Source organism: Megalops cyprinoides, chromosome 17, assembly GCF_013368585.1.
Source record: "Megalops cyprinoides isolate fMegCyp1 chromosome 17, fMegCyp1.pri, whole genome shotgun sequence".
Lineage (NCBI taxonomy): Eukaryota > Metazoa > Chordata > Actinopteri > Elopiformes > Megalopidae > Megalops > Megalops cyprinoides.
The window spans coordinates 5,689,339-5,813,560 of NC_050599.1; the positions used below are offsets into that span (position 1 = coordinate 5,689,339).

General features: G+C 41.8%; 3 protein-coding genes across 7 annotated transcripts in view; 2 read left to right on the forward strand and 1 right to left on the reverse strand.

Annotated features, from left to right (window-relative positions):
• The window catches only part of slc35b2 (solute carrier family 35 member B2), a 15,320-nt gene extending 1,367 nt beyond the window's left edge, over nucleotides 1-13,953 (forward strand). Inside the window, exons 2-4 of the mRNA XM_036550486.1 lie at nucleotides 3,547-3,737; nucleotides 7,257-7,417; nucleotides 9,183-13,953. Coding sequence (XP_036406379.1) covers nucleotides 3,547-3,737; nucleotides 7,257-7,417; nucleotides 9,183-10,118 — 1,288 coding nt within the window. The 3' untranslated portion in view covers nucleotides 10,119-13,953. The remainder of the gene's footprint in view (nucleotides 1-3,546; nucleotides 3,738-7,256; nucleotides 7,418-9,182) is intronic.
• An 8,345-nt stretch (nucleotides 13,954-22,298) lies between these two features.
• hsp90ab1 (heat shock protein 90, alpha (cytosolic), class B member 1) lies at nucleotides 22,299-30,740 on the reverse strand. The gene is made up of 12 exons (XM_036549176.1): nucleotides 30,642-30,740; nucleotides 28,758-28,901; nucleotides 28,118-28,324; nucleotides 27,590-27,749; nucleotides 27,132-27,265; nucleotides 26,449-26,754; nucleotides 26,196-26,361; nucleotides 25,563-25,753; nucleotides 24,845-24,992; nucleotides 24,075-24,343; nucleotides 23,153-23,486; nucleotides 22,299-22,810 (listed from the first exon to the last, which is right to left on the reverse strand). The coding sequence occupies exons 2-12, from the start codon at nucleotides 28,899-28,901 to the stop codon at nucleotides 22,698-22,700; spliced, it is 2,172 nt and encodes a 723-aa protein (XP_036405069.1). The 5' UTR covers nucleotides 30,642-30,740; the 3' UTR covers nucleotides 22,299-22,697.
• Nucleotides 30,741-45,466: 14,726 nt separating this feature from the next.
• pak5 (p21 protein (Cdc42/Rac)-activated kinase 5) lies at nucleotides 45,467-121,683 on the forward strand. Of its 5 annotated transcripts, XM_036549401.1 has the most exons (11): nucleotides 45,467-45,866; nucleotides 61,629-61,690; nucleotides 77,802-78,025; nucleotides 79,692-79,736; nucleotides 98,083-98,871; nucleotides 108,045-108,542; nucleotides 110,486-110,619; nucleotides 117,478-117,604; nucleotides 119,523-119,648; nucleotides 120,242-120,376; nucleotides 121,057-121,683. In XM_036549401.1, the coding sequence occupies exons 2-11, from the start codon at nucleotides 61,636-61,638 to the stop codon at nucleotides 121,210-121,212; spliced, it is 2,289 nt and encodes a 762-aa protein (XP_036405294.1). In that variant the 5' UTR covers nucleotides 45,467-45,866; nucleotides 61,629-61,635; the 3' UTR covers nucleotides 121,213-121,683. The 5 variants fall into 5 exon arrangements, with proteins under 5 accessions (XP_036405294.1, XP_036405296.1, XP_036405298.1 ...); XM_036549403.1 differs by lacking the exon at nucleotides 79,692-79,736 and having other exon boundaries at nucleotides 45,468-45,866; XM_036549405.1 differs by lacking the exon at nucleotides 61,629-61,690 and having other exon boundaries at nucleotides 45,468-45,866.
• The last annotated feature ends 2,539 nt before the right edge of the window (nucleotides 121,684-124,222 follow it).

Below are 124,222 nucleotides of genomic sequence, written 5' to 3' on the forward strand. Positions count from 1 at the left end.
AGTGTGACAAATCCCTTTAATGGGAAATTAAACTGGAGCTTGTGTGACTGTCCTGAGACTATGCATAAATTTGGAGTTTTCCATTGGTTTTATTTTGACACGTAGCACACAAGGCATAGATGCCAGGCAAGCCCATGTATCCCTTGTCCACTGTATAGCTCGAAACACGCTGGCTCACTTTAAGATTCTGTGAATGGAGATGAATGGGCAGGCAGCACAAGTAACTTGATTCTCCAGGTTGAAAACTGAGGCAGAGAAGGAAGGAGAAAAAGCCTCCTTCACTGATTCAACCACCAGAGGAAGACGGAAATAATAAAGGCTCAAGTTGCTTGCACAGACAGTCGTCTTGTTTGCAGACTTTTAGTGTGACGTCATGCTACAGTTCTGATTACAAAGTAATGCAGTGTAAATGCAATGGTGCTGTGCTGGGGTCGGTCAGCCAGCCAGGTTTGGCACCAGTTCAGGGGGTACTGGTTTCAGCTGTACAGTGGAAAGGGGATTATACTGCCCCAACCCATACTGACAGGTTTGTACAGGATTCCCGAGGAAACAATAGTAATGGAATGTCTTTCGGTTTGACAACTGAATGGTAAGTTTGTTTGTTTTTTTTTTAACTGTGAATATAGCATAAATCTGTTACTAGGTAAGTAAGTGACTATCATAAACCACTCTGTCTAAGTCATAAATACATTGACACGTTCCATTTATAAATGTGCTGGCATAGACGATACCTAGACAGCTAGGGACTTTGTGCTAACAGCATATAACAGTAGAGAGTGTAATTGCATGGAGCATTACTTTTTGATGTAGTCAAACCATTGCAGTGTGCAAGGGGGAGGTAATCTGAGGCAAGAGTATATGCCTTATATGTCATGAAGGACTATACACATGCTGACGTCTTTCTTCAGTGCGTAGACAGTTAGCTGGTACAGCTTCCTGTAGGTGGGGAGTTGCTAGGTAGCAATTTGTAAATAATTTTGTAGTGTGTAGTTTCAGTATTTAGTAGATCAATAAATCTAAGTGCAATATTCATTCATACTGCCAGGTTTTCCAGAGTTATATCTCTGAAGGCTGTTAGGGTCATATTAAATGGATAAATAAGAGGACAAGATAGGTATATACATCTGTAAGAACAGAAACTTTTATGTAACAAAAACAGCTTCATCTGTTACTGCTGTGTGATATAACAGTTTACAAACCATTAACACAAATTGTGTAAAACCGAGAATACAAATAACAGAACAAAACATTAAATAACTTATTTAAAGATAAAGGTAACTTATGTATTTTCTAAATTGAAATATAGTGGGGATATAAATTTATCCAGGAAATTCATTCTCTGAATAAAAATATGCCACCTTATAATGTGAAGCTGTTACAAAGTTAAACAAGTGCCTCTAAGACTTTTTCTGCATTTAGAAAATTACTGTCTACTTTTTTCTTTAAAAAAACATTTCTCACCTTTCTAAACAACAGCAGGAAGCTTATTGCATATCAATTGTGGCCACGCTGTTCAGATCACAGGGGCAGGGAGATTAAAATTTCCTCGAATGACGAAGCTGCAAGTAGTATGGAGAAGATTAGCAAAGCCAAAATGCTGTTTCTTATTCCAGTTAAATAGGTGCAGCTTGCTTAAAAACAGACTGCTGGGGAACAAACGCTGTGTTGCTGACATTGCAGACTAAAACTGTTTTTACATGGAATGACTCCAATATCAGGACTCTCAGATTCAGGCAAACAAAACCCACAGTACAGGTTTCCCCTACTTTTCAATTGTATTCCTTGTAGTGCTGCGCTGTGGTATTTTTTTTTCCATGCATATTACATGAAGGACACAAGTTATTTTCCACTAGCTGGTTGAATTATGGGCGAATTAGCAGCTCAGTAAAACACGCGTGCGGACACCAGTGTGCAGTGAATTCCCACATTCATGAGTGAGCTATTCAAGCCCACGTCCTGGTGCAGCAGGCAACTTGTGGGGCTGATCTGATCGCACCCGCAACACAAAGAAGCACTGTTGGGCTCAGTCTGGTCCCATGGGTGTAGGCCTTTCCAAAGAATGCGATGCATACACTGGCAGGAACACACCTTTCTGAAATTACGACCGACTTCACAGCAACAGGGGTCTCTCCCTTGTGACAATTGTGAGGCAGTTTTTGGGGAGAATTAGTGGTGTGATATATCTTAATATATAATTTCAGTGTGTCAAATATAATTACCTTTAATAATGATAGAATGATTAGTGGGAGATTAAAGGACACGCCTGTATGATGTATGTTTGCTGTATGATGTTTGTGGGGGAGGACTCCCACAGGAGCCCCCCCCATAAAACCCTTGTTGAAATTCATGGTGACATATTCCTTACCATTTAGCAACTGACAAGTTTTATACTGCTGGTCACTGGGATGTATAGGCCTGCTAAACAAAGGAACAAAGCTAATTATCACAGCAACAGCAGTAACAGAAAACTCAAATAATGAAAAAATCTCATCTGAGGAAATAAAATGGAACTTTAATTCTGTCATTTGAATAATCACAGAGAAATAAATTCTTGGACGTCAGTGTCTTGTAGGCCTAATGCTTGAGCTAGCTCCGATAACATGCCACTGTATGATCATGCATAATGTAGGTTTACTGCTTTGTTGACAATGGCATGTAATATAATAAAAGTTACTAATAAAATTTACAGTGTTTGTTTATGACTTCCCCACTGTATACACTGTAATCAGTGGATCCAAATAGGTCTTGGAATATTTTCTTGTCTTTGTTTATTTAGATCTTGTACATGGGACTTTTTCCCCCATCTCAGAGGAGTTCCTTTCAATGCAGGAACTGATCAGTTTTCAGTTGTTAACAATAGGGAGGCACCACCTTGCAGGTTAGCTAGCTTCTGTGAACTTCCACCTGCTTTCACAAAAGTGCTAGTTTCAACTGTTGTGGAGATACCACATACCAGACAATCGCTAGCGTATCTTGGGTTTAAGTGTCAGATGTCTATATATGATCTGGAAAACTGAAAATAAGAAATTAGTTTCACACTTGCAATATAGTTTCACATTAATTGTCATATTTTGTAATAAATTAATTCATAAAATGAGCTACACACCACAAAGCCCTTGTAGAACTTTCACAGCCCACAGTGGCAACACAGCCCTCGTGTTTGTGCTTGTGGAGTTTACAGGTTGGCATAAATTAAAGCATAAATGAAGTGGAGCCTACTGGTTTGTCAAAGCCACATGAAAGAATACAGATTAAATACTGTTTAAAGTGAGATGGAAATTTAAATATGACTTGCTCAACAAAAGCTGAAATATAAAATTATACATAATAAAAAAAGGCACGCACACACACACACACATATACACAAAATGTGTTGGAAGATTGGTGGTTGTTATGGGTTAAGTATTTTACTTATAAATAAATAAATATGAAAACCAGAAATACTGAAATCAATAAACAGTGGACTTTGGGTTGATGTAACGGTCTGTGTTTTCAGTGGCTCGCCATTTGCGTCATAATGATTGTGGCTCTGTCTGTTTCCTGCAGGGTTTGGCAAGGGCTGGCTTTGCTGCTTGTACCAACAGTTCTGGCTTCCAGCGAAGAGTCATCCATTTTGGAGGACTGGCGTGACGTGTGGCTGTTTCGCTTCTTTCTGAACATCTTGGGATATGCGACGATCGTCATCCCCGGTTACCTGCTCATCAGATATTTCAAGCGGATCAGCTACCTAGAAACAGGTGTGTAACTCGCAATGCTAGTTTAAGTGCATCACATTTACAGCTTATCCGAAGCGACTTGCATAGGTTACTGCTTTTACATGTAATCCGTGTATACAGCTGGGTATTTACCGAGGTAATTCTGGGTTACGTACCTTGCCAAAGGGTACAGGAGCAATGCCCCAGCGCGGAGTCAAACCAGCAACATTTTGGTTGTGAGTCATGAACGTTATGACTATGCTACACTGCCACCCTTTTTTGAGAAGCTGATTTCTATAGCAATCTCAGTTCCTGGAGGGCCAGAGTGATGCTCCAGTCAGTCCCCCTGTTGTAACTGGTCCGCTTAATGGACAGTTACGTTATTGTCATTTAGAAGACACTTTTATCCAGAGCAATATGCAAAGTACATCTAATAAAGTGACCTAAAAACAGAAGGGGGACACCGCTAACCACATATGAATAAGCCTCAGTGCCAAACGTAGTGCTGAGGTCACAAGTACGTGCCTGGAACAACATGTAAGTGCAAGGCAGTATACGCGACAGAGAGATTACACCATTGTAAACGCATGCTAACACACACCCTGATGTACACTTCCTCATACATAAGTACACATAAGAGGAACAAAAGATCAAGCTTGAGTAGCAGGATTAGCTGTATACATTTGCACTCGCTCATTTCCCAGAATGCATTGCAAGTAAATACAATGTCCTCAATATCCTCTTGATAATTCGAACATAAACATGAAGACTTTTCCCCCTTCCACAGGTGAAGGTGAAGACAATAAATCACCACAGAGTTCAGCTACAAGCAAAGCAGCTTATTCAAATTGACTGGGTAGCAAACTGCATTTATCAAACAGGACACAGCGAAACGGCTAGAGTGGAAAGTGAGAACAGATGGCATAATAGCAGTTTGCACTGAAGAATGAGCCAGCACCCGTACCCATCAGTTCATTAATCCAGTGAAAAGAAAAATCATCACACCAGTCGCATCGCTACTGGTTAATAAAACATTCTTTAATGCCTACTGCCTGGTTCCTACTAATATTTCTGCTGCTATAATGATATCAGTCGGGTTGCCCTCTCTGACCATTCAGGGGAAACATACCAAGAAGAAACAGGTTTTGACTAGGTGCCATGGTGACACTAGGACGTTAGGTCAGAGAAATAACAATGAAGGAATAAACACATTAATTCAGTCAGGAAAGTTATGTCTAATTTGGTTCAGGGACAGAACAGAATAATACCAAACAGCTGGAGATTGAGACATCTGTGAGCTCACATAGAACACATGCCTTCAGTGGCTTTTCTGCTACTTTTCAGACACTCTGAAATGCCAAAAAGAACACTGTAGGATATGTTTGATTACCTTCCACTTCATACATGTTTTTGCAGAAAAACATGCTTTTTTGCTGAGAGTTTGGAAGTAGACGTATTTTCAACAGCTCCCATTTATGTATCTTCTGGTGAAATCCAAGGACATTAAGTGAAATCTCTAGGGTTAGAAAGAAACACCTTTTTCACGTTCGCATCTGTCACAAGCACAGACTGCTGCTTCCACATAACTTATTTATCAAGATATAAATATTCACAGAACACTTGGTGGTTTGCTATCGTGCTTGCGTAATTTTGGCTTTTGAACTTTGATGTGATAACAGTCATATGACAGAGCCTTTTGGTGTAAGCTTGCAGTCTGTCCTGTGTTATCAGCCAGTGGCATGTTCTGCATTGTGTGTTTCTTCCTTTATAAGTCAGCAATGAAAGTGTGCGTGTCATGCCTCCTCAGTTACAGCATAATGTGGCCGATTTTGTGTCTCAGCGTCACAGTTTCCTCCTGTTACCCAAGTAAAAGGTCAAATTATGGCATGAATAAGAGTGAAAAGGGGAGAGAACTCTCCTACTGGTCACTTGGTTATTACTCAGAAAGTGTCAACATGCTGCATTTCACAGGGTCTCAGGGGAGGGAGAAGTGAGTGACTTTACTCTTGAGTTCTGACTCTCTGCAACTGGTCATTACATTTATGTTCATATCCAGAGTCCCTCAAAATTTGTACAGGCAGCGGTCCTGGAACAGATTATCCGATTATATTTAGTCAGCGATCTTATCGTTCAGTCGGTAATCTTATTACTGCGTGATAATTCGGTCGAAACTGAAAGTGATCCCCCAGGATTTGCCTTCATCTGCTTCGGGTTCCCATGATGCGCAGCGAGACGGCTCTCGTGGCCTCTCTCCAGACTCGCAGATTTAAGATGAGCCGGGTTTTTTCTGAGCGCTCTGGGTCGTCTTCCTTTCAGGGGGCGAAAAAAAAAGAGTGTTTTGTACTACGGCTCCCCAGGTGCTTGACGGTAGTGAGCACTCCTCCGAGCTCCATGGCTGAGGTCCACGGAGGCACATTTCTCTAACAGTTTATTGGAGCGTGAAATTCAACCCCACAGATCGTAGCCAGAATATACCGAGGAGCTAGTAAAGGAGGTGGAGAGGCAGGGAAAGTGAGAAGAGCGATACAAGTAGGGCGCAAACACAAAGTTAAAACTCCTGATTGTTGGCTACAGCTTTTCACTGTGGTGAGAAGAGTTAAGATGTTTTCAGGAAAAAAAAATTGACTAAATACATCTTGATTGTCAATATTTTATATACTTTACTTCGAAACAGACGTTCACACTATCATAGTATGTGCTCATGAAAACCTTCAGGCATGTTAAGCCCTTCCCATATTATGCACATAATTTGTTTCACCTGTGTAGATTTGTCTTGTTTTTGTTGTTTTGGTCGTCATTTCTGGTTACAGCTACAGTTGCGGAAAGGTTGCAGTCTGTATCTGTTATTTTTGTTACATTGAGCGTTTTGTTAAATGTTTAAGGTCTTCCTGTACAGGCTGTACTCAGTGAGGTTCCTGGCCTCCGCTGTTCCTCCAGGGGTTATATTCATGCTGTTGCCTTACCGTGGAAGTCTTTGTGGCAAGATCCTGCCTCTTCCCAGAAACTCTCAAGCCCCCCTTTTTCTTAAGAGTGTTCTCATTTGCTTTTCGCTGCAGAAAAACCCTCAAAATTGTCATCCTGATTTGAAAATATTTTGATTTTCAAATTTGACGTTTGACTGTAAGCTCAGTTCATCTATGCAGCACTTGATCGAGCTTTGAAACTAAACTCAGTTTCTTGTGCTCGTTAACAGTTCTCAGGGTGTTACAGTTAACAGGATGTACATAGTTTGAAAAATGCTCATTGCTCTGTTCCAGTGTCAGTATAGAAGACATCTGAAGTCCATTTTTCTTGGTCAGCTTGTGTTTTTGTGAGTTTCAGAGCAACAGATAATGTTCTAACTTGCTGGCTAATTGGCTAAACAGTGGACCTTGCAACATGTACCTGTACAAGCACATGTACATGTGCTTTTGTTGTTTGAACCTCGCTCAAAAACCAAACAATTGTGTGGCCCTACAGGACACACGTAGGTTTAGACCAGTTTGACCTGGTTTGGAGCAGAACTGGAGCCGTTCCTGTTTGCGATGTGCCTCTGATGTAGTGCTTCTCTCCCCTCCTCAGGGCGTGGCATCTGCTTCCCGGTGATTAAAGCTTGTGTGTTCGGGAGTGAATCAAAAACAGGCCTCCTGGACGATGTGTCTGTCGCGCCCAGAAATGAGGCGGAGTCGGCCTCATCCACCAGACAAGCTGTCAAGTTACTCTTCTGTGCTGTTGGACTACAGGTGAGCTTTATACCTGTCTACCTGCCAAGTAGGGATGGGCATTTCAGATTATTTTATGATGAAATATTCTGAGGCTCCTGAGATGGAACATAACCAAAAAAATTGAGCCCCGTTCTTTCCTCACACACAGTTGAAATTTCTGCTTATTATGTAAATACTAACTAACTTCAAAGAGATGCATTTAGTTACATTTTCAGGCAAGTAAATTAATTTCTGTAAATTCTTTTATGCCGGGCTTTCATTCACAAATTTTGAGAGGAAAGAATACAAGTTTTATATATGTTAGTTAAACTGGATTAGAGAAATTAGATTAAATTGCTTAAGTGATCTCATGGTTGAATATTTTGAAAATCAAACATTCAGTCTCATCCCTAATATTAAGATTTGAAACCCTTCTTGTAAATCAGGAATTCTGGTAATACTGTATCTTTTTTGTTTATGGGGTTGTACACAACATATGATAAGGGCATCACATGTGTGATATTTGTTGGGATGAGGCGGTGGGTCAACTATGACTTAGATTCATGAGAAAACCGTGACCCTCCCCCACGGTATACATTATACATCTCCCTGTCCATGCCAGTGAAAAAATAACCTGTTGTTATGTTGAAATGTAACACAGCCGTGTCTGTGTAACAGCTATCTCTGAGTAAAGGTTTTGTTGTGTAAGGGCTGGCATGAGCTTTTATGCACATTGCACAGCCTGACCCTTGGCTGCATTCTGACAGGACCTGAGGATAGGCTTCCTTTCAGTTCTGTCAAAGAACCAAATCAAAAGTGCTGGTTTATGATGCTGGCAAACACAATGGTTTTTCTGACTCGCTGAAGAAACACACGCGACCTTGGCATTTATTTACATTTACATTTACATTTATTCATTTAGCAGACGCTTTTATCCAAAGCGGCTTACATAGGTTACAGTTCTTTACAATGTTATCCATTTATACAGCTGGATATTTACTGAGGCAATTGTGGGTTAAGTACCTTGCCCAAGGGTACAACAGCAGTGTCCCAGCAGGGATCGAACCAGCAACCTTTCGGTTACGAGTCCTGCTCCTTAACCACTATGCTACACTGCCGCCCTCATCTCGAATGAAACACATTGAGTGCCTAGATTGACATTTAGTTACTAATTAAATCTGTTTTCATGCAGGCATATGTTACTGCAGAACAAGGAGGAATGCTACTTGTCAAACCACTAGGATGCAACACTGGGTGGCTAGTTTTATGTCAGCATGAACACAAGATATTTCAATGGAGGAAGTAATGTCAAGTTGTAAATTTGATTAGGCAACCTAGGATTGTGCTGTGTGACCAGTAAGTGGACATAGTCATGTAGTATAGTCATGTAGGGTGCTTGGCTTGCATTGCCGAGTCAGGTTGCAGAAGTTAACTTGTGGTAGGGCTTGAATGGTTTTGTGCTCACACTCGCTGGTCTGTGAGTGTTGTTAGCCTGGTCTGACACTGTTGCTCATTCAAGGGTGGCAGTGTAGCATAGTGGCAAGGAGCAGGACTTGTAACCAAAAGGTTGGCGGTTCGATTCCCTGCTGGGGCACTGCTGTTATACCCTTGGGCAAGGTACTTAACCCAGAATTGCCTCAGCAAATATCCAGCTGTATAAATGGGTAGTATGTTAAAAAATTGTAACCTATGTAAGTCACTCTGGATAAGAGTGTCTGCTAAATGCATATAACGTAATATAATGTAATTTGTATTAATGTTCCTATGTGTTCCAGTCTGTCTAATACATATGTCATTTCTCCAGGTCTCCTACCTGACGTGGGGCATCCTGCAGGAGAGAGTGATGACCCGCTCGTATGGGGCGGTGGACGCGGAGGGCGGGGGCGAGCGCTTCAAAGACTCCCAGTTCCTGGTGTTCATGAACCGCATCCTGGCACTGACGGTGGCCGGCCTCTGGTGCATGCTGTTCAAGCAGCCCCGGCATGGCGCGCCCATGTACAAGTACTCCTTCGCCTCCTTGTCCAACATCCTCAGCAGCTGGTGCCAGTACGAGGCCCTCAAGTACATCAGCTTCCCCACTCAGGTGCTGGCCAAGGCCTCCAAGGTCATCCCCGTCATGCTGATGGGGAAGATCGTCTCGCACAAGAGCTACGAGTACTGGGAGTACTTCACGGCTGTGCTGATCTCCGTGGGCGTCAGCATGTTCCTGCTGTCCAGCGCCACACAGAAGCACCCCTCCACCGTCACCACCTTCTCCGGCGTCGTCATCCTGGGCGGCTACATCATGTTCGACAGCTTCACCTCCAACTGGCAGGACAACCTCTTCAAGTACAAGATGTCGTCGGTGCAGATGATGTTCGGGGTGAACCTCTTCTCCTGCCTCTTCACTGTGGGCTCCCTGCTGGAACAAGGCGCCTTCTTCGACTCGGTGGCCTTCATGGCGCGGCACTCGGAGTTCGCCTTCCACGCCGTGCTCCTGTCCGTCTGCTCAGCCTGTGGCCAGCTCTTCATCTTCTACACCATCGCCCAGTTCGGGGCGGCCGTCTTCACCATCATCATGACCCTGCGCCAGGCCATCGCCATCCTACTCTCCTGCTTCCTGTACGGCCACGCCGTCACCATGGTGGGTGGCTTCGGGGTGGCCGTGGTGTTTCTCGCCCTCTTCCTGAGGGTGTACGCCCGCAGCCGCATGAAGAAAAGCAAGAAATCGGCCGGCCAGGCGCAGGTGCAGAAGGTGTGAGGTTGGGGGGCAGAGAGATAGACTGGATGTAGAGAGACCACGTTTTCGGTGGTGTCTTTTTCGTTGTTGTAGTCATTGATGGTTGTCAGTATGTGTGCTTCTTTTAAACTGTTCTTTCCCCTCTGTTTTTCTTTTTTATGGGTTTCTACTTTTATGTAGTAAAGGTACAGAAAGGGATATGCCTTTATGGTCTTTGACTTGAACATTAACCTGGCAGCAGATCGTCTGATGGAAGACTGTTGTAAGTAAACAATGTTTACTGCACTCAAATATTCACGGGATCGATTTTACCGTACCAACCACCTGTCATGGATGTTTGAGTATTTCTCAAGTAAATTAGTTTGTAAGTAGGTAATACTGGAAGCAGCATACCTTTTTCTTCCAGGTTTTTTTTTTTTTTGAAATTGATTTTGTTTAGTGTTTTGTTACATGATGTAGCCTATAAGGTTGTCAGAGAGCAGTCAATGTTACTGCCACAGTGCACAAGTTTGAAAAAACAGTGGTCGCCACCCAGATAATATCAAGCAACGTTTCCCCTAGAGTATGTCCTTGCGATGGGATCAGGAGAGCAGCAGTCACGGGGTGTTTGGGCGTCACATGTGGATGCACCCAAGATCGAAAACGCTGGATTGATTTGAAATGATCAGCCAGCACAGTCTGGAAGCTCACAGCCAAGATAAATCCAGTTTAATCATAGCTTAAATTAAAAATAACGTGACTATGGCGTCGCAGTGTTAGGACAGGGGAGACGCTGCTTATCCTGAGTTTGCTATGATGCCTTGCTTTTTGTCTGTACATACTTGCGTGTGTATGCTGAGAGAATGAGTGTCATGTTTGTTCTTTGAAAATGGAAATTAACTGCATGGATACTTTATATTAAAAAAAAAAAAAAAGATTTCTGTCCCTAATCTCTTGCCATAGTATTCATGGTAAGCGTTTATGGACAGAGACGAGTTCAGAAGGGGAATGGTGGTTCATTTTTTTCCCCCTTTTTGACTGGGTTCAAACCCAGTCAGGTGTCACGTTCTCTCCTGGTGATTGAGACTCTTGAAGTGATTCTTCCACTGCCTGCCCACAACCAAAATGAGAACATAAAAAGCAGTTCTCGGAAATCGCTCACGTACACAGACACACACACTGCCGAAATCTAGCTGTCTAACCCTCTGCACCTGTGTTTGCAGCTATCCACCGTTTCGTGCTGTATATCGCAAGTTTGCTGGGCCAGTAATTGGAATATGTGTGCTCTTTTTTTTCTTTAGCTAGCTTCATAGCAAAAAGCAGTTCTTCTGATTGGTGTGTATTATTGATTTACTAAATCATGTTTAGCCCAAGCACAGCTAGGTTAGCTAGCGAAAGTAACACTATGAAATTCTGTTGAAAATAACACAGAGCGCTAGATGGTTCATTCAAATAGAGAAATCATGTGGTGTTTTTTTTTTTTAATTCAAACAAGAAGGACTTTCTGTGAATTTCAAGGAAATTTCACTTATGCTTGCTCAAGCATAAGATTCACCCCAAAGTATACAGCTCCAACAAACCAGATTAGTCCAAGTACAGGTCTTCATGGGTCAGCCTGAGGTTCACAGAGATTTTTAGACACAAAATTTTCATACAACTCAAATAATGTGACAGTTTCATATCCATATGGTAAGTGACACTCTCAGTACATCATTCAACCATGATTGCTGCTACACCTTTAGGTCACTGACCACAGGAATACAGTTTTGATAACACTTTCTCATAACTGGTTTTCATAGCTAACTATCGATATGGACCTAATAATGTACTACAATAAAGAGCAAAAATGAAAAAAGAGTAGAGGCAGTCCCTGGTTTCGTATCATGATACGTTCCTGGAAACCCCATCACCCCTCAGATTGACATGAACTGAATCTTGTTTTCTTGTTGACTCAGTTTTTTAAGCAGGGGTTGCCTTCCTGATAGCAATCCATTTTTCACAATAAAAAAAGATTAACATGCGATTATGTGAATTATGATACAATAGTACTTGTATTTTGTATGCCTACTCATGTAAAGTACAGTATGATCACTCAGTGTCGTGACATGCCCTGCTTGACAATTTGGGAAAGGAAGGACGTTAAAAACTGCCACTAGACACAATTCATGGTGTTCGGTCAGGGCTTTATTTACAGATCAAATGAGACAGCACACACTGGAAGAATAAATAAATCATCTTTAAGTTCATTGAATGAAAACAACAGTAAAAAAATGAATGAAAAGTTGTTGCCGTTTCAGACCTATTCAGACGGTGTTACCTTTGCTGGCTCTGTTTGTTGTTCTTGCTCTTGTTCTCCATATCCTCTCTCGTCACAGGTCAGAGTTTTGCTTTGTACAACAGACAAAAGTTTTTTTTGCCATGAAACGGGGAACTGCTGCAAGGTTTTAACGGGTTTTTTTTTTTAATTTTAGCTGGATTAGTGACACGTTGTCCTGTAACTTTTACATTTTAACATGTAACATTGAAAATTACATTTTAACTTTATTTTGTACCATTACATTGAATTTTATACATGAGAATATATTTGGTATCTTCTGAGGCTTGTACAGGGCAGAAAAACAAATAGAAATAAGGTCTGAAAGTTTTGATATGTAATCAGTAATCAGTGGCTTGGAACTACTGCTTATTGCTTAAATACCAACCTGATAGTTAAGGCTGTTTGGTAGAGGTGGTGTGGCATGATTGTTTGGTGAACTTGGCTTCAAAATAGAAGGTTTATTTTTTAGCTTGTAATTGAACCATCAGTCTAGCATTTTAAATGGATAATGTCCATTAATAAAGATGTAAAATATGCAAGTCATTCTACATAAAGGTTTCTACCAAGCAAATAATCATACTCATTCACAGCAGTTTTTGGGAAGTAACACGCATGTGTTTGTATAGTTTCACTACTGTTTGTACGACAATCCCTTCTCGCCTTTGTGAACCTCACGATTAACATGGCCTGCTGTTAGGTGCTGCTTTGGTTTGGCTGCTCATGGTGTTATGCCATGTTTTTTTTTAGGAAATGTATCTGCTGCACAGCAGGTGAGCGTGAGGCAAATGATACAAACAAAGCTGTAATTACCTGTAAATCGCAGCTTGACCTTGCAGCACATTGCCCCTTTGTAATCCAACTCAACAGGACTCGGGCAGTTTCAGACCAGTGCGGCCCGATACTGGCATTTGGCCCGGTTTTTGCAGGCTCTGGGTAAGTTCTGCTTTCAGTCCAATTTGTTATTTACATCTGTTTGGAGCGGTAAAGGCCTCTATATCAAAACCCATTACGCTAAATGTGTAAACAACCTGCCGGGCACCGTACTGACATTTTATTGGATGATTTCCCATCTTTTCAGTACAGGGATCCACCATAGATGTCGAGCAACTTTACGTAAAAGGCACAGAAATATGCTAAACAATTACCTGATTAAAAAGTGTAGGTTTTTCTTCTCCTCTTCCCTAAAAGTTGGGGTAACAATGGGGGGGTTACTTCTTGGTTTTTATTTTTTTAAAACATGATTGTAACCTTTTGAACATTGTTGGCAGCCCTGCTCAATTTTAAGATATGATTATTAATTCTTATGCTGTTACATCATTTTATTTCCATGATGGTGGTCTTCTCTGGAAAGCTGCTTTTGGAAAATGAGTATTCTTTGGAAGCCTGTGATGAATGTTTAAAGTGGCCTGGTTCTGTAATGGAGGCAGTTTCCTGCTTCATTTGAAGACTGGTCAGGAAATGCCCCCAAGGGAGGACTTCTGATTGCTTTTAAGGGAAATGCGATTGTAACAGGTACTTTTTGTTTTTTATTATTATCACTGTTACTATGAATATTTTTTTGGCTGGATTAATCAAATAAGATTAAATTAATTTAAATACGAAAGCAGTTTGCAGTGGGTAATGTCTTACTTATGACGACAATGGAATTGAGATGGTAAGACAGTGTTTATGATGGACTAAATTTCAGATGGTTTAAGGACCTTAAAAGAAGGACAGAGAAATCAGGTTTCTAAACATAAACACGTAAGTCACCACATTCTTACGTTACTCTAGTTACAGTTTAACCCAATGTGACATTGTTTTCATCTGTTATTTCTTCATTCTTCATTCTTTATTCTTCATTTCAGTAGAAGAATGGCATGCTTGTTGTTTTTTGTTGAAGCCAGGTATCCTGAACTGGACTTGCATTTGAATTGGCCCAGTAATTATCTGTATTAACCTACAGTTGTGCATTAAAGCATATATTAGTTAGTTACTTATAATGACACATCTGAAGTCTTTGACTGCATAATTTTTCAAAAAACAAAATAATCAAAACTTGGGCTAATGTAGAAATTGGTGCTAGAGACGACACCAGCGTACACCTGACACTTCCCACTGAAAGTCATCTATTTAACAGGAAACTTCATAATCCATCACTTCATCCTGTTTATATAATACATATAATAGTTTATTATGTAATATAATTTTATAATATAAAATTACTTTGTTGACTAAGGATGGTGCTACCAATTCACAAGTGAATTTTCATTCATTTTGATGGGCTACTGGATGTAATGGACTGGATATATTTTGAACACAGACTTGACTGGAAATGAGGAAAGACGTCTCTCTGTTTCCAAACAAAAGCACTTAAAGCATATTAATGGACAAGATAACAGCAGGTATCCCAAAAGACTTTGTATCAACGTCTTTTATAACTTTATCAGATATATGCTCAATTCCATAGAAAAGCTTTCATGGCCTGACCAGGTGCTAGTTATTGAGTTATTTGTAACAATCCAAAGACTTACACTGCTATGGCTATACAGTACAATTGGAGATATCCTCAGTTTTCCATTTCAGCTGTCAGTCTCCATCCTAGGCATCCTGTTGGTGATCCTCCCAAATATGATACAGGTGAGATTTCCTAGACCACCACAGAAGTCACCCAAGAAGGACGTGTGTGCTCATTATTTTCTCTGAAAACTGGTATGTAGCCATTTTGGTAATGACACATTCTTATAAAATGCTGACTATGGCATGTTTTTGGTTATTATCACTTAAAACAACTCACTTAAAAAGCTGTGTGTGGTGTGTGTGTGTGTGTGTGTGTGTGTGTGTAATTCTTCTGTAGTCCTGATAAAAAACATTAATACAATTAATATGGTATCACTGAGTGTTCCAAGCTTATTTGGCGTGTTCCAGAACTCCACCCAGTCTCCACACACCCTTCAGCAAGGCAGCAAATCACATCCTGAGAGCTGAGAGGTTGAGCTGAGGATAGGTGTAAAGTTTGAAAAGACGGGGCTCCCCCTTTTATAAACCACTCACTCCTCGCTGTTAACACACGATAGCTCCTCACATGTGAGACAGCAGTGTAGTATTGTGGTAAGGAGCAAGCCTCGCAACCAGAGGGTTTGCCAGTTTGATTCCCTGCTCAGGCACTGCTGCTGTACCCTTGGGCAAGGTACCTAACCCAGAATCACCTCAGTAAATGTCCAGCTGTATGAATGGACAACATGTAAAAACTGTAACCTATCCAAGTCGCTCTGGATAAGAGTGTCTGCCAAATGACAATAAGGTAATTTAATGTAAAAGACTCAAATGCTCACATCCTAAATGACTTGGACTGTTTCCACAGAGCCTCACAACGGCAGTCGTTGGGCGTTCAGATTGTAAAGGTCTGTTTGGGTGAGAGCATCCGTTGAACGACTGTAATGTGCACCCGTTTTGGGGCTGATGAAGCCTCTCTCTCCTGTCCTCTCTGGTGAGGCCTGCGAGACGGGCCTGTGCTTTTAAACCCGGGGAAATTCCCCTCTGGGTGTCGTCGGACTTCCCTGTGCCGTCCTGAGCGCAGCGTTGTCACGGTTTCCATTCCGCTTTTTAGTAATGTTAATGAGGAGTCACAGGTGTTTGGAAGCCTTGCTTCTGAGAAGCGCGGCGATGGTGGGGGTTTCGCTTTGACTGATGGGGGGGGGGGGGGGGGGGGTCAGAGAGCACAAAGGCAGATCTTCAGCTCTGAGGCTGTCCTGCGGAGAGAGGGTTATCTGGTTGCATTCACATGTATGCCTGTAGCACTGCGTTTCTAGTTACTTTCATCTCTAATGGTCATTCGGTCAGATAAACCATATGACCATTAGACCATATATGGTCAAATAAACTTCTGTCTAAGGTGCAATTATACCTAAGCATTCTTGATCTTGATCTTGATCATGATCTTCTTACTTGTAACTCAGCTCTGTTGGGTAATACTGCGAATGACCTCTTTGTTAGAGTGCAGTGAGCCACACAGGAGAGAAATTGAGATAATTGCAGTCAGCCACTTGCTGTATTATTTCCCCATTGAATGCTGAGCTGTGAAGTGCAGTCAACATTTAGCTACACTGCCCACATGCAAAGCCAACCAATTGATAGGATTTCACTCAACAAGGGTGCTTCACAGAACAGCAGTGAAAGTGAAAATGAAGAGGTATGTCAGCAGATGTAATTGCAACAATTTTTTTTTAAAAAAGCAATGATGGAGAGACAAAGAAAGAAATCATCTGTGGCAACAGCAGTAGAGATGAATGGGTTTATTACTGTATGCTGTAGAAAATATTGTGAGGAGCCCATTTTTGGCTTACAATGTACGTAAACTCACTGTGAGGGGAAAACTGGAAAATTTCCCCTTGGTCCACTAATGCCTACCAGTGCCAGACTTTGAGGAAGCCTGTCTTTCCATGATGTACATGGGGGAATTAGGCTAACTTAAAGAGAAACTTCTATACATAAAAGTCATAGCAGTATTCAGTCTTCAATATATCAGTCATTAACGCTGAAGCAGACAGGAACAGCCAATGGGCTTTCACAAAACAAGGTACTCAAACAGCTAACCTGCAAGGTACTCAAACAGCTAAAGACCTGCTTCTGTTCTACGTTGTAGGATACAACACAAATATTTAAAGAAGGAAATGTATGCCAATTGAAATAATTACATAATAGTCATAGAATACATAGAATCTCAAGAAACATTGGCACAGTTTTAATCACTAATTTATGTATTTATTGATGCATTTCCATGAATATATCACTGAAGCCTTGGTACATTGTGAAAAGGAAAGTATTGAATCATCTGATACTTCCTGCTCCAAAGAGCAAAAAGGTATGCTTCATGTACCTCAAAAATAATTTGTTTTTGCTAACACAGTCTGCAGACATTGTGCAATTTTTACAATTCTCTTTTGCCCAGCACCTGAAAAAATATTGATGAGTACTTTTCCTGTGAATTACACCATGAATCAAAAATTTAATCAGAGATGCCCCCTGCTGCTGGCCCGGCCCACCCCCGCACACACAAACACACACATCCTTTACTGATAAGCTGTAGAGGAAAGTACATGGTGGACACTGTGCTGGTAAAAAAAAAAAATTATTTGCACAATTTTGCCATCACTGCTACATTTTCCAAATGTTTTAGTCAGTTTCCTTGTGCTGTTGGTGAGCTCAGTGCTTTGTAGCTGAGCCGTTAGACCCTTTTTTTTCTACACTTCCCTACTACGCTTTCAGTGTAACCTGACGTGGGTGTGGAAAAAGTTCATTGAAATGTGAGCTGAGAAAAGGTACAGAAGAGACACAAGTTTCCACAGGAAATCACAAGGTCTGAAACCAAAGGCAGGTCATACTTCAAGAGCTACACTCTCCTCTCATCTTCTCAAATCCAAAAGAGCTTTGATTGGATATTTGCCCACCAGTGGCCCCACTGAAATTTAAATTGGTACAGTAAGCAGTGAAATATGCAAAGTTCCCTAACCATGTTACTTACTTCCCACTGTTATTGACAGATTGTTTTTTATCAGAGGTTGGATTGACATAACCTTCTTTAGCCACCAGCGAATACGCTGATGTTGGTGACTGGCCTCTTGAAGGTATGTTGTGATCCCTTCATGTAATTGTAACAGTTTTATTAATGCGATTGTTAGGTTGGCCTGTTTGTCAGTAAATCTGCCCTGGTTTCCTTTGTTTACCTGTGGCTGTATTACTGTCTGACAGTGTTTCTGTAGCGCTCTGTGTGTTGAGTTGTGGTTAAAACACTGACTGGCTGTGCCGACAAAATGCGTAATCCCCTACCGCACTGTACATGTTCTGAAATGTTATATCATTATTTACCTTCTTTTTTTTCCAGGTTTCATTTTTTTTCTTTCCCGGATCAATGTACTCCGCAAATGAAAAATCTCTAAAGTTGTAAATCTGTTTCTGTAAGTAGTGTACATATTTCCAAGTTTCAAGTGGTGTGAAGCAATTCAGCATAAATTCTAGCTGGCCAAATACCTGCCAGCTAAGTTGTACAGTGTGCCATGAGATTGGAATTTGGAAACATTCTGTGGAACTTTAGAGTCACTTTCCATTTTGTGGTAATTTTTATATTGTAGTGGACATGAAAAACTGCATGTTTTTATGGGAGTGACTTTTCTTGTGAAAGATGATATCAGACCACAACACTGATTGAGAGCCGTGTCACGATATATTTTTTCCAGAAAAAACCTCTTGAGACTAAATTAACTACTTCTCTGTTGATACTGTTCATTTCAGGTCTCTGGATATAGGTCTGTATGCAGTTTCGATTCATTTTTAACCATGACACAGACGACGATCGAGTCACTTCAGACAGGATATCAGAGTATAAATGGAGAATATTTTTTTCATAACAAAACATCCTGTTATGAAGTGACAGAACATAGGGGATGGAGTCCTCCGTCGTGTTCTGAACAAAACCTAGTTCTGTTTTGATGCAGAAAGCAGGGGTTGTCTGCTCTTCCATCGCCAGGCCGCGCGTTTTAATCAGAATGACTCAAAGGGCACCGCTGAGAAGGGGGTGGGGGTGAGTAAGACTCCCACATGGGCCCTGTGTCTTCCAGGTCACGTACGGCTGATGTTTTGGACTGAGTCATTTTTGGGTGATATTAAAGTGCTTGCCGTGCAAAAACTGGCCCCCTCCCACCCTCCCCCCCCTTCCATTTTACAACAAGTCATGTGATTTATAAGTACTACTGATATGTATGACGTGACATCTTCAGTCATCCTTTGGAACAGAAAATGTAGATTTCTTATCAGTCCTTGTTTTCTCTTAGCTCCAGGCTTTAGTTTGAATTAAGATGGTCATTATTAGAGATATTTATCCATTTTTTATGGAATGGTTGTTTTGTTTGTTGCTTGTTCTAGTAAAATATGCATTGATCCATGCAAAATTTTTCTGTTTGGAGTTAATACAAAAAAATAAGAAATTGTAAAGTCCTGCAGAAAATGCAGTTTGTGGAGTGGAAAGGTCTGGGCTAAGTTTGCTAAGTTTGGCACACCACCTGGGGAAGCCAGGTAGCTGCTGTAGGTGTTGGCAGATCAGTAGGTGACAGTCTTCCCTCTGGGTCAAATAGTCCCAATGCCCCAGTGCAGTGAGAGGGACACTGTACCATAGGAGACACCATCTTATAGATGCAATGTTAAACTAATGTTTTCACTGTATGCAGTCATTCAAGGCACTAATTGATATGAAAGAGGGACAGGGGTGTTAACCCCTGTGTGGAATCTGGGACTGTGAGAATATGTGACAATAATAGGCTTACCATAATTGCATTCTGAAACTGAAATTTAAGGTGTTATAGAGAAGATGACAGCATTACTGGTCCAATAGTGTTTAGCCTTTTTATATTATATGAAGAGCAATATAAAGTAAAATAATGATAAAAGCATTAGCCTAATGTAAATATGTAAACCCTGTAATAATGATTTTAGTGTTATCATCCCTATTTTATTCATTTTTAAGACAACGTGTGAAACAGGGCATTGGACACTCCGGGTCATGTGTCCACATTTAGCTGTCTTGACCACAGCCGGGGGATGGTGGCTTTTGGGGAAAATGTTGAACTTTGACTGATGGGTCACTCAGGAAGCTCAGGTTTTCACTCCTGCACAGGATCAGAAATGAAAGTAGAGATGGGGTTTGTAAACGAAGATGCTGTCTGACAGATGAGGTGATTATTCTTCTCAGAGGTGTGGGGGGGGGGTGGAAGTGTGTGGGGGTCCCAGTCCTCGTGGTCGAGGCTGAAGGCAGGGGAAGTACTGTAATGTAAGGCGGATGTGTCATCAAGACTTTTGACTGTTAGTCGAGCCTGGTCTGTGCTGAGATAAATCCTCCCCCCACAAAGGTGTCCACTCGGAGTGTAGTGAAACAGAGCATTGCGGAGGTGCCAAGCCAGCGCTTGGACTTCCCTGTGACCAGTGCATGGAGGGATTTGTAGGCAGGTGTGGTGTGATGTGCGTTTCTCCAAACAGCCAACCAGAGTGCAGGCAGTTCTGAAACACTAGAGGGCATTTGGCCATGAGTGAGCTGAACTTTAGAGCCCCGGTCACTTGAGTGAGCTCAGCCAAATGCAACTCAGTGGGGGTGGCAGTGTAGCATAGTGTCAAGGAGCAGGGCTGGTAACCATAAGGTTGCTGGCTTGAGTCCCCAGTGGGGCATTGCTGTCGAAGCCTTGGGCAAGGCACTTAATCCACAACTGCCTCAGTAAATATAAAGCTGTATAAATGATAGTATGTAAAAACAAACCTATGTGAGTTGCTCTGGATAAGAGCATCTGCTAAATGACAATAATGTAATGTAACCTCTAATTTGCATAAGTGCTTTTTTTTTAAAAAATGCCACGTGGCAGATATCCTGTCATTTCAAGCATATCACAGATACTCAACATTTCTTTGAATACTCTGAATACCTTTTCAAATGTCAAGTCCACTGAAAAGAGATTATTGGAACATTTTTGTTTACCTACAAGTATAAAAGTCACTGGCTGACATAGGAAGTTAAATGTGTAAAAACACCTCATAGTTTAGCATAAAGCGCACCCTATGATAGCTGGTATACCTTTAATTTCATGTTTTGGGTTAAATGTATTTCTTCCCCTAAAAAATCCTAAAGCTTCAACAGCAGTAAAGTTTACCCCCATTCCGATTTCCTCAAACACTCTGGTGCTGGAAAAAAGTTATATTAAGAGGATCAATTTAATGTAACTTAATACTCTAAAAAGTCAAACTCCAAAATTAGATGAACAATTAAAGATATACAGAAGAAATCTACAGAAATTTGGAGAAATTTTCTAGCTGAATTTTGTGAATGACTTGCAGAGCAGTGCCAAGGGCTTGACCTGGTCATCAGAAATGGGTGCATGTTTCTGTCAGGGAAAACTTAGGGATCTTTATTATTAAAATAAAACCCCTCAGGAAATCTGATATGCCTCCTCCAAAATGTGTCCATATTGATCTATGTGCTGAAACACAAACCACATAAAAGCTTAAAGTACATTAAAAGTACATACACCACATTTTATGTTGCAAAAAACTTGTGCTCCTCCATTACACATACGAAACACTTCATGATGCTTCCTGTAATGTCCCTCCATAAGAGAGAACTTGCGGTTTATTCACCACTGTATAACCATGGAGTGAAGTACATGAAACGGCAGTAGATGAATTGCCGGGAAGCTTGTGAATTGTGAGGAAATGCCCATCTTACTTTGCTTGCATTCTCCACTGCATACACTGAGCACTGGCACTACATTTCAGATTAAGTTCAACAGAACTCTGGGCATTGCATCAATTGCTTTAATGGTAGCCTAGGTGAGGGAATACAAAGCCCTTAAAGGTCATCATCTAGACTTCTAGAGGGTTCAACAATCAATATTCTTATTCAGAATTTGCCAGTGTTACTTTAGAAGACATTTGGCTGGCTTTAAGAGTTTGTGGTATGTTATGTTCTGTATTCCACTAAACATTACCATTTTACTGATGGGAGAGAAGTAAAAACTTGTTAGCATCAGGTTGATGGCTGTCAGCACTGATCACTGCACTGAGATCCAGAGGAACAACTTACTTGACACCAATCCCCAAACATTAGAGGCCACATGAGTTCAGCCATTAAGGTCACCAAGAACAAAGATTCAGTTTTCAGGATCTACAGCATCAATGTTTAATACATTTGCCTGGAAATTGCAGGCCATGTTCAGCTGCAACTTAAGAGTAAAACTATCATCTTCAAATTGCTTTTGATGGAGCCCCCCCCTTCGTAACAGCTGTCATCTCCATTTACCTCATTTCATAAATAAATTACACCTTAACACAGAGTAAGATATCTTAAAGATTTTATTCATTTTTAGCAAAAATGAAAGACAAGACTGAATACAGACACGGCTGGAAAATCCGTTTTCCCCATGTGTGTGCTGTGCCCGAGTCCCATCCCCCATCTCAGGACACAGGAATGTACATCCCCCCCCTGCTCCGTGCACACACCCACCCACCAGTCTTCACTCTCACCCAGTGCAACAGGGCAACACCAGACACATGCTTCTCACTGCTAAACATTTACACGAAATCGACATCTGGTTTCCCCTCAGAACAAGGTTACTGACAGAGAGCAGCACTGGTCCACTAAACTTTACGTCATCAGTTTCACAAATTTACTGTAAGACACTGACCAGGCTTCCAAGGAAAGTGGGGGGTGGGGGCAAAAAACGAAAAAAAACCAAAACAAAAAAAGGGCGTTCGTTGGAAAAGTGAGGTAGAGGATGGCACAAGGCCTCTTAGTCCACTTCCTCCATGCGTGAAGTGTCGTCGTCGCCCTCTAGTGGTGGAATCTCCTCAGGAGCTGGTGCAGTGCCTGGTTCTTCTGTGGGGATGTCATCATCGTCAATTCCTGGTAAGAGAAAAAAAATTTCAGTTATCCAAAATATTTAGAATGAGACAAATTCACCACCTCAAAGAATGTGCACAGTGCACCAAGGGAAATAATGCAGAGACCAGGGCTTTTTCGCAAAATGTTAAGATTTGAATCCCAGGAGGTCCCCTGTACTTCAGAGAAATGTACTTATATGTGAGAGTTACTTGCTGAAAATTCAGTAAGTACCAACACCCACTATACTTAAGCCACCGGACAGGAGATAGCTGGAGGGGGGGGGGGGGGGGTGTTTTACAATGTCTGCGTAACACATTAACTGTAAATATGGATGTTGCCCCGGTGACAGGGTTTGCAGCTTACCCAGTCCGAGTTTGATCATCCTGTAGATGCGGTTGGAGTGCGTCTGGGGGTCGTCCAGTGAGAAGCCGGAGGACAGCAGGGCGGTCTCGAACAGCAGGATGACCAGGTCCTTCACCGCCTTGTCGTTCTTGTCCACCTCAGCTTTCTGCCGGAGCGTCTCGATGATGGGGTGGTCGGGGTTGATCTCCAGGTGCTTCTTGGCCATCATGTAGCCCATGGTGGAGTTGTCCCTCAGGGCCTGGGCCTTCATGATGCGCTCCATATTGGCCGTCCAGCCGTAGGTGCTGGTGACGATGCAGCACGGAGAGGAGACCAGGCGGTTGGACACCGTCACCTGCGGGACAGAACCGAGGGCAGCGTGAGCCAGGTACCGACCCCGTTATTCGCAGCATTCAGGTTTAACCACACCAGCTGTGCCGAGTTTGGGTTAGCTCACGACAAACAAAATTCCAAAGCAGACACAGTAGCAACAAGTCAGCAAAATCGTGCAGGGAGTACATGTTAGATTTCACTCGAAACACTCATCTAATTTAGCTCGGGGGGGTTCAAAGTTAAGTCTCAAATCTAAGGCAACTGCCTACTACTGCTGTTGAATACAGCCTTCCTCAAGCACCTACTAAACTAACTGCCACACTTCTGCCATTGCATTCCACCTTCAATGGCAAAGCTAATTTCAACTGCCACAAACCACACAAAGTGGCAAACCGCATCCATCCAGCAGCCTTAAGCTACGAGAACAGTGACTCACCCAGAGTGCCATTTGGCTACGGTGCACTAGGATGCCTGTGAGCAACCAAAATAGTGAAATGACATCAGTGCTTGCCCGAGTCATTCCCATGGCTACTTAAGAAACCCAACATGACTGGCTGCTCCTGAATTTTAAAGGAAGAGTGGCCTTTTCACTGTGCGCACACACACTTACCTTTTCCACTTTCTTGTCGAGGATCTCCTTCATGAGCTTGCAGAGGTTCTCGAACTTGGCCTTGTCCTCCTCCATCTTCTTCTTCTCCTCCTCATCCTCGGGCAGCTCCAGGCCCTCCTTGGTGACGGAGACGAGCGTCTTCCCGTCGAACTCCTTCAGCTGCTGGACGCAGTACTCGTCGATGGGCTCCGTCATGTAGAGGACCTCGAAGCCGCGCTTGCGCACTCGCTCCACGAAGGCGGAGTTGGCCACCTGGTCCTTGCTCTCACCTGAGCGACACCACAAAGCAACACTTTCAGTGTGTGTGAAAAGCAGCATCCTTAACGCTGTATTGTCATGTCGCACAGGAAGGGCGGTGCATTACGTGAACGTGACTACATATAATCCAAGTTCAAACCAATGTACTAGATTGAGCTTAATCTTGCACTCAGTTTTGGATGAGCCACCAGAACATGGGATGGAGAGTGACAGTAGCAGCAGTGGGGTGCAGTGGTAAGGAGCAGGGCTCAAAACTGAAAGGCCGCTGGCTCGATTCCTTGCTGGGACACTGCTGCTGTGCCCTTGGGCAAGGTACTTGACCCAGAATTGCCTCAGTAAATATCCAGCTGTGTAAATGGACAACGTGCAAAACTATGCTATGCAAGTCGCTCTGGACAAGAGCGTCTGCTAAATGACAATGTACGCAACAGCCCCACCCTATTAAACTGATCTGGACAACATAAGAACGCTGTCTCCAACTCAAATCCATTCGGGGGTTTCATGAAGCTTACCAGTGATGTAGTAGATGGACTTCTGGTTCTCCTTCATGCGGCTCAGGTACTCGGTGAGGGAGGTCATCTCATCTCCGGACTGGGAGCTGTGGTAACGCAGCAGCTCTGACAGCTTCTTGCGGTTCTGGGAGTCCTCATGGATGCCCAACTGGAAACGAAGGGAAGACCGAAACTTGCTTTTAGGGAATGATCCATGTCAGCTCAACCGGATCGGTTCCATGACAGCATGTGCTTCATTTTTCCACCAAATTTCAGATGCTCTCAAACATTTTACCGCTGATCAAGAACACTACATGAGAACCTTGACTTTAACAAACTACTTCTCCACATTCATGTTTTACACTTGATCTGCCGAAGACTCTAGTCATGCCATATTTGCATTTCTGAGGTGCACTGTGCCACCGCCTCGGCCTGCTGGAGCCAACACCTCCATTCTTCTTGCAACAGCGTTTTCTGACAGCCGCAGGGAACCCCCGCTGACTGCACAGATGTAGGTGGCATATTTGACAGTTAACACTGCCCTGCCAGAACACTTCATGGTAATCTGTAGGGTCAGACCTAGTGATCTAGTACAGGCTTCATATATCTGACCTAGCCAGAACTCAAGACATGGAGTAAGAACTTCCCCAGAGTACTGGATTTACTAAACAATTGTGGTAAGGAAACCAAGTCAAGTTAAGTCCCAGTCTTAGTACCACTGAAGTGAGGAGTTAACTACCTTGAGGTTCTTGGAAAAGGATTCGTAGAACTTCTTGTAGTTTTCCTTGTCCTCCGCCAGCTCGGCAAAAAGCTCCAGGCATTTCTTCACAATGTTCTTCCGGATCACCTTCAGGATTTTGCTCTGCTGCAGCATCTCTCTGGAGATGTTCAGGGGAAGATCCTCGGAGTCCACGACACCACGGATGAAGTCTGCAGAGGAACATGGAAATAAATACCCAGCTCCAGAGAGGCAATGCAGACCGGCCATATGAAAAGAACAAAGGTCTGTCCATATGACAGGACATTATTCTGGAACCGAAGTTCCCTAAACCTTGAAAGAAACTAATGGCTTTAATTGCTGATGAACAAAGACTGTTCATATTTCAAATGTGGATCAATGACAACAAAAGCTGAGTGCGTCGTTTGCATTACCCAGGTAGTGCAGTACTTCCATTCTTAACTGTTTGCTCTTAACTAATGTAATGTGAAATGTAACTGACTAGTTAAGAAAATGGTTTCATAACTTCATGTTGTGTCTGCCACAAAACAAAGTCACTGACAGACTGACCACAATGTCAAACTGGGAATGAAGCTGCAGGATGTCAGCTTGGCACTACAGATGCATTCGTAGAGCGTAAATCTGCATTCTTACTCAGGTACTCGGGGATGAGCTCCTCGCAGCTGTCCATGATGAAGACCCTCCTGACGTACAGCTTGATGTTGTTCTTCTTCTTCTTGTTCTCGAAGAGGTCGAAGGGCGCGCGCCTCGGGATGAACAGCAGGGCGCGGAACTCCAGCTGGCCTTCCACGGAGAAGTGCTGCGGAAGCAGAGAGACGGCGGTCAGCACACGAGGTTAACAGGAGCGGACATCTGACAGACCATCACACAATTCCCCAAGCCTCACCTTCACCGCCAGGTGGTCCTCCCAGTCGTTGGTCAGGCTCTTGTAGAACTCTCCGTACTCCTCGTTGGTGATGTCGTCGGGGTTCCTTGTCCAGATGGGCTTGGTCTTGTTCAGCTCCTCCTGGTCGATGTACTTCTCCTTGATCTTCTTCTTCTTCTTCTTGTCCTTGTCCTTGGCGTCTTCCTCGTCGTCGGACCCCACGTCCTCGATTTTGGGCTTGTCCTCCTCTTCCTCTTTCTCCTCCTTCTCGGCCTTCTCCTCCTCGGCCTCGTCGTCACTGATTTCCTTGTCACGCTCCTTTTCCACCTGAGAACGAGAAAAACTTTCAATCTTGCCCATACTCTCTAGCAGCATTTGTGATAAGGCTCTACCTTCACTTCTTACAAGACTGTTTAAATTGTTTGAGCAATTTTACACTGTATACACTGGATTTTCAAAGGAACAGAACCTGAATACATTTAGAAATGGTGGCATAAAGAGAAATAAACACGGGTCTTTGTGATTCCCCAAAAATGGATGGTGCTGTCATCAACACACTGAAACCACCATTCCGCTTATGCCTTGGACAGAAAGGTTTTGACTAGTTAAGCCAGATCAGTGATTGACTATACGCCAACACCAACACCCATTACAGGGTTTATGAATCCTAACCCTTCCATCACAATCTTTGACGCTACACTTACAAAGAGGGTGATGGGGTAGCCAATGAACTGAGAGTGCTTCTTCACAACCTCCTTGACCCTCTTCTCCTCAACGTATTCAGTCTGGTCCTCTTTCAGGTGCAAGATGACTTTGGTACCTCGGCCAATAGGTTCACCTGCGAAACAAATAGAAAAAACGCCTTGTGGAAATCGTTCTCTGACCACGATACCCAGAATTCAACACAAGAAAAAGCAAGCGGACAGAAACAAACAGGTAACCGAACATTCACTTCACTAATGCATTTGCTTTGCTCTTACGTTCAATGTTTGCCCAACAGGTGTATGATCTTGTGCTGTGCGTTTTGTGCCACATGGCTCAATACGCAAAACGTTGACCATGCATTGCACCAAGAACACATTTAATGTGGATTAGCATCCTCCAAGAGTCCATCTCAAGACACCTAATGTTCACTTCAGTTTTCAGAGCTGCGTTAGCGTACCATGGTCCAGCCTGACAGTGAAGGACCCGCCAGCAGAAGACTCCCAGGCATACTGCTCATCGTCGTTGTGCTTGGTGATGACAACCACCTTCTCGGCCACAAGGTAGGCAGAGTAGAAACCCACACCAAACTGGCCAATCATGGAAATATCAGCCCCAGCCTAAAGGGAAAAGGACAAAAGTTAATGAAACATTTACATGATACCAAATATGCCCCACACACTGGAGTCACCGAGATGGAGCCAAATCTGAACTAATTAGCATTAAGAGCCTCCCGTATTAAAACGGAACAAAAGGCTGACAGGCAGGCAGATATTCAGACACGTGCGCACACAGACACACTAACACACACATCTGGCTAACACCCACACTTAACTGGAAAGAAGGTGGGGAGATGAACACAGGTTCTGTTCAATTTATAAGACTTCAGATCATTAACTGGTAATGGGCCTTAAGTACAGAACAGAAAGTGCATAACTACATACATACTGGTTTTTGTGTGTATGAACAGTCCATCACTCAGATGTACCTGCAGAGCCTCCATGAAGGCCTTGGTGCCGGACTTGGCAATGGTGCCCAGGTTGTTGATGAGGTCGGCTTTGGTCATTCCGATTCCAGTGTCAATGAGGGTGAGCGTGCGCTCGTGCTTGTTGGGGATGATGTCAATCTTCAGCTCTTTCCCGCTGTCCAGTTTGCTGGGGTCTGTCAAGCTTTCATAACGAATTTTGTCCAGAGCCTGCAGGTTGAAGAATTCAGTGTTATCACCACTATGCGACCATCTGCTTTGACCCCACCCCCTAACATCTGCTACTTGTATTGCCTGCTGTTTATTTTACATGTAGTATTGAAATCAGTTTTGGATTTTGTAATCTAGTGACTAATGTATGGTAGTGAGTGTATGTGGCTTTCCTTAGTTTCTAGGCTGTCTAGTCTAGTTAGCAGAAGTTAACTTGTGGTAGGGCTTGAATAGTGTTATGCTCACTCTCACTGATCTGTGAGCATTGTTAGCCTGGTCTGACACGGTTGCTCATTCAACTTGAATGGATACACTTTTGTGCTGGAAGTTGCTCTGGATAAGAGCGTCTGCTAAATTAATGTCATGATGTGAACTGATCGTACACTTGGGACCCAATGACTGCACTGGATGCAATGTGGGCGGAGCCGCTTACATCAGAGGCGTTTGAGATGAGCTCCCTGAGGAAGATCTCCTTGTTGGAATAGAAGGTGTTGATGATCAGGGACATCAACTGAGCGATCTCTGCCTGAAAGGCAAAGGTCTCAGTCTCCTCCTCTTGGCGCATTTCTTCAGGCATCTGGGGGAAAAAGCAAATTGCAGGTCCATCAAATGCAACTCCTTACCACCAGTGATGGGGAGAGTGTCAGGAACCCCATAATGTGACTATGGTTCATACTAGATTGACGGCACAATCATGACACTGGTAGAGCTAGGTCACCTACATCAGAATAGTTTTTTCTCCCCCCCAATCAAATTGCCCTGGTGTAACTCGAGTAATGTATTGTGATGCAAATAAACGGCAGCAATTCCTTTGAGGGCAGGATTATATGGAGAACAGTCCTGACAGATGGAATCTTAGTTAAATCATAAATTCTTTCTATAGACACATTGTAGGTAAACCTAAATATATGCCTGCAGAGCTCAAAAGGCTCAAAACTTTGCAAAGTTTGAACTTTAAAAGAAAACTTAAATGAACGTTTGAAAACCACTTGGTTCCGGGATTGGTCGGAAAAATCATAGTTAATGTAATGGTGCCGGCTAGGATGACGAGACATAACTGCATTGCAGAGGGAAGGACAACTAACTGCAGACCCAGTCTCTACTGCGTGACACAACACTAACGGACGTTAATCCTCCTGGATGTTCAAGTTTGGTCATCTAGTTATATGGCTGAGTAGTTGACCTACTTCTTCTCTTCGTACAATTAGTCAACAACCCGATCTGTATAATTATTAACCAACTTCATCTGATACAGAAGCCAACTGGATATGCTCTTCCGCTACATCCAAAAAAGTTCAACATTCAGATCGGCTGATCTAACAAGGAGAAGACACGCTCCGTTGTTAGGTCCCGATTTTCTGCACAATCATTCAGTCCATTTTGCATTTCCTTGCTTTCGCTACACACCTCCGGATGTTACGCAACGTTACCGGCTGAGCAAGACAACATGGCGACCTCAGAGGAGACAACGGCCGCACCAAACACGTGGGTAGCCAACAGAGTGGGTATCAGTGCAAAGCTTCAATAATCAAAACTACATTTAAAGACGGAACCATAATTTTCGTTCGTTACGACCATAACTCAACGCCGTGACGCTAGTTTAAATATCTGATACGCAAGTTTAAATGGCTTGCCTTAGAAGAGGCCATCAGGCCAAACAGTTATAGAGCCATCGAGTAGTACACGGCTGGCTACCTGGAACTCGGATAATTGAAAAATACGTTAGATCCATAAATTAAGCTCGTTAGCTTGTTAACCAGTCATTTCCATTTGGTAACCACACGCCAGGTGCCATCCCAACCACGTCGTAGTAACCCGATAGCAAGCCCGGAAAACTGTTAATGACCCCCATAAATACAACGGTAACACATTTTTGAGCTTTTACAAACAAACATTTAAAGCAGGTGTTTCAAACACCCAGCAGCTAGTCCAGTTTGCCAGTTCAACCGTAGAGAGGCTCGGAGCGCACAATGCGGGATAGCGCTAACAAATAAGACGGGTGTGTGAGGAGACACCCCGAGGTCGTCAACAATGGATAAATAGTAACGTTAGCTACTAGCTAGCAGACCGACAAAACCCACCAAATTAGTCAAATGGAACCTGCTAACTGCCTAGATGTGACTTTTAGCAAAACTAAGGCGTTAATGGGACAAACAGTAAGCATTACACCTGATCAATACAACCGATAGGTTTCAACGATGCGGGGCCCTATCTATTCTTCTTTACAGCCTAGTACATTTTGTGCAGACTTCGCCAGTCCAAAGAACAAATTAATTTAACGTTGTCTCGCGTAATTTAGGAATACACATTAACATACCCTTTCGTTTCGTTGAGTTTATCTTGCGTTTCTTGAATAAAATGCGACCAATTTGTCCGGTCCCTTCTGCACCTTGACGCTAGGAAATAGAAAGGGATTTGCGTTTAAAAAGACCGATATCTTTATAGCCTCTGTGTGTATGCGGGCGTATCCATCCGCGGCGGCAGGCCTCGTTTTATGCGGCGTTCTCACAACACTAGGGCCATTTCCTTGTGTATGTAGTGTCTCTCTGAGCTTGGCAAACACAATTATGATGTTTTAATGTGTGTAAATTGTGCACAACACGTTCATTTAAAAGTGTAAGTTAAATTGAAAAATGAAAATAATGACATGGGTCAGTTTTTAGACGAGGAGTTTATAGACTAGTGATTACCAGCATTGCTGGCTTTCTATCTGGCGTGCAATGTTAGATCATTAGGTCTTAAATATTATGTCAGTGTTATGAAATGTCTGTTAATGGGGCCTCCGGTATGTTTTTTCCTGCCACCCCACTTAGCCTGATCAACATAACGGTTAAAATGTCATCAATTGTGTGGTTACGCGATCATTATATCACTGTTCACATTATTTGCATCATTGTTCGAATAAAAATGAATAAAAACTGAACTGAAATATTGTCCAGTGTTTGGAAAGAAACGCAGGTTCAGATTGTTGGAATATTTTAATTTTGCGAGCAATAGAACAGTTAAGCATCAGTTTATCTGTGATGCGCATCCCTAGTTTTCACATGCATGCTGTGGTAACATTTGTCTACTTGCCCAAAATGAGCGAACACCGCTGGTAAGGCCCTTATGACAGGTGCAAGTCACTCAAGCGGCAATAACATGGGCATAATCACGAGTAACACATCCTACTCCTAAAATAGCATATATTAAGGATCAGAATGAGTGACCCACATCTAGCGCTCTATCTGTCTATCAAAAATAATAAGAGATGTGTGTGTGTATGTGTATATCTGTTACGTATTTTAAATATCTTTTTTTCCTTCGTATGGCTACTGTTGATACAAATTTAGCTATTTGTTTGTTTTTCCTGGACCTGCACTGGAATGAATGATTACACGTTTGTTAATCAAACTGCTATTGCGGCACTCCAGCTATATATTAATAACTACACCGCATTGACTACAATACGTTACATTACCACGGAAGGATATTTGGCCAGTCTAAATGGGTTGCGCTTCGGTTTTTTCCAGCACTTTCCATCTAAAACCCGCCTGTATGATGACGTCATACGCCTGTCAAATGCGGTGTTTTTCGCGGCAAAACACGCGGTTGGCCAGGACATGGGGAAGTTAGCAGCAGTAGCATTACAAAGGATAGGCTAAGCATAATGTGAAGAGCGTAATAGTCAGCAACAAATAGTGGGCTTGCTACGGCTAATTTCGCTTGGTATGCAGCTACGTCAGTTTCGCGCAAGATGGATACTGTGTGTAGTCTAGCTTGGTTGTAGGAAATACCTGCTAAGTGAGCTAGCTAGCGAGGTGGTGAAAGTGAAACAATCTGACGTTACAATGTTGGCTACCCCCACAATCTATCTGAACAGTAAGCGATTCGTTATAGTTATCTGTACTGTCATTCTTCATTTAAAATATAATTCTGAATGATTAACGTACAATTTCGATAAGAAAAATAAATCGACACCCGCTTCCGTGTTTCTTAGTCATGTGATCATATGCAGGGCCATGTTGGTTAGCTGTACAGTGTATGATTCAGTGTGTGAGGAAGGACTTTCCCATCTAATTATGAAAGGTTGCTGAATCATAGCGGACTTCTGAAAAATGACTGGACTCAGACTAACTTTAACGACATTGGATGGTATAAGACAAAATAACGGGAAAGGATTTTTTTTGCAGAAGCTGCGGCAAGAACTGAGAGTTAATTGTTTTTTTTTGCACATAATGATCCCATCGCGTTTTTGCAAGGATATGAATATACCAAAAATTTCGTATAAGCTCTACATATAGTTCGAAGTTACTGCAGCGGTAACAGTGGGAGCCCCTGAGCGGGGCCCCTGACGTAATATTAAGTCGGGGGAAAAAAACTGTTCTGCAGCGTTAGATTGATTAGATCTAAAATGAATCGCCAAAAGCGCATTGCCAAAATAAATCACTTATTCTAAACATCTGAGACAGGAACCACTGATAGGCTGCACTGCACCCTTGCCACTGATGGTAAAATAAACGTGATGCTATTACAGATGTGTTGCAGATTTTATATGTAAATAAATGTAGATGTTTGTGCAGAGCTCAGGAAGTGTATCTTGGCAGTAGTTGGTAAGAACATTAATGGTACTGCTGGTGCAGGGTTCACAGGTGTTCAGAATGTAGAGAAGGCTGTAAAGTGGCCAGATTAAGGGAGTACATCTTGGGTCATAATCCATAAACATCAGGCTGTGAATAAATTGGCACATGAACCCATGTCTTGCTAGTAGTACCGAAAAGCTATCTTTCCCTCTCAGTTTAAAAATGTCTTAAATAACTTGCATTATGACAGTCAACAAACATTGAATCCAGATAGCTAACTTAAGTTTACATTGTAATGTAATAGTTATTACTAGGCTGCAGCTGTCCTCTTTATTTGAATCTTTGTTCAAGATAAGACTTGTTATTGTTGAAAGGTATTTCAACAACAATTTCCTGGGTCTTTGATGTGTTTTGGAAGTGATTTACATGGAGAAAGAATATGTGCACGTACAGTGGTAAACAAATGAATGGGGAAGATTAGTAATCCATTTTGTAGGAAGTGTACCACTAGATGGCAGAATAGTGTTTTGAACATAGCTGCTTCTGGTATTCTTCTTTATTAGGCATGGGCCATTTAAAATACTTGATTTCTTTTGTCCTACAATACATATGATTATGACTGTTTTTGTACCGATGCTACTCATTTCATTCCAGTATATTGTTATCTAACTGACCAACGAGCAGGATGTAATTTATTTTGCAGGATAATCATATGTTAACTTTAGAATGTAATTTTTAGTGTCTGCTTTGGAAGAGTGTCTTCAGTTGTGCCACTTTGTGAAAATGGTTAATTAAACCAATTCCTCCATCATATTTTTTCCCAGACTGACTAAGAAGTATGGTAGATTGCAGTGTTGATTCACGTAAGGGACTTTACTGGTATTGTTTATGCTGGAGATTTATACAACCTGTCCTAGTCAGAAATCTCTCCTCCATTCCAGTGACCAAATGTACTCAGCAGCACTTTTCCCTGATGTATTATATATCGGTCAAATGTAAAGTAGGCGGCAGTGTGTTCTGCGGAACTGCGTTGTGGGCCTGAACCAGTCCAGGCTGCTAATGAACACGTTGGTACCTTTTCCACCTCCCATGTACACACTGTAACAGAGAGTGTTTTTAAATCAGATATTTCACCTGCCCCCTTTGCCTTGTGGGTGGTAAGGGGTGGCTCTGAAATTTAGCGGTTCTTGTAAAGCTGACAGAAATCTGCCATCCAAATTGGCCCAGCACCGCAGGTGAAAATAGACTTGAGCATCAGAATTCCAAAGCGCGTCTTTGCTAACTGGGTCAGCCCCCGGACGCGTGCATGGGGAAATACTGTATATGTTTTGAAGTGCATGTGCACTACCGTGGGCCATTGCAGTCTAGGCTCAACGGCACCACTAGGTGGAGCACCCCCAGACGGCGGGTCCATCTGGCTAACTGCTCTACAGCAGAACGTATAAGCGTCCATATGGAGAAGGGTGCATCTGTCAGCGTGGGAAGAGCAAGCATGAAATGGGACCCCAGTCACTGCTGACTGCTGTGGAAACGACATGGCAAGCAAAGGTGTAGCCTGAGTTTGGACTACTGCCCTGCTCGGTTACCTCCTGCTCCCATTTCAGGATCTTCTTCACTGAGGTTTGAGTCAGATATTAAGTAACATTAGCATAGAATTCAGACTGCACATACAAGTATATTGTAAGACAGTGTTATGGCTGCCACATATATTTCTTTTATTATTTTTGGATTCTAGTTTGTGCACACTATATTTCTACTACTTTTTTTTTTTTACTTTCAAAGGAACAGCCAATCACACTGCAGTCGCACCCTTTCTTATCTTGTAACTCTTTGGTCTTTGGGTTGTACATGCTTGGATATAACTTGCCCATGGAGATCTGTGGAGAGGTGAAGCATACAAAATGAGATTGAATTAGATGACAGGTTTGGGCGGTCAATTTACACTGTCACCACAATCCCAGAGGTGAACACGAGCTGTGAAGAATAACTACTCGCTGCCTAATCCAGTGATCCCAGTCTGACAGGTTATATGTGTTCATGATTCAGTTGTAAAATTATGATGAACAGTAACTGATTGATCCAAAGTATCTCATCTGTTTCTCATAGTATGGTCAAAGAGCTGAGCTTGCCACCACAAGGTTGGGGGTTCATATCCTGAGTGGGGCGCTGTTGTAGCCTTGAGCAAAAAATTTAAACTGAATTGCTTTGGTAAATATCTATAAAAACACGTTATATAAAACAGCCCTAAATAAGGCTGTTTGCTAAGCAGCTAAATGTAGCATGATGCAAAATTGAATATTTTTTGTTCTTAGCCTCTCAGCATTGTCTGGTCTGAATGGAAATTCTGTCGGTGGTCAGTCCTTACCAGAATAAAAGCACACAGAAAGCTTGCTGTGACAGACAGGTCTCTTATTTATTATACTGAGTGTTAGCAAAGTGGGCTGTCTCTCAGCTGTGTGCAGTGAGAGGGAAGGGGGAGGGGCTGTCTCTCAGCTGTGTGCAGTGAGAGGGAAGGGGGAGGGGCTGTCTCTCAGCTGTGTGCAGTGAGAGGGAAGGGGGAGGGGCTATCTCTCAGCTGTGTGCAGTGAGAGGGAAGGGGGAGGGGCTGAGTCTCAGCTGTCTGCAGTGACAGCGGACGGACGGGGGGGTCTCTTCTGTAGGCAGGGACAGGGGGTGGGATTGTTGCCACGACGAGGGAAGGACTGTCTGGAGGTCAAGACGTGGGCTGGTGAGAAGTCAACATGACAGAAGGGGAGAATCTTTCACGTCACTCTCATTTAGACTTCTACACCCACACAAAAGTACACACACATACTCCTTTAGGCCTCTAAAGTGGCATGGCTGTTTGGCTTCTCAGGGCTGCTCCTGGAGACACCCGTCACACATGCAAACACACACTTTAAAACTGGGTAACTTTGCATGTACAGAGGCCTTGTATGTGTATAATTACATAAGGAAGTACTATGTTTTCTAGTCATATATAATTGTGGCTGTGGCAGTGGCAGCAATGTAGCATAATGGTAAGAAGCAGGGCTTATAAAGGACAAGGTTGCTGGTTCGATTCCCTGCTGGGACACTGCTCTACCCTTGGGCAAGGTACTTAACCCAGAATTGCCTCAGTAAAAAATTCAGCTGTATAAATGGATGACAGGTAAAAACTGTAACCTGTGTAAGTTGCTCTGGAGGAGAGCATTTGCTAAATGCCAGTAATGTAATCTAATGTAGTTCCATCTTGTTACACTGCTAGGAAAACTGTGAACACATATTGCAAAGTAAAATTGCATATATGCGCACACATGTCTCTCACAGTACTTACAAATGTTAAATGGACACAAGCCGACTGTAATGTAAAATGTGATATAATACTCTTCTAACACATTTTACTTTGTTAAAAGAATTACCCTTTAAATGACTATTTTATGTACATTACTTGTTACCTTTTGTGGTGCAGATACTGCAGCACCTCTGACCATTGGCTTAAATGTAGTGAAGCGTTTGCAGCAATTGATCAGCTCAGGAAGAGGCTGCTGCTGGGTTAAGATTAGTGTTTCTTGACCCTGATCCTGGTAGCTGTGACACTTGATGGATGCTCCACGGTTCCCTGATCAGTTGGATCTTAAGACTGTTGAACTGAGTGTTCTGCCTTGCATTCATCCTATTTGGATGAACTCTGTTTAAAATAACATTTGCATGTAAAACAGCTTTCTTGTATTTTCTTTTTCCTAAATGTGAAAATGCAAGAAAAACTGGGACAACAGCCAAAACTGAATGTGAGAGGGAAAGTGCAATGTCTTTCCATATACATATATGTATATTGATTTTTTTTTTCCCGCGTTAATCCAGAACTGGACAATAACACGCCACACAATCCTTTAATGTGTATTGAGTCTAGACGAGAGTAAAGGGCATAGAGATTTCATAAACAACCTGAGATCTCTAAGGAAATGCATAGTACCAGTGGAAAAATTCTGAATAAACTGACTGCAGATGACTTACAGTATGAACTGCAATGACATAGGAATGTGGTTTAAGAGCCCCTTTCCTTTTATCAGTCTCCGTGTTAATCTCTCCCTCATACACACCAAAGGACAGAGCATTACTCTGTGTCAATACTCTCCCTCTGTTTCCTCCTACTGTTCTGTCTCTCTGCTCGGGCCTACAGGGGAAGACATTCCAGACGCTTCTGTTGAATGTAATAATCAGTGCTTCTGCACTGACAGTGACATAAGTTTCCTTGTAACCGTATCCTATATAAGAACATCAGATTTCTTTGTGTGTGTGTGTGTGTGTGTGTGTTTGTGTGTGTCCTTTAAATTAAAGTTTGATTACAGTAATGGTATAAATCTCCCAGTGCTCACAGAGGTGGAGAAGCTAAAGGATTTATGACCACGCCTGTGTGGTGGGAGAGGGATAACTGGCTCCCTGTCCCTTGCTTAGAGTCCCAGAGCTCAGACCTCCAGCAGTGATTCTAACCTGACGAGGACAGGACATTATCTGTCCCTCAGATCCATTCAGACCCCTGTCAGCAACCCTCACTAAGCTTCCTACAGCTATCTGCAGCCAAGACCACAGTGGTCTCAGAAACCTCCCTTACAAGTGGGTAAATTTACCCCAGCAATCATAATTTAAAATGTTGTGTATTTATCCAGCAGTAGTTCATTCAGTTAACTAACTTCAGGGATCAAAACGCTTCTGTCAAATCTATGTGAACAGAGATTGTATGAAGTCTGTAATGCTAAAAGCAACAGTTTATGATTTACATTTACATTTAGTCATTGGGTAGATGGTGTTATCTGGAGTGATGTATCAAAGGTTCAAAAGTGTATTTGATAAGGTGAATGAATAACAGCACATAAGCAAAAGAAGCTCTTAACATCTCTCAAAATCTAACATAGTCAGCCACTGAGGGCTACTGTATCATCAAATATGTAGATATCTTTTTGTTTCAATATTCTCAAAAGCAAGAGTTCAACTCCCACAGTTAAAACTAATTATATTATTAAGGGTGTATATGGAACAGTGGCGTTGTTAGGCCCCGAATATTTTCGCCCTGAAAAAGGAGGTGTTTATTGCAAAACAACAGACAGTGTAACAGAGCGGAACTTGACTTGCAGCGTCCAAAGGTGCATAATATAAGGATAATATTTATTTATTATAAAGGTAGATAAAACCTACCCAACCTACCAATGCCGATCTCCCTTGAAAAAAAAGACAAGCCCCAGGCAAACTTGACTTAGCCCCTGATCTTTTAATAGCTAGAAACGCCTCTGACATGGAAAACAGACTTACCAGCCCTAGGGTTGTGTTTTGTAAATTATAACCAGTAAATCTGTCATGATTAATTATTTGCCTGGTAGACACCATTACCCAGGCCAACTTAAATAATAGTTTACATTTTATCATGTGATCCATTCATGAAACTTTCAAATTCACTGATGCAGTTCATCTTAAAAGCCTCAAGTCAAAAGCCTCAAGGATCTGAACTTTGGGTTATGGTGCTAATGGAGGCCAACCACACCAGCAGTTCAGTCTGTTTCAGACTGTAGTCTCAATGTGAATTCAGTTAGTAGCACTCTTAAGTGCATTCAGGCAGACAATGTCTGAACTGACTGACCGAATAGGTTACTACATGTGCTTTTTAAAATGACATTTGCAAGAAAAAATTATGGGTTTGAGCCCCAGATAAATTCAAAGTGGATGCATGAGTTTATAAACCTCTGACAAAGGATTTATGTTTATAAAAATAATTACTACTGTGTTAATTACTAATCGGGTGTCCATTTTTGACATCTCTGTGCTTTTCTCGTTTCGCTTTGTTCCAAGCCGAGGTCGCTCATGCTGCCTCCGCAGCGCTCTCTGGAGTGACAACAGAAGCAGCGTCCATCTTGGGTTGTAACAGGAAAGGCCCGCTCCGTCTCTCTCGGGACTAAAAGTGGCTCCGTCCGGTTTCATCCGCTTTCAGGTACCTCCGGTGTGAATGGCACGTAAGATATCGCCGCGGTGGGGCGGAATCTTCTGTGATTGGGTGCGAGTTCTGCACCACAGACGAGCCGTGCATTCAGATTGCATCCAGCCCTTGCACACAGTCCTTGGGACCTGCCTGAGGGGTAGCCAACAATGTGTACAACTGAAGTTTCACACCCGATGTAATGTCTCTCTCTCTTCTCTCTCTCTCTTTCCCTCCCTCCCTCTCTTTCTTTTTTAATGTCTTCTACTCACAGGTGGTTCATTGATTATTTACTCGCTTACTGAATGCAGCACACAGCAGCCAAGGGAGATGTTACGATGAGATAAAATATGAGTTAAAATATGCACTTAGCGTAGAAATCATTTCTTTCATGTATTCTTCCTGGACCTCGTACTGTACCTGTAAAATATTTTTTGATCTTTTCAGCATTAAGGTCATGTTCGCATAAAAAAGGAAAAAAAAAATTACATCTGTCTTGTGGAATTTTAAGTTAACACTGGTGGGAATTCCCATCTTATTGAGTCACCCTGAATGCAAAGTGCAGTGTGATAAGTGATGCAGTATCTTCATGTGTACGTAAGGGACCACTTCAGAACAGAAAGAAGTTATATGTGCATGGAATAGGGTATGGCACCTCCAGCCCTATATGCAGAGCTCTGAATTCCAGTGGAAAAGCACTTTTTCAGTCTAAGCTGCCTTCCGCTTCTCAATCTGTTTTAAATTGCAGTTGATGATTACATATGCCACAGGATTTGAAAATGCGAGAGTAATCACCATTTCACTTAAATTCAAGATTTGGCTGGCAGTGTAGCATAGTGGTAGGAAGCAGAGCTCATAACCGCAAGGTTGCTGGTTCAGTTCCCTGTTGTGGTGCTGCTGCTTTAGCTGTGGGCAAGGTACTTAACCAAGAATTTCCTCAATAAATATCCAGCTGTGCACATGAACATGTAAAAAATTGTAACCTATGCAAGTTGCTCTGGATATCAGTGTCTGCCAAATGACAATAATGTACTTTAATTTAAAAGACTCAAATGCTCACATCCTAAATGACTTGGGCTGTTTCCACAGAGCCTCACAACGCCAGGCTATTGTGCGTTTGGACTGTAAAGGTCTGTTTGTCTTTGCTGGAAGACAGGAATAACAAGACTGAAGCCGTCTCTCCCTCTGGTTCTTCGAGTCTCAGCATCCTCTGTGAGAGAGGGGCCAGTGTCAGAAGCACTTCCCTGTTAATGATGACATTGTTCCCCCTGACAAGTAAACCAGATCGTGAACTCCGCATGGCTGTGCTGTCCTCCCTGTGCAAAGACGGTTGAATAATTCATGTGACAGCACTGTGATGTTGGAGAGTTCCGGAAGGAGGATGACATTGCTGCAAAAAACTCCGGGGGGGGGGGGGGGGGGGGGAGTGGGGTGAACCAAAACAGCGTCCATCTGTGGAGGACCCTACAGTGGTGTTGTGGTGATGACGAACTGTAGCAAACATGGGTCACCTCATCCAGGCTCCTCTCCAGAAATGCCTGGCTCCAGGGTGGAGCCGGAGCTCTTGCATTATACCTCAGGCCCTAGGCTATTGTGTGCGCAACCTGTGTATACAAGTATACGTAATCATAGTGTTCAGACCTGATCAAAATCCGTAACCTTAACCCCAAACCTGTAACTAGACTAATTTAACCCGCTTTCACCTTCCCCGCTTCTGGTCTAAACACAGTGATGAGGTTTATAAAAACTGCACACATTAGCGTGTGTTTTGAAGCACCGATGACACAAGCTCCGGCTTCTCCCTGCAGCCCGAAATCCTGGCTCCTTTCCCCAGGCTGTGTCATCCATAGGGTAGTTTTAGTGATAACAGTGCATCTTTTTTTTCTGCGGCACCACAGCTTCACCACTTATTCATTGCCCTGACAGGCTTATTGAGAGTGACTTACTGCATCTGGTGTTTTTCAGCTGGTACAACACAGTAGAGGTCGGAGTATTACAGTTTTATACAATGATGGAGTGAGGCAAGGGAGTTCACATCTTTTGGAAAGCTTTGGAGCTTTCATTGTTCTGTGTCCTTGATCAAGGACACTCTTATTACATGAGTAAAATACCAATGCTGTGCATACAGTATCCAATGCAAGTACCTAAAGTGAATACTTAATGACGTTCTGCAGTCAGTTTAACCTGAACTCATTATCTACAGTGATAAATAAATGCATATACAAATAGTTACTTTATAGGCCCATGATGCAATGGACTTTTGCCGTACAGAGTCAGCATTTCACAAATGTCATCTTAGTACTGATAATGTGTTTAAAATTCTGAGTAATGTTAGATGGTTTCTGTGGCTAGAGATCTACAGTACCAGTCAAAACTTTGGACACACCACATCTCTCTTTATTTTTACTATTTTCCACATTTTAGAATAATAGTAAATACATCAAAACTATGAAATAACACAAATGGAATTATGCAGTGACCCAAAAAAAAGTGTGGAGCAAATGAAACTAAATTCTTCAAAGGAGCCAGTTTGTTTTATTAAAATACATTTTTGGAAAGACCTTCATACATAGGCATCAATTCCACTGCTTATATTTGTCAAAGAAGCAAATTTCAAGCATCTAAGCATAAGTCTTCAGCTCAAAATGTCTTTTGAATGCATTTTTCCCCGTAATTTTAATCAGGTGTGTCCAAACTCTTCACTAGTACTTCATATGCATCCTAAACTGTATCCTCACTGCCTGTAGTAACTGTCTTGCAGGATATTTCTTCAGACCACTGCAGTGTATTGCCTGTGACAAAGACAAGCAAATGCACTATGAAAGCAAAAGTATGCTGGCTTTTGTGGCTGTTCGGTCTATTCCATAAAGCTTCATATAGCATCTTCTCTCTCCTTCTGTGGCATACTGCTTCGTATATTATTCAGGCCATAGTGGTGAGCACTATATTGCTTTTAGAGGCTGTTGAAAGCATTCATTTTTAAAAGTTTATAAATCAGTTTTTCCCAGGGCTTTCCTTTTTTAATGAATCAGATATGCTTTGGCTTATATGTGCAATCTCTAATACATTTAACATTTCTTCAGCTTCGCCCATAGTTTGTTCACATTGATTCACGGAATTGATTTATTGAATCATGTTGGACTGACCAATGTATTGATCTGGAAAAACAGTCAAGGACATAAGAGTTATGAACATGTTTTCCAGGAAGTCCACAGCCTCATCCTCAGGCTCAATCTCACCACAATGCACTGTGGATTTGCCCGCCACTTTTACAAGAGGGAAATGTTTAAGAAACAAACAAATAAGTAGCACTTGCTTAAATCAGTCGAGTTAGGGGTGCAGTGTATATTATCTGGATACAACTAGCCACCACCTTCAGCTTTGACACCTCAGCCTATAGCATACAAGCGGTTTACAGTGTAATGAGAACTAGAAAAAAGTGTATTCTGTTGTGTTTTTAGAACACAGCTATGGCTGGTGTAAGTGTCTCCCACTTTTTCATCAGTCTTGAATTCCCACAATGCACCCTGCTTGCCCTAGTCATGGCAGCACAAGCTAAGGATTAGGTTAGGGGAAAAAGATTATTTTAATAAGATTAATGAGGCTGCCCATCGCGTACCGTAGCTTCCCTTGTCACATTTGAGCAGAAATGCTGTCTGTTTACGGTAGGTGGCTAATTCCAGCAGAAGGAGGATGCTTATTGGTAGACACACCAATCAGCACATGTATGGAGTCATGACTACGTGTTCCATATTGGATTTCCCTGAAATGCAATATGAAGCTGAGAAATCAGATTACATATCGTATTTATAGACTATAACATACTTTAGGAGGTGACATCCCTTGCTGCCATTGCGTCTGAGCTTTCGACAGTTGGCTGCATTTCTTACACAATGTGTGTAGATGTGACTTCTATCATGTAGGACATTGGGTGGTAGTCCGATTTGTTTGTATGTTGTTAAACTGTGAGTGTGATGTTTTCATCAGCAGCTAAGATTTGGTATCATTCTCCCATTGGTTCACGATCTTCCTAACATGGTGGCTTAACCTATGCCGCTGTCCTCACAGTTAGCCTGATGGTTTTTCATCAAACAAAATGCTTTACTGAGATTTCATAAATAGTATATGTATATTTAAAACAGATGAAAATAAATCTAATGTGTTTTGGAATATCTCCATTAACAGAAGGGACTGTGTTTAAGATGAATTCCTATAAAAGCAGATTTCTAATGGCGGACATGTGCAGCAGTCCCACAAGCACAATATAACATTAACATGGATTATGTCTGCACCAGTGGAAACAAACAGCCGGGTAAAGTAGGAAATCATAAATAAAAAATGCGTCAGAGAGGGCTGATGGATTCTTACCACAAACGGGAGGTTTAATGCAGCCATGACAGAGAGGAAACCAGCATGGCAGCAAAGCTGCCTTTTCATTTTTGTGGGACTGCTGGTCGTTGACTACTACTTCACTACTTCAAGCTTGTACATAGAATTATAACAGTGTCATTGAAATTAAAGTGGGGGAAAACAAAGACTGTTATTGTATTAGCTTCTTTCCACTAACACATATCTTGATGTACTTTGATTGTGGCCAAATTGAAAATGCTGTTTTCTCTTTCAGTCAGTTGTAGCTGAGGTGTGGTTGAACATGGGCCTCTCCAGGTACAGCTGGCCTAACTCATACTCCAGGTGACCAGGGCATGAGGACGTTTTGGCAGATGTAGGTATGTCAATGGAGATGATGTCGTAACTGGAAAGAAAACTGTGCCATCTCCCTTAAATAGACCTGATCTCTCACAACACTGAACATGTCCTCCAGAACGGAGACATCACGTGAGCCCCTTGGGAGTCCAGACTTTTAATTTTTTAGACAGACCCGTGTGTGCGGAGGTTGTCGACCCTTGGGTCAACCTGGCTAATGGAAACAAGTTGTAAGTGTACACAACATGCAAGAGTAAGGAGAGGAAAAATAAAACATTTTGTTCACTGAGTGGCTTTCACAGACACAAGATTTCTGTACAGAACTGATAAAGAAATACAATAAAGCAGTTAATAAATTCCTGGAACAGAAATGATGAATGATAAGAACATAACCAGCAATAAAAACAAAGGACTTAGAAAGAGTTGAGAGAGGCAGAAAAACAATGTGCTGTAAAATGGCAAACCATATAAAGCATATTTTGAAAATTAAGACGGGATTAAAAGCATAAAAGTAAAGTTGAATTTTGCATTATATATGCCTGGTTGTTACCCTGGTGAGGGCATTATTAGAATAATGGTAAATATACTTAAGTGTTAGAATTTAAGTACAACAAGAAGCAACAGAGATAAAATACTGAAATACAGATGGAGTCCTCATTTTGCATTTGGACCTCCCAAGTCAGGGAGGGATCTTTGGGGCACACACACTGCAGACAGTCACACTATATGTGTGTGTGTGTGTGTATGTGTGTGTGAGTGTGTGAGAGAGAGAGAGAGAGTGTGAGTGTGTGTGTGTGTGTGTGTGTGTGTGTGTGTGTGTGTGTGTGTGTGTGTGTGTGTGTGTGTGTTGGCTTACCCTGACACTGGTGCAACTATTTCCTTAAACATGAATAACACAGTCAGTCAGACAACTTGTTGATAAATATTTATTTCGAAGGTAGGAGTTTAAAATAGAACAGGAATGTACTGACCCCCCATGTGCACACTGATTACCACCAGCAGCAACATTAATTAGATACAACAAAAACACATCCCAAGCAACTAAACAACATCACAACCAACGCAAATATACAAACCATACCAAAAAGTAACATCAGACTGGTCCAGCTGTTCCAAAACATACATGGACTGTTTGTATGTATGCTTGCCTAAACACTGCACCCAAGACCAACAGAAACAATAGAATCACTCAAATACTGTATCTACATATTATAGGGAGCTATAATAATCTGAACCACTCTACAAAGCATGTCAGGGAAATGACTGAAACTCATTTCACTGGTTATTTAGTTGGATTTGTTTATTGCGCTTTGTGTATATTATGGGTGCAGCTAATTCTGGCTTGCTGCCTACTGGTGACATTTATGCAGCACAATTAACAATAGCTTACACCCCGCTAAGCAAGAGCATTTATTTATTTATTTCTTATTTATTTATGTATTCAATTCAAGTACATTTAATTTTATTGAACTATTGTTTATTCGTTTTTATCTGTTTTCACATTCCCCATTTGTCCAAATAATTAAACCGGCTATCAAGACACAATAATATTCTGCTGAGTCAAACCAGCGAGCGAGTTTGGAGGACCGATATCCTCTATACCAGCTCATTGAGAAACTAGGCCAGTGACGGCCAGCACCGAAAGGTCAGTATGCTTCAGTCGGACCAAAATGGGTCAGACCAGTATCTCTAATATGACAGAGTGAATTCCCGTCTAATATAGGCCCTAGTTATAGGTTGTACCTTAAAATAATTTCCTTAAATTAAATCAACAAGTCAGTATTGAATGTTAACGTAGACAACGGATTATTAACAATGAATTCACATAATATAATATAATATAATTTAATATAATATATGTGTAGAATGCCGGATAAGAGCACAAACATAGCCTGTCAGCCATACGTTATCCATATGACCTGTACCGTCTCTGAGCTTACTCTGCTGGGTGGCCACACCTGTCATCTTTTAAAGCGAGGAAGCGCTTTTACCAGCGTAGCGCGTTATTTAGCGAGCAGCCGCGGATGTTGCCGTGTTTCGAATACGATGCGTTTGCCAAACTGCGCGGTCTTCCGTGATCTCTCACCCGTTCCCTGGCGTTTATTGCGAGCACGGCTTCGCTCAGGTGCTCTCGTTTCTAAGCGCTTGGGTTGCCCGAAGCTCCGCACCACAACAGCCCGGATGTAGCACACTGTCTTCGCATCAATACCGGAGTGTAAAGCACACTGGACAGTGATAACATGGCGCTGGCAGCAACATAACGGTGCCCACAATAATAATCCAAAAAAATATTCTAACCAACAGGACATGTGAGGTCTTTAAAAGGCAGGTAGGTTTGCTTATTTGATAATTGCATTAAGATTTGTCATTTTCTGAATCTTTTTTTTTCTCCTCATGCAGAAATCTCTTCGTAGCTATCAGTGAAATGCTCAGGGCTTACATACTTATACGGCGCTGCCTCTTTAGCTACCGCGATTGTTCTTCCCTCGTTAGACAGTAGGAAATAAACAAATATTCAAGCATGGAATAATATCGTGCGTATTAGTTTCCGTGTTTAGACCGCTGTCCGTGGTGTTGAAAAGGGTGCATCCATCATCCCTTTTTTTGCATCGGTAAACATCGGCTTCAGTTGTGGGTAAATGAATGAGTCTTAAGAAAATGGATGTGAACACTTAGGGTCACGGTCTTATCAGCCTGTTAATAGCAGGCTTTCGGTTTACTGTTCGATTATGCACTTGAAGTTTACGTTGTATCTGTATGCATGATAGGTGTCGGCGTGTATGTAATCTTTAGCGTCGTTTGTGCAGATTAAAGAACCACACAGCAAGCATGTAGATGTGCAGATGGTCAGTTTTCAAGTTCAGCGTGCTCGGGATTATCCACTATACGCGAGCAAAATTACAGTATTATCTGTGGCCTGCTTTCACTTGATCACTGACGCTGTACACAGCAAATACAATAGGGGTAACGTATACCATTTCAAAACTACTGCAACTATCAGTGTCCATGGTCTCCAGCAGTTACTGATATACACAACTTAACAGATGTATTCTATTGTAGTCAACAATGATAACAATAATAAAATAATAATAGTAACAAAGTGTTTGGTTTTTGTCCAGTGGGGCTAAGCCAGTCTGGAGTCTGCTTTATTTATGTGGGCTCTGTGGTTTATCAAACTAAGGTCATGTGCTCTGTTGCTGTGAAGTACCTTGATTCAATAATGCTATCACAGTGGACCATTCTGCTTCCTTGACACTTGGACAGCAATCCCAGGAGTCATGAATGGGAGGGAGGGTAACTTACTTAGCTGGTGCTCTTAGGGTTCAGTCAACCTCTGACTATCTCATGCTGAACACACTAGCTTTACCTTGTGATCAAAGGAAGGAGGCTATTGCACCAGGAGAAGTAATGTGTTTACAGTGGATCCTCTAAGTTTTTGAAATAGAGCATAAGTATACATAACCATTAAAGACATTGTGACAGTCTTAACATTGTCACTGTTTTAAACTCAAAATTGCTTTAACAGGAAAATGTTCCTAGCTAAATTTGTAAGTGATATTTCAATAGTTTGAAGCTTCATATTATTGCATTGCAGTATTATTATAAAGATGCCCTTATCCACGGCATCATATGTAGGTCGTATTTGACATATTATTCATTTACAGCTTGCTGTTACCTGGCTGAGGTGTGCAAAAGAACTCAGCTTTGCATCCCATTGGTTATGGGGGCAGTTCCCAAGCTACTCCACTCTGACACTCTGACTGTTAAATGACTATTTTAAATTACATTTTGGATTGACAATTCCGTTGCAAAGGTATTAGACAGGGAATGGCACAGTGACTGGGGATTTCAAATTATTTTCACATAAATGTTAAAACGAATCTACCAGACTTCTAACCAGGTTGTAATTTTGAATCCTAGGTGGGACAGTAATGTTGCACCCTTTTGCAAGGTAAACCTGAACCTGAGGTGAACCTGAGTAAATATACAGCACCAGAAAACAGATAATGTGTAAAATGTGAGCTGCTTGAACTACCTCAGATAAAGTTGTGTTGCTATCAAATAAATCAATCAATCAGTTACATTTTATTTAATATCTCATTCTCAAAGTACTGCATTCCGTTCTAGCATGAAAAAGAAAAAAATACATATTAACAGTGAACAAATAAGTGTTTAAATACAAGGTAGTTTTTTGTTGACAAAGAAATGCTGTAATAATCACAGTATTTATTGAAAGGTATCATATAGGCGCATAAAATTTGGTTTTGAAATGACAAAACTGAATAAACAAAATGTCATAAATTTGCAAGGGGAAAAAGTAGAAAAAGTCAGAAGCCCCTAATGTCAACCAACAATAAACTTTATTAGCAAATCTGTCTGATCTCTGGGGCAGATCAAAGCAATACAGGTGACCTCAAAAACAAGTGACTTATTAATGCTTACCCAGGCTTGAAACAAAAGAAGACAGCTCAGGTTCTGTAAAAATGCACTATAAGAAGTAAAATTTGGTTGATTGACTGATATAAAACAATGTTGTCAGCCAGAGGCAATCTAGCTGACTGAGAGCGTTTCCTTTCACACCATCTGTCTGTCTTCAGTCGGATGTAGGTTGAGCATGGCCTTACTGTGGTCTGGGGCCAAGGAGGGCCTCTGCTGACTAGCATTTACGTTTCTGTTTGCAAATTTTGTGTAAAGTGGATATTAAAGTTGATGTGGGCTTTTGACAGCACACTGTGGCTGAAAATAATGTAATTTTTTTTAAAATACTGTAAATACTGTAAATTTGTTCATGTAAAAAGTAAGGTATTCGTAGAGCCTTGTGGCACAAACATATGTCTGCATGACTCCCTGGTAAACACATTTTTGACCTCTTACAGAGGTGGAAGAATTTGTGCTTAAATGAAAGGTTTTGCAGTTGGTAGCAACACATTCAGGACCTAGAAAATTTAAGTAGCTTCTTCTCTCAAAGAAATTACAGGACCAAATGAATCTTTCAATGGAAGATGTTCTGACTGCAAAGAATGTATACAGGAGCTGAATAACTAATTTTATTTGAGAATGCAAATAATCCTGAAGCCTTCTCACTTTTTGATGTGTCATCACCTGCAGCCTCATGGTGTGAAAGAAAGCACCCTTACTTTACAGTCAGGTCTACATTCACAGCAAATGGGTTCAATATGGCCCATCTGTGATTCTAAGAATGACCTGAATTAGAATTGGAGTCATTGATCTTGATTGTCTCTCAAGGTGAGAGCATCTTCACAGAGTAGAATGCTGAAAAAGAGGAAAATGCTTGGCATTGAACATCAGCACAATCTGTGTTTAAATTTCAACAACATACAAGTATTTAAAGAATATGATTCTTTTTTTTTTTAATTGGGCAACTGTAACTTGTATCTCACCATCAGTTCACTGTGTTTCATCATTAAAACTGCTCACCCTGTATGTTTTTTATGACCTCTAGGCAAATTATGTTAAATGTCACCAGGGTCATTCCCTGTCTGGTTGCTGCAAGCAGCGTAACTTTGGGGGTGACCTAGTTATTTTTTTCCTTCATTGTTGAAGTCTTTCCTTGCGCCATTATTTGAAGATGAGGGAGTGACCTTAGAGGACACCCTAACATTAAAAGTAAAGTTCGGGCCTTTTGAGATTCCCTAGGGCTCACGGCCTGAGTATTAAAATGTGCTAGCAAGTAAAACTGAACTGAAACTTCAATGGTTCTTAAAAATGTCACAGAAAAAAAAAAACAGAACAAAATAAAACAAAACACAAACAAAGACATGTAGGCATACAAGGAAAATATTTCATGTAGGTTTTTTCTTCCACAAATTAGTGATACATCACTGAAGCATTTTAAGTGTAATTTATAATAAACTTTACTTGGATTAATAATATTTCAAGGCTTTTTGAAATTTTATAATCCTCTGTTTCAGCATACAGTGTTGTCAGCTCGCACCATTAGAGCATTCTTGGACTGGGCTTTCTGTTGGAAAGATGGGACCAGGATTGCACACCAGTTTTCACTTTGTAATTAGGCCTTCAGTTGCACACTTGGACACCTCAGGGAAGACTCCCCTCATGTTCTGTAGTTTCCAGATGATCAAGCGGATGCTTTGTGTCTACCCAGGGGGAAATCTGCTTTTATTGCTCCTGTTAATATTTTTTTCAGAAAGGTGTTATGCGGCATCTTAGAACAATCATTATTCTTTTATACTGTAGATCATCTACATCCTTTCAAATTAAAATAAATACTGATATATGGACATGTGATTAAAGCCAACACATTACAGAGAATGCATAGCCTGTGTGTTGAAAGATTAGAAAGATAAGAGGCTAAATTCCCTTGTCGTAAATGACATTGAATATGTGTAGGTTTATTGCAGTTAACATTTGCATTTTGCATTACTAATTATTAGTGATGTGACAGGCTTCACACATCCTATCATAGATGGATCTGTCATGCGCTGTCAATCAGGAAACCAGTAACCAATAAAGCCTTTGCTCTCCATAGCAAAAAACTGATGTGTTCAGATTTGTTGAGTCATTGATTGTACAAGTCTCTATCAGTAATAATCACTGTTCCCAATGTCATGCATTTTGACCTCAGTAAATTTCTTAGAGGGCTGGACTGCAAATATGTCATCGCACGCTGCTTTCCACATGAATCAGAGGCAGTGGCAGCCAGCAAGCCACAAGGAGAGGAGGCAGAGAAGTTACCTTCATTTTATTTTTATCCTGCTACTTTGTTTTATTTTTTGCTCGACAGCATGCCAGTTTAAATAAAAATAACCCAAGAGCAGATGATTCCTTTACACTCAAATCCATTGAACGGGGGGGACACTCTGCTTCTGTGTAGCTCACATTGAATCATTTCAGCTCCAACGAAACAAAAAGGTTTTTATCATAAGAATGATCACCAGTCTCTTTGTTAAGAAGAAGTATTTTTCAGTGGCGGGTGTAAGAAAGCTATGGCAGTGGCACCCTGTTAGACAAGTATCCGAAGTACGGAAGTCGTTGCTAATTGGTGATCCTTGCTAAAGGATTGGCAAGCTTGTTAACAGTGACAAACTGCTTCAGAGCCATTATCAGCTGAAGTGTGAATTCTCTGTTCACTGCCCCTTCCGGTCAGGGGATGTGAAGTAGTTACGCAGGCGGAGTGACTTACACTCTGACCTTGCGATGGAGATTGCCAGCCAGCCGGGGTGGGGGGGGGGAGAGAGCTGATAATGAACAAATCACAGTGGTCATTGTCCAGCTGACTCCCTGCAAACCGCAATATATGGATCACCTGTGATCCATGTCCACAGCTAATGAAAACCGCCTACTCAGGATCAGCAGGGGTGTGATCAGATGGCACAGTAATATAAAAGATGTAGTGCAGTGACAATGTAATAAGTTTTGAGTTTTGTATTGTTGAATGTGCCTGATGAATGGACTTTTATATTGTTCTGTACTGACTTTGGTATGAATATGGAATGTGCTTTTTTGACATTAGCATTATCTGAGTGACTCCTTGTATTGATCTTTAATTCAAAACATGGAGTTTGACACATCACTATAAGTCATCGTAACTTCCTGTACAGAGGTCAGTGTCTAAAATGTGCACACTGACCTTCATGGTTATGAGTTACACGTTTCTGTGGTGATGATGTCAGTGCAACATTTTTATTATATATTTTTTTTGCTGGAAGAACAAATTTCTAAACTAATGCACACGGGTCTGTTTATCTTAGTAATGAAGTTGTGCGTTATCGTGTGTGTCTTCATGTGCATCTTATCATGAACCCATGCATGATGACACATGTCATATCATGAGGAACGCGCTGATCGACAGAGGTGCAGCTAGTTCTGTGTAACAGAGCACCGTGTCTGTACCTGCCTGGGGCTTGTGGATGTTTTAGGAAGCCAGAGAATGTGGAAATACTCCATCTGGCGAGGAGCCTTTTAAGGTATACATCTTAACTAGTTGGCACATGGTGCAGTTTGTGTGTGTGTGTAGGTGGAGGAGTGTCATAGAGTTTAGGGGAACTTTTGTCACAACCAGAAGGTTGAAGTTTTGTGAGCTAACTGCCTATGTAGATAATAATAACAATAATAAATACTGTACTTGTGAACTAGCTAGCCAGGTCCTCCCAATATCAGGCACATTATATTACATTATCATCATTTTAGCAGACACTCTTACCCAGAGTGACATACATAGGTTGCAGTTTTTTCACGCATATATAGCTGGATATTTACTGATTGTAATTGTGAAAATGTGGGTTAAGCACCTTACCCAAGGGTACAGCAGCAATGTCCCAACAGCAACCTTTTGATTATGAGCCATGTGCCCTGCCTCTATGCTACACTGCTGCCCATTAGATACCTGAAAGAAAGAGGCAGCTGTTAAAGACTTAGCTGTTGATTGCTTATAGATAATGTGACTGATCTGGCTAGCTAACTGATTTGTCATTCAGTTTATTAGTCATCATACTAATACATAAGCTTGGTAATAATCTAGGTAATGCTAACTCTCTGCAATCATGTTATGAGAGGTGTTGCTTGGAATGCTATTTTTATGCCTAGACAGTTGCAAGGAAAGGATGTGGATGTCATATTTCGCAGTGCATGTAACTGTTAAAAGTTACAGCCAAGCAGTACCTTATGTTTCTGTTCAGGCAGCTGATCTGAGCCCGTGGCAAACCACTGAAGGTCAAACATCGATCAATATCTGTTTATGAAATGTATAAAAAATGGAACAGAAGAACAAATGTAAAAAATCACAAAAGGAAAATCTGAGGAGAATCTGAAAATGAAAGCAATGGAGGAAATTAGCTCCTGAAGACAGGTCTGAACTCCTCCAGAAGGGAGGTGATCCAACTGTCTTGAATGCCTGATTTAAAAGACATTGTCTGATGGTCAGGTTTGCTGTGGCTCAACATACTGTGTTGTGTGTTGTGTGGATAGGAAGCCATATTGACAGTGTAAAGCACCTGTTCATACCTGTTTTTGGTTTTACGGTGCTTACCTGTAATAAAACTACAATCATAGAAGAGAAACCACCAGCACTGTTTTACAACTGTAATAAAATGTCCAGTATGTATTCTTTTAATTATTCAAATATTTTCCTTTGGGGGAGATCAATAACATGTTTAAAAATACAGGTTTAGTGTCATAAGTTATTGAATATGTTTAGAGGTAATTCTGTTGTGGGCTTTGAGGATGACATCTGATATTAATATATTGTCATCATTGTTCTGGTGGGAAGTGCCATTATGGACTGCAAGGTGAGCAAGGCTGTGCACACGTGAATATGTGTGACCATGCGGTGATTATACGTTAAAAGAGAGAACTCGTTTGGGAAAGTGAACTGGATCAGTGATAGCATGCTAACAGTTCTCTGAATGATTTGAATCCCCCCTCTTCCGCTGCCACGTCTGACATTATCCATACAGTGTCCTTCTGCTGTGTTTTTGTGACGTAATTTAGGTGATCCGGCAAGGTTGCAGCGGTGGCCTTACCCTCTGGTCATCAGTTCGATGCCCCAAATTCTCACCCCTCTCCGAGCTAGAGTGACGTCACGCCTCCTCCCTCTGTTTAGCGTGACATCACGCCAATGGGCCGCTGTCCTAATTTTAGTCCAGGCACGGGCCTGGAACATCACATAGATTTGCAGCTGTGATTTGATGTCTAACATGGCATTTAGCTGGGCAGGGGGGAGGGAAGGGAGTCATGTGAAATGGGATTATTTCGTGCACGGGGAGCGGCACACATTTTTTTTTTTTTTTGCTGCTGTTGTTGTTGCAGTTTTCCCAAACATGGCGATGAAAGGAGCTGAGTGGCATTCATAACAGGCCTGATATCAGCATGTGCATGTCAGCGTGAGAGGGCTTCTGTATTGGCAGGCTGCTTATAATGTACGGCGCAGTGTACATCACAACACCGCAGAATGAATAGGTTAAATTGGTCGTCCGGTGACACAGCTGTACTCTCCGATACGCGGTTCAGAGAAGGGAAGGGAAAGTACAGAGAAACACAGTGGAACAGGGTTTTCTGGGTGTGAGCTTCTGCTGCACCCAAGCAAGAGAGTAATGGAGCATTGAGTGACATTGAAAGATGCAAATTTGCTGGGAAGGAGGCAGAGCTGACTAATGCTAACTTATAGCTGTGATTAAGGAGAAATATCATAGCACATCAACATGGTAGAATAAAATGTATGCGTTCACAAAAGGCCAAAGGTCATGCCCAACAGGAAGTTGGCATGGCATCAATCAAACACCTACGCTAAATATTACTGAAACTGCAGAGTCACCAGAAGGTTGCAGGTTTGAATCGGGGCAGGATGCTGCCATTGTATTCTTGAGCAAGGTTCTCAGGATGAACTGCTACAGTAAATTTGGTGCTGTATAAGAGGATAATTTGTGAGCTGTGGAAATTGCTCCTGATAGGAATGCCTCTGAAGAGAATAAAAACAATCACAGAGACTAAAAGATTAGAGCTTTTATAGAGAATGGAACAAGGCAAGAGGCTGAACAAGTAATTCCTGTGTTGGCAGGTAAATCACAACAGGTTTTCCTGAAGCCAGACCAAACCATTTCACTGATGTGACTCAATTAAATCAATATGTTGCAAAACCCCACAGTGAGTTTTTCCTTTTTCAAACAGTGGGTATGATAAATAGTGTAAAAATAATCTAGCCTAATTTCATTAAAAAATTTTCCCCAATATATGGCGACAAAGAAGAGGTCCTAACAAAGCATCCTTAACTGCACCGTCACCAAATCTGGAATAAACTGATCGAACCCCATAAACCTTGGTCCAATGCAAACTGTCTGGCATGGCGTGCTGTTGTATTGATTGAATTAATGTTTCTTTCAAACCCTTTTTGTATAGTTGTTATTCATGCTGTGACTAGCCTATGTGTGTAAACAAACCAATAATATTGATCCCCAAAAATATTACAGCAGGGCATTTTTTTGCATCTGATAAAGAAATGGCTTGAGTCAGATTTTACATATTAAATAATTTTAGCATGTGAAGAGAATGTGGACATGTGGTGATGTAAGACTACAAAATGGACAGAAATAACCACTTCTATGCAGCTGAATGTATGGTACATTGATATTCAGCTTGGAAGACTTCAGGTAAAGTGAATATTAATTAACCTGGTTAAAGGTAAGACCATCTGGTGGCATATTATGACTTTATTGTGACATCCATGGTAGGTGTATGTGTCATATTACCTGTAATACTTCACAAAAGAGACAGCTATCGAATACAATGAGTAGATGCAGGATTAGGTCAGACAGAATAGATGCAGAATATGCCTGACACTGCAGATCAATGGCGTAAGTAAGAATTTAACCGCTGAATTATGTGGCCATATGACGTTGACCTGAATTTTGTGTTCAAATGATGTTAGTACAGGAATAAAAGTTGGAAATGAGCAGACCTCAGAGTCATTATGGATCAGCCTACAAGAAATAGTCAACCCATAACCTGCTATCCAAAGAAACATTTCATACAGTTTTTTTTTTTTTTTTTTTATCAGTACCATACTGATATGATCAAATTAAACACAAGTAGGGTCATTTTTGTCCAAAGCCAGCACATTTTGGTGTTATATTCTGTGTCTCACACCCTCAATGCCTGCCTCATTTCAACATCTCTGTGTGTGAGGGTGGCACAATGGTTTTTGAGCCTTGTAACCAGCAGCATTCAGGGTTGAATTGCTGTTGTATCCCTGTGCAAGACAGTAAATATGCAGCTGTGTATGTGTAAAATATGTACATTTTGAGTTGTGCATGTCCTCATGGATAAGAGTGGGTTCTAAGAAAATGAATAATGTACTATAAATCTGTTCCCAAGTGCATTGAAATTCCTCAGGCAAAAATGAAATGCTAGAGTTTTTGCATTCAACCATTTCTTACTTATGTAACATTTCGATAAAATGTGAGTCATGTTTCAGCTACAGATTGAAACAATCTGCAAATTGCTCTGCAGCCATGTTGTTAAAACTCTCTCTTGTGGCTGCTGTTGATTGTGCTTGTGGGAGGGTCTACTGTGTGCTGTACTTCATCTGTTTTTTGCACTGATCATGATCTCACACTTTCTTGCCTTGCATGTATGTCCCCCCAGCCCCCCTTTCCCCATGACTGCTACCTCCTCAGTAAGCTTAGATGTACTATGTAGACTTGAGAATTCCAAAATACAAATGTTGTGTTGCTTATTGGGTTACACACTGCGTCTGTGACAATCTCAAAACTACTTGTCATTAGCTAACTAAGTGCACATTGAGTAATATTCACTAGCAAATAAGGCCTGGACATCGGAGAGCCAGCTGTCAAAACAAAACTGGTGATCATGGGTGAAAAAGCACAGTGCTTTGGAGTTTATAGAGCTGATTTCTTATGTTAAAGCAGAACAAACCAGAAAATTTCACATTTCTCTTAGAAAATGGGACAATGGTAATGTGCTTCTTGTAACATAATTACACATAAAAAAAAGAACAGTATAAATGTATACTATTGCGAGACACATTTTGTAATGGTTTGGGAATGACAGGTCATGGACAACAACAAGATGCAAATTATACTGCTTAATTGTGGGGCAACAGTTTATAGAGGGGACCGCACTGTCTTTATATTATATCTACTTATCCTTATTTTAGGCCTACATCGATGTGATAATGCAATCATCTGTGTATGCTGGGACTCCCAAGCCTCCCTCAGTCTTAAATCCAGATTGTAGTGTTGTGAAACGATTCAATTTTTATCAATGTCATAAACGTGGGTAGTTGTAAACTGAGCTGTTGTAGAGAGAGGGCATGCCTGTATACCCAAACACAGCAGAACTGTGCTATTGTTTTTAGCGATGGCTAAAACGATGACCTGTGTTTTTCATTGAGTCTGAAGATTAAGAGCAAAGTAAATGTAAGTGCATTTTGTCTATGACAGGTTTTTTTTTTTACCTAATAGCCCTAGACTGGAATTAAATCGATTGTCTCCTCACACCACCTAAAATGACCACCCTGAAGTGAAACTCCATATTTCTGTCAGTTTTGCCATTAGTACTAGATCCACTTTGGAAGCCTTTCAGTATGAAATTTTGTTGTGAGTTTCCTCTGAGGCTTGCAGTGCAGTTTTAATAAGGCTAATTCAACTTCAGTGTGCGCAAGATGAAAGAGGATACCTGAATCCCGCATTAAATGCATATGCATACTTCATGGACACTTTTAAAGTATGAATAATATACATGTCTCCCGTTGTTTTTGGAAAACATGAAGAATGAACATGAGGAGAAACAAGAGCCAAAGTAACTAATTGACTGCAAATGACAGAGGGGCTGGATTCATGCCCAGGCAGCCAAATAAAACTATTACTTGAAGCAATTCTAATAATGTGTTTATGAGCTCTAATAATAAGATTTGTCTTTGATTAGGCCATTGTTCTGTATTTACCTGGCATTTTCTTCTACTGTACTGCTGTGCTAATGTTTTAGTATGTCTTAAAATAATACTTACGTAGGCACACGCAGGAGCAGAATAGAATAGTTACAAACCAATCATGGAATTATAATGCATACATATCTCAGATCTTAATCTGAATAAAATCTGTTGAGCGTTTTTCCAAACAGAGTAAAGACTGCAAAGAATATGTATTGAAAATGCATTAAAGATGAAGTCTGATTAAGCTTACAGCCACTGAGTCTGTTAGTGAAAAATTACCTCAAGTGAAGAAGCCCAATGAATATTGAGTTTTATGCTCAGTCACTTAAGTGGCTCATTAGGAGGAGTTCCTTATATGTCAGTCTTAAAGGCTGCAATTTGACCCGCCCATCATTCACATTCAACAGCTGTAGAGAAAGGTTGATATTTACAACCTAGAAGAATAAAACTTTATCCTTAGCTCAGTACTGAGAATTTAAGCAAGTGTTACTTTTTTATATGCAGCACAGGTACTGAAATAAATGAAAAATGTCCTTGAAGAATCAAAAGTGAATGAAATCTTATACCTGCCTAACTGTGCTATTCAAAAGTAAGGGCAAAGCGCATTTTATTTAGATTACATGTCGTGTTTAGTGTTTTTTGTCTTCAACGTAAAGCACTCAGTGTAGGAGGGGTTACAAACATGTGTAAAAGTGTTGAGGAACCCTTATCAAATGTTCCGGGTTATGTGGTTAAACTTTAACAGTTAGAACTGAGTTCAGTACTTAAAACATAATTCTCATCATGTATATCATCATATATTTGTGAGGACAATACACAGCTGTTTTAATGTATCAATATAACATGACATTACCTCAAAATGTAATTATTTGTTCATTTGTTAAGTATTCATATGTTAAGTGTTGCTAGCTAAGTAGCCACTAATAACTAATGGAATTCCTGGTTATTTGTTCATGCCGCTTATTACAAACCCTTATGTATTTAAATCTTTAAAAAGGGACATGTGACTGTGTCTTCACAAATCACAGTCACATCTGATAGGGCATCATTCAGTTCTAATGGGTATAATGTCCTGTCTGGAGCTGTATTCACAGTGACAGGATGGAACAGTTTTAATTGCCAAATGACCCTTAGTGGTTACCAGCCCAGGAGAGAGGACACTGGCTGTAATTATGTGGATGCTCTCATTTGGTGTGACTAAAGCTGTCACCTTTTCTCCCTGGGGTTGGGTACTGTCCTCTGCCACTCAGCACTACGTTGGGCTATATCTTATGGCTTTTTATGACTCTAAAGTTGTAGCAGCTAACTGCATGTCAAATACAATTTATGTCACAAATATGAATATGTATAGTTGAAATTATTGATGCTTTGGTGGTTTTTCCTGTAGTGTATATGGACTCCCCTGTTCAACAAGCATAGCAGCATTGATTTTGAGATTAGTTTAAATATTATTTCCAAACTCTCCTAGACAGGTTTTCATTATCAGGTTTTCACTCCCACTGTGTCTTAATGCCATCCCATAAGGATCAGACCGTTTTAATCTTGACAAGGGGTTTGTATCTGGAACTATACATTTTCTTTGTTTTATTTAATACATTTTTGAGATTTTTCATCTCAAAATGAAAAATTCCTACAATGAAGCCAGATGAAAAGGATAGTTAGCGAGAAAAATTCGAAGTCATGACTTTAAACAGCTGAGCTGTTTTTACCAGGGTACAACGCTTCCCTTTTAGAATGAGGCCTGTGGCTGTTTTTCACAAGCACAAAACAGAAGGACTGAGCTGAGATGAAGCCTCGATATGACAGTTATGCGTTTGTGAACCGGCTTCTGCATGCTACTCATATTATGTCAGCCCCCTTGGGTTTCCTCTGGCTGCTATTCTGCACCCAGGACTAGGTTTTTTATTATTTACAGCTGGTGTTTTAACAAGACCAGCTAGAGATGGTAATGGGCTTGAATACACAAGTGAGAAAGGCCCTCTGTAAATGCGTGAGGAGTTTCATAATCAGCCACAGAACTGACGAGGGCTCTGTCCTTTACTGAGGGACTGGCTTTGATGCTGTCTGTATCGATCCTCCCAGGTTAGAAGCACCTCAGTGGAAATGTTAACGGTCGGCTAGTGTAACGCTTAAACGGTTAATTTTTGTGGCTTCTGGGGAACAAACAGGTCATGGATAGCCTGGCCATACTGAGTGATCCATCCACAGAGGCTGGTAAAGGAAGGAACTCGGGTGGCAGTGTAGCATAGTGGTACGGAGCAGGGCCTGTAACTGAAAGGTTGTTGGTTTGATTCCCCACTGGGGCACTGTTGCTGTACCCTTTTGCAAGGTACTTAACCCAGACTTGCCTTAGTAAAATATCTAGCTGTATAAATGGATAACATGTAAAAAATTGTAATCTGTGTAAGTCACTCTGGGTAAGAGCATCGGCTAAATGACAGTAATGTAATTTAATGTAATGTAACTCAGGTGACTCAGGTGGTAGTGTGGCCTCATGGTTAAGGACCAGGGCTTTTAACCTGTCGGTTCTCAGACTAGATTCTCAGGTTGGCAGTTGTAACTTGAAATGGAAATCACCTTGAAGACAGGTGTCTGCTTCGTGACAGAGTAATGAGCGCAGGAAAAAAAAGAAAAACAAGTTACCGAGAGATATTTCACTTATGAGACATTTGGCAAGTGGAGCATGCCTTGTCAATCATCAGCAAGATGGTAATAAGACAGTCTGAAGTCATTTTCTTGATTCATTCTTGAGCACTGTTTTCTTTTTAGCATTTAAATGAGTCCACAGTGTTAAGGATACCAATTTCAATCATGAAGTACCTCAGTGAACTGAGAATTGGAAAAAAAAAAAAAACGTGAAATGCACATCTACATGTCAAAGCTAGGGACAAAACACTGTTGGGACGAGATTGGATCTAGGTCTGAATGTCAAAAAAAAAACGAATTGTAAAAGTGCCACAAAGGTTAATGAGGCCAGATCAGTCCTGATACTGAAACGTGATCTTAGCTAACACCTTGTTGGAGGTGATTTTTTTCTGGGTCCAGTAAATGTATGTCTATTGTCATGGACACGAAGAGAAATTCCCAGAATTCACTGATGCACTATGAGTGGGTGCATCCTGCCTCGCAGTCCCTGTTCTGTAAGAGGAGTTTGAGCGTGGGTGGGCGGACGTGGGCGTGTGTATGTGTGCGTGTGCACGTATGCGTGTGGGCGTTGGTACGGTGCATGATATAGGCCAAATGCTTTGAGTGAGATGAGACTTGACGAGTCCTCTCCAGGCAAGGTACCCATGGCAGATGGGATGTATGTAATTAAATTGCGATATAAATAGCGGAAGGCAGAGAGTGGGGGGGGGGGGGGGGGGGGTTAAAAATGCTTTGGGACCAAAAAGTCTCAGGACTGTCTGATCCCACAGCCACGCCATTGAAACTACCGCCCGGCAGAGCATTCCTCGTTTCTCTGTCCAGCCTCCTCATCAGCCGATCTGTCAGCCTGTGAAGTCATGTGCAATGGTATGAGTCAGTCTGTGGTGATGCGGGGAAACAGAAAGGAGTCACTGATGGGTGATCTCTCTCTCTCTCTCTCTCTCTCTTTCTGTGTCCTTTTCTCCGTCTTACTCTCCCTCTCTCTCTCTCTCGCTCTCTCTCTCTCACTGAGCGGCAGCAGCTCACTTAAGAAAACAAATGTAATAGATCTGCCCGTCAGATGTCTGACAAACGCCTTCACATGGAGGCTTATTGAAAATATGACTCGTCAGGCTTCAGTTCATCTACATGGTAAAACAGACTGATGAACATTACAGTGCACTTTTTTGCATTTAAGAGAAGAGTATAGGAGGTAGTGTTAGCAGCGTAAACCCCAACTCATAGTTTGTGTTTATTTTAGATGGGTAGCTGGTTTTTTCATTTTTTTTCATTTAACACATGATCATAAAAGATTGTTCATTACGATTTGTTTTATGCGAATTTTGTGTTCTTAATGTCAAACACAGCATGAGGTTTATTTGAATGACCTATTTTTGTTACGTTAGTTAAAAAACTGGACATGTAGTCTGAAATTACATAGCGCTGAGAATGTTGTTTCACCAACAGGCGAAATATCAATCTGCAAATTGCCGTTGTCATATCAATGTGTTAACTCAACTTCAGTACAGCATTTAATAAGCTCATTAACACATTTATGAAAAACATGCTTTATGTCTTGTTTTGTCTTTGGCCATATCATAGTCTTACTTTTTTAGCATCCTCCATGTATCTAAAAATATATGTCATGATTGTGTCCATTCTTCAGAAAAAAAGCTCATTAATATAATGGAAATGTCAAAATTGTTACCGCGGGAAGTTTAGCTAAAAAGCTTTTTCTTGTGCATTTAATTTCGGCTTGAGAGAGAAAGCATTTTTACATGAAGTGAAAACAGCCCTGAAGTAATAGCTTGCTGGAATCAATGAAGTGTCATCTGATGTCTGTTTGATGAGTGCAGTCTCTGCTCTAAATTTGTCATTTCACCCACTGTAGCTCATCAACCATTTGCCTGCAAGATAATTCAAGTTCGAACCAAGGGTTGATTACCACAAATTCCGTGGTATATTATTGCTTCATTGATGAGTAATACCTTTGAATAGCATTACTAAGAGTTGCAGTTTGCCTGTCTTTTGCTACAGGTAATGAATGATCACCTTTTGCATAAAACCAGGAGGTTTCAAACTCAGTTCCTGGAGGGCCGGTATGTATGTTGGTTTTTGCTACAAAATATGCTCTCAGTTTTTCTTCACAAGAAGTAGACTAAAGCATTTTTAATAGAATGAGTCATTGCAGCTAAGGACTGCCCATGCACACTGTACTCAAATGTTGTGTAAAATGGGAAAGGTTTCAGTGGAAAGGTATGCAGCTGTTGAACTAAGTGGACTGATTGAGCCAGGGCTAGTGGTCGGAACCAAAACCAGCATACACACATGGGTCCCAGAGAAAAGAAGTCAGGATGGATAGAACGAATGCAGGTGGTCACTGTGAGAACAGTGTCAGTCAGGTCATTTCATTGCTCAGGAAAAGTCACAGAGTATATGATGCAGGATCCACCCTCTACTCTCTGTTTTGGAAACGCACTCTTAGTATCAGCTGTGGTTTGCTTGGCATAAAGGAACACAAAATAGATTTTAATTAACTGTCTGAGCTGAGGAGGTGAACAGGATAAGACCTCTTTGGAACCTAAAATTGCTTATTGTCCCTGGCTATTGTGAACAAAGTTGGCCATACATTGGTGTCTGTAAATAAATGTAGTAAAGACTATGCAGTCCACGTGGAGAAACACAGTACAACATTTTAATATGTATACATTAAGGGTTATTCATGTATGAACATTTATACTCATATGAACATAAAGTCTAGTAACAGGGTAAAAGGTACTCTCTTAGCTTGGACTTCAAAAAAAAAAAAAAAAAAAACTTTTGCCAGAAAACTTCAACTTGGACTGATTCAATGGAAAGTTAGCAAGAGCAATTAGAGAAAAAGCTAAGGTTAATCAGAGACATTTAATCAGCATTTGAGGACTGTAGCCCTCCTTGCAGTCTTGACAATATACACATGTATATAAAAATAAGTCTCTGCAGTTTATTTGTTCCAGACCTTCATTTCTTTCCTGTGAGCATCAGTTGACCCATTTTATGTGACATTTAGCCCCAGACTAACTACCTTTTAAGAGAGATGAGAGCCCCAGAGTACAGTGTAGCACAGGAGAATGAATGTAGCTATTATTGTTGCAACTGATTTTATTCAGTGCATGCAATAGTAGTCATATGAACCTCATCTTTTCAAAGTGGACAAAAATCAAACTGGATCTGAGTCTGTTTTAAGGCTTAAAGCAGTTTTAAGCCTTCTTGTTTAAATTGAGTAGATTAATAATAATATTATTAACTACCTTTATTTCTGAAGCACCGCTCATGCATGGCTACAACACAAAGTACTTTACAGAAGTAGAAGAATGAAAAAAAACATTTGAAAAAGGACAGAACATATGCTTGTCTTTTAAACACAGTTCATGTATGTGTAATTACACGTGGCAGATTATGAAGTTTTAAAAAGAGATCACCCGATGCTTTAAAGCTGAATCATGACGTAGACTAATAATGCATTTTATTGTCATGGCCAGAGGGATTGTTTGCACTGTCCCCATAACATGGTCATGGACACGTGGCGTTTAGGCCCACGTGAAATGGCTTTCTGAATGGTTCATTTAGCAGCAACAACTGACCGTTAAAGGTGCTCAAAGTCAAACATTTTAAATGTCTGTAGGCCATGGGCCGGCTATTCATAGACCTGCTATGAAACAAGCCGATGAGCTCTATTGATGTCAGGCCCACTATTCATCCCAGCAAATGGACGACTTCAGAGGTCAAAAGCCATAAAAAAAAAAAATCTGCTCCATTCAGACAAGCTGTCTTTTTTAGAGTGTCTGTGGTGATGCCTGTTGTGTGGAGATGTTGCCCTTGGCATGTTGTTACAAATATCTTGTGTGTAGTGCCTGAAACGCGTTGGATGAATCATCGGTTTTAGAAACCAAAATGGAAATTAAAAGCCTCAGTGGGGCTGTATACAATCAAGATGTAGAAACACCTGGAACTTTGTGATTAAAATGCTACCATTCTGTCTATGGCTTGAATTAAGCTCACAGTAGTATTAGCGGGCTAAATATTGCAGGAATCCCACACAGTATTAGCTATACATGTAAATGTTTTTATTGTGGGTGTTAAAGTAATGAAATCCCTGTCTTGGTCATAGTTGAAAAAAAAGCACGTTTAGAAAAGTCTACCCCTCTAAAATATCTTGAAGGTATATGGATATGGTCAAAGTAACTTACTCAATCAAGACTTGATCTTAAATCTTTTCTAACACACACATTTACCAGGCGGTTACAGGTTGTTAGTGATAATCACTAAGACACGGGGGGAACTGTTCAAGGATCAATACATTCAGCAATAATTACTGTAATACTCAAATCAAAATTGCTTTTCAGCCAGCAGCACCCTGTAATCTTCTCTTGATGAACAGCTGTAACTAAGAGGGGCTGGACCAGATTAGTATTTGGATGATTTACCTTCTGGAAAATCCAGGTTGCTGCTGGAAATGGTGTTGGGGGGAGTCTGCTCTGTGGACCAAGCAGAGACCAGTTCCCCAGTACAGAGAAGGGGACACTGTGATGAAGGAAAAGTAACAGAAACCGCAGCAACAGTAACCTGAGTAACCACAATCAAAGATTCCATGATGCTTACTGTAATATGTAGGGGGTTACCCGTTATCCTCCCCTGATTTCTGAACTAGCTAAACATCAGAGTTCAATTAGCAAACTAAATCCCCCATCCTCTTTACCTCAGCTGATGTTTGGTGAGCGTTTTGGCACATATTGGCCGCTGTGCATGACCCAGATTGGTGCTGTACATTGTTTGTGGTTGAAGGTAGTCACCTTGCCTCCTTTCCTGAGATCTAGAATGAATGCTACAATGTAAGTGCAATGTATTATTCCGTTATATGCAATATTCCTTATTCCTATATTCCATTCCTTCCCGCTATGGCTATATTTTAATGAATGTATTGTTTATATTCCATTATATAAACCTCCACATAGTCTGATTGCAAGGTCTGATGAAGGTCTAGTTTTAGCTAGCTACAGATGCTTGTTGTATTGGATGATTTTTTTTTTGGCCTTGTAATCCATTAAAAGGAAAGGAGGAGGGAGGATTCTACCACAAGGGTTCCTACATAAGTTTAACGTGTTTCGTGCTGGGTTGCAGTTTTGTTTTCATGGTTACAGAACAGATGTCGGATTATTCAGTTACATTGCAACTGAGAAAAGAGGAAGTCCTTAACATTTGGAGCACTAAGCGTGCACGCAAAAATGAAAATCTGTAAGTACTTTCAACTGGAAAAGAAAGCAGAGCAATAACAGTCACAGCCTAATTTCATTCTTTAATTAGTGCTCTGTATTATCTGTTCTGACAGACAGGTGGCAAAGGTGCAAAATCAATCTGCAGCGATCAGTTTAGTGTTGTGAGTCCAAGGCGGGTGGTAACAACCTGGGAAAGCTGATGGCACTGCTTCCAGAGTGCTGAGCCATCCACACTTTCCCCAGTCATTGTTGTCATCCTCTGAGAGGAGAGGAGATGATGATCTGAGAGGAGTATGGGGTGAACACGTTCACTGAGAAAGCTGGTGTAGTCCTTCCCGTTTGTCAAGTCTAAATGTCATTCAAGTGCATTGTTAAAGGTAAACTCTGTAAACTGTGAGATTAGGTCGGATGGTAAATGTCTCTTCTGGTTGCTCACCACCTTAAATTTTCTGCTGTCGGAAATCATTGGCTAGTCTGATAAAATAAAATGTTGAAGAGATCAAGGTGCCCAAATGCTGTGAAGGAAAGCTGGTGGCAGTTAACAATTCTGCATCTACTTTTCCTACTTTTCAGCGTAATTGCTGCTTTCTTTTATGTACTAATCCACACACTACTGAAGAAATTCCGGTAACTGCAAATTAACATTGCAACATGACCATATTTTCCATCATATTATTACCTCTTTGTTCAGTAGTAGCTCTTTCACAACTACTGAAAGCTGCTCTGCAGATATATGTGGTTCACTCAAATTAATTACAGAAATCAAATTGAATGTTTTTACTTCTGGTAAAATATCTGAAGAGAGGGATCTGGCTTCATTTCCTCTTGGGCAACATCTATACGATTAAGATTGACATCCTGCCCCAAATACCTTGTCTAATTAATGCCAGCCTGCTCTACTTTAAAAGACACTGTGGTTGAAAAACTATTTTACCAAATGCCTCTGTCATTTTTGTCATTTTTCCCCTTTCGATTTTACAGGGCAAGGAAATCCTATGCCTGAGAACAAGGTCCAGGTTTTTGATTTTCTTTTCAGTGAAATAGTTTTTTGAACATTTGGACAAAATTTGTCTGCACGGCTAGGCCATTGTGGAAATCTTGGAGATGATTCCAGAACTGCTGGTCTGAGCAGAATGTGGAGCTTAAGACAGTATAAAGGAGTATGCAGGGAGTAACTGGCCTCAGTGACTAAAATATCCTAGTGATGATGACATACAGCTTGTCTAACATAGGCTTGATTATGCTTGCTGTTCATATTTAATGATTTAAAGTGTTGATCAGTTTTAAATTGATTTTAATTGCTTCTACTCCTTTTTCATTTGTGCTTATGATTCATTGTATTTTTTTTAAGTCAAATTCTCCAGTATGACCCATTTCCATGCTTCATACCTGCCTGCTTGTAATACAGTTTAATTTTTTTTTTCATTCATCCTGGATTTGACTCACCTGCAAATCCTGTCAAGTCCTGCATTACTGATGCACCTTTTTTTATACTGCTTTTGAGTTTTTTTTCACCTTTTAGTTTTGAAGTTTGCACTTACCAGTGATTACAACCACAGACAAAATTAATTTTTCACATTTTCCATGTATATGGAATAACCTCAGAGCAGGGCTGCATCAGCTTATGATTAAGTTTTGCCTCATTTTGCCCCATCTCTGATTATATTAACAAACAGAACTGCAAACTATTTTAAGAATCAGCACCAAAAATGTAGTAGTGGGTCTATTTATAATACATCTGTAAAAATAGACATGGGAGCAAATGGATAGTGGATCCTTGGCATGCCGATGGATAGACCCCCAAAACTGTTGTTTATCTGAGCCATCCAGACCCCATAACCGTGACCCCCTGGAGAATTGGAGGATACAAATTTCTTTGTAGGTCTTGGTCTCAATCTTTTCCAGACTTCATAGAGAGCTTTATGCCTTCTTTAATGCCTCCATTCATCTTTGGCAAAAAAAAAAAAAAAAAAAAAAATCCAAAAGCATTCAGCGGCACAAGCTGCCATTACTGACTGAAGCAGGTGTCTCACCCTTCTGCCACAGTTAGCTGGTGATAAAACAGACTGCCGCGGTAGGGCAGTGCCGTCTCCTCTGCTGTGTCCTCCGCAGAGCGGGGGGAGAGAGAGAGAGAGAGAGAGAAAGAGAGACCGGATGTTGTGGTTACCGGAGCCGTTTCGCAAGGACGACAGGGTTCTCCGGGTTCTAGGCTCCGGAGAGGGGCAGCGTGGGCCGGGGCAGCTGAGGGACAGGGCTCCCTGATGTGACTCCTGAGCAGGGCGCTGTCCAGGATTGCTCCAGGAGGGACTGCCAGGGCTGAGGGCGAATCGTCCCACCTTCCGCTGGCTGTTATTAGGCTCGGGCGACAGTGTTTTTCTTGCTCATTGGGAGCCACCAGACTGTGCAAGGGGGGCAAATGGAAATGACATGCTGCTTTTTTTTTTCTTCATCCTGTACTGACTTCTTCTGGATACTGTCTCAATCTTTCTTTTACTTTTTTACTCTTTTTCTCCTGAGTTTGATGGCCTTCTAGTCTGTCCTGATGATTTTGACTACAGATATTTGTATAGCCTCTGAAAGTGCAGTGATTGTTCCACTTAAGACAAAGATTTCTGTTCCATTGGTTAAATGGAGCAATGAATCATTTTCCAGGTAAGGTACAGTCCTTGGTGTCAACACCGAAACTGAGCAACGCTCAATAAACTTTTTTGTAGATGTTACTTGTTTGCTCAACACCTTGCTAACCTGTCCTATTACCGTTTGAATGAAGCACTTCTGAGTTTTCACCATTACAGTTTGCTTTGTAATGTAGGCCTGACACTAGAATCAGTGTGGTGTTCAGTCTGTGTGGTCAGTATATAGCAGGCAGCACATCCGGCGATCTGGCAACCATTCTCATGGAGAGGATTTTGCTTGTCCATCAGCAGTTTTTATCCCTGAGATTCACAGTACTTTATGTGCTTGCTCTGTACTGATGATGCCAGGCTTTTGAGCAAGGTCTTTTCCATCTGCAGTCCCATGCAGTCCATTTGGTTGAATTTCGGGTCCTAAAATGTATGCACTTCCTGTGAGAAATATTGGCAGGGAGGACTTCATAGGAGTGACCCAATTATTCTTGTAAATAACAAACAAACAAAAAAAAAAAACAGAACAGTTCCTCTCCCTGCTAATAAGACTATATGTGTTAATATTGTGTTTCCACAGCAGCACCAAACAGCCAAGGGTCTCAACAGTTTCATGAGTAGACAGAATGTGAATTATGTGAAGAATGTGAACGTGAAAAATATTGGAAATGTAATTATGTAACTAATTAGTCCTAGTCATGTCGTGCTAATATATTCTTAATATAAGACTGTTACACCTTGATAAAATAATGCTAGATTTATAACTAAATTTTTTTGAAAATGAAACAAAATTGCTTAGGGCATTCATTTTTTGGTGGCATTACATTAAAGAAACATATTCCGGTCTATTGTATGTGGTGACCTACAAAAATCTTGACTGTAATTTGTTCTCAGTAATTAGTACAATGTATGTGAAACACTTAACAGTCAGATGTTGCAGTCCCTTTGAGAGATTGTATGAGTTTCCCAATGGTTTTGTGGCTGGTTCTCAATTTTACATCAGAAGGGTATGTGTTCAGCACCCAGTCCTGTCGTAACAAGACTGTTTACAATTTTTAAGAAATGTTATGTCATTCTTTACAACACTGTTTCCAAAACCTAGCCTTGGGCCACACTGTATTACTGGGTTTTTGATCCAACTAAGTTGGATTCATAAAATGATCTGCTTTGTGTCTTCCAACAGAGAAATGAATTGTTAGAGCTGTGGTTGTGCTCATAAAGTAACATGTAAGTCTTTTATTGTTATGATTGGTTAATTAACAGAGTTCAGGCAGCTGTCTTGTTTAATAGTAATTATTTTTTTCAATTAATTAGCGCCTAAGGTAACTGACCTCCTAGTTAATCAATTAAATTGAACAATAATTAGCATTTCTAAAAATGATGAGTAATAAGCTGAGTCACTTGTCTCTCTAGCAGACACATTAACCACATAACACATAACAGCACAGACACCTACCAGTAATACCAAACCTAGATCAGTGGGCAGTCGACTGCTCAGTCTTACATAATTGAGAGCTCAGGCAGGACAAATACCAGTGTACACGGTGTGCCCCCAGGATCATGGTGAACACTCATCTACACCTGGTGGCAGAGGGGAAGGTAGTAGGTAGTAGGTGTAGAAGGTGCTGGCATCCTGTCCAGGGCAGGTGATTGAGTGCCGGGCCAATCAACGTCAGGGAAAAAGGGCTGCGTTCCAAAGCTGTAAGCTGGGGGGCCCAGTGATGGATTTCATGCGGTTGGTCTTAGGAAAGGAGGTGACACTACTGCAATCAGAAACAGTAGAACCGGGCAGAATCTGTGCTTTGAAGTGGGAAGGGATCCAGGTGTGTAACTAGAAGGTTGCTATATATGTAATCCGGGTGGGTGGTTGCTGTGCTTTTCGGAGTTTTTCTCATTGGTGAGTTCAGTAATATCGACCATTGCAGCAGAACTGTTTAACAGGTTCGAAGCATAGTATTGTGGATAGGGAGCTCAGCTTGTAACCAGAAGGTTGCAGCTCTTACTGCTGAGCATGGCCTTTGCACACTTGAGAAAATTAGCTGTAGAACTTAACCAAGAAAGGCTTTGGTAAACTTTCAGAGGTAGAAATGTAAGTAATGTAATTCACCTTGGATAGTGAGGTCTGCCAAGCAAATACATTTACATTGTGGGTGTTTCATGCTTTGGACTCAGCATAGTGCAACAGAGCCTGATATGAGACTGACATCCACGGTCTGACTAAGCACTGCTCACTTGGGAGTACATTAATTGGGGTCCACAGTTTTCTGTGACATCAATACATTTTATCAGGCTGCTTTAATTTACTCCCATGCGAGTGAGCCAACTCGCGAACAACATCGTCTGCAAGTATTCCTGGCCAAAAGACCTCCTGTGATTGCTAAATTACCTCAGTAATTCCTCTGTAATTTCAGTCAAGTGTGAATTGACATCTCGGTGAGTTTCACCGACTGCTGATTTTTATCAGAACAGTGCTTGTGGGAGTTCTTCTGAAATCCTTCAGCATTAGTGGGTTGTTAAACAACCTTTACATAATAAAAGCGAACTAAATAACTTTTAAAATGGGTGCAAAGTTTCAAAGATGTGACACTACCTTAGCTCATGACATGCCTATATTGTCTATATAATGCATATAAAATTCTTTTGTGTAGTTATGACCTGATTTGTATTCTTTAAAGCACAGGAGTAGGCTGTTGCATTTATGTTACAGCATATGCCTGTGAACATTAATGTATACCTGTCAGAAATCAAGTCCTGAATTTTACCGTGAATACAATGTTGTTAGCGGGAGTTACAGTCCTACAGGTGGGAGAGAAATCAATTTTGTGATGAATAAAGGCACGGCAGTTTCTCAAGAAACTGCAAGAATACCAGAATTCTGGTGAATATACTTGCTTCCTAGGAGTCTGGCCTTTAACATCATCCAGTATTTTAGCCTTGTCCTTATCAACCCTGAATTGGGTTGAAGATGACACTTACAACCTGGCTGGTTGATAAATTTCTGCCATGTTCAATGAATGAAAAAAAAAAATCCCTCTGTGTAATTGCTGAATACTTATTGGCCTGTCTTGATAACTATTCTTCCACAGGACGCATTTAAGTATGTTAAAACTTAACAAGATCTCTGAAGTTTTCCTTTAATTGGCAGTTTGCTTGTAAATGACTGTTACAGGCTGACAGATATATCCGCATAGGCTGGCAAGAGGCAGATAAATTTCCCTCCCTACCCGTGATGCTTGCTTCCTGTGGCTTCAATTCAGCATGAAATAGTGCAACCACTTCTGATCAGGTGTTCAGCTGACCAGCGCTGAGTAACCTATTGGTTCATAAAAGTTCATTGTCTGAAAGATAGCTTAAAATCAGTATTGACCCTAAAAATCCAATGTCTGTATATGTGTTTAGAATGACTTTTTTGGTACTTTCTATTTTCCTGGCCAGTTGCCAGCAAAAACTAGTCTAAGAACATCCCTCAGACCCCAATCCTTCATGTTGAGCAGCCTGCAGTCACTTGCGACCCACTTAGCAATTGCTGTAGCCAATTTGTTAGATGCAGTCTGATTCACAAGCATGCAAGGATTTCCACATTCTAAGATCGACAGACTTTGATGAAACTGTTCATGTCTGTTGCATGATTCTTAACGTTGTTTAGCTTCGATGTACTTCTGTGATACTGAAATTCCGTTCAACTATAAATTAATTTACTTTTATGAACCAAACCATTCTGAAGTGTTTTATAATAAAAAATACATTCTAAGATTCAGTTTCATTTTTCTCTCTGTCACAATCTGGGTAATTAGCTATATAGCCATAAATCTTTGGCAATCAATTTTGTTAACTAACTACAGCTGACCAAAAGGGTCAAAGTAACTAGTCTGCGCATTTGCCATGTTAATAAAAAAAATATTATAATAATAGAGCGTTATCCGTTTGAAATTCATCACAAACATCAATGGGTTACATAAGAAAAAAAAATATGTGTCAAAAACAAATGTCCGCGTCAAATAAATGTCAATGCATTCATTTATGCATTTGGAAATCTTTATTTAAGACTCAGCTGATTGGCAGGCAGCCTAATGTGTCATACTTTGCTTCAGTATGTTATCATCTGAGTAAATCCTGGCCAAGCACGAGTGCAGATCAAGGAAAACATAGGGGCCATAGGAAGACTATATAGTGTTAATTAGGTAAGCACACTGGGTGATATGCAATGTTAGCTTGTCATGCCTTTATGGCTTTGTGTAAAACATGGAAAGAATGAAGGAATGAGTCTAGGAGCCCCCCCATTATAACCCCCCCCCCCCCCCCCCCCCCCCAATCCCACAAGCCTCAGGGGAGTGACTCTGGCCGGAGAACTGAAATAGACATGGACCAACTCCACCGAACAGGGGAGAAATTGGTGAAGTTCCAGCTGACGGGCGTGCTGTTTTCACGCAAGCAGTCGAGATTGGGAAAACTCCCGCCGTTTTTCAGATGGCGGCAGATGGCAGAGAGGGGCAAATATGAGGGTGAGTCAGGGGCCCCTAGCCGATGAATCCAACCCTTAGCGTGAGCTTGGGCTATCTGCTTTCCGTGTGCGTTCAGCTCAAGCACTCAGATGGAGACGCATCCATCAGGAGACGGTCACTGATAAATTCCTCCCTTTTTTTTTTCCAGTGTGTGAGAAATGCTCTGTTTTTTTATGGGCTAAAGCCCACCAGGACGTTTACTGTCCAACAGTGATTTAGACTTCATGCTTCCTATAAGAGCCTTTTGAAGACGGATTTGGAAAAAGGATTTGAAGTGTTTGATCAAAAGAAAATGAATAACAATAGATTCAAAACATTACCTGATTTAATGACAGTTGACAGTGAGACATTTATTTTTGGTTCTCCTCTTAGAAACTAAATAAGAAGACTACATTGTTTATGTTGCTATAGCCCCAGAGTCATCCTGTTTTGACAGCATTATAGATTTTAATTAACAATTGGATGGTGTTGCTGTGTGAGATGTACTAATTTCAACTATGTTTCACCTCAGCAACCTCACAGGTTAAGCAGTAACAGCAACATATTGTGTGGTGTTTCCTGTTTTAAAGTAAACTTAATCATAAGTCAAATGGTGTTTGGAAAACAGGTAAACGATATGTGTGTTCAATAGAACGTGACCTTGAGAAAATCTGGCTTTCTGTAAATTTTACAAGCATTCCTTTATAATGTCTTTGAGGGGTCTGATATCTTAAGTTGACTGGATAGCCAACAGGTCTTTTGAAAACATCAATATCAATATGCCATCTAAAATGCAAGCTAACAAGTGAACAAGTGATATGCAATTGGACAACTGTTGCTGAATTTTCAAATCTGCTTAAGTACTTAGTCTAGGAGACTGGACATTCAAACTTCTGTGTTCAGACATTTTTACATATAATCTCAGAATATCAACTGTGAAATCAGTTTAAAGTTCACACAGAACTTACACCATGGACCACAAAAATGTTTTTCCCCCCTCAGAAATATACTACACACTGCATAAAAGTGTTCTGCTTTTAAGCTTAAGATAGAAGTGCCCATGAAATACAACGCTTTGTTAGCTCATAAAGGGATCACATTGAAGCTGCTCGTCCTACGTCCTGCGTTAGTCAGAAATGAAGAGGTGTATTGTGCCGAGGTTGAAAAAAGTGTGGTCCTCCTCCCTTTCAGAATGAGAGAAATGTTGTTGTCTCCTTAGCGTTATATGGAAGCCATGTGCCTTCTCGTATTCCTTCCCTCTTTACTTGCAGTCTGAAAAGCCTTAAGCCTTAAAGCACGTCCTGTAATCTTATTCCCGACATGTCCTCATCTAGGTCATAGGTTTCATCTGGAGTATGACTGCTGATGGCCGTTACACACCCGTCTTTTAAATTCATAATCCCGTGCAATCCTCTCAGTACACCCTGTTATAATGCCTAACGGTAAAACCCCCGCTGATTACGTGCAGTTTGGGGAAGAAAGTGACCCTATGTGGTAACTGTGAGGGTCACCTTTTCCTCTTGCTGATTTTACTCCTGCTGGCTTTTATGAGATTGGTAGATAGAGGTGATGAGTGAAGAGATTAAACCTACAGGGGGTGGGTAGGGGACAGCGCCCAGTACACCCATTGTGATGATTTGTCTTTAACTTTGAGAAACAAATTTAAGGAAGTGGATTTTTTTCCCTTCTCACACATTATTTAGAATAAAAAACAATGTAACTACGGCCGGGAGAAATGCACATTGTGGTTAGATTCTTCTCTTTGCATTCTTGGGCCCTTTACATGTAGTTAGTGCAGGACATTTGAATGTGTGTGCAAAGGATGGCTGTTGCCTGGGTACAAGGAGCAGGTAACAGCATGAAAACCTGATGTAATTGGTTCAAAGAAAGCCTGTGAATACGCCAATCAGAACGTGCTGATCCCAGTCTTTTGCTGTCCGTAAAACACTTCTTAGCTCACAGTTGTTCTGTCTTCTGTAGTCACACTTTGGCGGATGTTAAGGGGGGGGGTTAAAACTCCTCTTTACCTGGCTGACCCCAGGCACACCTGTCCCGATGCTGCCACCCAGGTGCGGTGGAAGGTGGCCAAAGTGTGCTGGGCAGACGCAGCTCTGGGACAAAAAGAGGAACTCCACAGAGCCTTGAATTAAAATTCAGTTTCTCAGAGGGAAAGGTGTTCACATCTTCGCCAGCTTTTTAGGACAGCAGTTATGTAATGAATTTGCTTAGGAGGCATCTTTATCCAGGGCAGCTTGCATAGCCCAGATTTTATGTACCATCCACCTAAATACCCTATTCAAAGGTGTAACAGCAATGTTGCTGCTCAGTATTGAGCCTCAGCTCAGCTCCCCAACCACTACTTCACATTGCTGCTAGTCCTCTCTGACACCTTTTGAAGGAAATGAAGACCCGATATAAATCCACCTTGTTTTATTTTCCCAGCTCATAGACCCTGCATTTAAAAATGTCTTCAACTTCCTTCATGCCATGGTCGTACCAAGGGGATATGCCACCCATATTCTTCATCCCCGCTATAATTCACTGTTATTTTGTGTCAAATAATATACAGTATCAGTAGAATGCAGTTAGCTATGATTGACAGTTAGCCTACACAAAGTGCGCACTGCTACTCCTCAGATCTTACAGAGCGTGATTGTGTGTACCCTGTAGTTTCTTATCGTTGTCGTTGAGGCACTTTTAAGATATCTGAGCACAGGTCCGGAGCCAGGAGAAAATACAGACGGGTGCAATTGCAATCCACGGGGGTGCACAAGAAGTCATACATACTATGTAGGCATCTGGATAGTAGATAACTGGGGTCTGCACTGAGGTCCGTCTGAGTCATCAGTCATTTGATATCATGATTAGATGATTTGTCAATTAAGCCGACAGTTCTAAGCTATATAATGTGGTTAATAATGAGGGAAGACTGTTTGATAGCTGAATTTTCAGTTGATTATATTGTGTACGCTTATAATTTAGTACTGGTTCTCAGCGCCAAACCTGATGTTGTAATGACGGTAGGAGTAGTCTTGTATCTGATGCTCGTAATGATTGGAGACAAAGCTGGAGTTGTTTTTTTTGGGGACTCACAGCTGTGTTAATGGGCTTCGCTTCAGTACGCACGTGAACACTTTGGAAGCACACTTTAAATCAGACCTCGTTGTGGTGCATGTCCCCTGTCCGGAGCGCTCTGCATCAGAAACACTTACACCACCCCGGCTGCGTGAAAATACTAAATCACTTCAAACGCCCCCTGTGGGAGTCTGGGTAAATTGAATGAGAAGGACTCCATTAATCATCTTTACCAGTCATTTTTTTTTTTAGCTTCTGCTCATTGCTCACTCTCTCTCACTCTCTCTCTCTCTCTCCCTCTTTCTCTCTCTTTCTCTCTCTCACTCTCTCTCACTCCCTCTCTCTGTCTCTTTCTCTCTCTCACTCCCTCTCTCTCTCTCTCTCTCACTCCCCCCCTCTCTCTCTCTCACTCCCTCTCTCTCTCTCTCTCTCTCTCTCTCTCTCCCTCTTTCTCTCACTCTCTCTCACTCCCTCTCTCTGTCTCTCTCTCTCTCTCACTCCCTCTCTCTCTCTCTCTCTCTCTCACTCCCCCCCTCTCTCTCTCTCACTCCCTCTCTCTCTCTCTCTCCCTCCCTCTCTCTCTCTCTCTCTCTCTCTCTCTCCACTGTCTGTCTCCCTCCTTCTTTTTCTCTCTCACTGTCTCACCCCTCCCTCTCTCCAGAACCCCACAGGGTTTTTAATATAGCTTCTTCCGTACCGAACACATTTTTTTTTTTTTTTTTTTTGTGAGAGCGGGGGAACAGAGCACCCTATTCAGGAGCCTCTAATAACTGGCTCAGTTGTGTTCTCTGTCCGTCTTGGCTGTCTGTCTGTCCGTCCATTCACAGTGATGGCACAGCTGGTCGGGGGGGCACTTGGGTCCGCCTGGCACAGTAGAGGGGTGATGCATTTGCAGATGGCAGGCCTTTGTTTTGGAAATGCAAAAAAAAAAAAAAAAACTGCAGCAGGAAAAAAAGAAACATTTCACACACAAAAAGATCTTTTCATCAACAAATAAAAAAGTCAATTAATTCATGAAAGTCCAGTTTTCCACTTGCGAAATGTGAAAGAAGGAATTGTTTCGGCTGTCATTCCTCAATAGGCCTGGCGCTTTCAGTGGTGGCATAGTTTGTCATCAAAGTGAAACGTGTATAAATACTCCCTGAAATGTGCACCATAAACACTCTCCTGCTATGCTGTGGCATAGCTCCAGTGTTGTTGTTACACTGTGATAGGAACATTGTCAGGCTACTCTGTGTTTTGCTAGCAAGTAAAATGTAGTTTAATTTCATTATTTTAACCAACCAATTAATGTGGGTTCAGAGGTACGATGAAACAATATCAACTGTGGCCCACTTGCTTTATTATTAAAATAGAATCCTTGGGGAAGATTAATGGCATTATGAAACAAGCTTCACAAACTCAAATCATCTCTAACCACTAGAGCCAGGAAAGAGTGTGAAGTGCTCAACTCATGAGCTCATTTGCCTTTCTGTTGAGACTTTGTGGGCAGCACTGTAGTGTATTAGCTGTAGAAGTATACTTGCCAGTGGGTTGCAGGCTCAAGGCCCAAGTGGGGCACAGCTGTTGTGCCTGTGAGCAAGGCACTTAACTTCAGTGGCTTCGGTAAGTATCCAGCTATATAAAGGATAATATCTGGATTAAAAAGCTGTGCAAACTACTCTCAATAAGGGTGACTGTTCAGTGTCGTAACAATACAGCATATAGCCCACTTCATGGCCTCCCCTGCGGTATTTTTTTACTGAAGGTTTATATTTACCTGGCGTTTGCTCTCAGAGCCGTAGCTTCTCACACTGGTTCTGTGGTAGCACAGGATCAACAGGGAAGCTTGACCGTGTGGAACGAGATTTACATTTACATTTATTCATTTAGCAGACGCTTTTATCCAAAGCGACTTACATAGGTTACAGTTCTTTACAATGTTATCCATTTATACAGCTGGATATTTTTACTGAGGCAATTGTGGGTTAAGTACCTTGCCCAAGGGTACAGCAGCAGTGTCCCAGTGGGGATCGAACCGGCAACCTTTCGGTTACGAGTCCTGCTCCTTAACCACTATGCTACACTGCCGCCCGTAGAGATTGGCTGCCAGATGCTGACATGAGCAAATGGTCTGCTGTCCTATTTCCCTCCCTGTCCTGGTCGTGACGCCAGGAGCGTGTGAACAACTCAGCACAGAAACGCTGGAATGTACAGGCAAAAAAAAAAACTCATGTACAGTAAATGTGTTGAATGTGCTTGAGCAGTTATAACAAGTTCTCTTAAAATAAGCACACGGCGAATGCGTTTTCAGTTCAGCCAATCATGTTGGCGCATTGGTCATGGATGGATGGGAAATTGTAAACGCCCGCTGCACACTCAAGTCTAGCAGAAATTATTACACACGGCCTATACATTGCAATCCCATGAGTTCTTGTCAGTTACCACTCCAGCACTTCTACTCTGGCTGCCCAGATCTCACCATCTAATCATCACCTAGTGTAATTGGCTGCATAATCCTTCTCTCTTCGCTTCAGCTGATTTTCAGTGAGTGCTTTGATGCAAAATGGCTGCAATCTATATCCAAGGTGGGCGGTGTTCAGATCATGTGTTCAAATATCCAACAATTTGTCACTTAAAAAAACTGATAAAAGTGCCAAAGGTCTAAGCCGTTTTTCCTTGCTGTGAACAGAATGCATTGCCAATCTGCTCGGCTGTGACGCAGTCTGCGTGTTTTTGTTGGCTGACCTACAGACGTAATGTGGGCTTCCTTTGCTCTCCTTTCCCTCGCCTCAGGTTTGTCAGGCTTTTCCAACATGTTTGGAAAGAAGAAGAAGAGGCTGGAGATATCGGCTCCCTCCAACTTCGAGCACCGGGTCCACACGGGCTTCGACCACCGCGAACAGAAGTTCACGGGCCTACCCCAGCAATGGCAAAGCCTGCTGGCCGACACCGCCAACCGGCCCAAACCCATGGTGGACCCCTCTTACATCACACCCATCCAGCTGGCCCCTATGAAGGTACACCCCCCCCCCCCCCAAATCTCACAACTCTCCTCTTCTGCCCCTCTCAGCTGGAGGGAGGCTAACATTCACTCCAGCTTTTGCTTACTGCAGAATCACTGCACAATTAGTTGTCCACGTGGGGTAGAGGCAGGTGATTCCAGTCCTTGAGACCTGCAAGGTCTGCCAGTGTTCATCCCGGTTCATTATTCAGGAATTATTCAGCAAATACTGTTTGGATAGAGGTTCAGATTCAGCTGTTACTCCAGGTGCAAATTAAGTCTCAAGCTGAATGATAACCAGTCACCATGCAGCCTCTGTTAAAGTAGCAGCTGTCCGGCCCCCAAATTACAATAAACACATGAACACATACATTTCTTGCAATATGTACTTGCTTTTTAAAAATGTTTATTGCGATGAACTGGATGAGCGGGTCTATCAATTGTTCAGGTCATTTATGTTGACATGTTAAAAGATAAAAGTGTGTCAGTGTTTGTCGTTGTTGCTTGTTGTTGTTGTTGATGTTGTAGCTAAAAGTAAAGCAGTATTCCTCCTCTGTCAGTGTAGTACCCTCATGATCCCCTCTCTTCCTGTGTGGTGTCCAGCGTTCGTGCAGTCAGACTATGCTCTCTTCCTGTCTGCTCTGTCTTGTGTTGGATATGCAAAAACCTCCTTTTTCGATATTAGGATTTACCTGAGTCAGCACAACAGACTCAGGTTCGTGGTGCCCATTCACATGCACTATGTACAGTGAATTTTTAGTGGTGCCTCTTATTGAGAAGACAATCCAGTCTGCAGGAAGTAAGTCAGTTCATGTCTTTATTCAGTCTAACCACAGTGCCCTTAGGGTAATGCCCTAACCCTTGTCTTAGGGTAACAAATTTACGCAAGTGTTACTTTTTCATGAATTTCTACAGCTTCATTAGTTTGGTAGCATTTGAGGCCTTAGTCAAAAATATTAGCCATGGCATATTTCTTTAAATCATATTGCCTCTGCCACTATGTGTAACTGATACTAACAGTACACTTTATAGCAGTAAATTTTGTGAGACACCCTCCCCCCAAAACCCAGAACACTGGAGTGAGGAGTAATGTGCATATAATTATAATTTTTAATTGAAATGCCGCAAATCTGCATTGAGGTCCCGATGGCAATGTGCAGTGAAGTACTGTGAAAGAAAGGGAAATGCTAAACAGTTATCTAACAGGAGTGAATAAAACAGGCCCCACTCTCTCATCCTTTGGTAAAGCTCATTGTATGAGCAGCTGCAGGGAGGGCTCCCAGGAGCCTTTGAGAGGCACAGCCTCATGGCGCCCAATGTGGGGTCCTTCAGAGCCGGTCTGCCTTTCTACTGCCTGTCTGTTAACACTGAAGCAGCCTGGCAGCAGCGGTATAGGGCACAAAAGGAGAACAAGGTCCTAAAAATGAGAGTGAGAGAGGTGGGGGGAGAGATAGAGAGAGAGATGTAGGGAGAGATAAAGAGAGAAAGGAGACAGAGAGATAAGGAGAGAGAGATAGGGGGAAGAGAGGGAGAAAAGCATGAGAGAGAGGGGTGCAGGAGGGAGAGGGGATGAGGATATAATGAGGATTATATGCCATAATATATAACACTGCCATAGGTACCATAGGAGATATCTTTGAAGAGGGGGAAACAAGAAAATAATTCTCTTGCTCTCTTCACAGATATCTCCCAAGAAAGTCCGGTCGTCTGAAACGCCCTTGCGAAAAGTATGACTTTTACTACACTTCCTTCCCTCATGTTATTTTATTTTATTTTTATTATTATTAGCATTAATGCTATTGATTTAAAACATTTACTTTCTAGCAACACACTCACAAACTGCTGTTTTCTATGTCTTCCTCACTGCCTTGCCCTGTACGTGCATAGGAGCGGATCTCATGTCTGTGATAGGCTGACCTCATTGTGTTCTGTGTCAGCAGCATGCCATTGCTCTAATGACCCATACGGAGCTGGTGAATGTTTGAAAACACGCCGAGGCTTGAAACGTGAAAGTGCATGCTCACCTTCATCCTCTCTGCAGAAGCAGTGCAAGAATTCTGTATGCCAAGAGGACTGCATGCGTGAAAAAAAAAAAATCAATCCAATCACAACACAATGCTTTTTTTGTGTTTTCTTTCACTTCTCATTCTGTTTAATGCTTTTTTTTTTCTTTCTTTCTCAGTTGGGCTGTACTCATGAACGCAGTGTGGCACGTCACGTGAAATGTTTATTTTTGGTGATCTTTCACTTGTGGCTTGGCTTCATTTTGGACTTAGACACCACAGATGATTTTGAAAAAAAAAAAAACATGAAAAAATGATACAAAGATAATGTTCGGTCGAGCTCTGTGCCTCGGATCTAACCGCGTTGCACCGACGCTGTGTTCTCTGTCAAGTGTCCTGCTGCTTTGATTGTATAATTAGCGCTGTTAGCATTGTTATCGTGACTGCAGTGAAGAGCACAGCTTGTGTCGTTGGGATGGCGTTGCTAATTTTAGCCGTGCTCCGCTTGCCTGATGTCCTCTCCCTCACGGTCCTGACACATGAGTGATGTTCTGATTCCTTTGGCTGGCAATTTCACAGTGTCCCCAAGGTACCGCGAGCTGAGCGGGCTAGCCTGACAGCGTCACTCTGTTCACCGGCTGTAATAACTCCGTCACCCCCGTGCAGAACGTCTTCTGAGTCCCTCGGTCTTCTCCCAGTGTACTTACAAGGCACGATTTTCACTCTCAGCTTCCGCTACACAGATGGAAACTGCAGGCTGCAGACATTACACTACTGTCATTTAGCAGACCCTCCTATCCAGAGCGACTTACATAGGTTACAGTTTTTACATGTTATCCATTTATACAGCTGGATATTTACTGAGGTCATTCTGGGTTGGGTACCTTGCCCAAGGGTGCAGCAACTCCTTACCACTATGCCAAACTGTCACCCCTAAGGCTGCATAAATATACAAGAGCCACACCATGCTGCACACAAGCACTTTTGTATTGGATACATGTGCACATGGTAGGAACTCCAGTCGTACAAAATGCTTTTTAAATCTGAAAAACATTGATGGAGTGGTGTTAGAGTTGAGAGAGAAGCTGTGCAATCATTGCTATGATCTTATATGAACATGGTCCCTCATTGTTATTAGTGTCGGCCAAAATAGCCATTGTTATAGTGTTGGCCAAAATAGCCAAAAAAGCCTGAATATTGGCATTAACCATATACCGTAGTACATCATATTTATGTAATATGTTTGATGCTCTATCCTCTGGTCTTATTAGTTCAAATTAATGGTCCTTTTTTAAATCAGGTGTGATAATTTGTTGTACAATTACCATTATAGTAGTAGGTATTCTAAACAACACAACATACAAATATTAGATGCATCATGCATGTGTTTACAAAAAATGTGGCGAAAGTATGGTTTCTTGAAAAAATGGCTTCTGTGACCACACCCCATTCTGCATTTAGCTACAGGGGACAACATGGTGCTTTCACCAATGACAGTGACAGTGGTCAGTGTGGACATATTGTGGGCAGCTAACAGACCGAACCCAGAGACAATGGCAAAGCTCAGGACATGAGGAAGCCCCTGAGTGGTGATCTAACGCTCCCCTCAGAGTGGAGTGGAGCTTCTTCGAGACAGGACCGTAGCCTGGGATGGGACCAGCGGGGCGGCATTCGAGTGGCAGTGGAAACCTGAGAGGGGAATATATAGCACAGACTCGGTCGCTCTCGTCCCCGGGCAGCTGCGCGACGTGAATTACGACCCGGGAGGAAACGAGGGGAGGAGAAGGGCAGCAGGTGCAGTGTGTCTTGGCCGCTAAACAAGAAAGAGGGAGAGAGGGCCAGCCGCTCCTCAGCGCACCCGTAGGACCTAAAACGGAAGGCTTTAGACATGCACAGAGGTGCGTCTTTTTATAATGCCAGACTCGTAAAAAAAAAAAAAAAAAAAAAAATCAAGAGATTAATTAATGCCTGGTCTTTTGGACGTCTTGGGTTATGAGAGGCTGAACTTGATAGGCACGATCTACCCCTGTCAGCCGGCAAAGTGCAACTTACTCACAGCCCGGCTTTATTTAGAAGCGTGGCCTTTTTTCAGACGTGAAATTGCCACGGCGATGTCTGTGTTACTTTGATCCCGTGCCAAGAATAATTTTTCTCTTTTTGCATGTATGTGAATATTCTGCTGTAGGGTTTGCTGCTATTTTTTCCCTTCCACTTCATATGGTTCTGCTGCTAGGAAAAGTCCATATGGCATTTTAGATGCCCAGTTTTAGATGCCTGCATGAGGCTGCGTTTTGTTGGAAGGCTGTTTCGTTGTCTGCATGTTTACTGATGTGTTTCTTTGGTCAGGTTCAGGGCTGGTGCTGTAGAGTGGACAGGGTTATTTCGGTTGGAGGGAGAAGGTATGCGATGGTCACATGGAGCAGAGAAATGCGGTGAGATATTGTTTCTGGGTGAACTGGTTCTCTCACTTGGTGCTGACCTGGTATACAATTTCAAGACTGAATGTGATTTAAAAGCTTTTTTTTCAGTATGTTTTGAATGAAGCACTGTAATCCAGTGGTTTGAATCTAGGAGAGTAATCACTGATTTGTGGAATTTGTTAGTATGTGTGCACTGTTTGGTGATATGCTTTGGTGTGTAATATAGTACAGAGGCTGTCCTTCAACAGTACAAAATAAAAAATCGCTTGGCATTCCTACAGCGGCGTTCATACTATAACTGTGTGAAGTGCAGTTGTGGGTTGCATGTTGGAGGTCCGGATCTACAAGCAGCCAAATTATTTTAAGCATTGCATGTCACGTCTAACTCAATATAGTTAAAAGAGTGGAAATTATTCAGAGGGTAATCTAATTATGTGGCTGAGCAGTTCATTTCAAATGGTACCAAGGCTCATATGCATTTGTAATGTATTGTTATTTTGGCTCCTGCATGTGAAACAGCCATGCAGACCTTAACCTCGCCTTTCCTACATCGCATATTGTCAGTCATATACTTTAACTAGGTTCTGTACCTGATAGATACAGTGGTATTCTCTCTCTCTCTCTCTCTCTGATGCAAGTAAATCACGAAAAAAATGCGAAGGTACATACAAAGATAGTTTCCTTTTTTTAGGAAATAGTGAGTATTTTGGATTTTTTTTTGTCATAATTACTGTGTCCTTGGAGTTCAGCTCAGTCCTTCAGGGTGCAGACTGAACTAGCCCTTTGCAAATTTGCAAAAGCTCTTTTTACAGTTATTTCTTCTTACTCTCAATATCCTCAAGGTGACTCACAATGTAAAAGTTTTACAATTCCAATGAAGTGGGAGAGGACTGTGCCAAAAAATTCTGCTGGTGTCTGGCTGAACTGAGCAGGTCGGGGGCATCTTCACTAACCCTGCACTGAGAATAACTAAACCCATTTCCCCAACTGAATTCAGTGGACGTCATTAGCGTTCTTACAGAGGAGCTCTCTGACGTCATCAGATTAAGGCAATGTTTCTTTCAATTTCCTCGCTCTGGATGTTCATCCTGAGGTCGGCAGTGTACGGACCAGCTGTGAGAGCCCGGTCTTGTGTGCTTTCATGTAATGCTCTAAGCAGCTTCACAGATGGCATGGAATATAAGAACAGCACTCAGGGCATAGGTCACAACGCGTAAATAATGTTTTTGCAAATCAAGGAACAAAAGTGGGGGGAAAAAATCATGGTTAAGTTGCAGAGACTGCTGCTCGGTATTGATGAATACTCTCAGCCCATCTGTATGTTCAGCCCGTAATTCCCTAGTTACTGGATATCATTAATTAGGGCTTTGACGTTGCGTGGAGGTGTGAGATACAAAAGATGTCGCTGTGCTGCCACCTAGTGGTTGACTTGAATGAGAATTTTAGCCCTCAAGTGCTCAGATTCTTCAATACTCTGTACCATGGAGAAAAATACCTCTCTGCAGGTTCATGGAAACATGCAAACATAGGTGTACACTGTACACGTGTACTAATTGACAATCATGATAGTACTGAACCTTGTGAAAAATTAATATATCCAACGCTGAAACACAAAGAATAAAAATTTAAATAGAATAAAACATGATAAAGGATATATATATGTTTTTAGATATATAAAACATCTAAGGAACTTGAGTATATACATAAAACTGCTTACATTTTTGTACAGAACTGCAGAGCAGCCATCATTACAGTAAATAGTAGAAATTAAGCTATTGTCAATCAAGAAAAACAATTGTGATATGAACACATGACGTCCAAAGCTTTGTCAGGTCAGAGCTTTGATGTAGCTCTATGCTCCACTTATATTCTGTGATATTTTGAATCAGGAATGATACATGCTAGGTAAAAAAAAATAATAATAATAATAAAAATATGATATTATTTGAAATATGAAATTGTGAATCACAACCTTTACCGTACCTTTGTGTACTATTTTTTATATATAAATTTTAAGATGCAAAACCAATATTTTATTATTTCAGATTGAGGCGTATAGGAAGGGGGGGGGGGGGGGGGAGTAACAAACAGAGGCATTCATAGGCGATAATACTGACCGCCATTAAACCTAAACAATGGCCTCTTTCGATATCAGCTTCACTGTTCATGGCTGTGCCTTTCATGTTTCTGATTAGGTGTGCCTTGTTATCTCCTCCATGTTTGATTAGTATGCCTGTTCCAACAATGCTCACCACAGCAAATAATACTACCTGGGGCCGGCTAATGAGGCCTTTCTCTGGTTCTTTTATAGATGAATTGTAATGAAGAGGGTTTTTTTGTGGTGGCTGTGCTCCTTTGTCTGAAGCAGCCTGTAGAGGCCTGGTGTGACTCACACATCCTAGGACTGGCAGTAGAGCGTCCACCCACTTAGGGTCAGAGGTAACTGGGTCAGCCCAGATGCATCCACTGGGGATGTGCACGTGACGCAATTTAAAACGGAGGAGCTCAAGGAGGTCGAAAAACAAACATGAGCGTCGGTCCCCTGTGGTTCCCTCGGCGTGCCCCAGTTAACCTGGGGGAATACGGTTGTCCCTGCGCAGTACCCAAGAGAGATTGACTTTCGAAACAGAAGGATGTAAAATAAGTTATCCGTTTACAAGGGGGTGAAGGATTCTTGTTGATTTACACAAAAAATAGCACAAAGGTGCAATTTTGTCAGAAATATTAAATATTAAATAATGCCCCACAAATATTAAAATGTAGTAATGCCACCAATGGTTAAGAGAAGGTACCAGAAATTCTGTGGTTTAAAAAAAAAAAAAAAAAAAAAAAAACAATTTCTCATGCAGAAAAACTGGTAGGCTTCTTTCAGGTGCTTAATAAACTGGATCATTCTTCAGCTGACCCTTGCAAAATGCATCATTTTCCCTTTGTGCACTCAACAGCATTTCATAGCTGTATTTCATAGAATGACAGGTAATTATTTCCTGTATATTATTAGTGTATTTTTATTAAAATGCAGGTTATGAGGCTGAGATATGGTGGTGTTTGCATCTGCGGTTAATTCAGCTGCACATTAGCTTGTAAAGTAAGTTAATTCCATTTCTGCTCAATGTTAAAGGACTGGAGCAACAGTAGGCTTTCCATCCTCCTATAGCTCAGATTGGAGGGAAATCAACAACTTAATGATATCGGCCTCCCGTCCAAACTACAAATGCTCCGCAGGAACATGTATCCTACATCATGGGCAATGGCAAATTGCATGTGAGGCACCTGAGAAAAAAAAAAAACTTGACAGAACACATTAATCATTAATGTTGTCAAGTAATTTTTCTGTTAGCATTATGGATACATTTACTGAAAAGGTTTAACTTACTTCCTCCTGTAATGTGTTTTTAAAATGTAGCAAAATATGTGTTTTTATGTAACCAACCACTTATGGTTAGAAACTAAACATGGGAATTAAACTAGTTTTTGTTAGTGAATTATTAGGTCAAAACATAATAACAAGGAACAATTCATAGCTACAAACAATATTTAAGGTACAGCATAAACTCCTACTATTGTTTGGTGTCTTAAAGAACAATTAGGCCAATGGATGATATTTTGTCTGATGTTACATTCTGTTAAAATAGTGCCATATCTGGTTACATCTGGTGGCATTACTTTTTGTCTTTCAGCCCTCTCAGGGAAATGATAAACTGCTACACTACAGTGCGTAATAATACTGAAAAAGCAGTGTACAGTGTAAGAGTTTTGAAAAAAAAACTGCTGGAATTTATCTGAAATAAAAACATTCCCTTTCCGGTCAAAGTAGAAATTCGATCCAAACAGGAAAAGCAGGAGCAAATGTTCACTGAACACATACTCTAATCCTGTTCAACGATCCTGCTCATAAAGTCGGCCTCGCTAAGGCTAAAGACACACTGAACATGAGCAAAGCTCTATACGCAGGGTAGAAAATTAGCTTCTACTCCTTAAGGTTCAAGGAACAATAGTTAGCCAACTAGTTAATGTAGCTGAAATTTAAAATCATTTACTCTACTGTATGGATTTTCCTACCCAAAGTAGTAGCTAACATTCTAGTTCTAGTGTTGCCAAAAAATGTCAGAGATACAATTCATTACTCTATATATATATTAAAAGGTAATTGTAGGGGTCATGGCTGTCTTGAGCAATAAAATGTAGCTTATAGATGAGGTGTTATTTAGTGACTAATGCTATGCCTGTACATTAATCAGTTCTGTAAGTTACGCTACCAATTACACTAAGTGTCTCACTGTTCCTGACTTCAGTTAATTGATGGATTAGCTTGATGGATGCTTCAGAATGTGTTTGGAGTTTTTTTTTCAGCTTTCTTCAGCCGATTTCACAAACCTCTTAGTGTGATCAAACTGCTCTATAGCTGAGTCCCCGATTGGTACCACTTGAGAGAGTCAAAGGAGTTGGAATTGGGGGGAGGGGGCACAATGCCAGCATAAGGGAGAGAAGAAGCATTATCAGCCCATTACTGCCGTTTTATAGGCCGATACAGATAACGCGGCAAGTACTTGATATATGATCTGAACCCTGACTTATTTATCTATTCTGAAACACACAACTACCTAACACAATGTGAAGCCATCTAAATAAGCCAACATAATTTATATCACAATTATATTACATCAATATGGTTTGTATGACATTTACCTTTTAAAGAAAACGGAATGTAAGTTAAGGCATACCTCAGTTAACAAAGTAAATAAATGTGTTCCATGAAGTCACATGGTTATCAGAAAGAGGAAGCATTCTACTTACAACAGTGCATCTTTAGTGTGTGAGGGGTCATGTGGGAAAAATTATTTAGCTGATTGTTAGCTCATACCATTACTTTGGTGGTCAGACCTGTTTTTGTGAAGACATTTGTAAAACATTTTGTTGTAGATGTTGTCATGTCGGTTTGTAGTATACTGCGGCTTACATGAAAAAAATGACATGCAGGTGAGTTTGTGAAATGCAAGCCAAGCAAATATGCACAGGCATGCACACACACAGGAGCAACTAAATTATGGGGAAGCGTGTAGAATGGGACCAAAAGCTTTGCAACTGTACAGCAGGAGGGATCCTCTTTAGTTTCCTTTATTAGCTGTATTTCATCAGTATTTGCAGATTAAGGTACTGCATTATGGCATGACTTCCTTCAGAGGTCTTTGGAAGAAACATTTGTTAAGCAGCTCAGTTTACGCTTCACTGATTGATTTGGTTCAGTCTCAGAGTATCCAGATGAACTGAATTCTCATTGACCCAGTTAAGAATGAAATCCTCAGATGGGATGTTGTGGCCGTCGACGGTAGTTGCATCTGCAATATTACCCACGTTGCTTTGCAAGTTCCAGGAGGCAGCAGAATTACAGTTGACTACAATTTCTGTACGCTGAATGTGATGAAATTTAGGTCATTCTATTGAGAGGCGTAAGTTGCTAAGAACAATTTTTATGCAGAAGAACTCTTTCTGCATTGGATGTTTTAGACCATTACATTACATTACATGCATATAGCAGACACTGTTATCCAGAGCAACTTCCAGCACAATAGGACATAAGTGTATCCATTCAAGTTAAGTGAGCATCAATGTCAGATCAGGCTAACAACACTAACAAGCACTACTACACGTTAACTAAGTATGCACCTTAGTATGTTAACTTAATCCATTTAAGTAAAGTTGATGAACTCTCCTCGGATTGAGTAGAAATAATAATTCTGATGGAATTTTGTGGCATTGCTGTTACTTCCATGGTAGGTGTGCCTGTAATTTGATTTATCCACATGAACAGATCCTGCTATTAACTGAATATTGTGAAAAAGGCCACCCAGACATGATAGACCAATGGTGAGATGTGTGATGAAGAGTGTTGAAGGACTGAGGGATTTACGTCGTAGTGTGGCACAGTGGTAAGGAGCAGGGATTGTAACTGAAAGGTTGCTGGTTTGATTCCTCTCTGTGGCGCTCTTGCTGTACCCTTGGGCAGGGTACTCAACCCAGAATTGCCTCAGTAAATATTCAGCTATATAAATGGATAACATGGACAAACTGTAAACTATGTGAGTCCCTCTGGATAAGAGTGTCTGTTACATGACAATAATGTAATGGAATATTAAAGAAAGAGACTGTAAAATAGTCTGAGATTTGCCATTCATTGTGTAGCCGTTTGAAGCTACATCTGAGTTCAGCCTGTTTAAATGATGTTAGATGGCGCACAGGTAAATGTTTTTTTTAGGACCCAGTCTTTTGGTGATGTATAGGTATGGGGTATGCTCAGCCAACCCATAATCCATAACCCGTAACCCAAATAAACAGCATTTTGTTCTGTTTTCTACAGACAGTAACTGCTGCTTTTGAGACAAATTTGCTAGCTCAGTACAGTAGTTTCAGTAGAGTGCATAGACTGAAAAGGACAATTTTGCAAGCCCATCTTGCACTGTATTCTCTGAATCTAGCCTGCTAGGCATGCGAGACAGTGGAGGCATAGCGCAATAGCAAAAAGATTTCTTGTAAGTATCTTGAAAGTTTTCTTATAGGAAAGGGGTGTTTGAAGAATGTATCCCACGTGCCAGAAAAATAAGGTTGTCACCCCCTGGTGGCTTGAAAGTTAACTGCAACAAATGCTTTTACTACCCGTATGTTAATTACTTTAAGGCAACATTTTTGACTAGTTTGCCACAGTTGTGATAGAGTCTCAGTTGTGATACTGTAATATAACTGTGATGTGTTTTCTTATATAACAGGAAAATGATTAATTTCCTTTAAAAAACTGTGAAATATGACAATAAAGTGATGGTTAGGGTAATAGAATATTAAGTGAAGGCATATTATCTGGGTTCATAATTATTCCATAAATATATTTATTCACCACCATGAAATAGTTATCAGTTGAACCTATCAAATCCTTGTCCTCATGTATGTGTGTGTAGTTTTGTCTTGTGTCTCGTGTCTCTGAGTGGTTTTTGCTTTAACCCTGAATGTTGGCTTGTAGATGCAGACAAACATGAGATGAAACTTTCTGCTGAAAGCTTTCTTTTCTAAAGGGATAGTCATATACTGACACAAGTGCGGCCTGTACATTCTTTCCACATTGGATGAAAAGCATGGCACCCTACATTTTTGGCTTGGATAGGTGAGGCAGCTGTAGAGCCTGTAGTATCTCTCTGTCACAATGTCACAATGTCAGCGTCTCTTGCAGTAGGACTGTTTCACCACTAGAGGGACCATTACTGTTATCGTTACCATTTCTCGTCCGGTGGATTAAAAAATGTTTTTTTGTTTTCCATCATAGCACTGCGCAAGAATTTAAAAATGAATACGCTGTGCTAATGAATGTTGATTATTTTATTGTTAAGAAACTGGGTGCAAAGCAAAACCTGTTTTTGAATAAGCCCCCCCCCCAATGGATTTGTGAGCGTCAACTCAAGTTTCTAATCTCTGGGTCTATGTAGTTCAGCCATGCTGGAGCAGAGCTGAGCCGTAGGCTTACAGGAGGTGCTTCAGAATGCTCAGCCATGCGTGTAAGTGCAGGGGCACGTGTCACATGTAATTAATCACGTATTAATTTGTGACCGGAGTTCTCCTTTAATTTGTCATCTAGAACATTTACGTCTCTGTTCACTAGAGGGCGCTAGAGTACCGAGAAAACGAAACAAAAAAAGAAACATTTTCTTTCACTTACTGTATTCCAGAACCGCTCATGTTTTAGGTGGTGTTACCTGGAAGACTGTTTTATTTTTGTCTAAAAGTGTGTTATATGCCTGACCTGAATTTACGTTTACAGTCTGTATTCTGTCAGCAGCAGCTGGGCTATATTAAGTTACATGACAACTTAGCCCATCGTTTACAATATTTATGAGATATTTTTTCTATTAATTTTTTTCTTTCTATGAAAATCCTATTCTTTGAATTTCTTTGTTACATTATTAATAGGACAGGTCATCCCCAATCTAGTTTGTACACAACATTTACAAATCATACAATGCAATTGGAAACAGAAAGAAATCTTTCATTTTGATTATACCATCCTAAACTAAATTAAATTATGTTCCTTTCATAAGAAGGCTACATTGTTTCCTCTGGCTCTAATTCTTTAAATGGCTCTTGTCAATAACAGGGTCTGTTGTAATTTGTGATATTTGCCTTGCTTTTAATCACAGGCTATAATTAGTTTAATTTTTAAAAGAACTTTCTCCAGAAACACAGAGATTTATTAGTATCTGTTGCAAATATTTCTCTTGGCTCGTCCAAACAGCCACAGTGCATGTCTCCAAACTCCCATATGGCCTGAATGTCGGTTCTATGTGACACTGGTGTGTTCCTTCTCTTCCTTGCAGTAGATGGCTTATTTTGTCGAATAAACATTAGTATAATCCTTTACTATGGGAAAACACAAACAATGATGAAAGCCTTTGAAATGTTTCGCTTTTTTTCCCCTACACACCACTGTGCCGTCCTGCAGAACGCCAGATTGAAAGAAAAAGAAGGTAATTTCGGAATTTTTGGAATCTCCTTATTACACGGAATGGGAGTTTCCCGTATAATATTTGCGATATTCTCTGTGGCACATCACTGTAGAGACAGTGTAGGCGCAGTGACTGTTCTGTACCTGAAACACTGTATCCACGCTCACAGATGGCACACGCTGTCCGGTAGTGCAGGACAACATTTCTGCAGCTGTCCGGGCTGCGCCGAGCAAACAGGCAGAGTGCACTGCTACGCAGGAAGAGAGGAGAGTAAGAAATACGATCCCAGCCACGTTTACCAGTCCCGTCACGGCCGATCAATTTGCTGAATTTTTCATGCAAGCTCATGTGTCACATTATATTAATCAGAATGTTAACTCTGCCAACAATTTTATCGTTTTCGGTTTTGTACCATTTTTTTTAAATGAGAATGTTTAATTTTGAGGACAAATATTTTTGCACATGTTATTTTTTCACAAGCACTTGCCACACGCTGTTTTCCGTGTTACATGAGCTGATTCAGTGGGAAAACTGTACAGTATATCGTTACTTTCAGAGAAGGCAGTTGTAACTTTTTTGCCTTTTAGGTGTATAGCTTTCAAATATTTGAGTTAACCAAAAAACAGCCGTAAGTATATAAAGATTATATGAACTCACATATATTTTTTCTCTATTTTATCACATATCATTTTTCATACGGGGTTCAGGCAACCCCCCTGAGACAAACTTTCTGACTTAATACTATGGCGTTTTGTCCTGAACCTAGAGTAATAAAATTGAGTCTTCATTTTTGTATTCTCACAGTAATTTTCAAAATCAGTTTAAGTCCCTGCTATATTTGCTATAATTTGTAAACAACAAACTTCAAATTAAGTGCGTGCCATCATTGTTAGATTTAATGCCAACACTAAATCTAAATTAGTTCAGTATTATACGCATGCATTTTTAATAAAGAAGAAAAGGAGAACATATAGATACAGTCTGCAGACATACAATAAACACAAATTATAAATGGCAGCAAATACTTTTTCAGAAAGATAAGGTCTGGAACTAATATTTCTGTACATTTGTGAATTTATGGAAAGGGTGACACTGTGTGATGCAAATCAGAAGTCAGATAATATCCAGTAAAGGGTATCATCACGAAGATGCACCAGAGCAGGGCATTGTGGGTAACAAGCCCTACTTTTAGAGGTGTGAAACCACATTGGTGCAGTCTGTGGTGTGGTTGTTAGCGCTGAGAACCTTACACATGAGGGTTCAATGCCAGTAGGGACACTGCTAGGAGAGGCACTGCTTCATGGTGTAGAGGTGTATACTTTTGAACAGTGAAAAGCAAATAAATAATGTCAATGTAATAAAAAAAAATATGCTGTAAGGCTCATGCTCATACTATAGGTGAGGTGTGGCTGGCCACTGGTCAGAAGTAGGGCACTAGTGAAGAGGTGGAACAGATGTTTCTGTGCCTTCAGGAAGTGTGTCGGGTGGACACTCTCAAGGGGGGGGGGGGGGGTGACAGCGGCTCCCAAAAAGCCCCCCAAGACTGAGAGAAGCGAGTGTCACCTCCGGCCGTACTGATTTACAGAGACGCAGCTTGAACACATCACTGCTGTTTTCTGCTTTTGCCCTCAAATCCTCAGTTCGAGGAAAGATAAAAATGGACAGTAGGTGCGAGAAGAATAGCAAAGATCCCGATTCAGTTTTACTGGGGTGGCAGTGTGGCATCGTAGTAAGGAGCGGCACTTTTATCCGAAAGGTTGCTCCTCCGCTGGGGCACTGCTGCTGTACCTTTTGGGAAGGTACTCAACCCAGAATTACCTCAGTAAATGTCCAGCAGTCTCAACAAAATCTGAGTCTGTGGGTTGCTTGTCCCCACAGTATTTTTTGTTCATCTATTTCAGCATCTGACAAACCCAAATTGCCAGAACATTTACACGAGCTTCAAATTCCTTCTTCGGATTTAATGAAAAAGCGCACTGAAGTTGGCTCAAAACGATACCAAGGTTTTCATTCCACACAGCCATTGTTCGCTGTCATGTCACAAAATTTTGGATTTGGGCAAACGCCACGGAAAAAGGAGAGGCAATGCGGTGCATTCTCTACCGGGACAGTGCTCCACCGTTCCTCTGTTTGAGGGCTGTGGGTAGGAGTCACGCGAAGGGCAATGCCATTAATTACCCACATCATTATTACCAAGGTTAATCCCCTATCTTCCAACAAGAGTCATTTTTCATCCCCCCACCCCCCCACTTCCTGCCTTTCTCTCGCCTGCTTACCTTGAATAGACAGATGCCTCTGCAAGTGGATCTATTACAGCTTATCACCAGAGGACAGAGATCTGACAGGGCCGCGGTGAAATATGGCCGCTGTCACCGGCATCTGAAGGGACGCGGAGAGACCTGCTCGGGGAACGCAGTAAAAAGTGGAGGAAATGGAAGCTGGCACTCGAAAATATCGGGCTCTAATTCAAATTAATGGGAAGATTTCTGGGGACGCCTTGATTCCTGCGCTTGACAGTGATATGGCACACAATTAACCTTGCTTCACACTCTCACTCTCTCTCTCTCTCTCTCTCTCTCCCTTTCTCCCTCTCTCTTTCTTTCTCTCCCTCTCTTTTGCTTGCTCTCTCTCCCTCTCTCTTTCTTGCTCTCTCTCTCTCTGTCTTTTGCTTTCCCGGGCTCATCCATTTCTCACGTGGACTCAATTTTTTTTTCGACCATTGATTCTCACCCCAAAAGCGCTTTATAATGAACTCTACCTCCTGACCCACTGTAAGTCAATTGAATTAATCAGACATTGTAAAAAGCCTTTCCGAGCTTGTTCCTTTTGTTTTACGCACCACGCTGTGTTAATCAGTGCGTACCGATTTCCCAGAATGAAAATGCATCATGCAGTCACAAAAAAGCGCCTCAATTCTGGGAAGTGGAGCCAAGGAAAAAAAAATCCTGTACATTTTGGGTAATTTATGGCATTACATTTCCAGCCTGAAGCCGTTCATCTTGAGAATTTTCAAATTTATTGTGTATTGTGTATGTGGCTCTTGCTCTGACACCAGAAGGTAATGGGTTGAGTCTCCAGCTGAGTCATGAAGGTAATCTCTTGGTTTTCAACATCACAGACAGAGATTATGGGATGTAGTTCTGTGATGGACTGGCATGCTGCCTGTGGGCTGCTCTTGCACCTCCAGGTGCCGTACATATATAAGTAAATATATTTGAGCCAGTGAGACTCAGACATGGCTTATTGGCATGACACATTATTGTTGTTGTTATTATTATTATTATTGAATATTTTGACTTGACTTGTTGCAAAGTTGTAAAATTGCAAAATTGAGATTGTTTTCAGTGTTATTTCACACAAAGTTTACACTGTAATTTCTCCAAAGCTTTATGGTGAATATCCTCAGTTCTCGTAGATGTGACTTAACAGCTTTTAGAAGAAGGTAAATAGCATATGTATTTCTGGTCACTTAAGTCAAAATACTGCTATTACGACAGCTACAACTACTACTACCAATAATAATAATGAGAAGAAAATGTAGAGAGATGTCCCCTGTTTGTGTCTGCCAAGGGTAAACACAGTTTTTAATTGGCTGTAAATCTTCCTCCCAGTCTTTTCGCTCAAACTGGGGATTTTTATTGACTTCAGTAATTGGCAGAGAGGTGGTATAATCTCACCTCCACTCGACCCCTGGAGCTCTCCGTTCAACACCAACTTCTCACACTGTTGTGTCTGGCATGATAATGCAGAGCCAGGCGTGAGTCACCCTGGTTAATTAATCTGTTAAATCTGGTCCAGAGACTTCCATTGCTCTGTTGGGATTTTCCCTTTGCAGAGAGGAAGTGTGTCTAAGGAAAGGCATTCCGATTTTTCCGAGTACATTACATTCATTTAGCAGACGCTTTTATCTAGAGTGATTTCCAGCACAAAAGAACAGAAATGTATCTATTCAAGTTGAACGAGCAAGAGTGTCAGACCAGGCTAATAACACTCCCAGACCAGTCAGTGTGAGCATAACACTAGTCAAGCCCTACCACAACTTAACTTGTGCAACTTCACTAGACAGCCTAGAAACTAAGGGAAGGCAAATACACACAATCTACCATATATCTTAGTCACTAGATTACGCAATCCAAAAACACATAGGGACTGTAGGATGGGGTCTTGTAGTAAGCCAGTTTAACACTCTTAATTCCACTGAATTCCAAAGTCCTCCTGTGGACCTGCATGTGGTACGTGCTGCAAGTGTGATTTACAAAATATAACATGCTTTTCACTGTTGACAGCATTATTAGTTTGCTTGTTGGACACGTGTATCCAGATCAACTCATATAGCACATAATTAACGTCAGCCATTTAAACAAAAGAGATATCATTTTACTGAAGGTCAGATACCTTTGCCAAGGGTAAAACGGCACTGTCTGATCCAGGACCTGAACCTTCAAATTATAGGCCCAGTCCCGGAGCTGCTGCTCCACTCTGCTGAGGAGTAAAAACACTTTCAGTGCAGGTATGAAAGGCATCAGAATTTTGTGACCATGGCATCCTGGGAGATACATAAAAGAAGCCAATTTCAATGCTTATCTACTCTGCAAGGCCCAACAGCATCAAGGGTGCACCAAACTGAAAGAGACCAAGTAAGACCCGCAAGACCCTGCTACATCCAAACGCACAGTTAGCACACGGAGACACAGACATGCACATGCAATATTTGGGACAGTTGTCAGTGCTCTCTGATATCACACACCGGCATCTGGCTACTGTCTTTCGATGTTTGACAAGAACATTGATGTATCACGAGGAATCGCGTGTTACATTGAAGATTGCATACAGTTCCGAAAAGACATAGGTTCGCTGTTTGTAGCTGGAAGGCGCTTTGTCACTTTCAGTGCTTGACTTGCCGAACAAAGCATCAGTGGATTTACTAGGATTTGGTGATCTGGGTGACTTTACGATGAGTCCCAAACGCTGCTACTGTGGCTTTCATCGTAGACTTCCAGACCAGTGGGTCATTCCTCCTGATTTTCTTTAATGCATCGACCTCGGCTCCCCCCATCCCCGTGTCACCGGTTACACGTTTGCTCACTTCATTTAATTTCTGTCACAAAGTGCAGGAATCCCTACCAGTGCAGGATTCCAGCCGCACACACAGGGCAACCCACAGACTCACCTTGAGGTTGCCAGAATTTATTTCATTTGGTAAAGCTCTCCTTCGCGCCTCTGAGGTACTGTGTGAGGCACTCACACATTCTAAAACCCTCAGTTGGGGTATTTTAATGCAACATGTACTGTTTTTTTAGAGGCTTGCGGAATTCAGCAGTGAGTGTCCTTGCTCACACCCACACCTGGGAGCATACTGAATCACAACAACTCCACTGGTTACCCGCACCAGTACATTTAGAAAACAGCACGGAGCGCGCTCCTGCTCAAACACGGCGTGGCTGAATCCCTGCAAGGCCTCTCACTCCCCGTAACCTCACTCAGGTTTACACCACCGCGCATTCTCTGAGCTCTCCGGTGCTGGCCACTGCAGTGTTAATGTTTCTCAGCTCTGCCCCATGGAGCTGCACTTCGTCCTGTCATATCCAATCCAGGTTCCTCTCCTCGCAGGTCATGACCCCCAGGAAAGCAACATCGAGGTGTCATTTTTTAAATGTTTTTCGGGTGCGCTTGTTTTATGTTGTTTTATCTACTGCTACCAATTCCACTGTTTGATATTGGCAAGGAACCACAGTGAAAAATGATTAAATTAAAAAGGTGAGCTGTTGTATTATTTACATAAGGTTATAGAAGAGTTGAAATGTCTAGGTCAATGAAATGATAGTAGTTTTTATTTTCCTCTGAGGTAAGCTGAGTTCTGTTATCTGCCAAAATAGACAGAATGGATTTGCTGTTAAAAATTATCTGTGGCTGTTGATCGGAGAACCAGAGGGAACTACCCTCCTTATTCTTTTCCTTTTGCGTGTGTGTGTGTGTGTGTGTTTGTGTGTGTTTGTGTGTGTGTGTGTTGGGAGGCTGTTGTTTTTCATCATCTCTAGAGTAAATGCATCTTAATACAGTACATGTAAGCATTCAGTAAGCAACCGCTTACACTTAGCATGACATGATTCATTAGTGTTAAATTAATCTCCATCTTAATCTCCAAGAAAAGTACTGGAAATCAGCCTCCCACAACACACCTCTTCCGCGTGTTATTGTTTTTATCCTGCGGCGCTTTGCGTGTTTACCCGCCAGAAGGCAAACCGGGCTCTGATCTGAGATCAGCGCTGCGAACACAATAAGGGCGAGAGAGCGGGCCGAGCAGCAGGGTGGCTTTGAGGAGTGGGAAGGCCCGTGTTTTTGATCCAGGCGAGAGAGAGAGAGAGATAGAGACGGAGAGACAGAGAGAGAGAAAAGCTGTGTCATCCTCTCCGCTTTCATGTCACGGTCGGCATTGTGGGGCGCGGATTGTGCGGAGGCGCGTTTGGAGGGCTCTGTTGCACGCCGCAATCCTGTCAGAGCACAAAGCCTCCCCGCGTGACTCATACTGCCGTAGGAACGGGTGAGCAACGCTCCTGCTTTTTCAGCTCCGCTAAGAGCCGCTCCGCTCCCAGCGCGGAGCAGGCAAATGTCAAGAGTACTAATGCATTCATACAATGCATGCATTCACTGATCATTTACAGCTTTACAGTAAGGTAACCCCCTCACACCCTAACACACAGACACACACACACACACACCCACGTGCACACACACACACATTCACACACCCACACATACACACACACACACACATACATGCGCGCGCACACACACACACACACACACACACTCTGTCAATACTTGGTGTTGTTGCATTGGCCTTGATGATTATTAAGTCATGACTTGGGGATCTTGTATTCTTCTTGGTTATGCCCACAGGATCACATGCGCTGAACCAACATGTTATTGCTTTGTCACACATGGGAGTAGAAGCTGACATCGATTGGTCATGTAACAGAAATTTGTGTGTGTTTCCTGCTGTTGCTGCTGTCTGACACTCTCCCGATCCCCCCACCCCCCCCCAACCCCCCACCCGTACTGCTGCACTGCTGCACTGCTGCATGGCCGTCCGCAGCAACAGCGGTGGCGGCAGCAGTGGCGGAGAGAGCCATGAGTAAGCGCAGCCTCTTGCGTCTCTTGCAGACCATCGTGCGCGGGAGCAGGCCGCAGAAGGACGCCTCCATCAACGGCCTGCTGGAGGAGTTTGACAGCATCTCCGTCACCCGCTCCAACTCCCTGCGCAAGGAGAGCCCGCCGGCGCCGCACCAGCCCGGCGCCAAGCCCGCCGGCCCCCCGCCCGAGGAGAACGGCTTCGGCCACTACTACGCCCGCTTCTCCTGCGACCTGGACAGCTCCCGGGACTTCCCGGCCGAGGGCTACAAGGACCGGGCGGGGCTGGATGGGGAGTGGGGCGCGGGGCGGCCCTACAGGCCGGGCAAGCAGAACGGCCACTCCATAAGGAGCCCCTTCTACCCGGACGCCATGCCGCAGAAGTCGGACTATGCTAAGATGCCGCCGGACTACCACACCTACCTGGAGTCCAAGGTGAGGTCGGACGAGCTGGCGGGCGGCGGCAGGGACTACTACAGGGCCTCGGTGGGAAGCTCCGCCCAGGACTACCGCGAGCAGCCGCTGGGCACGCCCTCGCGGGCCTCCCTGCACAGCGAGCAGGCCCACTACCCCCCCGACGGGGACTGGGGGTACGGGTACCCCCGCGAGGACTACGAGAAGCGACCAAAGTCGTCCTACGTGACTCAGACCAGCCCCCAGCCAGCCATTCGGCAGCGGTCCCGCTCCGGCTCCGGCCTGCAGGAGCCCAACCTGCCCTATGGGGTCAGCGCCTTCAAATCCACGCAGCAGGGCCATTCCTACAGCTCCTACACCTACCCCCGACTCTCCGAAAACATCAGCGCCTCCCAGGGGATGACCAAGGTAATGATGGGAGGGGGTGGGGGTTGCATGTTGCTCAGGTGTTACCGGAGCTTTCTGTTTTTAATGAAATCTTTTTATTCGTTTAATTTCTTAGCAATGGAATCGTCGTCACAAGCTGGTAAATACAATGATTTATAGAAAAGTGTGTAGGAGCTGAAAAAATGTAATGCTTGCATGCTGAAATTTGTTCCTCAAAGTGAAAGACAGAACAGCAAGCAGAGATTAGATTAATCCAGAGTGACGTTTGTCTTGTATTCATTCCTTTTTCCCTTACTTGTGTTGTTTAATCGCTGAATTTTTTCGTCAGCCTTGCGAAGGCTGATGGTGCATTCATCTCAGATCTTCTGGTATTTTGCTGTTTCATAACTGTTCATTGAGTGCCTTTTTATGTCAGTCCATTCAAAATTACACAGAATAACGGTGAATAACGTCTGAAACAGGCACTCTGAAGCCTTTTAAATCAGTTAAATCAGTGTTTTACTCAGAGGTATTTATTTTCTACTGCAGCATGCCTTTTGCCTTTTTTGGTGTTTCTTTTTCAGTTGTAATTATGTGTGCCCTTAAAATATAGACTATACATGTATACCTGGCAATTGGGACACAAAACAACATTTTCTCAAATACACAGACTACAGTACCTCTCAGGCTTCTCAGCCACACGCCCAAGTCTTCACCGTGCCGTTTAAAGGACAAAAGAGGGGGGCAGAGTTAGCGGAGTGAGAGTTATCTCCTCCACCCCGCCCCCCCATCAGATTGCTCCGCGGTTTGCCCTGCCTTAATGCACTGCAGCAGCGCCCCAGTGATGGATCTCATGTCACCGCTTAATCTCCTCCTCCCAAATGGGAACGGGAGCTGTCAGAGGCACAGAATTACTTACAACAGGAGCGCCGAAATCAATTAACGGAACAGTGGCAATCGTCCCGATAACGGAGCTAATGTGCGGTGGGGAAAAATAGGTAGCGGCGAGCGCGGAAAGGGAACAGCGAGGCTATTGTTCCCCAGAAACAAACTCAATGAATACAAGGATAAACTTGTTAAACATTACACCAGCACTTCAGTTAATTATAAAACTGTAAAAAATTCAATTCATTACAATTATTATGTATGTATATATATATATATATATATATATATATATATATATATATATATATATATATATATATATATAATATTATATATATATATAATATTATTTATATACATAATGGTATTATTATATAATATTATTATTACTATTATTATTACAGATTTTCTGATAATGGGAAAAAATAAAATTATTTAAATCAGAGTCAGATTTTAAAAATTGATTTGCTGTACAATTAAATAAGTGTTGGCTTTCGGTGAAGTTGATGCACTTGCAGGCTAACTAATAAACTGTTACACAAAGAACTTCAGTCTGGACCGTGGTTGAAGGAGAGGTAGAAACAGGTTTATTGATGATCTTCGATACAGCAAGGCTTCACACACGATGGTCGGCTCAGCAGAGTTTCAGATGTTACACGCACTAGGTCTCACTTCGAGTCTTACGCCTTACGTACTCATCAACCTCTCACGATCCAGTCTGTGTCTGCTGCTGGTGGGTGCTGGAACACAGACTGGAACTCTGCTGCACAAAGAACTTCTTATACCATCCTAAAGAGTGGGAAACTAATGACCTATGCTGTCCAGATATTTGATTATACCTGACCTTGTATCGTCTAGAGTCTGGAGCCTAATTGGAAAAAAACATTGCTTCAAACGGTATCCTTGGTGGATAAAGGAGCACACACTGACCCAACTCCTCTCTGTCACAAACACTGACATGGGAGACAGAGTGGGAGACAGTCTCACCGGATAGAAAATCCCCATATCACCCAAGAATGTATACATTCCCACATGATTAAATATGAAGCAGCTGAATTAAAGCTATACAAGTGCTCAGAATCATAGGCCTCTCCGTTGGAACGGCCTGGTACCACGTACATACTTCAGTATGCCTGTGTGCATGATTATTTCAACATAGCAGCACCTCTTGGAATGTAGGCCACAGGTCACAACTCTGTGATCAGCCTAAAAACTACACAGACACAGTCACATTATACACTGTGCATACTAATTCTACCAAACTAATCAGTCTATTGGTATAATGATCACTAAATAATCACCACTATTCTTCATAAGGCTCACAATTTATAATGAACAACACAGACAGGCTGTCTGGAAATGAAATCTGATGCACAAGTAAAAATGACTTCTTCATCATATTTATGTCCACGTTTCCTGACAAAAGTCTACTCATCGTGAAACAAATGGCTGATGGAAAAAAAAAAAAAGACCGTTATAACGGAAGGAGGTTTCTTACCTTTTTCACTCTAGTACTCAGTCACACATTCTGGAACACTGCAGTTCATCACTGTTCCATGCGATTCAGCCTGTTCTTTTTATGACACAGCAGTGTAACATGGTGCTCTCCGTCTCCACGGAGAACTGCAACAGAAAGCGAGATCAGAACACACTCTTAATGCAGTGGTTTCATTTAATGAATTTCAAAGCCAGACGTGTATTCTTCAGGTTAAAATGACTGTACCCGTTATGCTTGCTTTGTGTAGAATGTACTGCTTCGCACAGTGCATAGATTTTTTTTTTGCCCCCAACAAAACAAAAATGTGATTTAATGCACATGGTTGGGTGACTCCCAGTCCTTTTTTGAGGAGCAGCATGAGTGCGCATTTGAGGGCTGAAGCCTGTGTTTCAAGCAGTCCCAGAGCTGGGAGCGCGTGTCACCTCCATCGTCATCTTTCTGTGTGGATTGTACACACACACGCGTAGTCGGCAAGGGGGAGGGGGGGTACATACAAACTGCAGTGGAACAGCTGGGGCCTGTCAGCATTTTCTCGTCTGTGAGCGAGGAGACGGTTCAGTGGAGCACACAGTGCAGCTCTGACGTGCAGCAGAATTAGCCTCAGTCTCAGCTGTTCCGTGAAGACACCTCCGGTAATGGATCTCGCTGCCGCAGTAACAAAAGCACTCCTTTGTTCGTTTCTCTGGCCGAGCATGCACGCACACCCCCCTCGATAACATGCCTTGGTGTTATAAAGAAGACTTTTTTTTTCGGGGTGGGGGGGCGGGGGGGGGGGGGGTGTGCAATTAAAACTCTACTCTTGATGCTTGTGTCCCATTGTTCCATTTTTTAGACTCTAACATTTTAAGACTTTAAGTTGCACGGAACAAAATGACTGTAAAACTGTGACAGGTCTGAAATCATGCATTTTATGCATTTTTTTCATGCATCTTAATGGTAATGCACTCCTTATTTTAAAAACAAAATTCTGTAGAGATAGGCAGTAAAATCATAGTGTTATTGAGCACTGCAGCTGAAAGAGAGATGCAGCTTTGGTGAACGCCGGGTGATATTTCCTGCAGGCCTTTGGCTGCGGTCTGTCCTCAGGCATCCCTGACTTGCGGATGGCGGAGTGTGGCTTGCTCCTTCATCCCCTCCGATTCGAGGAGCTGGGGGGGGGGGGGGGGGGTGACGAAATGAGATAGTGCCTTTTTTTGTGAAACCATATCCCTCTTTTTTCCAATTTGTTGTTGTGAGCCAGTGGGCATTATTACGGGCAGGGTCTGAGACGCAGCTCCGCACACAGTGAGCTGTGCCGCAGCTTATAGTGACAAATTGATGTTGCGGCACTTTCTTTCTTTCTTTCTTTTTTTTTTCTCTCTTTTTTTTTTGCTGCCTTAGCATAAAACGGCCAAATGATGTTCCACTGCAGAATTCAATTTCACAGTTCACTTGGATTGTTGATTACACTGCCAAATTCAGATTAATGTGCATTTAACTAACATGGATCAGGAGACCCTTGGCTGTCAGCCAGGCGCAGGGGGGGGGTGGGGGGGTTGCCGGCGAGTGATAGCGTCCCGGGCCTCCACACGCGGTCCATCCCCCCGATCACCTCCGCTGAAATTGATTGATTAAACGAGTCCACGGGCGTAATTATTCGCAATCCCGATCCATCAGGGGCCCACGTGTGGGAGGCTCCCGCGAGAGTTGGGCCGAGCTCTGTCATAAGGCATTTAGAAGACAATCCATGTTCTGTCATTAGGAGTTTATGTTCGGTGGGCGTGGCTGAGGTAATTTAATTTAGGTCCCACACCGGATTAAAAAGCGCGCGATCGTTCCGCACGGGGAAAGGGAGCGGTGGGCGGCGTTTTCGCTGCCCCATTCTTGCTTCCTCCTCCTCATTGCACGGCGATATTGTATGGAGGACACGGTGTTACGTGACTCAGAGTATCCATGAGAAATCCACTTGGGCGTGAGGCCAGCTGTCAGTGTGGTTTTTTGCCTCTGAGCGGGATTTCAGGTCCATAATGCTTTCGTCTCTATTTATGTTCATTTTGGCTCAAGTCAGGTGTGGCAGAGGCAACAGCGTGTGTCCCGGTGTGGGGAGTTTCAGCTGTAACTGGGGAAGCTAGCACATGTGCACTACAACTTTAGTTGCAAGTTCACTTGATTGACACACTGTAAGGTGCACTGTGAAGAATAGTGGTGATTATTTAGTGCTCATTATATCAGTTAGACTGATTAGTTTGGTAGAAGTAGTATGCACAGTGTATAATGTGACTGTGTAGTTTTTAGGCTGCTCACAGAGTTGTGACCTGTGGCCTACATTCCAAGAGATGCTGCTATGTTGAACTAATCATGCACACAGGCATACTGAAAGTGTGTACGTGGCACAAGGCCGTCCCAACGGTGAGGCCTATGATTCTGAGCACTCATATGGCCGCAGTTCAGGATTAGGCTAGTCACGTCATATTTAACCATTTGGGATGATCAGCACAACCAAGATACCTCAGTTCTTAGAAGCTTCTTATAACTTATAGTAAAGGTTTTGTTCTTAGGTGATATAGGGGTTCCCTACCCGGCTGGACTTTCTCCCACTCTGCCTCCCTTGTCAGTGTCTGTGACAAAGGGGAATTGGGTCAGTGTGTACTCCTTATCAATCTAGAGATACCTTTTGAAGCAATGTTTTTCCATTTAGGCGCCTGACTCTGGGCAATGCAAGGACAGTTATAATTAACCATTCTGGACAGCTCAGGGATGGTATAAGATGTTCTTTGTTCTGCACGGCACAGCACAACGCAGCGCGGAGCAGAGTCGAGTCGTGTACGTGTATCCAGGTGCGGGTGCGAGAATCACCTAGCCGCAGTAGAGACAGTGAGGATGAGTGTGTAAGACGTAAGACTCTAAGTAAGACTTAGTGCGTGTAACCGACCATCGCGTGTGAAGTCTTGCTGTATTGAAGACCATCAATAAAAACCTGTTTCTACCTCATCTTCGACCACGCTCCAGACTGAAGTTCTTTGTGTAATAGTTTATTAGTTAGCCTGCGAGAGCATCAATTCACCGAAAGCCAACAACTGTCAGGATGTTGTTATATATTCTTTTTTGCTGGTTCACTCCAGAATTACAGCCTTTTCCTGATTTCCTTCTACACTAACACTTTGGTTATATTTTTGTGCTCAAATTGCAGTGTTTGTCTGTCAGAAATGTTTAGATTATTAACAAATTACACATAAATTCTCAATAGATTCCTCAACAATTACATAACACACGCAGTCTTCATTTAAATCAGGGTAATGCTTTTCCAGTTGTGAATTGTATGGATAGCATTTATGAATAATTTTATGAAATGTTTCTCTAACTTTGTTTGCGAAGACCTTGATAATCTATTGACCATACAATATTCTAACATATCTTTATAAACTTTGAACCATTAAAACAAACAATTAAAAAACTACTCTCCGTAAGCATTTTATATACATGTCTCTAAAGCACCTTAATTAGCTAGGATATTAGCTATAATAAGGCACTAACACATCTACTGATAATCCAAAATTGCTTTTTAACATCAAACTTTACCTAGCTAATGTTGGCTTTCGGTGAAATTGATGCACTTGCAGGCTAACTAATAAACTGTTACACAAAGAACTTCAGTCTGGACCATGGTTGAAGGAGAGGTAGAAAAAGGTTTATTGATGATCTTGATTATACCTGACCTTGCACCATCTAGAGTCTGGCGCCTAATTGGAAAAAAACATTGCTCCAAAGGGTATCCTTGGTTGATAAGGGAGCACACGCTGACCCGACTCCTCTCTGTCGCAAACACTGACATGGGAGACAGAGTAGGAGACAGTCTCACCGGGTAGAGAATCCCCAAATCACCCAAGAATGTATATATTCCCACATGATTAAATATGAAGTGTCTGAACTACAGCTATATAAGTGCTCAGAATCATAGGCCTCTCCGTTGGAACGGCCTGGTACCACGTACATACTTCAATATGCCTGTGTGCATGATTATTTCAACATAGCAGCATCTCTTGGAATGTAGGCCACAGGTCACAACTCTGTGATCAGTCTAAAAACTAGACAGAATACAATCACATTATACACTGTGCATACTAATTCTACCAAACTAATCAGTCTATTGATATAATGATCACTAAATAATCATCGCTATTCTTCACTAAGTTAACTTGAAGTAATTTATTTAATGAAAGTAACATATTTTTTCTTGCCATCTTGCCAAGGGCTAATTGTTGAAAGACAGCACATAGAATAATATTCCAGATTCTAGAAGGATGTTTCAAAACCTGGAAGATACTGCAGTTTGTCAAGGAGTGAAAGAGGACGGAGATAAAGTGGTAGGTGTCATGTCGGCATGGCCTGCACAAATCTCTCAAGAATGGAAGAATTTATCCTGCTCAGCCAAGGAATACAATAGAAAATTAAAATGATTTTACATGTAAAATTAGTTAATGCACTTGTTTCTGATTTCATACACTTTTTTCACTAATCTTTGATGTTTAGTTTCTCACAGTCAGTTTGAGTTCAATCCATACAGATTGAACTGTAGCTCTCCTTGAAAGAAATGGTCAAATGAACTAGGTGTGAAAGTGCCCTTACTTTAACTCCAGGGGAGACATAAAAATTTGTAATAAATTGACCGGATTCAGTCCCTGTGGAGTGGTCTCATGGTGGGTGATGACATTTCTTGTCCTTTTGTGCAGAAACTGAATGATGGTGTAACTATGAAGTAGAACTATGCCGTAACCTGCAATGTACAATGCATTGGCGTACAATGCAGGTGTCCTGCTGCTAAGGGCAGCATCTAGGTGGAAGTGACAGCTTTGCTCAGAGCTGCAAAGGCAGTGGTTTAAATTCAGCTCAGATGCATCACAGCATGGCAAACCTGCCAGTGCTCTGCCTTTCTGTAAGGACCCCAGCAGCATCTGTTATTCTGCACAGCAACCAATCTGTGAGTCAGCCGGGAGCTGAGTCATAGGAGAGGAGGTTTGACTCATCTTGATAGGTGTGTGTGTGTATGTGTGTGCCTGTGTGTGCCTGTGTGTGCCTGTGTGTGTGTGTGTGTGTGTAGAAGCTGTGTGTGTCTGTGTGTCTGTGTGTGTGTGTAGAAGCTGTGTGTGTCTGTGTGTCTGTGTGTGCGTGCCTGTGTGTGTATGTGTGTGCGTGTGCCTGTGTGTGCCTGTGTGTGTGTGTGTGTGTGTGTGTGTGTGTGTAGACGTTGTGTGTGTGTGTGTGTGTGTGTGTGTAGAAGCTGTGTGTGTCTGTGTGTGTATGTGCCTGTGTGTGTATGTGTGTGTGCGTGCCTGTGTGTGTGTGTGTGTGTGTGTGTGTGTAGAAGCTGTGTGTGTCTGTGTGTCTGTGTGTCTGTGTGTGGGTGTAGAAGCTGTGTGTGCGTGCCTGTGTGTGTATGTGTGTGTGCGTGCCTGTGTGTGCGTGCCTGTGTGTGCGTGCCTGTGTGCGTGCCTGTGTGTGTGTGTGTGTGTGTGTGTGTGTGTGCGTGCCTGTGTGTGTGTGTGTGTGTGTGTGTGTGTGTGTGCGTGCCTGTGTGTGCGTGCCTGTGTGTGTCTGTGTGTGTGTGTGTGTGTGTGCGTGCCTGTGTGTGTGTGTGTGTGTGTGTGTGTGTGTGTGTGTGCCTGTGTGTGCGTGCCTGTGTGTGTGTGCCTGTGTGCGTGCCTGTGTGTGTGTGTGTGTGTGTGCCTGTGTGTGTGCGTGCCTGTGTGTGTGTGTGTGCGTGCCTGTGTGTGCGTGCCTGTGTGTGTGTGTGTGTGTGTGTGTGTGTGTGTGCGCGTGCCTGTGTGTGTGTGTGTGTGTGTGTGTGTGTGCGTGCCTGTGTGTGCGTGCCTGTGTGTGTGTGTGCGTGTGTGTGTGTGCGTGCCTGTGTGTGTGTGCCTGTGTGTGTGTGTCTGTGTGTATGTGTGTGTGTGTGTGTGTGTGCGTGCCTGTGTGTGCGTGCCTGTGTGTGCGTGCCTGTGTGTGTGTGCCTGTGTGTGCGTGCCTGTGTGTGTGTGCCTGTGTGTGTGTGTGTGTGTGCCTGTGTGTGTGTGCCTGTGTGTGTGCGTGCCTGTGTGTGCGTGCCTGTGTGTGTGTGCGTGCCTGTGTGTGTGTGTGTGCGCGCGCGTTCGTGCTCTTGTGATGAAACAGCCGCAGTGCCCATCACAGAGCGCTGCAGTCCCTCTCCGCTTCCGAGGGGCTAATGGAGGCCACGTTTCACCACAGCTCTGATCAAAGAAACGGCCGTCCTGAGCAAAACACACTCCCCAACCGACTGTGGCACAGTGACTAACTCTGCTGTTACACTGTAAGGTCATGCGGTCGTGAACAGCCTGAGAGCAGAATTTTATGTGTTAGAAAAACAGCAATTTCAGCGGTGATGAATGAAAAGGGATCACTCAGCAGCTCAATAAATCAGAGAAAGGAGGAAAGGCAGAAACTCATAGGTGTGAATGATAAACACACCACTGTGTTAAATTTACTTTGGATTAAGCAGCTGTTTTGAAGACAATATGTATGCTACAGCAGCAATGAAAAATGTCAAAGTAAAACAAAAAGGTGATGAAAAAAGCAATAAGAGCCAAGCAGCCTTTTGAGTCTTTTGAAAAAAGCTTTAAACGCCAGGTGTCAAATGCAAGATTATGAACAGCCTTACCAGTCTGAGTGCACTGCAGCGGTCAAATGGAGTGGACTAGAGATTTAAACTTCAGGTTTAAACCTCCCTGCTAACGTGGTTACAATTGGCCCAAGGTGCTGAATGTTTGCGTGGTTCAATTTCCCTACCCAGACAAAGGAAGTCACCTCTGATCACATGGTCTGTGTGCCTTTGCAGGGGGAGTATGACAGGATGTCCCGGGATGGCAGCCCCACGGTACCCGGAGCCGAGACCTACCCCCGCGGACCTCTCAAACTACCTCAGAGCCAAGGCAAGCCAGGCTATCCCAGCAGCTTCCAGTACCCCCCCACGTTCCACTACAAGCCCTCCCCCTACCACCACCCCCCATCCCAGCCCAGCCCACCCTACACACCTCAGGGCGCCTACTCCCAGCCCTCGTCGCCCTACATCCCGCCCGGGGCATACCCGCCTCCCAGCTGGGGCTCGGCCTCGGACCAGCAGCCCTCGCGGGTGTCTCACGAGCAGTTCCGGGCGGCCCTGCAGCTGGTGGTGAACCCGGGCGACCCGCGCGAGTACCTGGACAACTTCATCAAGATCGGGGAGGGCTCCACGGGCATCGTGTGCATCGCCACGGAGAAGCACAGCGGCAAGCAGGTGGCGGTGAAGAAGATGGACCTGCGGAAGCAGCAGAGGAGGGAGCTGCTCTTTAATGAGGTCAGCGTGGGGCCCACATCTCTCACCTGCTAATGTTCTCTCTCTTTCCCTCATTCTCTTTGCATGACAGATGCCACAACTGTGTTTTCTACACATTCAGATCCCATTTCACAGCAATCTGTATTTCATTTGTGAAAAACTGCAAAAAACTGCAGACATGAGTAGTTCTGTGATGCATAATTCTGATTTATGATGAGGGTGGGGAGTGAGAAAAATGGGGAAAAATGGGCGAGGTAATGAAAGTCTTAAAAGGAAAACAGATCCCGTTGAGATCTATGTTTTACTTTAGTTTCTTATTTTTGTAAGTTGTTTTCATGCGAGAAGCTCATGGCGGGGGGTTGAGGAAGATTTATTTTTCCTATGAGTGTCACTCACCTTGTAATAAATACCTGTCCCAAGACACATGATTTCTACTTTTCTGTAATCTGTGACAGGTTATTCCTCAATCATCACACAGTGCACACAGCCCGTGTCAGAATACTGTGTATCTCTGTTACACTTCATGTATAAGTATGTATAAATGTGCAAATATTTCTGCAGTATTAATATTTTAAGAAAATTTGGCTTAACCCCAAATTTATCTCACCTTTTTGGAAAGAAAGCACCATTCCCAGCCAGTGTCTTGGAATATAACTCTCACTTTCAGCATTGCACCGGGGAAGAGCAGGATTCAGCAGATATGAATTTCTGTGCAATGCAAATGTACCTGTTGGAGGGCATAGGGATGGGAATAGAGATATCAATGTGCGGCTTGGAGTCTGATGAAGGCATCGGGCATGGCCATTAGGATGAGGTTGTTTACGACCCTAATATGATGATAAACTGGGATAAAGGTGGAGGTTGGGTGGGATGCTTTGAACGTCTGTCGCCGAATGGAAATTGTAGGTGGGATTTTAGTAGCTGTAGGTGAAACCCGTTAATCTAGATTTAGTTAGATGCTTAGGGATTGCCTTTAAACCCTCCTCTTAAATCTTTGAGTGAAAGTTCTGTTAAATTCCTGATAATCCCGTTTACAGTGGTCTTTTTCCGGGAACACAGTGTCATTAAAGTACGGTCTATCTGTACTTTCCACTTGCACAGCGGGGTATTTTACTGAGGTTGTTCAGGTTAAATACTGCACGCAATGTTAACGCCACCACTGAAGGCAGAATGAGGCGGTCTCTAAACACTGTATCCTGTCTGGTCTAGATTCTGTATTTTTGGGGATCACATATGTTTCCCTGGCAACCATCGAGTTGGAAGACATCACCAACATCTATGTGTGTGTGTGAGTGTGTGTGTGTGTGTGTGTGTGTGTGTGTGTGTGTGTGTGTGTGTACACACACATGCATGCATGTATGTGTACTTGCAGTGTGTGTCTAAAAATGTGTATACATGCATCCACACGTGTTTGTGAGTGGGAGTAGATGTGGGTGTGTATTCTTGTGCAAGTAAGAAAATACGCTTAAATTTTATCCTATTAAAACGAACTGAGCCTAATCCTAATTGAAATTTCCAGAAAAAATCCAAAATATCAAATGTGAGTGTATGACTATTATGTGTATGATCGTAGGATAAGATCCTACTTTTAAAGAGAAATTTAAACTTCTTCATAATTTTACTTCATATTTAACTTCAAAACCTAAAACTACTCCCATACAAGCCAGAGTTTCAAACAGTTGTTCTGCCCTGTGTTTGCGTATGCATCTTAAATCTGTAAACATGAAATTTGCTTTTGTTAATCATATTCTAAATTGATTTCTCCCTCTAAGTCCTTTTTAATGGCTTTTCAATGATTTAGAGCAATGTTGTAATCTGTTAGCATAGCAATATGCTAATTTGACCTAAATAACACCATACAGTGCATATGAATAAATTATTTTGAGTACTGATTTCTGAGAATATATTTGGCCATCATTGTAACTCATGCATGTGATAAAATGTTTTTTTTGTTGTTGTTTCAGGTGGTTATAATGAGAGACTACCACCACGAAAATGTGGTCGACATGTACAACAGCTACTTAGTCGGGGATGAGCTGTGGGTTGTCATGGAGTTCCTGGAGGGCGGGGCGCTGACTGACATCGTCACTCATACAAGGTAGGCAGGAACCTGTTCCTACTGTTGCGGGTCAGAGGTCAAGCTTAATCAAGCTGTCCAGAATAATCTAGCTTTTCTAAATAACCCAAGAGCCACCTGAGGTAGTGTTACCAATGCAGCGACACTGCAAATTACAATGTTGGAACAAGTCTTGACAAGTGAGCTTTTAAGGGCAGCACCAGCCTGCATCAGCTTTCAGTGCAGTTGTTGCTTGAAAAAAATCACAGCATTTACTTGCATTTACATATTGTGTTGTATGTCTACATCTTGTAAGTAATATCTACATACAGTACCAGTCAGAACTTTGGACACACATTTCTTTCTTTATTATTACTATTTTCCACATTTTAGAATAATAGTGAAGACTTCAAAACTGTGAAATACCACAAATGGACTTATGTGATGATCAAAAAAGTGTTAAAATAAAAATCTTACATTTTATCTTCATAGTATGCAGAAAAAAATTTGTAAAATTCATAAAAGAAATTCATATGTAGACATCAACTTCACTCTTTATATTTGTCTAAGAAACAAATTTCAAGCATTTAAGCATGTCTTTAGATCAAAAATGTCTTTGAATGCATGTTTCCCATTATCTTAATCAGGTGTGTCCAAACCTTTGACTGGTACTGTATATACATTGTTAGCTTTCGGTGAAATTGATGCACTCGCAGGGTAACTAATAAACTGTTACACAAAGAACTTCAGTCTTGACCGTGGTTGAAGGAGAGGTAGAAACAGGTTTATTGATGGTCTTCAATACAGCAAGGCTTCACACGCGATGGTCGGCTCAGATGTTACATGCACTAAGTCTCACTTAGAGTCTTACGTCTTACACACTCATCAACTTCTCACGATCCAGTCTGTCTCTGCTGCAGGTGGGTGACTGGAACTCACAGACTGACTCTCACACACGCACTGGAACTCTGCTGCACAAAGAACATCTTATACCATCCTAAAGAGTGGGAAACTGATGACCTAATATGTCCAGATATATGATTATACCTGACCTTGTATCGTCTAGAGTCTGGCGCCTAATTGGAAAAAAACATTGCTTCAAACGGTATCCTTGATGGATAAGGGAGTACACACTGACCCAACTCCTCTTTGTCACAAACATTGACATGGGACACAGAGTGGGAGAAAGTCCCACTGGATAGAGAATCCTCATATAACCCAAGAACAAATCTTTTAATATAAGCAGCCTCAAAGATCTAAGATATCTTGGTTGTGATATATGTTGTAATATATGCATTTCCACATGGTTAAATATGGAGTGACTGACCTAATACCGAACTACGGCTATATGAGTGCTCGAAATCATTGGCCTTTCTGTTGGAACGGCCTTGCGCCACGTACACACTTTCAGTATGCCTGTGTGCATGATTATTTCAGCATAGCAGCATCTCTTGGAATGTAGGCCACAGGTCACAACTCTGTGGTCAGTCTAAAAACTACACAGAATACAATCACATTATACACTGTGCATACTAATTCTACCAGACTAATCAGTCTATTAATATAATGATCACTAAATAATCACCGCTATTCTTCAACATGTATAAATAAGATCCTAATCTGGTTTCATGCTGTAACTGTAATTTTCTGAGTGAAGTGTAGGATAAAACACCTGACAAGCTGGTGAAAAATGAGACCTCCTTTACAGTAATGAGAATCAAGCACAGGTTGATTTTAAGCAAGTGAGCTATAGCATGAAAACATCAGTATTATTTTGAGGCCAAACCTTCCCGCCAAGACTGGAGGAGAGAACACCATATCAAATCATATTTTACACCTGACTGACTGATCATCCAGATCTGACAATGCAGGCAGTTTGTAAAGAATTTATATAATCGAATACGCAGTCAGATCCTGCCGATCTGATTCAGATCCAAAGCACTAGTTTCAAACGTCAAACAGAAGCTCTTCGCTTGCAGTTTTCTTTCCCACCACTGATTCGGTGTATAAGTACAGTTTGTCTGCATGAATAATTACAGTCATTTATGTTGCGTGTCAGCCGCGCTTGGCACGGTGTCGGACGGTAATTGCATGGCTTTCCTAAGGACACTCAGCCCTGCCAGTGCAAGTCATGAAATCGTGCGCTTCATTAGTTTTTAAGGAGGGTCGACCCCCCCCCCCCCCACCTCCAGCTTGTCCAGAGAGCCGCTCCGTCGTGTTCCTCATCCTGCCATTTGAAATGCTAATTGAACTCCCCGCTGAATAGACGCCGGAGTCGGTGCGCCATGCAAATGCACACAGGGAACCGCGCGGAGAACCCCCGCCGCTATTGTGGGCTCGGTGTTGAACAGACTGCGTCCGGCTCATTGTACTTCATTTGATTTGTATTGTTCAATCAAGAAAAGCGTGCACAGGGCCACTCAGTATTCACAGATTTGGAGTATTTACCTGAGGCAACAGTCCCTGTTGCCAGCCCATTATTACCACGCATGAATATACATAGCCATCACTTGGTTATTGTGTGAGATCTTGCATCTTAAAAATAAACTGATTAATTTGCATGTTAATCATTTTATTTTTATAACTGATATATACATATCAATCACTTATTTATTGAATTATTACAGGGTTTTTTATACTCAAAATGTAGTTGATTTTGTGTTGGGAGGAACTGCACTTGTACCAGTTTTGCAACCCATATAACTATACTGAGGCAGCAGTGTGGTGTAGTGGTAAGAAACAGGCCCTGTAACCAAAAGGTTGCTGGTGCAGTTCCCTGCCGCTGTATTGCAGGGGCACTGCTGCTGTACCCTGCAAGGTACTGAACCCACAATTGCCTCAGTAAATGTCCAGCTGTATCACTCTGATAACAATGGGCTAAATCGTAATAATGTAACGTAATGTTACATTGCCACAGAGTGTAATCCAAAGGAAGAAAGGACACCAAAAATAAAAAGGTGAAGGTAAAATAAACTCAGAAATGAGTTTACTCAGCTGGACATTTCTTGGTATGGGATTGTGATTGGGTTTTCTTAAGAGACAGCCAGTTGTTGTTTTGTGTTCATACACACAAGACTGCAGGCCTGTCCAAAATGGTGCCCAAAATCTGAAACAGCCATTTTCTCACAACACTGATTTCTTTCAGGGTGTAGCAGGAACAGTAAAATCACCTTAAAAGCAAAGTAAGGCATGTTCTTTGGCCAAGACAACATTACTTTCCTTCATGGGGTAGTAAGTACAGTAAAATATTGTAAAGGCAAAGTGAGATATGTGCTTTGGTCAAGACAATATTACTCTTCAGTCTTATATTCCAGTTCATAATTCTTTTCATATTCATTCAGCCATGAGATCACTAATCAATTGCTTGGATCAGTTTTTAAATAATTGTTCATTAACAAAAAATGAAGAAAAATCTAGTTTTATTCTTTCTCATCAATATTCATTAAAGAAAGCCTGGAAACCTTGTATAAAATAACACACAGTTCATTGATATTGTTAATTTTCCTCCCTGAAAGTGTTAGTAACTGCAGAGAGTCATTATTCACATGAAATGAAGGGAAGACTTGTGCAATGCTTGGGAAAAATGCAGTTTAATAACTGGAATATGCAATCTTGGGAGGCTTCAAATATTGAACTACAATGTCAAACTCATTGAAATGCATGTCCCTGCTCTAGAATATATACACCAGAATGTACAAAACAACTTATAGTTAGTTACAATGTTTTGTTTTGTAAACATTTTTTTAAAAACAGCTATATGACCCAGAGTGGACACACATAGTATAAGATTAGGCTTGTTCACTCTCAGTTGTATTGTCAACAGTGTGCTTCAGTATTTTCATCCTCCAGTTTAACGGCCTCAAATAACAAGAACCTGTTAATACTAAAACAGTATGGACAATAGTGTACAATCTATGTGCATAGGTGGAGCATAATTCTACTCCAACTCTGCAGACTGTCTGTTGTGTCCTTAAAACGTGGATATCTACCATATGCATAAATCAGCCTGGCTGTTTTTTGTTCATAACTGATCGCCTTTGTCATCGCTGCTTGTGTCAGTGTCTCTCAGAGCGCGTAAGTACTCCCCCTGGTCTCGGTTTAGATCCGCGGTGCGTAGCTGCCTCTTTCTTTGTGCGGGGGGTGCTCTTCACCCCCCTTCATTCCAGCTGAGTACTCCCCCACCATTTACCGCCTGGGCCGCCGCCAGGAAACGATGATAAACACCGCTAGACTCAAACCGCTTAGCGCGAGGCGTTCATGTTGCTCATAAATTTCAGTTATGGGCAAATCTGCTGCCTTCAGTGAAGTTTGGGCCCCATTTTCATTGTGAACTTCTTGTTGTCTTTTTTTTTTCTTTATTGCATTGCCTTGTGTAACAATGCCATTTGAGATCTGAGAAGCAAGAAGACTTATTGCATGTAGCCTATAGCTTTGATGTGTAACAGTGGGCAGTTGTATTACATATGTTGTTGATTGTTTCTTTCTCTGTTTTGGTTTGTTCTGTACACCTTGCCAACCAGTCCTGCCAAATGCATTTGTAGTTAATCAATTTTTTTTAATCAAGGATGATTCCTGTTACTTATGTCATTGAAACTCGGCAGTGTAGCATAATGGTAAGGAGCAGAGCTTGTAACCGAAAGGTTGTTGGCTCCATTCCCCATTTGGGCACTGCTGTTGTATGCTTGGGCAAGGTACTTAATGCAGAACTGCCTCAGTAAATATCTATAACTGTATAAATGAATAACGTTAAAAGTGTAACCAATGTCAGTTACTCTGGATAACAGCATCTACTAAATGACAATAATGAAATGTAATGTAATCTCATAATCTAATATGAACCTCATAACTTATAAATTATATAGCTAAAGGTAACGCAGAGCCCTGTCAGAGGAAATAGTTGGGAGTTTGGACAGACGGGGAATCCGGTTCACCACTTGTGTCCTGATTCGAGTTAATGTTTGACTCTCAGGATTGGTTCATTCAGACAGAATGCTTATCCCTGTGCCCATATGGACAGGTCAAGTGGTAATTACTCACTGAATAGGAAAAAGAAGCCCAGAGCACTCTTTGGAGTTTAAAAAAAAAAAAAAGAAAAGCTTCATTCGTTGTAGAAGAGAATGCATCCTGAATAGTCCGTTTTAAGTGGAAACAAATCTATCTTATCCTTAAGCCTAGATATTCTTGTAGTTTAAAGGAGTTATACATCTTAGACTTATTTATGGGGAGTTTTACAAAGGTGGCTACCTCAGGAAGAATTTGTGTCTGGAATGGACTTACTTTATAGTAAAGTCACAATTACCATTGTTGTTGTATGTCCTTGTTACTTGACTGTTTCTGGCAGAAACATATACCAATTTTCGAGAACCCTGGGAGCAGTTAAATCACCTGGAGCTGTTTTTTAGAAACAAAGATGAGTTCTCAAAATGTCAACAGCCAGGGCTTCAAGCCTCAGACCCGGAGCACAGGCTACGGATACTGCTTCAACACGGATAACGTTGCTTCTAAATGCCACCAAAATCACCATGACAGATTTTTGTGGCCTATTTCCACATTTGGCTCCTACATCTTCTATTCCACTCAGCCCCTGGGGCAGAGGTTACACTGTAAAGATACCTGTGACGGAGAACATATCTTGTGAATTAATTTCTTTTCTTTTGCCATAGTGTTTTTTTCTGTGAATTCAGTATTCAAACCAGTGTCTGACCACTGATTCATTTAAAAATGGCCAACCTGGTAGCTGTAGTGGCTATGATGTATTTTTATAGGGCAAAAGGGCAAACCTAAAGTATAAATTGCTAAATATTTCCCTTCATAATTCTACAATGGCAGGACATTTAATGTTTTGTTCGAATAATGGAGATAAGGCAAGCCTGCTATGGTGGGAGGTTTGAAACCCCTAATTTTTCTGAATTTTCTCCATCAGTATTTGCATTGTTGCTGATATGCACAATTGTCTTACACAAGTCAATATTTGTCTGAATTTTTATAACCACCATAAACCCCATAAACCCTCATAAGATACCATTTGTATTATTATCACCCTTGGCATATGTCACAAATTACTACACATTTACTGTAATCAGTGGTTTCAGGGTTTGCTGTTGTGAGAGGCATTTATATGAAAAATGAGTATGAAAAAGTCTCTGTTAAGACACTCAACTTCATGTTGACTGAGGTTTCTTACCTGAGAGGTTGGCCTTATCCCGAGAAAGCTGGAACGCTGTGAATATGGACATAGAAAAAAATTTTGTTGTAAAATACAGAAACACAGTGGAACATCCAATCCTATCGATTCATTTCACTCTGGTTTGACGCATGTATTTTGAGATCTGGGATTCTGGTGTTTGTGTTGGTGGAGGCAGACCTTGGTGAATAAGAAACCGGGGGAGAGCATGAATTCTCAATCAAATTTGTTCTATTTTCCAAGGTTTAATAATATCATCTGAATGCTGAGGTGAGGAAATTGCCAGCAGTGTTGATGGATATTTTTGTGCAGAATAGCAAAATGGCAGACTAACCTCTTCTTTTTGACACACTTTGCTCCATACTGTAACAGACAGCCTGCATGTCCCTTCATCAGGGTGGACATATTGAAGCTGATTAGCATTGCTAATGAAGGACTACTATTATGGAGATGAACTTACATACTCTTACAGACATTTGATGCACAAAAATATATCTGCATGAACCTTGTTAGTTTGCTTTTGGCTTAAATGGTGGGATTTGGGACTTAAATAAGAAATTATATCAGCGTTGTAATTTATAACTGCACAGATTAAAAAAAATAACCCAAACCATCTGTTTGGACTAAATCGGCAAACAGTCAGGAAGCCCAGCATGTAAAGGTGGCTTACAGTAAGGCAGTGTTTCCTACTGTAATTTGCTCTTCTCCTGTTGCAGGATGAACGAGGAACAGATTGCCACCGTCTGTCTGTCCGTCCTGAGGGCGCTGTCTTACCTTCACACGCAAGGGGTCATCCACAGAGACATCAAGAGTGACTCCATTCTTCTCACCAGCGACGGACGGGTCAGTGTGTCCGACGTAGTCCCTAATCCCCAGCTGTTCGGTTTCATGACGTAGATCCCCCTCTGGTTTTTCAAAACAAAGAAAGTATATTATTTTTCTTAATTCCATAACAGAAGTTACCGGAGGTAAGCAGCAGTGTAGCATAGTGGTAAGGAGCAGGGCTTGTAACCAAGAGGTTACTGGGGTACTGCTGCTGCACCCTTGGGCAAGGTACTTAAAACACAATTGCCTCAGTAAACATACAGCTGTATAAATGGATTACATGTAAAAACTGTAACCTGTGTAAGTCACTGTGGATAAGAACATCTGATAAATGACAATAATGTAATGTAGCGCTGGAATCAAGAAAGCCAATAACTCGTCTTTGAGTTGTTGTCATGTGAATGGGAGACTTAAACTTTATGAACTTCAAAATTTGCGGAGCTTTTGTGCGGTCTCCACAAAATGACTCCTCGTGATCAGAACCAGTCGTTTTATCAATTCATACTCATCAGTGATTGACAGGATCTAGCAGCTCCCACACACAATGCCATTCATGACGTCTCCTCACCTTTAAATTGAATACTGTCCTGGACCCCATTTACAATTTATACTCCCCCTCATGTACACTGCTTTTGCACTATTTCTGACAGCACCCCACCTCATTTAGAGATCAGGGCATTATGTCATATACCCACTTGTGATCTACTGTCTGTGTGATGACCGATGACATCACCTTGTCATTTCTGGCAGTCATGAAGCATGCATTGGGGCATAGAGTATAGTATAAATTAGTATAAGGTAATAAAAATCAGCCCTGCGTGTGTCTGACTCCTGTTCAGAGTTATTACTGTTATTTCTCTCAGGTTTCTCAGACATATTAAATATATATAGTATATTTAAAATCCATAATATAGATCCGTGCAAGCTGGTGAGCTGGAAATAGGGAAGGTGACGGACTTCTCCGTAGACTGTAATCATCCCGAACACGTCTTTCATTGTTCTGTGTGATGAGCAAGAGTGTCTATTTAAATCAGGATCGCCTTTCTGCAGCTGACTCATTGTTAGTTAATGCAGCAATTAGGAACAAGAGATATAAAGCTGCAATTACTGTTTTTCTGATTGCAAACCCTCACGCCCACGTAGCCGCTGTCAAAAGGGGATCACATCAGAACTTTGGAGCATTCTGTGCGAACTGTGTTGGGTGCTGAAATGTCTTTCCATGTAGACCTCACCTCGTTTACAGAAATATCCCACAGTATATTCTGATCTGTAGTTTTAACTTCAACTTTTTTGGGTTTTATTTCTGCTCTGTTTGTTATCATTTGAAATGGCCCTGGCACGTCATTTGATCCAAACATTACCTCTTAAAATTGGGTTCTGAATGATAACCTGAATATTGTTATAGTGATACTCTATATAGCATTGGTAAAAGAGAAGTTGTGGTGTTTTTTGGAGCATGTATGATTTTTAATTATCAAAAAAACATGAACTTAGTTTCATTTAACTTTTCATTTGGACCTTCACTGGAAGTTTCTGAGCATGCTTGTCTGTGGTTTTTAACCATTATAAACTGTTCCCATCTACTGTCAACACCACCAACACCTATTATAATGAGAATGCTTTCAGTGTGAACCAGTTTGGGCTGATGCACATGTATTCAAAGACCATCTTAGGCTGTGGATGGCAGAGTAAGACAGAGTGTTACTGTCGTTATGCTCTTCCTGAAAAGACAAAACATGTCGTCCAGTTAAGAGTGACGAATTGGCTGTGTCTTTGAGCCTGCTCATCTGTGATTATGTCAACTCATCGGCAATGCACGAACTACTGTCGTAAGACAATCGTCATTACAGCAGTGTGAATGTTTTTGCACCTGACATGTTTAGGATCCCCTGCTGACTCTGCTTGGTTTGCTGAGATATGTTTTTTTTTTCCACAGATAAAACTGTCAGACTTTGGGTTCTGTGCCCAGGTGTCAAAGGAAGTTCCAAAGAGGAAGTCTCTGGTCGGCACTCCTTACTGGATGGCCCCAGAGGTCATTTCAAGGTTGCCCTATGGCACTGAGGTAAGTGCCTGCATCATTATTGTCAACAGTAGTGGACTTAAAACTTTTTTTCAGGTTCAGATCCCAGGCGTAGCACTGCTATTTACCCAAGAACGAGGTCCCTCAAGTTTTGCTTCAGCTGCATAATGCAACAATTCTTTGGCAACAGAAAAGAACAGAGATGGGCAGCAGCACAATTAATGATATGTGATCAGACTGTCCTTAATCTAATCAGATAGATGTCCTAATGGAACATCTAACAGTTAAATGTAGTAAGGTCTTGTTTTAATGAGTCACTCCCGAGAAACAAAACATAAAAAACCCTTATGTGTCAGTATGGTAAAAAGGGAAAATGTCCTCCTTGGCCTCTAATGGCTACAAATTAACTATGTATTTTGGCACTGCAAATCTCAGTGTGAAAATTAGCTGTCTAAATGGATCATTTACAATAACATTTTTAAAATAAAGCTTTATAGAGGCAACACTTTTCGTTTCTGCGGCAGTGGATTACAAAATAATTAAAATCATTGGTTTTAAAAGCTTACCTTTTATCTGTGAAATCGGAAGCGTAGTCCAGTCCACTGAGTGCCGATACTGAGTCTGGCTGTTTTCAGGTGGACATTTGGTCCTTGGGGATCATGGTGATAGAGATGGTGGACGGGGAGCCCCCCTACTTTAATGAGCCCCCCCTCCAAGCCATGAGGAGGATCCGGGACAACCTCCCACCCAGGTTAAAAGAGCCCCACAAGGTGAGATCCCAGTCACCTCGCTGAGGAACACCCACGTTATTTATAAAAGCTTTATATGTTTTGGGAAAAATAAAGGCTGTTGTTTAATTTCTGAAAGGACACATTTCAACTTTATTTGAATCTCTGTCTTCTTCATCATGGATGTCACATGATGATTATGATTTTATAAATGAGTAGTTTCATCTTAATTTGACACATATATCTCAGAAATTACTTGGAATACAGATCTTAAACTTAAATAGTGAGAAATAATAGGAAAGGCTGTGTACCAAACATTTGTCCTACCTTAGAATAATGGCTCGGAATTTAGTTTAGATGCTTTATTGGCATTTGGCATAATTCATACACTTTCATCATCAAATTGAAGTATTTCACAATTCAGTAATTATATTTTTGAATTATTAACACAACAATTTTAATTCACTCCATTTCTTATTTCTTTCTTTTGTCACGTGAGTTCTGCCATCATGCTGGTAAATGTGAGAAACTTTAAATTATTGCCAAAACAACCTCTAATATGCCAGTGAAATATTAAAACTTATTTTAGACTTAACTAACTGCTTGATTTTTAGTTATTTCATTCTCCATTGCCCTTCCTATGTAAGACAAGGGGAAATGGTTGCGTAAAGATGGTATATCATGGCCGTATCATGGCATTGTCGTTGCTCCGTGTCCCATAGGTGTCATCCATCCTGCGGGCCTTCTTGGACCTGATGCTGGTGAGGGAGCCGTCTCAACGGGCCACCGCCCAAGAGCTCCTGCAGCACCCTTTCCTCAAGCTGTCCGGCCCCCCCTCCTGCATCATACCCCTCATGAGGCACTACCGCCACCGCTGACCGGCCAGCAGGGCGGCGCCATCCTTCACCGAAAAACTCAACTTCTGAACACTGACACCTTTACCATAGCGTAGCGTAGGAAAAAAAAAAAGGAAAAAAGAAAAACCTGTCAGCTCCTGTTTTAAAAAGTAAATAAATAAATAAGATACCTGCTTCTGGATGCAGCCTTCCGTGAAGGGCGCGCTGACGCCGGCCTTCTCCAGGCAGAGGTAAAGCAGAGGCCTGTGTGACGGGCGTTTGGAGCTGTTTTCTCTTTCAGAGGCAGTGCGGTTAGACTCACAGTGTGCAGTGAGCGAGTTAGCCGTCGACTAGCGCTTTAGGGGATGCGGAAAGATGGTCTGCCCCTCAGACGAGTGAGGTCGATAGAGCCCTGGGAACGGCCACTCGGCTGTCAGAATAACAGATTGCAGCTCGTTCGGGGCCTGTTCGAGGAGCCGCGCTTAACCGAAAGTTGTGAGGCCATTTCGCACTCGGAGGAGGACAGGCTGTAGTTCTTTGGTTGTAAAAATAATAATAATAATAATTAATAATAATAATAATAATATCTTTTCACTTTTATCTTCTAACACTAACAGTGTAATGTATTTTAGATCAACTGTAATTTTCTCTGTACAGTTTTGATAATCTTCAGTATTTTTGTTGTGATGTAACCATTGTGATATGGGCAGTATTAAATATAATTAGAGTTTCCGCAAAGATCTTTCCTACTATTTATAGTCCATTTTTTGATTAAAGCAAAGAGATGCTAAAGAAACCAACCCAATAATCTGTTACCAAAAACAACCAGAATATATTTATTATCACACAATGACATTTGTAGACAGAATTTCTGGGCAAAGTTGGAAGAAAAGGGTAATGGAAGAATTTTCTATGATGTTTAAAGTATTATTTATTTTTGAATTGAAAATTTATTTTTCAGTAGTGTAGTCTTTTTTATTTTATTTTTTTCTAAATATCAGCAGACAGTGATGTCGATTATGTCATACGAGCAATATTCTTATGTTGTTTATCATTGCATTTTTATTTTTAATCAATAGTATCAAAGATTTTGGGAAATCAGCTTATAATTCAATATAGACAGTTCTTTCATGCAGTTGAATAAGAAACCAATTGCACCAGATCAAATGGAAAACTCCCTTTGCTGTGTGTAACTGAGTAATTGATGCCAGTATCATCAATTACATTTAGCAATACTTAAATAACCATGTTTTAGAAAAAAAATGAACTCATGTTTCCACATAGAGTACATCCATTCATGAAACTTTTTCCAACCTACTGTAGACTTTATATTTATGTAATTGTTCAATTACTGTCAGATGTTTTCTCTAATTGATCACCTACTGTTAGTCAATCCCTCCATCCTCACTTTTGGTATAATTTGAACTCATCATTCAATGTGTTTTTGTAAATATGAACACATTAACGTTTGCTGCTGTTTAAATCTTGATGAATGTTCAAACTTGAATGACTAATACATAACCGTGGTGTTGCTTGTAGAGTGAAATTGCATGTTTGTTATAAGTAAAGCTGGTTTTCAATTAAAGAACAAACACACTGAACACATGCAGTATGTTGATTTTGCCTCCTGTACTTCCCCAAAACAGAATTACAGTTTAGTATCAGACCTGCAGGTTTACAGTATGTTTTTAGACAACATTCAGCACATGATCCGTGTCCAGATTTTCAAAGATGAGAGCCAGATTTAATCTGCACCACTCTTTTGCAATGTTGCAGGTTTTACCGTTTTTTTTTTCTTTTTCCTGCAACACATTTTGAAATCACTAACTGTACATTAGGCTCACAGCAATAACTGCTGCATTTGCTCAGGAGCACTGAGGCAGGGCAGATGCAGTCCTTTCATATACTCACACATAGCCAACGGCTGTTTTCTGCATGCAGCACACCGCAGCTGAGTGGGCGCTGATTGCAGGATGGGAGCTACTCAGCTGACATCAACTGAGTAACTCGCAGGTGCCTGAGAGCAGTGAGTCAAGGAAAAACTGGCTTCCTACTGGCATCTACCCATCCCTTTCCCCGGCAGAACAAACCCAAATTGTTGGTCATTGCTGGCAAATGACGTGGAGTATTGGAGAATAGGCAAGTCTCCACCGACATCATGCAAGTGACTTGCAAGCACCCAACATGCAACTAGAGCACGATGATGGTTCCATGATGGCAAGGCTAGTAAACCCTGACAAAATCCACCATACCCAAGTGGAGTAAAACCAAATGCCTTCCGCCATTACAGCTCAGGCTTGGACTCGGCACAGAACAACTTGCTTAATTGTCTGAGCCACAAGAGAACCCTTTGAAAGGTAATTGATTCAATGAGTAGTTTAAATTAGATTAGGTTCAGGTTGATTATAACATTATTTATTATAATTTTATTTTATTGTTATATCATAGTTTTGGATTGTTTTATAGACTCATTATAGATTATGTTCTAAGTACCTAAGTCAGCACAGGTATAATTAAAAGATAGCGTTCTGAGGTTGAAAACTTTGGACCATTGCATAAGTAATGTCTTTCGTACAAGGCATTATTAGATGTTTCAGGGTAGTGCATGCCCACTTTCTGACCAATACCTGTGAAAACTCTCCACTTTTTCTGAAATTGGGAGGCGTGTCTGGCTGACCTGACATTGCCTGCTCGTTTCTTTTCAATTAGAGTTTTTCCCTGGACGGGAGGAGCGAGACAAATGCTCAGATCGATACTCCATCTCCACCATCCCCAGGAAACACGGGCATAATTCAGCTATTGATTTTTCCCAGGTTCAAGTCATATTGATCGTTATATACACTGTTCCTCTCGCCTATAGTGGTTTTTTTTTTTTTTAACGTGCTGCGCTACAAAGGCGCACGCAGTCATCAATTTTAGGAATAGCAGACTGACAAATTTCTGTGATGAAACAAATTGGATTAGTTTTTTTGAGTGACAAGTTATTCTAAAGTATCAAAGCCATTTAACATGACAGCCATCAACGGGCAAAAGAAAATCATAAATTTTGGTG

Bases quoted from the DNA above. Each gene is read 5' to 3' on its own strand.
- pak5 (XM_036549401.1), top strand. From the start codon at position 61,636: ATGATCACCTTTTGCATAAAACCAGGAGGTTTCAAACTCAGTTCCTGG. The intron at 61,691-77,801 runs GTATGTATGTTG...CCCTCGCCTCAG, and splicing joins ACTCAGTTCCTGGAGGGCCG to GTTTGTCAGGCTTTTCCAAC. The intron at 79,737-98,082 runs GTATGACTTTTA...CGTCTCTTGCAG, and splicing joins CTGAAACGCCCTTGCGAAAA to ACCATCGTGCGCGGGAGCAG.
- hsp90ab1 (XM_036549176.1), bottom strand. From the start codon at position 28,901: ATGCCTGAAGAAATGCGCCAAGAGGAGGAGACTGAGACCTTTGCCTTT. The intron at 26,755-27,131 runs GTAAGTGTAGCG...TCTCGTTCTCAG, and splicing joins GCTACCCCATCACCCTCTTT to GTGGAAAAGGAGCGTGACAA. The intron at 25,754-26,195 runs GTAAGAATGCAG...GTTCCTCTGCAG, and splicing joins GCTCATCCCCGAGTACCTGA to ACTTCATCCGTGGTGTCGTG.